Consider the following 144179-nt stretch of genomic DNA (forward strand, 5'->3'; position numbering starts at 1 on the left):
CAGTGGAGTTGCATGAACTCAACAGGCCTGGCTGTCAAGTAACCTCAGAAAAGGAACCTGGCTGGTTTTACCTATCTGATGTCGCTGATGAAAAGCAGGAGCAGCCTTATGCAGCTTTAGAAACACCCCCACATCTTTTTTATGGCATCACATCTACTTTACCTGTCAACTTTTAAGAGAAGTTGCTTTTATTCTATTTGAATAGCACCTCAGACCACAAAAAAAAAAATTACCATGACAAGAAAAATGTCGTATCACTCACCTGCCCCTTTAGAACAAGAAAATTTCTCTTCCTCATTGGGCTTAAAAGCATCTGTTAGACAATGTGAATAAACTCGCATCCAGCAGCGAGCCAATATACTGTACTGCTTCCCTGTGCATGTCACTGTTTAATGCTTTTCAGCTGTCATTATAGCAACCAGCTAAGTCACTCAGGGTAAAATTACAGGTGAGAATTTCCTCTTCCCTTACAAATCAAATTGCTCCAATGAATCGAATGCAAAACAGAAAATCTGGCAACAGGAAACTTTGTTTATTATCTGGTTTGTAAATCTAAAGCAATTTTAATGTAATAACCTTTTTTTAATACTCTGAAGTTCATATAAATTCTTCAGAAAATTGTGTTACCACTGGCTTTCAGTAATAAATAGCGCAAAAATTAAGGTTAAAACATAGCAAGAATAAGCATATTGCATATATACATACCAACCAAATGATACCAATGCTCTAAAGGGAACACTGCAACCAAAATCATCATTTACTTCAAAAGAATGAAAGAAACCAAACAGTGGTCTCACTAAAGTGACAAACGAATTCAAGTCCATAGAAGCAGGGCACAAGGCAGCAACCTCCACTCATCCCAGTACAAAGCTATATTAGTTTGGTGTTTTATACCGAAAATATAAAAAATTGAATTGAAAAAATTACAGGAAAGGTAAAGACACCAGACTGAATGCAATTATTGCACAACATTGCTGAGGGAAAACAGACTAAATAGAACAAGGTCATCGAGGATTTCTTCAACAAGTAATTTTTCTTTAACATTCCAGAACTATCTACTAAGTTATTGACCTAGAACAAAAACCAGCCACCATTAAAATGATTTTTTTTTTTCACTACAGCAGTAAAGCTTTTAGCTGAATTCTTTTTACAGGTAGAAAACTAAGGTTGTATCACTCATTTTGTAGACTCACATGAATACATATTGGTCCCAGCCCTGAGTTGACACTATGACAAACAACCTTAGGGTTATCACAAAGTAAGATTAAGCTAACAACAATGCAATATTATAGCATGTACATATACTGTCTGATCTTCCAAACAGCCACCCACCACTCTGTTTACTTATCCCTAATCTCTAGCAACTATTAAGCTATTGCCTAGTGAAAGAAAACTCAAAATACTTAATTGCATTAAGAACAAAGTTTTCCAAAATCTATTTACAAATTGGTCACTGAACACTTCTGTGCAAAGCCAAAATCTGTAACTAAAAAAAAAAAAAAAAACCAAAAAAAAAACCAAAAAAAACCTGTAGGTATTAGATGCAATAGATTTCATTGAAAAATAAAAACACACCTTGGTGCTCAGTCTTACCTCAGCCCATTTAAGAATACAAGTCATGCAGAAGGTGTGACTGCAGTTCTCAGGAAACCCAGTCTCTTGTTCTAGAAGGCAGTTCAGACAGATGGGGCACGTGTTGCCATCATACAATAATGTAGAACAGGAACAATTTTCCTCGTTTTCTTCACCTGGTATTATTAGAAATTTTGACAGTTTTTGAAATAAAGTCCTTCTAGATTTGAATAATAAAAAGTAAGAATTCTTTCAAGCACTCCTCTGGCCAGCTTCTTGGCAGCATTAGACCTGAAAACTTGAATTCAGCTTGCTCCTAACTAGAGAAAACTGTGTTTCAGATGAAGAAAGCTAAGCAACTTATTTCATAGACTTCTGTACAAGTCTTTACCATCAAAACAAAGTTAATTGCAGGGATATTTCAATAAAGCAGGTATCACAGTGTTTTCTCTTGGTTATGTAGTAATTTAGACATAATTCTCCTACATTCTTTCCCCTTGTGTGTTTACACTCACTCCATGACTTAAATTACACCAGCATATTCTATATTATGTTATATACATATGGTCTACCTTTACTTCAGCTTTTCTGTCTTAGAATTATCGGAATCTGAATATCTTCAAATATTTACCTAATCATATACATTAAATAAAAAATGCTCCCGATTTTGTTAGAGTTGGAAAGTGTTTTCAGAATACAAAAATGTATGAACTCTTCTTCAAAGAATTTTACTCTGAATAATTGTTTTCTCTGAATAGCAATTGCTATCAACATTTTTGTTTTGCTACCAGAAGTTAACAAGTAATAAAAAGAGAAGAGACAGGAAATTATTTGGGGACCTCACAGGCCAACACCAAATATTATGAGAGAGTGGTTATATTTACACAACTTATTTCAAAACAAGCAGCATACTAATTGAGAGAGCAAATGAAAAATATCAGACCTTCACAGCTTGAACCTGAATAATATGCTTCAATATTTTCACACACACAAATTTTACCTTCCATGTCTTCATAAGTCTGATCCTCAGTGTCTTGAATACATTGCTTTCTGTTCTTCATCTTACAAAATGTAGTCTGGAAAACATAGAAACGGTTCATTTAGATTGCAACTTGAAAATAAAAAAATTAATGAGTATTCTCTATTGTAGAGTAGAAATACATGGTATTAGAAGTTAAGAGATCATTTACAATTTATAAGTATCATTATTGCTGTCTAGCAACTGATGTTTCCAATTTCAAAATTTCCTTTTGTTCAACAGATGCGAAGTTTTTGCAGTGTTTTGAGACTACCACTGGTGCCTTTATTTTTAAAAATGTGATATATTGCGAAGTTTCCATGCAAACGACCCCATGCAACACTGCAGTAACTAACACCTGCAAACTGCCCTATGCAAATAGTTGAAGCAACAAACTTTAAACACTCTGGCACCAGAAGAGTTGGTTGTTTTACAAACTTAAGAGTCACTGTAGTAGTGGCAAGTGAGAAAAATGAAAGCAGCTTATATTTGTATGACAAAAGCAAGAAGGAAATAATTCAAACTAGTAAAAATGTAGAGAAATTTGTATCAAACAAGGGACAGGTTACAAGCACAGGTGCAGTGCAGCATCATGAATGGGGATGCACTTTTTAACTGCTCTGTGAAAAAGCACAGATTAAGTACCTCCCAGTGATTCACATCACAAAAGTTGAAAGAATTTGACCATACATAAGAAATAGCAAGTATATGTTCTCTGGAAGCTTACTTAATACATGTAGAAAGAAACACACTTGAAAAAATTATCTATACCGAGGACTGAATCTCCCACATTTCAAAACTCCTGTAGTCACAGCAGAGATAGTATACACATCTAAAACGCCAACCCAAGCCCCAGAGGGAACAACAGGTTTCTTCAAAACTATATGAAGCTTTAAAAATTATTAGTATTTAAAAGGACAAACTAAAACTTCAGAAGACATTGAAGAAATCAGAGATTACCAAGATCTGCTACTCAAGCATTCAAAACTGAAGCAAACCAGCTGAGGTTTACTCTCACACTTCGACAAGACACTTTGTTTTGCTAGACAAAGCAGCAGGACAGAGCTCCTCAACTAAACTTCCTCCTGTTTCACTCAGAAACTACAATACTTTACCACCACGACATCCAGAAGAGGAAGACACAGAATTTTTTTCCCCAAGCTTTTCTTCTGATCAAGTCTTTATTGCTTGATCTTGGCAGCAGAAGTGTTTTAATGATCATTTTTTTATACTAAGAAAAGCAACTCTGCTGCACATTCCCATCACATATACTTCTCATTTTCTTAGGCAACCCAATAAATCAGGACTCAGATCTGTGACTCTCAAAACACAGTTTGCTAAAGAAATGGTCAAAACTGTGAAACTGATTTGAAACCTGCAATTAGAATCCAAACTGGCTTCAATATTCCTATTACAAATTACTTGATTCCCCAAAGGGAACATGGCAATCAATCCAACTGAGAGTGGGGGAAAGTGAAAGGACAAAGAAAGAAAAGCCTAGATTTAAGGGATTTCCCCCCTACACTGCTATTGCATTTTTATATCTAAAATGATTTCAAAAGATATCATTAATACATGGCATCAGCTGTAGGCTGGTTACCAGCACAAATACTAACACCAACCGAACTGCAGCCAATGCTGTAAGCTACGGGCAAGTTCTGTTGTCACAACAGCCACTGTCCAGGTCTCCATCTTTTGCAAACTAAGCAAAAGGAATCCCAACCCAAGTCAAGCTGCTCCTTTAAAATTTAAAGTCTTCAACAAGCAAAATCTGCATGAAATTAGAACAGGTAAGACCACAAAAACCACATTTGAATTTAGGAAATTTTGGTCTGTTGCTTTCACTCTGATTTGCACAAGTGGCTTTGGCCCCAGAAAGTGTAAATCATGCAGTAGAGTACAGTACAGATGCTTTTATACACAAAACATAAGAACATCCCTTCTGCTCTACATCTTCAAACCTCAGCAATGCTTTACAGAAGCTGAAAATTCCACGAGCTGTACTCAAACATGTTTCAACCCTAGAAGTCCCAGGACACCTTACAGCTGAGGCAGTTTCAAGACAAGATGAAGAATTCTACTCTCTACATACTCTCTACTCTCATACATCCACATTAAATTATTTAAATAGACACAACCTAGATACCAAATTAAGGAGTAGCTTTTGACTTCACACTTATTATAACAGAGGTCATGAATACACTAAAATAGATTGCAGAAACAGAATACAGAATCTCTTCAAATTTGTTTTTCCCCAGAAAAAGTAACCTTTTACTCCATTGTACTCTTTCTAGACACAGACATCCCATAAATTCCAACACACTTATAATTAGAAAAACAGAAATCCTAAAATTCTGACAAAGTATCAGTAATCCAAGACATGCAGCAACTGAAAACATTTATGTGGCGTTACCCCATTCTTCTCACAAGCCTATTATTTAAACAGATACTGAGTGCTGCTAATGCATTTCACAGATCACTTTGCACAGCACAACTTCATCAGTTTGACACTGCATTTTGCACAACACAGCAGAAGAATTTAATACTACTGAAATTTTTATAAATAAAGTAAAAGATATAATCAAAATTTACACACTATTTAACGAATTGACTTTGAAAAGACTGTTTTCTCCACTACTTTAAAAGGGGCATCACAGGCATTAGAATAGCAGAAGAGTTAACACTGGATTGTTATTACATTTATATGATTAAAAGCAGAGCTAGGAAGAGAGAACCTGGTGGTTTAGAAAGACCAAACAGCATAAAAAATAGAATTTTTCTTATTTTTCCCAAAATGTGATAAGACAGCAACAAACACTATACTATGTTTATGCCTTTGACACTGCCTCCCACAGCACACTCCAGACAGGAACTGACAGAACCAGAGGACACAGTCTCAAGCTGCATCAAGGGAAATACAGTTTGGATATTAGGAAGTTTTTTACAGAAAGGGTGATAAAGTACTGGAATGGCCTGCCCGGGAAGGTGGCGGAGTCACCATCCTTGGATGTAAACAAAGACTGGATGTGGCACTCGGTGCCATGGTTTAGTTGAGGTGTTAGCACATGGGTTGGGCTTGATGATCTTGAATGTCTCTTTCAACCTAGTGATTCTGTGAATTCTGTGCTGACAAACAAAAAAAAACCCCAAAAAAAAAAACCCAAACAAACAAACCAACCCCACACAACCAAAACAAAACCCAAAACAAAACCCTAAAAAACCCCACCAACAAACCACACCCCTCTCCAAACTCTAGATAATCCTTCCTAAGAATGCCTAAAGACAGCATAACATTACAGCCAAGATGGTATTTTTCTGGTGCTTGTACGTTCTCAATGTAATTACTTTTTAAGAGAAATATCTTACTTTATTTCACATTCTAGTATATTAAACTGAGAACAGTGATCAGAGACATTAGCACAGGTACACAACACTAACTCATTTCCCTGTTCTCTTAAAATAATTAAATGTTTAACTTTCCAGGCTATTCTTCCAAGGAAATTAAATTCCTATTCTTGTTTCAATGGAATGCATCTGGCAATAAAAGTGCTTAAAGAGAGTTGACTGTAGATTGTGGTAACAGATTTGTCCTTGTCCATCTGAGGAACACAGCTTCATGAAGAACTTAAACAACTCCAAAAAACAGACTAAGTGCCATGCACACATTAAACTATTTCCTATATCACAAAAGTACAACTGTGATTCACACAAACTACTTCATATAACTCACAACCTAAAAATACAGATGTATTTCAACACTAATTCATTGTGCATGTGGAAAGAAAAGACTTGGTCTGTTCAAAGTCATGCCTCTTAATTTCTTAATGAATCTATTATATTGTAATCTTAAATAGACATAGGAAAAGCATTGGATTCAAAAAATTACAGAAGCCTAGTTGTAAGTGACACATGAAATTAGCACATGCCTCCTTTTTGCCTAACTACAAGACAAAGTCTTTACAAGCATTCTTTATACCCTGTAAATATAATGCAACAACTAAATACACTCTTCCTCCAACACACTAACAGTCTAGAGACTTATCTACACAGAAGTACCCCAGTTCAGCTGGAAAGGGGGATGGAAATCAAGAACACATGCAGAGAAGTCTCCAGTGAGAAAGTGCAAATTTATGCCAAAGATACCTTACTCATTTCTGCAACAGATTTAACTCAGGAAACATTTGTAATCAAACTTTCAGCTTCTTAGATACATGTTGCACTAATACTCAGAGTAGCATTTACTTGACTGTTCTGTTTCTATTAAAAATATTTTATTTTTAAAAGGATTTGGGGTACTCTTAGTTGTGTTTTGATTTTTTAATAATTTGAGAAACAATCAGTTTCACTTATCAAACAACAGACATACATTTAGTACACAAATTTGTTTGCTTAACAAACAACAACAACACCCTTTAGTCCCATCAAATGTTTGGGCAGTAATAGGTAGGACTCTGTTTCTCCCTATGCATTTTCATAGTCATTAAGAAACCTGGGAAAGACATTTAAGCTGCTCCCTCAGCAAATATGTTTTTAAAGAAAACAAACCTCAACAACTAGTCACATTCACAAAAACAGATTTTTGTTGGTGCTGGTTTTTGTTATTGTAGTTTTAGTAGTTAATGACAGAACATGTATCCTCTGAAGTTCCTCATACGGGCTCATCCTAATCTCTGGACCATTACTGGGAACATGTTCAGCTGCTGATGAAAAACATTTTTAAACATTTTGCCAGAACTTTTGCGCTGTCTAAGAGATGAGCTGAGAAAACACTTATAATTTCCAATGGCAGTTGAACAATTGAAAAGCTTTTGACCTACCTGTATCACTGTGCCTAACACAACAGATACACCAAAAAAAAAAAAAAAAAGAGAAAAGAACCCCACATTACTGGGTATTTGTCTAAGTACATCAAGAACCTTCACAGCTGTTTTATTTTTTCTTTGGAAAAACATCTGATTTGTCAGAAGAGCCTGGAAGGTAGACTTGCTTCTAGTGACAATTGAGTAATGTTGTTTGCCCTTCAAAAAATGAGTGCTGCATTGAGAATCTGGAAGCACTTATCCTGGATTTTCTCCTTTGTGCAGTAAAATCTCTTGGTCCAGCACATCAGTGAGAATAGAACCAACAGTGGCACTCAAAAGCAGTCTTTTAAAGAGGATCTTTACTCTTTGTAAGCTCAAATTGCACCTTGTCTGCATTCCCAAATCAAATCCCATAGAACCAACAAAGATGAGGAGAAAGAAAGACCAGTGCTATGCCTTGGGGAATAATCTTTTTCTATAGGTGGTTTAAGCCTATTCATGTAGATCCAGTGTCTTGGAAAGAATCACTGCTATTCAGACAAGGAGATACTGCTGATTTAAAGACTCTTTCCAGACCCTCTAAGGATGCAATTACCCAAGAGAGCTGACAGCTTGCTGCCACCCAAAGAAGCAGCTAAGTGTCTCACCACCAGTGATGGTGAGCAGACTCACTAAGAGCCATAGGGGTCCAAAGACATTGCAAGTGACAAAATGAGGGAGGGAAGACATAAAAAGTCATTGCCCCTTCCGGCAGTGGTAAGGTGCTAAAAAAGCCTCAGACTTTATTGTCAAACTGCATCCCCTTCAAGGACACAGCAGTACCTAGCTAGATCAGCTGCCAGGTCCATGAAAACACAAGGTAAAGTTACAGGAGAAAACTACCAAAGCCAAATGGCTAGAACTATACCATACTAAACACTGCACTGCTGTCTGTTGCTCTTCTCCTTCCCTACACTAAAAAACCCAAAAAAGTCACCCCACCCAAAGCAACACAGCAGATATTGTCCTCAGATTTTCCACAATCTAGCAGCAAGATACATGTATACCTCAATTACAGATGCTGTGGCTACAGCTATGTTCCTGCTAGAATCAATGCTTTCATTTTTGTGGTCCACTCAACAATAACAACACGAATGGCAGCTGCAAACACTCACTCATGTCCAGTCAGCACTGGACAGGACAACACCATAACTGCCTCCTAAACAGGGGAGGCAGGCACAACTCCATCAAAATGTACTTGAGAACTGCTGCAGTGACTCAGATGCAGTGACTCAGATGCAGCAACTATCCCTCAGTAACCTGTCTAACCATCCAGAAAATCAAGAGTTTTAAGAAAGACTTAGAACCTTACAGTGGACACACACACACACAAGGTAATCATCTTCCTATATATAATGCCTATAAACTGTCTTAAAACCTGCAGTACAGATCTTGTTAAATCAGTGGCATAGGCAGTGCCCCTCAATGAAGTTTAACAAAAGAGTACCTGCAAGTCTTAGGCAAAAAATAAGAGTAGTAAGAAAGATACCATTTAATAAGACCTCACATATTTGAGAACATTCTATAAACTGTGGGGGACACCATGTCTTTTACAGAATGTTGGGTGTTGAAGTGCTGCTACAAATCAGATTGAACTCTAGAGTTTTGCAAGCAAAACGTTCTGTTTACTGGACAGCGTAAAAAGGTAGAATGGATAGCAGAAGTTTAGGATCTCTCCTGAACTCGTTTTAAAGGTGATAATAAAGTGTGGAGAAATCTGCTGAAGTACACAAGTCAATGTACATCAACTATCCCACAAGATTTTCAGTATCTGGCAGCAGCTGCGAGGTTAGCCTGTAAGACCATGTGACATTACATGTCAAAGTAGAGCTATGTGGCACCTCTATACTATCAGTGTCTTTCAGGGCAACCACTGACAAACAAGATGGCCCTGTGTTTAGGTAAATTCAATTTACAGAGAAAAAACTAGATAAAGCTAAACTTGCCAGTCAGCAAGGAACAGAAAAACAAAAAAAAAAGGCACTTAGGGGAGTTAGTTGTCACAGTGCAGCTTAATTTGATTCGAAGTATATGTTCCCAGTTGATCAATCTAACCTGTAATATAAAGTTATGCTTGTGTCCCAGCTGGCTCTTTAGTGACACTTCTCAAGTCTGTGAGAAAACCCTTTCCTACTCTGCTAGAGGACAAATTATGTTACTCAAGCCTCTGTCAGCTCTTGACAATGCAAAAGCAAGGGCAAAGCTGTGCAGCTTCCCTACATGCTAAACTAAGGCAATCTTGCACGGTAGCTCCTCAGTAAGTCTGCACTGATAACATTGCTTTCCAAAGATGTTCTGAATTATATAAGTCAATTCCAGACCTAATCTTTACAGAAGTGCACAGCTGGGCTCATAATAGCCATAAGGAGGAAACATTCATTGGAGCTATAGTTAAGTCCCTTGGAAAAAACAGCTTCATTTATACAGAAGACAGGATGAATAAAACCTTCTAAAGACTGATACAAGGCAATGAAATGTGTATTCACAGAAATTAAAAGCCCACCTATTTTTCTTTCCAAGCCAGTATTTTGAACAGAAGGCAACGTGCACTGTGCTGCTATCTCTCCTGTGCATGCACGTGTATGACAAGACTCCCAACAGAAGAAGCACTACACCACAACCACCCCTGTAGGAAGAACATGTGTTTGCCACTGGCTAAGTCACATAATTTCATATCCTGACAACAAAACACTGAAATACCGTAGTAATTACCAGAATACAAAAAAATATGAAAGACAAAATAGTGTACATAACATGCTCTCACAAAATCTAGAATTCAGCACTTTGGTGCTTCTTCTAAGTAGTCTGTAACTAAACTGGGTGAAGTTGAGATTTACAAGTAACAGGAACTCATTAGGCATTAGGTACTATTTTCAAAGTGCACAAGGTCCAAGCAACTAAACTGAATCAGCTTAAACTCAAGACCTTGCCTTCTGCTGTTCAGGCTCCTTAGTCACATGCATACTTTTGCAGCTGGAAGGGATAGCATTACATACCAAAGTCAGCAAAAATGGCTCTGCCATTTCCAAGAACACGGTTGTTTTTTTTAAAGTACTTTTTTCTAGCCACTTGGAAGCACTAGTATTTTCATGCTTTCCACCACAGTGCAGACATTTGGCAGTGGGTCACGGAGAGTAAGAACATGCTTTCCACACAAGTAACCCTTCCAAATACAGCCATGTCACAGATCTGGGGGGAAAAAAGTTTGCATTTAATCAATAAATCTTTGCTAGTTGTTGCATCTAATTTCCCCCCACCCCTAAACTTCATCTGTGCTTAGCATACACAAATAATTTTAAGTTCCTATCCCACTGCTACACAGCACATACAACATTCCCACAAGATGAATGAGCATACTTCAGCCACTGCTATGGCAACACAGCAGGACTTGTTGCAGTCATCTCTCTGATGCTAAAAAAACTAGAAAGACCATCTTTATTTTTCTTAATACCATCCTAATCATACCCAAATAGCCAGACTCAAACATTAGGGATGCAGGAGCTGAACCAGGAGACCTTGCAAAGACGGAAGCAGAGAATAAGACTTTTTAACAGGAAAAGGAAAAATGATAAGCAAAACTGATGGAGTAAGACTGAGCTCAAATTAAAAGCTCAGGGGCAGCAGCAAGAAGCATATTTAAGATGCAAAAAATAATGGGGCAATAGAATAAGAGTGGTAGGTGATTAGAGAAGCATCTTGAGCTGTAGACAAAAAGGACAAATGCAGCAAAGGAAGAAACAGAATGCAATTGTCCAACTATAGACTACCACTATTTTTTTCTTTTACCTAAACTACAGTACTCCTATTTTTTAGCTTCTGGATGTTGAACCCCTGCAAAATGAAGGACATTCTCTTAACAAAATGTATGTAATGCACAGGCTTCCCTATAACTTACACAGGAAAAAAAAAGGACTACAGGAGATTGCATAGAACAATAGACACAGCCTTGATAAAAATACCCTGAACTTGACTCCTCTATTGAAAGCACACTGTTCTTTCATTTGAAACATCAAATCAAAGGTTTAGACTTGTGTCATGTTTATGACATGTTCATGATTAAAAAAATTGCATTTCTGCAAAAAAAGCCACAGATTACAAGTAAAATATACAGACACTGAGTCAAAAACAAATAATAGAGAGGAAATAACATACCCATTTAAAAGCAGATGTTGCCTCTCTGAGGCATACACTTTTAAAAAAAAAGACACTAAATGAAAGCTATGGTGTCAAAAATACAGTCCTCGAGCTCCTTCTTGCTTTGAATAACAGCATTTCATAAACTCAGGTCAAAGACCTACACTAACCTCTTACAAAACCTGAACAAAAATAAATGCTGCATTTGAGGGAAAAGAGAGCTTGTGAAGGATTTATGACTACTACAATAATTTTAAGCATAATTGTATTTTGTACAAAATCTCCTACAATATCTGTAGAATAAGAATGCATTGAATGCCATTTCAGAAGTAATAGATAGATGGGGAGTAAGCAGTTTAAATTACTGTTGATCTTGTTTTCACAGCCCTTACTCAGCAATAACTTTCAAGACAGCTAAAATAAAGTTAGAAAACCCCAGCCAGGAACAGAAGACAGGTTTGTAAGAAAAGTTCCTTCTCAACATGAACAGCAATGCAAAGAAAGGTAACACAAACTACTAATGCAAGATGGCAACCTCAGATCTGAACTTGAAAATACAACCTGAACTCCATCACCTTATCTTCCAATTTGTGAAGTGAGTCTAATAGATAGTCATGCTAATCACCTTTTTAGCTTCACCACATATATGGCATCAAGAAATTATCTACAACAGTACTTTACTGTGAATTCTTAAGTGACCAACATAGGCTTTGTTATAATTGTTATTCTATGCCATAACAAAAATAACTTAAACTTTTCATATAACAACACTAAAAGCTCCCCACAATGAGGAACTCCATTGTCATTCAAAGTTTCTTGCCAGAATAAGAACCACAAAATAACCATTGGAACCCACTAACTTATCCAAGACTTGCATAAGGTACCTTTCTTGCCTAGGCTGATGAAATTGCATCTTAAAAATCACAATTGCATAGATTTAGAGAGAAGAATATATTTTACTTTCATTGTTATAGGTATCTTTATTTGCTAACATCTCTAAACCAAAACTCCTTATAAACTGAATTTCTCCAGCTGTTTCATAGGACTTCCAATTACTTTTTGTTACACCCATCTATCCACAATGATCACTATCTCTTACCTAACAATTGATAAACCAAGAACATTTTAAAAAAGCAAAACTGCACACAGAAAGTGCTTATTCAGTAACTATATGAAAAGCATGGGAGAATTTCATTGCCCCTCCTATGTCCAGAACTGCTGAAGTCATTCACTCTGAATAGTGAGCAGGCCAATTAAGATCACATGCCTACCTTCAGATTCTACCTTAACATCCACATTTTTAATATCAGTTCAACTCATTTTCATGTAAGTGTCTCCACCTCTCCTGTGGCATAGCAAGAAAAGCACAAATTTTCATTGCTCCAGTTTTGGCCTGTATTGCTATCTAAAGATATGGACAGAGATGAAGACTTCTAACAGACACTAATCACATGGAATTTCACATTCTTTATTACTGCTGGCAGTCTAACAAAAGCCAGGTCACAAGACAGAGACAACAAGGGTTAACTCAATTGACATATCCAAGCAATTTTGTACTAGCTTGAAAAAGTTTCAAATATCACTAAATGCATCACTCAGTTTTACTCATAAATAGTACCTGCAAAAGCAGATCACGGTTAAGCAGTACTTTCACCCCAACTGTTGCATTTTAATGTGAGCTCACCAATCCTTAAACTAAAAAATGCATTAAGAGAGACATTTTTAGTGTCTTTTAGATAAAGTGATCAGATACTGCAATTCATTAGGCTTTAGAAAACAGCTAGTGGAAAACATTTCTACTTCAAATTCTCTCTACATTTCTTTTATACACACACACACACACATATATATATGCACACGCAAAATCTGAAAACCTTAGAAAGTTAAGAAGAAATACCGCCAATCACAGAACCATAAAATTAAAATATTACTTTTCCATTTTTGCTATGACAGAGTATTTTGGAGTTCAAATTCCAGTTCTGCATTCTCACGGAGGGAAAAAAAACAAAGAAAAATACTACTGTTTCATCAAAATAAATTAGTGAGCATTAACTTGCTAATAAAAAATAAACAGGTGAAAATACTCAACTTAGTACAATATACACAAATATAAGACAGATGAACAATGCCTACACAGGTGTGTGTGTGTGTATGTATTTGTTTCCTGAATAAATTCAGTGCAGTATTTTGATCATCCTTTGTGAAGTCGGTTAACAATTTCCCAAATTTAAAAGTGACAACTTCCACATTTAGTTATATTGGATTTGTTTCTACAACTGCAAGTCTTTCGGAAATTTGATGCACTGCAACAAAAGGACATAGGAAAGTTAAATTTTTCAAGAAGAGGCAACTTCCTCTTTTCTTTTTTTTTTTTTAGTGCCATGATTTGACACTGGTTAAACACCAAGCACCCACAAAAAAACAATACACTCATTCTCTTCTGCTATAGTTGAGAAGAGGAAGGGGAAAGAAAAACTGAAGAGCTCATAGGTTGAGATAAGGATTAGGAGAAAACACTAAAGGGCAAAATAAACAGTATAAAGAAAATTTATTAACAAAATTAAAAGATGACATTGAGAACTAAGATAAACCTCTAGAACACCTTTTTCCTCCCTCCAGCGCCTCCTGCCTTCCCACCAACAGCACAGAGACAAAGCATGGGAATCTTTAGTCAGTTTGTTATTTTTTAAAATAAAAATCTTCAATTAAAAAAAAAAAAACTTCAATTAAAAATCTTCAACTGGATTAGGGAAAGGAGTTTGATTTTTTTTCTGCTGTGCCATGGTGTCCTCCTCATGGGAGACACTTCTTTGTGAACTTTTCTAGCGTGGTTTTAATTTTCACAAGTAGCAGTCCTGCCCAACCTGCTGCAATGCGAGTTCCTCCCACAGGCAAATAGTTTTCTCACAACTGTTTTTCGTGGGTCATTAATTCATGGGGCATAGTTTTTTGAGGATGAGCTGCTCTACTTTGGAAGCAAGGGTCTTCTCTCTTTGCCTGAGTTTCCCACTAGATTACAGTCTTTCAGCATCTACTTGCTCCAGTATGAGCACCTTTTCCCATGGGCTGCAAATGGACCTCTACATCCCTCCATGCACCTAATGAATTACAGCGAAAGTTTGTTGTATTATACTCCTCACCACAGCTTGAGAGGTGAGACAAATCTCACCTCCGATGTCCGGAGCATGTCCTCCTCCCACTCCCTCCTTTCACAGACCTTAGTGTCTCCACTCCCTCCTTTCACAGATCTTAGTGTCTCCCTTGTGTTCTCCTCACGTGTCTTCACCTATTCCTTTTCTGACGCAGGAGAGAATTGTCATTTGTAGGTTCGTTTGCTCTCAAGTTCTGTCAATTGAGAAGTTCTTATAGGGTTTTGTAGTGCTGAAAGGTTGATCCCATCTGGGCTCTGAATCAGAGAATTGCTCATCATGCCCCTCGTTGTCAGCCATGGTCCCCTCCAGCACTGCACGGGCAGCACCGGCCGCTGGCTCCATTCAGCACCTCTTTTCATGGTGAAAGAGGCGCCAAAAAGGAGAAGCTGCTGCCACCGCCCCTGTCCTTCTGCCTGCAGCATGGCTGGTTAAAAGCAGCCAAGCAAGCACAGCTCCCCACAAACCACGCTGAGATAGCCCCGGCCGCACAGGTGCTCACCCTGGCTGCACGGTCCTGGCTGTGGGGCCACTTGTGGTGCCGGCATGGCCCCTGGTAGCAGGGCCCCAGCAGCTGCCTCGCATGGTTTTTTCTTTACTTAAATATATCATCACAGAGGCGTTACCAACTTCTCTAATTAGGCCAGTCAATATGTCCATCATCAGAGCCTTCAGGGATTGGCTCTGCCGGACACAGTAGAAGTTTCAAGGAGCTCCTCTCTCACAAGCAGCCACTGTGGCTTCCTCTGCCCACACCAAAAGCCAGGCTGCATTAAAACAACACAGTTGGTTGGTTGGTTTTTTTAAAGCTCCCAACAGAGAAAAACTACTTGTTGGATGCAGTGTGGGACACTTACAGATTATGCACATTCAACCTTTGAGAGCCCAAGGCATCGCCCTCATCATGCCTTTGGTGCTTCACCAGAGCCAGATGCAGAGCTGACAAACCTCTCAGAGAGAGCTGCTTGAGAGAGCAGAGCTGCAGCTTTAGCAAACAGAGCAGTAGAGGTACGCTCACCTTCCAGCTAGAGCCCTCCCTTTGCTATTTCATGCTGCACAAGGGAATCAATTGGTTCAGGGTATCAAAATTAAGCAACTTTCTTGCAAATTGTGTCCATATCCTCACCAGAGGGGTGAAAAGAGATTAAAAAAGTAGGGAAGATACAATATCACTGCACACACACCCTCTCCAATCAAGCTCACTGCCCTTCAGGGCAAGGTGGACTAGTACATACAGATGAAACAAAATGTGTCTACACTGCTGAAAAGCGATGAACTAGCCCTTGTGTGGAAGCGCTCGAAAGCATGTGCAGTTAACAGATGCTCTGGCACTGATGAGCACAGAGGATGCTTAACACTGCATCTCCAACCTGAAATTTAAACAAAGGCAGAAAAACTGGACAATGTCAAGAGTTATAAAATCTACTTCAGTCTTAAAGGGTTTTGCAGATTAACCATAACCATTTAAAAATTCCTTCAGAAAAACTGATAACAATGTTTGACAGCACTGAAGGTCAGCTTAACCATCATGAGGAATTGTTCTGTATGTTTTTATAGGTATTAACTGGAAAGACAATTTTTGTCCTTCACCTTAGACTGCTGGCAAAGAAAATCTGAACACTGAACAGTGGACTGACAGAAAGCGGAGCTTCAAGAATTTTGCTGCAGGTATGACAAGTCAGCCCTGCAAACTTTTACCAGCAGTGGTTTTTTCACCCCTATTAATATAAATTTAATATTTAAATACATCATTATTTGAAAGACAAATTACTCTTTAATTACTATATAAAGCCAACTTAAGTAACTTAAAAGTTTTTGCACAGGTTTTTTAGTACTCAGGACTGAGTGGAAGACTGAGAAGATTCTGCAAAGAAACCCTGTAACAGGATAAAACCAAAAGCCAACAGACATATGTAACCTGAGAAGAGCAATCATGTACGATGCGCAGAACTGTCTGTAAGTTTTATAAAACCAGGGACTAGAAGCCATGCAACAACTGCACCAAACTGCAGCCAGATGAGAGCACAGAGAAACTCTTTATCATCTAGATGTTTCCAAGGCAATAGCTGGCTAACTGTAGATTAAGATAAACTTAAACTGCCTGTTGGGTCAAACTCAACCATCTTCACATACGCAACAAACTCAACCTTCACATGTGATGGAGAACCATAAAATCATGGCCAAAACATTCACCATATACCATGCCACTTTGGGAAGTTGTTTCCAAAGACAACCCAAATATGACGTAAAAACTACTCAACCCAGGATTACTGCTATTCAGGAAGGTCAGAAAAAACATTCTCTTCCATGACCATTTGGAAGACAGAGATTTCCTCACACAGACACAAAGTCACCTGCTCTGCTCATTCCAAAGCAGACTTTAAGGTCAGTGAAACACGAAAAAAAAGAACATATTTTTTAATTTGTGTAATTTGTCATTCTGAAAATTGACACATCAGCAAATGTAAACTGCTGAAAAGAAAGCTTAAAAAGATGTAATATTCTGACTAAAAGCCTAAACAGCCTCCCCACCTCCAGTATGTCTCATCTTATCTCGGGAAATCACAAAATCAAACACTGTATTCCTAGAAATGTTAAAGGAAACACTTGAAAAAGTACTTGGGATCATTTCCAAGTGTTTTCCATGCCACGGAAGAGGATGCTATCCAATTTCTTTTAATACTGTGAGTTGCTAAATACAGCTTTTCCAGTTACCACACATAATCAACCAAATAATAGCAAATCTTTTGTCCCTCTGTCATTTCATTTAAGAAGCCTACTACTAATTTCTGCTAAGAGCAAATGGAATCATGACAAAATGACTCTCTGATGTGTAAGAGTCTGAACACCTACATAGTAAAATTTAAGTCAGATTATACTTAAAACTATGATCCACTGCAAAGAAAACCAAAAGCCCCCAAACACATCAGTGATCTACAGACTTAACACTGGATACTCAGTTAGCTAAATTTCCCTTTAAGGTTACCGAAGCTATAAAATTCCAAACTTAAAATAGCTGTTCAATAATCACGGACGTTCCAATCCATCATATAATAATTACTCAGATGGGCACAGCCTTAACTGTCTCCTGACATTTTAAACAAATGGCTCTTTGCCAACAGCACCTAGTTACTGATACTAAACACACGGTAACTACCTGGCCTTTCTCTCTGTTATCTCGTTCTCCCTCAGAATTTAAAAGTAATTAGTAGTCTAAGAGCAAAACATCGTGAGAGGGCGGGGACAAATTTTAGTCCTAACAATACTGCTTTGTTTTGAACTTATAAACGTGGACATGGACTGTCAAAGATGAGTTACATTTTGGGCTCAGGCTAATAATATTCTTTAATACTCACCAAAGGGGGAAAAAAAAAGAAACTAGGACACCATGTACCATAAAACACAAGAACTGGCGATTATCTCACTGGCTCGGTAAATTGCTTCCAGGCTCCAGCGCTCCCCCTGCACAACTTTGCTGATGCCTGAGTCGCGATCCCACAGCAGCACAAAAGCAGAGCAAGGCTTTGAGCTGAGCCTCTCCGTGCAACTTCCTCCACAACTGCAAGGTCCCAGGAGCCGCTCCTGCAGCAAAACCCGCCGGTGTTCACAGCTCCAGGCGTGCGCCCACCCCACCGGGAGCAGAGGGACGGCGGTGCTCCGCGGGCCGTATCTTTGTTCAGCCCCGCTCACGGCTCGGCGGGCACGGCTGCTGCTCCTCCCGGTGCGGCTTCTCAAAAGCTTTCGGCACGGAGCGGGCCGGCGGATCGCCCCCGCCGCCCCGCTTTGTTTCCCCTCTCGCCCCAGGGGGGCCGGCGGGCACGGGAGCCGGACCCGCGTCTCGCCGCGGCGAGCGAGCGTCAGCGCCGGGCCGGGCCGGCTCCCGCTCGGCGCCACGACGCGGGCGGCGAGGAGGGGTGGGGAGGGGAGAGAAAGGGGGAAAACGCGGCCGGAGCCGGCAGCAAACTCCGCCCCAGCCCGACGGAGCGGCGGGAGCGCCCCAGCCCGGCGGGCTCTGCGCGGGGGCGAAGGCCCCGGCCGAAGCGGGACTGCAACGCCTCCAGCCTGCCCTCCCCTCCCGGCCCGCCAGCGCCCGGCCCGCGGCCCTGAGCACTTCCCCTCGCCGCGCGGAAATTCCCGAGGGAGGCGGCGGGCACCAACCGCCGGAGCTCACCTGGCGCCGCGACGTTCCCTGGCTCGGTCTCTGCCCCGCAGGGAGCGGCGAGTCCCGGCGTCCGCGCCCTCTCCGCCGCCTCGGGGCTGCCGGGGCTCGCGGGGCCCCGCGCGCTCAGCGCCCGCCGCGCCGCCACATGTCCGCGCGTGGCCGGGGGAGCGCGGCAGCAGCGCCGGCGGGGCCCGGGCGGGGGCGCTGCTCCGCTCCGGCAGAGGCGGCGCCCTGGCGGCACAGAGAGACGCCTCCGGCCCGCCCCGCGCCGCCCCCGGGGTGCATTATGGGATAGGTCCTCCAGCACCGCCTGGCGGGGAGGGCGGGAGGGCACGTGACTCGGCGGCCCCGCCCCGGCCGGGCTCCAATGAGGCGGGGGCGGGCGCCGCGGGCGGGGGCGCCCTCTGGTGGCGGCACGGCGGCCGGGCGCGGCAGAGGCATGGGGGCGCGACTGGTGACGTCATCTATCCGCGACGCGGGGCGCCCAGAGTGCCAAACCTTTTTTTAATTGGATGTGTTTTATTAGTAGCAGGAACAGTAGCACTTTAATGCAGTTGGGCACACTGGACGAAGCCCTGTGACCACAAGAGTGTGTGACGGGCAGCGTGGGGCCGGCCCCGCGGGGAGAGGAAGCGGTTCCTGCGGGGCCCCATGGCGCCGCGCAGCCAGCGGCGGCCCGTGCTGGCTGTGGGCACGGACACGGTGACGCGTAACCCTCGTGCATTGCCGCAGCCAGTTATTTTAAAAGCAGTGTGCCGTGGTGCCGTTCGTCATGATTCTGGCAGACAGGAAAGCAGCTCGGTGCAGCTGCCCTGCTGTGCGCTGGCCCCGTCAGAGCTGCATCACAGCAGCGGCAGGCTCCGCGTCTGTGAGCAGCGGAGCTGGGGCTCAGAGGCAGCGGAGAGCCCTCGGTGAGCCGCCAGGGCAACGCACCTGCCGTAGCAACAAACGACAGGCAGGGCAAGCAGCTCCCCAAAATCCGCAGGCTCGGTTTAGTGTCTCCTTGCGTGCGCAATGAAGTCACGGCCTGAACAGAGTAAAATGTGTCAGCGTCTGTTTATCAAGAATTATGATACCTTATTAGTTGTCATGATTACTGAGAGAGTATTAAGTAATTGTAATTACTTAAATTAAGTAGGAGCAGGCTGTGGGACAGAACGTAAGAGTGACAGGAAGGAAAGAAAAGACTATGTTCATTGGAAGGCTTCAGGGAAATGTAATAAGAAGTAAGACTACTCCCATAGTTGGGAAATTTTGGAAAACATGGATTTAGGAATGGAGATTAAATGTTTAAGGTAAATCTGACTTTAAAGTGATTAAGGTTAATAAATTCCTCAAATTCTTCAATGGGATTATATAAACAAAGGAATAAGGTGTTAGTAAAATTTGCATTAAAGAAAGCTTTGTTACAAACACGAGTGCTGTGTTTTAACTACACTGAGATCTTGAATGATCTAGAACTGGACCCTGGAGCAATTAGGAAGGGAGACCTGCAGCAGCAAACCAGCAGTGTGCTTGCCTAGCCAATCGCAGGGCTCAGGTTTTGTTGCAAGAAGGGCGTACTATACACGGCTACTGTATGTTACTCTTTGTTACTGTTGAATCTTTTAATTAAAATGTTTACTAAGTCGCTTGGGGCTCGCAGGTGCAGAGAGAGGTTGGAATTCACCGTTTCTGCCACAAGTCGCCAAGATGTTGCTGTCACCCACTCATGCTACGGAGATCGTGTTGCAAAGAAGAGCCAGGCAAGCTGAAGAGAAATATCTGTGTGAGAGAGGAATGCAGAGAGAAACACTCATCACCTCTGATGTGCTCTCTGTACTTTCATTTGATCTTCTGATTGTCTGTCTCACATCCATCCCAACACTGGCTTTTATGGCTACTCACACAACTTGAAGATATGTAGTAACAGTCAAGTGGCTCTGGCCCTCTCTCACTCACCTTTTGAGATGGATGTGTTCTGTACAATGTTTATGATGAGGGGAGAAGGTGTGACAGGCATCTGTGACTTCCCTCCTGTCAGCTCTGGCAAATATGTCTTTAGTTTTCCTATGTGTACATGAAGTTTGAGTCTGCAGAGGTTTCCAGTCCAATCAGGGCTGAAGGACAGTCCTGTCCAGCTGGATGTCTGCTCCCAGAAGCAGTCTGTCAAGGATGAGCAGTTGGTCAGATCTGCCAAAGGTGAGCCTGAGATGTCGCTCCTTTTGTGAGCTCTGTGCCTGCTGAAAGGGGGAGCAGGGAATTTAGGTTTTGTACAGGGGTATAGAAAAAGAGGTCATGAACTCTGATTTTCTACTAATCTCAGCAAACCCTGTGATATAGACACTTTCCTAAATGTATTGGTCATTCATGCAACCATGAATACCATTAGTATTTTTCTCAAAAATCAAGACAGGAGGATGATTTGACCTGAAGGGTTAGCTGAAATTCTCGTTAGGGATTGAGATGAAGATGGCAGGAAAAGAAGTATATGCTGGGGCTAAGTTGATAAGAATGGATACAGAAATTGTTAACATTTCTGAATTAGTGGATGAGTTGTCAGCACCATCCAGTTTTGCTGAAAGGAAGAATCTTAAATTCGAAATAGAAATATCTGGGAGCCAATCTTGTGATTTTTGACATTTGATAATTTTGCTTTACAGTGGTAAAAACATCATGTCTTTAGTCTGGTTTAATGTGTTCTGAAGTCTTCACCTTCTTTGAGTGACTGATGGCAGAGGTTATCCTTAGTCGAGATGGACACCACACCAATAAATCCTTTGCAGGTGAAGGATAGGATTAGTAGAGGCAGTTACTATTGCCAATTTTCTTTTCTAGATAGGTATGAGTAGGGCTGTTTCTTCATTTCCAGCTAGATCCGGAATTTTCTGCTGAAAGGCTATGCATAAATCTCAGGTGGTAGGAGACACACAATTTTAGTGGTACTTTGGAGGCCCTTTGTGCATGCTCTGTGTTTTGTTTGGGAGATTTACTCTGCCCACATTATCAGAGTTTCCCAGTATCCATGAGAGTTGGAAACTTCCCTGAAGCAGAGCCTCTCACCAACTTTTGTTTCTCTCAGGATGCCAGCACGGTGTGGAAGCACAAGCAAAGCCATATTCATGGCACAGCTCTGAGTATGATCAGAAGCCAGATGTGCCAGAGAAAAACTGGAACACATGCAGGGAGAAGAGAGTGTGAGTGACAGTATGGTCATTTGGAGAGGGGAGCAACAGGGAGTGTGATTCTAGAAATAAGAGAGATATTAGGGGGAGGGAGAGGGGGAGATGATGGCAGAACTGACAGAGAGATTTTGATCACAATGTGGTAGAGCAAAGGAGGGGAGGTGATGCTTGATGAAAGTAGGGATGAGTCAAGCATGGGACTCCTGGAGGACAAAACGGTAGTTATCCCTGAGAGCAGAAACCAGAATTGTGATAGAGAACAGAGGGGAAGAAGGAGACAACAGCTTATTTGTGCTGTGAATTTAAATTCTTAACTTGGAAGTATTCTGTGCCATCCTACACCATTTGACATTAGTACAATATTGCAATGAAGGCACAGGTAAGTGACTTTATTATTATTATTATTATTACTTTTTTTAAATGTAATGAGCCTGAAATGGTATTTCTGGGATCTTGAAGCTGCCAGTAGTTCATTCTGTCTCTGGAAGAGAGGAGGTGAAAAAACTTTAGCATAGTGGATTGTTCTTCCTGCTGTCACACTGTTGGGACTCATCAGTTAAACCAGTGAAATATGCTATACCCAGGGAACAGAAGAACTATTACAGTACTTCTGCTGTCCAATTTCAGATGCTCATTTAAGTAATAAATGATTCATCTATTGGGCTCTTGCATTTTGAGCTTTTAAAGAATGTAGATGTATGCAAATGGCGTAAAAAAGGTGGACTCACAGTTTATTCACCCTCTCTGCCCCATGCAGGGTAGGTCATGTATATGATGCTCCTTCACTCAGTCTATTCTTCAAGATCTCCTGTCATGGACTCTCTTTCCAAAGTCTCCTTCCTCAAGCAGGCCATTTCTCTAGTTTAAATTTATACTTTTGAAAAGCTGTGCTGATTCATGTCTGTGTTCCTTCCTACTGCATCAGAAGCCCATTCATTTGTCACTGTCCACCATAAGCACCGGTATCAGATCATCCCCTTTCTCTTTGAAACAGATTTTTGCTTGCTTTTACAATTTTTAATTAATTTTCAATCTCTTTTGGGTTAAACAACATTGAAAGATCTACCAAAATCAAATATATGGTAAGTTCTTTGTCTGCCCTACCCAAGGGGCTTCAAATTTTCCTATAAAAGGAAGCCAGAGTGATTTGGCAGCAGTTGTTCTTGAAAAATTAGTGTTGGACATTGTCTTCTTCTTAACTTTGAAATAATTAAAAATTGTTAGCTTGATAATTTTTTCAGAGCCGTTTTTTTGTGTCTCTGTCTGACCCTCTTTCCAACAAAAAATTTTTGTTACTGTTTTTAATTTGAAATTTAACTTTGTCTTGCGTTTATATAGTATGCAAAAACCCCAATTAACTGAAAATAAACTAAGTAGATTAGCTCATTGTTCCAATAATGTGGTGTTCTGAAGTCTCTGTCTTTGGTACTGGCATTCTCATTTCTTTTTAGGGAATTCTTAATTTTGAAATTATGCTATATATTTATATATATCTCCAAGTAAGTAGATTGTATGTTTTCTTTGTTAAGATGCCTCAAATACTTGGCTGCACAGAGAACATTATTTCAGTGGTGGAGCTTTTAATTTTTTCTTGGTTTAAAAACTTGGATTGAGAGACTCGTTTTTTATTTATATGCAGTAAGTCTTTACTTGCAAGTTTCATTGTTTAGAAATACAGACTGATAGTCTATAAATAAAAGTAAGTGGGATAAGTTAACACAGATTGGTGAGGAATTTCAGACATCTTTTTAGCCAAAGGTAATATAAAAGTATGGTCTACCTAAAAAAAAATCTTTTTTGAGAGTATAGTCAGTCACAGTATAGACAACTGTTCTGTTTCCTTTTTTCTGCTATTTGTTTTAATAAATCACAGAATCACAGAATATTCTGAGTTGGAAGAGATACACAAGTATCATGAAAGTCCAACTCCTGACCCTAGGACAAACCCAAGAATCACAAATGCTAGCCACCATGTTGGAAACATAGTTATCAAGCCTCTCCTTTGATATTTTGGTTGGTTGGTTGTTTGATTGGTTTAGTTTTGGTGGGTTTTTTTTGGTCTTCTAATTCATTCAAAGATACTGGTCAGTTGCTACTGGTTCTACTGTATACATTAGAACTGGCCACGTTTGCCATTTAGTAAAGTACATACAATTGTCCCTGTTGGCCTAATCTTTGACAAAACTGCGTTTCAAAAGATGGACAGGATCAGATCAGAGAAAATTTGGCAGCACGCATTTCAGATTCACAGTATTTCTATGTTCAGTACCCACATGTCAGTTCTAGGAGTTCCCTGTTCAAGTAAAGTATGTTCTAGCTCTGAAGCTGAAGATCTTGGACAAAACCTTGGGATATCAGACTTTCTCAGTTCCTTGTGGACAGCAGCAACCCTTTTGTATAGGTTCAGAGGAATTTTTTAATGGTCTTGGCTGGAATTTTTCTCTTGTTATGCCAGGTTGTTGGTCACACTTTGACTGTGCTCCATGGAGATAGACTGGAATTCTCTGGAATACATCCCACTGTAGAAATGAAAGATGCTATTAACTGCAATATTGAATATCTGGAAGCAGAAAAGGCTTCCTGTGTTTAGGGCTCTGAGGAAACAGGATGTGAGATAATTAGCCATAATTTATAATATATGGCCATATTGTTTCCTCAGCAAGAAGTGGGATGGGTGTTATCCTGTCAACATTCTTTAATTATTCCAAGAGCTCCCAAGAGCATTTTGCATCCTAGTACTGTGCTGTGACCAACCATATTTATTCAGTTTTAAGCCAAAAAATCCTCGGAGCTTTTAACACTAGTATGTGCATACCTAACTATTTCTAACAAAAATCCAACAGTGCACTCCTTAACAAAAATAGCCACCATTCTATCCTTGTTCCAAATTATTTGTTCTCATGTGTGGGATGATGACCTGTCTAACCAATTTAGTCCATTGAACTTAAGCTGAACCGTATTACATAATGTTTCTCTTCAAGATTCTGAACAGGCTTACTGGTTTCACTCAAACTTGGTGTAACAACAGGTTGACATAAATATTGTTTAAAGTGTTGTCTGTAAGTACCAGCCTTCATTGTAGAAGAACTGTAGGAGATAGCTAAATAAAAGCAAAGTTAAACTCAAATTAAAGGCACACATGAGCTTGAACTCATTGGATTAAAAGATCTTGCCCTGGGACTGTGTATGACAGAGCGAGAGGAGGGTGAGAGGGAATGAAGTTAACTGGTGTCATGGTTTAACCCAGCCAGCAGCCAAGCCCCAGGCAGCTGCCCTCCACAGACGGAGGAACAGCTTTTTATTGTGTCCCAACACCCACAGACATCAACAAACTTAGAAAACAGTGTTCCTTCCCTATTTTTTTGTTTGTTTGTTTACCTCAAGGCATGAAAACATCTTAGCTATCAAGCATTTATGCAATCTGAACCATAGTGGAGAACATCGTAATACTGCAATCTGATAGCCTTGTTTCATGCGAATCAATATTTTTGTACTCACATGAATATCTAAAAGATTTTTATTTTTTAAAGAGATGCAAAATGTTCATTAGTTGATTTTTTTTACATGACAGATATGGACAGATTGATTTTTCTGAAATTCCTTATTTAACCTTGAGAGATTAAGAACATTCTTTGCCTTTGGTGGTTCTAATGTAGAAGAGCTCCTTATATTTAATTTAAAATGCTGAATATTTAGCACAGATTTACTTTCTCCAAAGTATTGATTAACTGCTACAGTTCAAAGGTGCTTTGAAATCTTCATCTTCCTTAGTTGTCCAGCATGTTGAATCCTGCAGTGTCCTTTGCCCTTCCTTGAGATTTTGCATACACCAGACTTCTCAAAGTTTCTTGCACTTGCCACTCCTCCTGTTGAGGAAATCTGTATCCATAACTTTGTGGTTTAGCAGTGGCAGCAGCAGGATGAACAGGAGTCACTGAAATCTAACCTACCATGCCATCAAGTTGTGGTGCAAGAGAAGTTAACAAACATGGTGCAGAACAGTGTCTCCAGAAAATGTCTGTCTTTTCATACCAAGAGACATTACTTTCCCCTCCTGCCTAATCTGTCCCTTTCCCAACAGTTTCCATTTTGGAAAAAACAACCACACACAATACAAATAAATCACAAACTGATGGTACTTTACAATAATCTGTCATGCAGTTTGAAACATTGTTTCTGCTCTCTGTTGTGACGTGGTAACCATGAGCAAAATGGAACAGCAGATAACCAGAGATGGAAATATCCTCTTTGATTGCTCCACATCAGTCAATCAAGCTTTTCACGAAGTACCCAGAGAGGGCAGAATACAATCCATGTTCACTTTAGGAAATGTTTTCGTGAGGCAGTGATGAGAAAAAATGATTTTACTTAATTTACTTAATTGTTTCGATTTTGAGATAGTTAATTTCATCTTTTCAGCAAGTCTGAGTCAGCCAAGTTGATTCTCTGTGATGATTGCATGGCTCTTCTTCACAGAGAAGGCAAAAAACAGAAATGTAATTCAGTGTCTATCAGGTGGAAAAAGGAATTGCTTTGAGGTGGCAGCTGTCAGGGGCTGGGAAGCTTCCTGGAGAACTTTCAGGCCATTTTTTCTACTAACTACTTTTAGAGCTGTGTATGTTTCTTTAAATGCATTCAGAAAATGTCACGTCCTAAGCATAACAGGCAATAATCCAAGTAACTAAAATAAGAACAAAACTTCGCCATAACTTTTTAAATAATCATTTCAGGCTTCAGATTATTTGCTGTATAGCTCATATGAATTACATCAGTTGCCTACACCACCGCCATCAGCTTTTCCAAACAATCGTTTAGTTTTGTATTATTATCAAATACTTTATCTTGACAGCATAATTAGTGATTTACTGCACCCAAACTGGGCTATGTTATTACAGTCCCTAGACAGTAATCCCCAGCTGATCACCCAGTGAAGTCAGCCGAGAGGTTGCTGGCTAATGGTCCGATGCAAACTGAAGTGCTCTTCGCTATCTAATAAACACATTTGTTCATAGCACACTTGCTAATAAGGGCACCACTAAAAAGAACATCCCTTAATCGTGTATAATACCACTGGAGTATTTTTAGTGCATACTAAACAATCTTTTTACTCAAAAGAAGAACTAAGGATCCACTCTACTAAAAGTATACCCTACTTAATACACTCTGAGAACAGTATGTTCAAAATCATGTTGAAATTAATTATTTCTGACATTTACCCCAAAATAACACTTTAACAAGCCTCTGCTTGTCTGCAGCTGCTCAGGATGACATTATGGAAGAAGGCAGCTAGGTGGAGGAGTTGTTAATGTTATGGTGCTCACATTCATGCAGCCACCATCAAGGCTGGACTAGGTGTTAGTTTTGTGCTCTGGGAAGACTTTTGTTGAATTGCTGAGATTACCCACAGGTTATAAAATTAAGGAGAAATACAATTATTTCTTAGGTCCATCATCCCATGCTCTGGGTTTTTTCTAGACTGTTTTGGTTTATTTTGTTCTATGGTTGCATTAAAAATATTCTTGTCACTTAAGCCACGATTTTTTGCATTGAAGCTTTTTCCATCGGAAGTTTGCTTGTCCTTTGTATTTAAAATGCTGAAAAAAAAAATTTAGCCAAAACTCTAAGTACTTTCACACCTGTAAATATTAACTAAAAATAGGAAAGTTACCTTCCCAATAATAATTCTGTGACTTGAGCACCTTCTGATACCCCCTCTGCTGCAGTCTTTGGCACCAGAGCTGTGTGGCACACTGCATGCTGTGGGTCCCTGTCCCTGCTGCTCTCAGCTCTGCATGGCAGAACCGCGAGGTTGCCATGGTATGAACCCATCACCCAAGCAAGGCTCATGGGACACAGAAGTGGAAGAGAAAATTTGGAGTGGTGTGTGAAAGGAAAAGCCATAATCTCTCCAATAGACCCAGAGGATAAAAAGAGGGACTGGGTTGTAGCTATCACATAATGTCAGAAATCAGAACGGATTTGAGCCATCAAACCCAATTAGCCAGCTGTTGAAGGAAAGAACTTCTAAATTATGTTCTTCCCCCTGCACCTTGCTGCTACCATAGACTTGTTTAGGTGGAGTGACTGCAGGTAAATGGTCTCGTTGCCCACGTCTCCTTAGTGAGATGTCCTTCGTTGTCTGTGTCTTCTTTTTACATGGGATATATCCTTGTGATATACCTACACAGAATGGTTATGTATCCATTTTTTTATCAGACAGATTCTGTGAATTCACAGAATCACAGTGTTCTTGTGGTTGGGAGGGACCTCTAGAGGTCATCTGGTTCAACCTCACCTTGCTCAGGAAGGGTTGCTCAAAGCCGGCTGCCCAGGACCATGTCCAGATGGCTTTTGAGTATTCCAGAGATAGAGACCACAGCCTCCCAGTCTGTGGCAATCTGGGCAATCTATGGCCTGATATTCAGATATATGAATATAGATATATACAGATATATCAGATATGCCCTGATGTATCTGTGCCCTGATAGTCAGAGGCAACCAGCGGTGTTTCAGGTTGTGTCTGTTGTAATGGATTCTGTCTCTGAGCACCATTGAAATGAGCCTGGCTCCATCCTCATCATCCCTGCAGGTGTTTGTACACACTGATGAGATCCCCTTGAGCTTCCTCTTCTCCAGGCTGCACAGTCCTAGATCCCTTGGCCTTGCCTCCTATGTGAGGTGCTCTAGTCCCTTCATTGTCTGTGTGGTCCTTAGCTAGACTCTCTCAAATAGCTCAATATCACTCCTGTAGTGGAGAGCCCAGAACTGGAAACAGCACTTAAGTGTAACCTCCCCATTGAAGGATCACATCCCTCAACTGCTGGCAATACTTTGCCTAACACTTGCCTTCTTTGCAGCTAGGCCATTTTGCTGGCTCATGTTCCACTTGATGTCCATCAGAACCCTCATGGCCTTTTCTATCAAACTGCTTTTTGGCAAGTGTGAGAAAAAAAAAACAAAAAACAAATAAAAAACCCTATCAAATAGAATAGTTAGAATAGTTCTATAAATTTCCAAAAGAGCTAAGTAGATCCTATTTAGGCCAACTTCCCAGGTTAGTGAAAAGGAAGAATTATGAAGCATGAATAAAATAGCCACACTTCTGCTGAGGGAGCACATTATATATTTTGTAGCTATTAATAAAACTGAACTGTTAAGGGGAGTCAGTAATGACCTGCTCAATTCAGCATTAAAATTGTGGCTGAATCTGTACCTGATCTCTGGCAAACTTTGTGTTTTCAAGTATTGAGGTACACTGCCCACTAACATTCTAAGTACATGGTATAAGATTATTTCTTTTTGCCTGCCAACTTTTTTCCAGCTGTTTTAAAGTCTATAACACAAGTGCTAAAGAGACTTCAAGTAAAATTTTGTACCTTTTTAACAAAATTGAGATCCAGCACTGAGACTGCCCCTCTCCAGCAGAGTTCAGCCAACGCCTCCAGAATGTTACATGTGTTGAACATTCTCTAGCCCTGCAAACTCAGTGTTCCCTTGGTGCCATTTTCCCTATCACTGCATCAAAATATTAGTTCGTGTGGGAGGTTGGTGTTGTGGTGGCCTGGAGAGCACTGCTGGCCTTGAATGTGGTAACAAGAAAACTCCTGTTAGCCAGCTTGTACATACTCCCCCTCCCTTTCTTCCCCCCAGCTCCTGGGAACACTTCCTGTGGCAGTAGTTTGTGGGAATTTCTTTGCTAGTTTTTTTTAAGCATATTTCTAATTTTTAGAGGGAAAACGTGAATTTTCATTTGATTCTCAGCTAATAATTCTTGAAAATTTTAAATGGAAATAAAAACTGCATATGCTAGCCACAATTGTTTTCTCAAACTATAGTTACCTAGATAATTGTGGGAAACGATGCAAAGTCCTTTCTGAATAGGACCTCTTCCCCAGCTAAGCATCAGGATGAGCAGTTGGAAAACCCCATCAGAGAAGCTTCCTGGGGCAGGTCCTGAAAAGCTATTGAAGCAAGCAGCTATTGTACGCCTGCGGATGCAGAAGATGCCCATTAACACAACCAGCCGCATGCTGGAGCTAGGTTTGAGGAGACGGAGGAGCATCCCAGGAGATGCTCCTTCTGGCTTGGGAGGAGAGGTGCTGGCTCCCAGAGTGCTGGCAGGTTTCCTGTTTGTTGTCTTCCAGACATAAACGATAGTAGGCTTTCAAAGAGAGAGCAAACACACAGAGAAAAAGCAATTGTCAACAGGGAAGAGGTTTAGCAAGCCTTTCAGCAAAGCTAAATAGTGAGATGGAGTGCCAGCAAGCCCAGGACCCCGGCTACACACCTAACTGCTGCAGTGGAAACATAAGATTAGGGGAAGAATTTAATTTCCTAGATGTTGAATATCATGATTAATTTCCACCAAGAAGCCGTATTTAATCAGGATCTAAAACACAGCCTATGACTTGGAATAAGGCTGCAGTTGTTTCTGTGAACACTGCTGCTGTGACTGGGAGGTTCAACTGAGCAGTAGCATCCTGCATTTCCAGAAAAAAAAAAAAAAAGAAAAAAAAGAAGAGGATTACTGCAGCAACTCCTTTCAGACAACCTTTCTGCTCACTGCAACAGTTCAAATCAGTCAATCAATTAAAAATTAATTGTCATGTTAAGTATCAGTAACCACACCATTTGAAGGAGATAGGGAGTTGCTCTCTTCTGATGGAGTTTCCCAGCCAGGCAGAAGAATCTGTAGGGGGCACCATGGCACTCTGCAGGAGGGCAGGCTGGTGCTGGCCAGTTCTGACTCATAACTGAGCTGGTGGAAAGAAGCCACAGACTCAGTGGAGACACCACTTTTATGTCATGTTGCAATCTCCCTCCCTACAGCAGCCCTCCTGGCCTCTATACATTACCCATCCCTGGCTTTCCCCGCTGGATAACCACTTATTCACCCTCTTCCTTCCACCCATCACAAACACTTCATTGCACAGCACTGATACCACTGGGTTTTGCGGGAGTTTTATTCTGGTTATCCTTTTTTAGAGGGCTAAAATCTGTGATTGCGCACAGTAACTCACTTGGGGAAAGGGATAACTAAAAATATTATTAGTTCCTATTAAGTGGCAATGCCAAAACTTCACAGGATCAGGTTTTATATGACCGGATATATGTAGCAATTCAGCAGTACTGTAAGTGAGGATGTGCATCATTTCCTGGGATTGTCAAACCTTTGATGGAACTCTTGGAATGCAATGAATAATATTATTACAGTACCGTACTTTCTTAGACATAGTGGGCATAATTAAAGTCCCACCCACAGAGGTCAGATCCATCTGACTCACTATTGTTAAGAGTTAAGAGACTTCCATTTATGTTAACAATGGTTTGTTTAGAATATGAAGTCAGTGGATTTCTTGCCTTTGTGGAAGGTGTAATTTTGATATGTCAGGGACAATGTGGAATTCTGGAGTAAAGCTATAAATAGAGTACAGATACTATTGGATCTGGTTGTTACTTAACAAAAGTTAAATCTGGTTTGATTAAATCAATGAAATAATTATTTGCATCAAGGTATTATCTGGTCTAGTATATTTAGAATGGGTCTATATCTTTCAAGGTAGGATTGCTAAACCAATAACAGTGTATGAAACAATAACACCTTAAAAATTCAGGTTTCTCAGGTATTGTGCTTACTCCTTTCATTACAGTGAACTAGTTTAGAGAAAAAATTATATTTCTCATTTTTATGTCAGTTTTACCATCTGGAGCTTTTGCAGAAGCACAGAACTGACACACTGTGTTTGTATCAAGCATTGCATTGGGACTTTTAAGGGGATCCTATCAGGAGAAAAAGAGTTTAAACTATTATTACCAATAACAGCAGAATAATTATTAATGAAAGCCATTAGCAAAAAGCAATCTCTATATTTTAGCTGATTAGTCTATGGATTTGATAGCTGTCTGTGTAAAATTAGTTTCATAGGTTTGCTGATATGGCCACCTAAATTCAGATCTTCAGAGGTATTTCAGTTGGGAAATCCAGGGCAAGCCTGGTGCTTGTGTTTATTATTAGGAGTCTAAATAACTTTGTGGAGTCAGAGGTCCTGCTAATGGAAACACATTAATGCATACCTTGCTCTGTTACTGTGAACAGTCTGGTTGTCAAGCTTAGAAAGAAAAATAGTGAAAACCAAAACTTCTTTTTTGCTCTTAAAATAAGGAAAGAGGGCTAAAATGTTCCATCCAGCAATAGGGAAGATAACAGCAGGCAAGTGGCTTTCCACTTAGAAGCTCATGCTCCTGCAGGTGCTTTTGCAGGGTAACATACCCACGGTGCAGGGCAGTCGGCAGCTGCAGTGGGGATACGGGTGGGCACTCTCCTCACCCTCTCAGTGAAAGAGCCACGAAGTGGCAAAAAAAGCAGCAATTCCAGGCAATGCATCTTCTAGCTTTCTTAAGGCAAAGAACTGAAGCACCACAGAGACCTGACATCAGTGAAGGAGATGTTCTGTAACCCTGCAAACCCAGTCTGCTCCACTGCCCACCATGTGCCGTCCCCATCGTTTCGCCTGAAGAAGCTTAGGGCTGGCAGTTCTTGCCGCATGTTTTTGGTGGGCAAACCATCGCCTTACTCCTGACTATATTTACTGATAACTGAATGAGGAGCAGATTTAATCAGCTGGGGCTGCAAGTACATGTTATACTACTTTTCTTACTACTTGCATGAGAGAAATACATCAGCACTTATTACTGCATGTGATAATGGTGGATGTGCTGGGAAACCAAGGCAGAAGGTGCTGGCAGCATCTGGTGGTATGAACAGCCAAGATGCAAAGGGGTAGAAGGGACAGTGCTTCAAGTCATTGAACAGATCTCTGCAATTTTTCTCCTCAAGCTAAAGGCAAGAAGGCAGGGTTCAACACAACACTGGAATGAGTCTAGATTTCATTCATGATTGATTTTGCTGTCTTGCTTACATAACCCACCTAATCCTGCCTCCTAGCTTGGTAAATCACAGCTTGCAGTGCTCTTCTTAGGCATCAGCCCCGAGGATCATGATGAAAAGCAAATCTCATTGGCCATCAGCAGTGTAAGACATAGGAAAAGGAAAATAAAGAGAATTATAATGTTGCCACCTCAGTGGAATAAGTTTTATCTTCATTTTTATCAGGTATTAGTTCTCAGATACACAAATGCACTGTTCCAGGGGCGTGGTAAATGAGGTAGGAATCAGAGCACAGGATTTTCTATTTTAGAGGAGCCCAGATTTCAGGCTGAAGGTGTGGGATTAGTGGGTCAGGGGCCATGCTTATTCCAGTGTCCCCAGTTAAGCCCTCAAGTAAGTAGGCAGGATTTACAGAGATATTGAGCCTTCCAGAATAGCACTCTCACTCACATATCTTGGCCAATAATATCAATGTGAGGCACTTAAAAGTATGCTCTTATTTATTGATCTAAGCAGGAGATGAACTATTCTTATAATTTTTTTCCCAGTGAGAAGAAAAAGTATCTGAGACATCTGACCTTGTACACCCTGCCTTGGTACTGGGGAGGAGCAGGTTTGCCTTTCATTCTTTTGTGCAAAAACAAGGAGAGTGCTGAAAATATATGGGGCGGGAGAGGAGGGTGAGGTAAGGCTGCCCCTAATTCAGTCACTTCAGTCACCAAGTTCTATGGGTAACTTTGGTCTTGTTTCTTCAGACAGTTGGGCTTTTTTCTTACAGTAATTTGCTGAGATTGAAGAAGGATATGGCCAAACAGGCTCACAGGGAGGAAGGGGAAGGGTGAGCAGAAGAAGCACTAGGGTGGCAGTCATTCACAGGAGCCTTTAATCCTCAGTGTCTGAGAAGTGGTGCTAGTTAAATATTGGCTGTCCAACAATCTGCAGCTGGAATACTACCCTGCTGGGAAAGGGCTGGAATACTACCCTGCTAGGGAAGGGCTGAACTGTTCAAAGCAGCCCCTGCAAGCCTCAAAGATGAAGCAAAGTAGGGTCTCCTAGGGACACAGCACCATCTTTCCTAGGCCCTCTTTCACTGAAAGCTGAATCCAGTCCTTGACAAAGCAGGGACACAGGACCATCGCTCCAGCCTGCAAATGACAGACGGAAGCAATGCTGTCAGAGTGCACATGACCCATCTCTCTTCGACCAGTTCCGATTGGGAACCTTGAGTTTTGCAGCAGTAGCAGAACAAATGCAATCAGGAAGGCCATGTGAAATCAATTTTATTGAATTATTCATTGCATATTTCTGTGCTGTACTGAGAAAATAATTCCAAATCCTATAGTACCCAGCTACTTTCAGCTGCTTTTCTGAAGGCAAGCATGTGACTCTGGTTTCAATTGCTACTGTAAATATACAATTATTTATAAACTACCTCAGAGGGACCATATGGTCCCCTTTTGAATAAAAATGCACAGACGGAGCTGAAAAAAATCAGTGAAAGAGAGGCATAGTAAATTGATATGTAGGAAACCATCTGCTTCCATGTGCGAGTGATGTTATAACAAACTGCAGGAGGCACAGTTAAGACAACTGTAGAGAGCCAACTCCTTCTTGATGTTTGCAGATCTGCTGGTCTTCTACCTAGGATCAATTTTGTGTTGTCATTTGCTCCAGTAATATACCAGGAAAGCTATACTGTTTGCCTTCTACGTGCTTGGAACTAACAACACTCTGTGGTTTCTCTTACATATGCCTATCCAGTGAACACACCTCGATTTAAATTGGTCTGATTTTTGGTAAATCTATGAAACTAATCAACTAATCAACTGTACTAAATCACTAATCAACAGTATCACTAATCAACTGTACTAAAATTAAAATGTTTTGAACAAGGTTCTGTTAAACAGTAAGAAAAGTAAGAAATCTTATGTAGACCTAATCTATTAAAATATTTTCTAAAAAGGTCCAAAACTTACTATGACTTTGCTTGGATGATGTCAGAGTAATATTTATGTTAGGTCTCAGTTATTACAAAGGAGCTGTGAAAGCTGCAGAGATCTGGTTTATGTCATTGCTATCATAATGTTGGGATACCATAAGTACAGGTGCCAAGTGGGAGCATTGTTGATGTCACTTGGGTTACGGTGCAGCAACGTGAACCCTTCAGTGGGTTGCTGGCTCCGCAGGGAGAGGGTGGCTCAGTCCCCGCACAAGAGCGGCATAGTTGGTTGTGGGTGTGAGCACGTTGTCCCACACTTTGCTCCGTTCAGTGTTAACAGGAGCTAGGCTGCTGGCAACCCCTTGAAAGCACAAGGGCAGTGACTGAAAGCTGAGGGTTTTTTATGACAGGAAAAGAATGACAGGCAGGACAACAGTCCTAGCACCCACCCCATGAGCTGGGAACAGTTCAGTGAGCCGGTCTGGCACATGCAGTGAGTTACTTTTGCTCTCCCATGGTTTGTGAACTCAGCCTCTTCCTGCCCAGCCTCTGTGAGCAGGCAGGCAGAGATTGAGGATCACCTCTGTGCAGGAGGAAAGGAAGTCTCAGGTCAGGTCTCAAATGCCCCCATGAAAATCCAACTGTGGCTACACTGCCTAGGCAAGGGGGAGATGGAAGACACCTGAAAATACTTAGGATCATTATAAAAACACAAGAAAAATATAATTTTCTTTAAAAAGGCAAATTGAATGAACATTTAAAGAATACAAACAATGCACATTTTCTGAATTATTATAGTTATCTTAATAATGTAACAATATTATGAATGATATACACATCAATATTACTAAAATTCATTCAAATGGCTTGTGGTTTTTTGACATGGGAATTCCATCTATGGGGCAGAGACTGAGTCAGACAGAAAAGGACAGAAGTATTAAAAAGGGAATTATAAATATACTGATTTGCCTTATTCTCTTCCCCCAGTCCTCCTCAAGGCTGTCAAACACAGGACCACAGTCAAAAAAGTCTTCGGGCCAACATCTCCTTGCCTGGCCAAATCTGAGGAGATGTTGAGTCTCCTGAGGGCACTTTTTTCCTTTGCAGTGTGTTTTGTGCCTCTCTTCAGAGTACATTGAACAGAGACTTCACCATCTTCACTGTGTATTGGGGGGCAGTTGGAGACTCTCTCATGAGAACCAGCAGCAAAAAATGCTGAGATGAGAGAGCAGCACATTACTAAAAATGAAAGCATGGCTCATCTAGAGACCTACATTTCCACACAAAGCTTTCTGGACTTCTGTCAATATTTCCTTACTTCAACCAGTAGTAAAATTATATATGTGCAACCTTGTATTTTTATTCCCCTTCTAGCTTTCCAGATGAGGTGCAGCTTGCTGGAGCGTCTCTTTACAGAGTTAACCAAACTTCTTTGGCTGTAAGTCAGTTCTTCTAAAAAAGATAGTCCTTCTAAAATCACTATCTTCTGACTTGAAACAGAAAAAGCTGTAGGCATACCGCATCTTGCAGGGAAGTTAAGGCTGTCACAAGCAATGTCAACTGCTACTAAATGACATGCACATTTAGTGCAGTGATATGACTATTTTTTTTTTCAGCTGTTGAAGCAAAACACGTGACTGTCTTATCCCAGCTCTAATGGTTTGAAAAATTATTCCCAGTGAGGCTTGTGTTTGCTCTTCATTAACTTGGTTGGGTGAGGTGGATTTGTTTCATGGATCATCAGAAGCTTGAACATTGGAGTTTACACACACACTTCAGTTTCTGTGTGTTCAGATTTAAAGCAATGGTGAAGGAGGAAATACTTTTGATGACCCAGTTTCCCTGGAGCTGAGAACAGATGTATTTTCTATAGCATACAGTATTGCTGCAAAGTGGTGAAATGCTAAACTGCTGGTGTCTGTGCTTATTTGCCTCCTGACTTGGATAAGAATGACAAATTTGTGTTAGGGATTAGTCTTCATGTGTAGCCTGCAATGGCAAATCCTATAGGCAGTGGTGGTTTTGCTCTGCTGACTGTGGAGATGAGAAAAAATAGCATCAATAGCTAAGGGCAGATTTATAAATATAAGTGTGTATGCAAAATAATGTTTGCCACAAGAACAGAGAGGATTTTGGTGCCTAGTTGTGCAATTCTCAGTAGCCATCACTAGCCATGTTGATTATCTTCTCACAGCTTGGGCCTTGTGCATTGGATGGTGTTTCACTGAGCTCTATTACTTACTTGCACTTAATTTTAATTCTTTTTTTATTCTCAGTAGAGATTTGAAGTAATATTGTACTGAGAGACCTGAAGTTCATGCAACTCCAGTGAATTTTCATTCCTATTTTCCTCAGTAGTGCTGTCTGTTTTCCTGGGTTTTTGTTGACCTTCTGCATTGTTTAGAGTCAGTTTACATACTTTTTCATTTCTTACCAAGGTTGAAACAAATCCTTTATCACCACTAAAAGATACAAAGGCTTGAAGCTTATTTAGCATTTCTCCTATCCACTTCAACTCCTCAAAGCAATTAATATATAACTTAGTAGGAATCCATTAAGGCAGTTCTTCAGAAGCGTAAGACATTTTATCAGGTTATATAAATCTAAAGCTGATTCCATTGATTGCAGTGGACCTCAACCATTTCACAGCAGGGTGTGAACCTTGGAAAGTCTGTGGAAATAGTGCCTGGAAATAGCTCTGTCTATCTAATTAGCAAATTAGTCTGGTGTGCCTACCACTTAGTAGTGCTTGCTAGTACCCTTTGTGAAATAAGCTCTGTACCAACTCAAGATGTTTGTGGCTAGATTTCTTTGCTCATAAAACTTGGCACTTGAAATTCTTGTGAGGCATTAACTAATCCTTTTTAAAATGCACAGCATTGGTATATGGGTGCTATATAACTAATCTGGCCCCTTGTAACTAGGCTGTGGGCTTTCTGTCTTGGACTCATCCAGATTTTCCTGGAAGGCCTCTGGGATTGAAAATTTGCTGAGGTGATCCATAGCAAGGATACGTGAAATCTCTTTTGTGGCTTTGAGCTGTGGAACGTCCCAAAGTTGGCACTTCCCCAGCAAGGCAGCAGAGGTGTTACCAGCTGTGTGTTGGGACAATGCTGCCTTTGCTGGAGGTCCACTGATGCAGCACCTATAAAGGTGTGGGGCTGAAAACACTGCCTGTTCTTGGACAGTGGATAGGCAGGTTGCAAACACTGCCTGTTCTTGTAGGTAAATGCCCTCTTCCTCTCTGTTCCATTATGAAAAGAACCTCTCAGAGCTTTGATGAATCCTTCTCTTTGTGGGTGTTGTTTTCCTGTCTCAACTGTGCTAACCACGTTGTTTCCTCAAGGGTAAGTAGGTAGGCAAAGAGTGTGTTGCAAGACTTCTTCTCTAGCTATTAGTTTTGACCTGTTTTGTTTATTGGTATCTGGACTGTTTGTCCAGATGTGAGTGAAATAAAAAATACCCCAAAAAAGATGCTTTCCAATTTTAGACAACTGTTTTGAGCCCTCAGAGTGGTATTCAGTTGCCTGAGAGGAAGTATTGCTTATTTCTGCAGTAAACAGAACTAGTGGTCTCTTGTGCTTGACAGAGGTTATAATGTAAATATAGAAATGTTCTTGCTTGAATGAACTGATTTATTACTGTGCTCTCTTTTAGGATAGTGAAATTGTCCCCAGAGAGGTTAAGGTGTTGGTGATGTGCTTGCCTGAAGTGCTGAGATGGAGCCTCACTTGCTCAGTGCTTTAGCTGCCTGTGTGGGGTTTGCAGACTGCACGGGGTACATCTGCTCTGGTACACCTACTCATCATGGTATATCTAAACTCATACTCTGGTCATCCACAGGGACAAGCTTTCTCCTCCCAGTTGTCCAGAGCATGACTCCTACCAAGAGCTGAACTTGCCCTGGTGTAATTTGTAGCAGGCAGGGACATGCCAGAACACTACATGAAGAATGATAATTAGGTGACATGCATTTATCTGAGCCCATTTCCCACTCCTTAGAGAGCACTCTGCCTCGTGGTGGGCGCTGGCAGCTTTTTGCAAATGATTTCAGGCTGGTTTTTATTCTTTGGCCCAGAGCAGGGGTAAGAATATCATCCCCTCTCTGGGTGAGACTGGTCTGAATGGTACAGCCAGTAATCACATGCTACTTTAGAACATCAGCATCCCCTGTGAGGATGACACATCTGCTTTTGTAGTGATAATGAATGTGTTTTGAAGCCATCAACACAGCAAGGACTCATTTATTTTGTCTTTTTTTGTCAACTGAGTTTAATTGTTTAATAACCAGAGCTCTTTGAGAAAACAATTTCTGCATCTTCTAGTACCCACATTCCTAGGGTTTATTCCACTAACTACAGGGAATGTAGATTCTGGTTAAAATAATCTGCCTCTGGAAATGGAGAAGTTGACCCTGCTTGTTCTGCACAGAAAGATGCCAATTAGTTCTCTACTCAAGTCAAAATTCAACAAAGACCTGAATGTTCCTGTGCTTGTCGCTTTACAAGATTGTTTATCAGTTTACAGGGAGGCCACGCCGCCTTTTCAAAGTGCTGCTGGAGGGCTGCCAGCAATCATAACAGAAACTGTGCTCATTGTTTAAGTGCCACTGGATGCAGGAATGGCAGACTGATTCCTGCTTTCCTTTCATTTTGTGATGATCTAATTGCAAGAGATATATAATTCCTTGTTATGTCAGGGAAGTTGTTTCTTCAGCATCTGGTACTTCTCTTATTATCTACAGATGGTATCTGAAAATTAATAGGAAATCCAGCTATTATGTAGAGAAGTGCTACAGGGAACTGCTGCCTGCACTAAGCCCAAGAAGGCTTCAGAGGCAGCAAGAACTGGCTGTGTCAGTGAACATATAATTTTCTTTTTTTTCTTTTTTTTTTTTTTTTTTTTTTTTTTTAACATCCTAGTAAATTACAGGCTTTGGTTATGGTTTGAAGAAATGTGTTCTACAAATGTTGTAGCATCTGTATGCTGCTGTTTTTACTGCAGCCATTGTACAGGTCATTAATCTGATCCCACATCATAAAAATTTCTCCACCCTCTTCATGAGTTTCTTTGTTATCCTAACACTTTCCAACACCTTGATGCCTGACTCTGCTATGTTCCCTTATAATTACCTGGGGTAGAACAACAGTTTTTTTATCCTCAATGCACTTGGCTCCTGCAGTGGTGCTCCTGAGCACCACGCTCACCCCATCTCTGTAACAGACTGCACATCCAGCTCCAGTGAGCTGGAACCAGTGGCCAGGGAGACATCTGGGCAACAGACCCTCCTCTCTCATCCCCTTCAGCTGCTTACCAGGATGAGCTCATGACATGAGCCTGAAGAGGAGAAATGGCAGCTGCAGATACTCCCACGTCTGATACTTGGTTTTCAACCCTGTAATCACTGTCAAACAACTCTGTGCGAGGGTTGTTGCCACCCAGTGCTGTGCAAGGGGAATGGTTAAGCAAACCCCTCCTAAGCAAGGTGAGGGGAGCTGGCAGGTGTGCCAGGACTGTGGGGCAGGTCTGTAGCAGGCAGTAACAAGTCCAGCTGTTGCAAAGCTTAAAGTGAGCACTGCCGGAAGAATAGTGGGGTTTGGAAAGAATAATTTTTGGGAACTTACCTGAGCATGAGTCCCAAAACGTGTCCAGGAAGCAAGACCACATGGGAGCATGTCAAGGGCATGGTGAGTACTCAGTACATTTAAGGAGTTTAGTCTGAAGGGATGATCTCCACCAAAAACTGGGTAAATTTCACCAGCTTTTCATAACTGGCAAGACGACAGTGCTTCAGGTTTGCTGTCCAATGGGCAAACATTCTCCCAAGGGTACATGTGTCCTAGGTAACCCAAAATGCTATTGTATTCTGTATCCATCTGTGTCCAAAACATCAGTACTGTCTGTTTACAGCCCAGCAGCACAGCCAGAACCGCAACTGCGGGATGGTCAGGGGCATGAATCCCTTAAAAAGGCTCGGGTCTGACACTGTTTTCTCTCTGTCTCCCTATTTGCAGTTGGCAGTGGGGGCTGCTATCTTGGCAGGGGGCGGTACCCTGCCAATTTGGGTGTCTCTTTGCTCCTATGGAGTTTGTGAGATTTAGCAATTTTGTATTTAGTTATTATTCACTGCTATTTTTTGCCTGTTGCTGTTTCACTTGTTAGTAACTCATTTTTTCCATTTGTATCTACTGGTATTAGTTCTTTATTGGTGGAAATTGATTGATTTGAACTAAGGGGAGGTAACTCATTTTAGAGTCTTCTTTAAATTGTCTTAACCCAAAAAAATATTGCAGGCAGGAGGAGGGGAATCTGGTTACCTCTGGGAGAAGGACCTGACATTTTAAGCCAGATAGCATTTTTAAGGAGGGATGTGGTTCTTGTCTCCAGGGTCCATTCTGACTCATGCTGATCCTACACATTCCTCCATTTTTCCAGGACAGCAGCTTCCTTGGGCCCATAGCTCAGGGAATTCCCAGTGTGGCTTTATCTGCAGATTTTCTCTCAGACAGGGCTGGCCTGTGCCACCCCAGCCTTCATGGTTTACTTTCCCAGCCATATTGTCTAAGCCTCAGCTGATCAACATCAATAACCTTACATTTTTCAGGCAGTGACCTGTGACAAGGTTGAGGCACACTAAGCCAGCAGCACCATCCCTTGCCAGTGCTATTATATTTAGTAACACTGACAGCTTTAAGAGTCTCCATTTTCCATAACTGTAAGCTGAAAGAGAAATTCATAGCACTTATAATTTGCAAAATGCAGGTGATGCTGGGTTTCTTGAAAACTTCTGTCTAGCCACACTGGGATTTGTGTTAGGAAGTCAGTATTTCAGCCAGAGATCCTTAACACAACTGACTGCAAAAAAAAAAGGTGCTGCTCTCCTGCATGGGGCTGAGAACAGGGAAGGAAGTTTTCTCACAGGAAACAAAGGCCATATTAAGTCTGTGGTCAAAAAGTCTTAGAAATGGACTTATCATTTGTGCCTCTTCCTGCCATCTCCACTTTCTCCACACTTCCTGAAGATGGCATGAGTTCTTACTCCCAGCTCTCAGTGTAGTGGAGAATGAGACATCTCAACAGTGGCTTGAAGACTAAATGCAATTTTACATGAATTTAAGTCAAACCAAGACCCCAGTTGAACCATATGGAAGAATGTCTTCCTTCAGATGAAAGCATTGCTTGCCCTAGGAAGTAGTAATTATTCTTTTTTATTTTATTTTTTTTTCCCCCACTCACACAGACTGGTCAGATGTACTCAAGAGGTCTGGCTGACTTTGGGGATACAAGCCAAAAGTAGAAGCATGTGGCTGGAAAGGAGATTGGTGTTTTTAACTTTGGCTCTGCGGTTTTAGGTGAACTTCCAGTGAAGCTGTCAGACTGCACTGCAGAAGGCAACAGATACTTGTGGCAGTCTCTACAAGCAAGGAGAAAAAAGAACAAGTTTCTCTTTTTATCTTTGCTCCATAAATTATGTTCCTATGTCTTAAGATATGGCTATGGGAGGATTAAGTTTGGCTGGGTAGAGAAGCATGTGCAAATGTATGCCAAACAGAAGAGACTATTAGACCAGTCCAGTGCAGAAGCTTGTTCCTCTGTGCTCCCAGATTTATGGCTTTAAGATACATCCCTGGGCTTGGGGACCAGACAACGGCTTTCAAGGATCCTCTGATACACAAATGGTCTCACTGCTTCTCCTGCAGAGGAGCCTGGGGAGCTGTACTCATCCCGTGCAGTCAGGTACGCTCTTCGGTTGTTTGGACTCTAGCCAAGAAGCCTTTTTATAGGTGGTCACTATAATCTGAACACTAGTAAAATTAGTGGTCAAAGGCAAAAAAGGTAGCACTTTCCAAACACTTTAAAGCTTTGACAAAGGTACTTTGGCAGAAACCAGCTGCCTGAGACATTGCTGGTTTTAGGTATCCTCCTCATACATCTGCTAATGGCTTCTGCTTCCACAGCTGAGAAAAGTCTGGCAGGGGTTTAGTCACTTCAGGCACCAGTTGACATCTTAAACCCAACTTAACAGCAGCCCTTTAAGTTAAATTGCCTGATTTGACTTTGAAACAGACTGGCAAGCACTGAGACAATCTCTAGAAGCAGGCAGAAACAAGTACTGGCCTTGAGGAATGCTGTCATCTTCAGCAACTGCAGGCTGTAGTAACCATCTGTCCCAGCTTCAGGTCCCTCTAAAGCTGTTTCAGAAACTTCATTTTAATGTTCCATAACTGTTTGTTGATGCTTTGTTCTATATACTGCACCAAATCTAATGTAGTTGGCTTTGCAAGAGCTGCATGCCCTAAATTCTGTGAAAATGCTTGGATAAAGAGTAAGAGAGCATTTGCTGTTCAAGCCATTAAAATGATACATCATCATCCCTTTGGAAGAATGAGTATGGTCCCAACATTAATTTAGATACCAATTTTAATGTTTAAAAACTAAGAGGTAACAAAGAGATCATAGAACTTGGTAAGATTTTATTTACACATAGAAACTGAAAAACTGTGTTGTTTATTTGGATATGAGCAGCACAAAGTTAACAGGTGATGTTAAAAGGAGCAAAATATTACCAATGACTCACTTCAACAATCTATTAGACATGAGTTTGTATGAAGCATACATCGTTCAAACAACATTGTTTATACTGGATCTGTGTGAGCCTTAGCATATGTTGGGACACTAAAACCAGGTTTCTATAAACAATGTAAAGTTCAAGTCTAGTGGAAAAATACCTTTTCAGTTTATATTTTGTTGGCTATAACACTGAAAACAAAACATACACTGGTATTAATTTGAAAAGCTCTGTAGAACTGACTGTATATAGGGTTTTCCCCTCAAATTTGTGCTCATGATAAAAGCAAATGTTATTTCAAGTTTCATTTTCATCCAAGCCCATAAAGTAAACATGGAAAAAACCACAATTATTTTTAGATACATTTCTTAACCTCCATTTTTCAGCAGTCCTGAAAAAACATTTCCATGCTTTACCAGTGAGAAAGTCTATGCAAGGCCTCTGATGGATGCACTCTCAGGACATACTCAGCCCTCACCCCTGGACACAGCTATCCAACAACCTCTGCCTGTTCACGGAGTGGGATGTGCAAGCAATCCCTGGCCAGGAAGGCTCTTGGCAGCCTCAGGTGCCAGCATTTTGGTTGCATGAGAGCAGCAGGGTCTGAGGCAGAGCAGCCACACGATGCTGCAGGAAGGGAGGGGGCTGGAAATGGCACCAATTGCTCTGGTTGCTGCTGACCCCTGACTTGTCATACTTTTTCTTTCTGAACTACTGGCGTTTCTGATGGCTGAAAATGGAAATGCAGAAGCTCTGCCCTGACTTCTGTTTGCACAAGTTGGGTAAATACATGCCTGGATACAACACGGCATAATGCTAGGTCAAATTGCTGGCTGCAGTTTGCCATGGTTTCTTCCATAAACCCTTCTCAGCACTTCACTCCCAACTGACCCCAGAGAGAAGGTGAGAGGTATCTGGGTGCCAAAGGGGCCCTTTAACAAGGGAGATATTTTACCCAACAGGAAGACTGGCAGACTTGCTGTTGAGAAAACAGGGAGTCATGAACTGGAATTAATCCTAGAAATTTAACTGGACCTTTTATTTCTCTTTTTACTTTAGGGATGTAATTATAATTTCAAGTTTAGGATTTAACTTGTGAACTCTTGGGAGAAAGAAAAGGATATATATTTTGCTAAGAAGCTAAAGTGTTTGTATTTCTATTAAAATTATTCTTAATATGCAGAGCCTATCTCAACACTTCTATTCATAGGGGATAACCACCTGCAAAAATATACAGCATCCTATTTATTTACAATATATATGTACATAAAAATGAAATTTCCTACAATACAACACAACTGCATAGATTTGTCTTCAGAAACATAGGTATGTGTACAATTTGTGAATTCTAGACTTTCCAGCCCTGTACCTTTTATTAATTCATTATCTTTTTTTTTTTTTTTTCACAGTTTGTTACAGAAATCCTTACATTAGATACAAATAAAACATTCTTTGCTGTACGTTACAGGAAATAAGGATTTTCTGATGCCAAGGGCTCTGGGGATTTGTTTATGAAAGCACCGTGGTGCCAGCTGATAAAGCTGCATGGAGCCGCTGATGGAGCTGAGTACATTCTGTGGTGCCTTTCTCCTACAGGCACTGGGGTGGGGCAGTAGGACTGGAGGTGGGACACCACCACATGAAAAGTTTTGTTTTGACCAAGGTGCTCTTTAGCCTTAATGTAAGGTTCAAGCAAAGAAATTTATAAATTTAAAGATAAACTAGACATACCATTAATTGTCACTGTTCAAAACTCAGTATCAGAGAGCTGTGTTGCGCTTATGTATTGTAAGGCAGATGTACAGACAAAACCCACACACCATCCAACCCACATTTGCATGTGTGACCTATTGCAGGTGGAGCACAGGCTTTGGGTTCATATGTGGCTCAGAAGAGCAGCCCTCGGAGTGGATGAGCATCCCCATCCCTGACCTCGCAGGATGACACCAGCTCTTGTGCTCTAGGCTTGCACATGTGCCAGGCACCCCTTGGCACGTGTCAGCTCTACAAAAGGTCTGTGCTGGGGCACAGATTTGGCATTGGCCTTCTGACCAGGAGCACGCATCACCCAGAGAGGTCACTGCCCCGAGATACTGTTCCCAAATAACAATTTACTGTGTTTTACTGCCTAGGCATGTTTGCCGTTGGACAGAGAAGGGCAGCTGTATTACGGTTGCTGTAAGCCCATAACTATTTTCTTTGCAATGTGCTGTGGACTAGGAGAGGCAGCAAGGCTGTCTTATAAGTGTAGGATTAACTCTTACAATCTTATTAGTAATCCCTGCTTCTAATTAGTCCTTCCTTGTCCCCCACCACTCAATTGTTGCTACTACAAAAATGAGAATTTAAAAGTTTTTTGTTGCAGTTATTAGGAGCAATTTTGCATCCAGTCTATGACACTTGCAGTGCTCACAATAGTGATAAACTCTCTATGAAAAGAAAGCATGCTATCACCTACTAAGTAGATATGGTACTCTGGATCCTATTAATTTTACAATAGAGAAACTCCTACAGCATTTCACTGTGCTCTTAAAATCCTAACTAAAATGTGGGACTCATACAGTCGTGACTACAGGTTCACTATTCCAAATGAACTGAATAACAGCAGTACATTTTACAGATAACCTCATACAAATATTGTCATCCATCACTGATGTTGACAGTTACAGCAGGGTCTATTGCATTCTGTTAAGAATGTATAAACCTGATGAGAAAACAAAAAGCACGTTATTTCACGTTCATTACCACAGACATCAAAAAACACATGATTCCTTTCCATAAATATCTATAAATATGATGCCAGTAAATCAGTCTAAGTAAAATTCCCTCTTCTTTTTTTTTTTTAAATTTTAATTTTTTTTTTATTTTTACAAGACCCAGAAACAAAGTCTGTTTAAAGACTTAATATTTTGGGTATCTATTTTTCAGTATATAAGACATGCTTTGGTGGTTCAGTACCTTGGGTAATTTCACTTCTATGCACACTCAGCTCATTCTCCCTATTTATTCAGTAAAACTCCAGTATACAAATAAACTGGGGAAAAGGAGAAGGCAGAATAGCAAAGAGGAGAGAGGGGAATAGTGATAGAGGAGATTTAGGAAGATGAACAATCAGTGACCCAACAGCCCTTCAAGTCGAAGGAAGTTGGGTGCCAAAACTCGATGGTTCGTATTTCAAACAGCAGACTACAGACTATTTGGGGGGGGAGGGGGGAGGAAGGAGGAGGGAGATGTCACATATGTGATCCTGCTGGAATCCTGTGCAGCAGATCAGACCTCTAGCTCCTACCTGGATACTTGAAAATTTTTCCCAGGATCTCATCTCTCACAACCCCCCAGTGCACAGCGCTGTGCTGCTCATTAATCAGTAGTAGAAGAAAGATACAGGGGGAGGAAAGCAGGAGAGCCTGGTAGCATCTTAAGGATAACACTGCACAGCATTCTCAGGTCTGAGTTAGGTTTTTAGGATAAGATCCAGAGAGATTATAAGGCACCTCAAAACCTGAAATGCAACCTTAGCAAGCTGAGTCAGAGAATGGAGTGAGATGCTGGGCTTCTGCTGCAGTGACCACTGAGGGTTGGGTGCCTGCAAAAGGAAAACCACAAATTTACATCCCAAGCTGAGAAGATGCCTGGAATGAGGTGCAAAGAGATAGGAACAAAGCACAGGCTCTTCTCCCCAGAGCTTGCCTAACACCTGCTGTTGTAGGCTATGGTACGGACTTCTCTGTGAATAAGGGCAGGGATCACTCCCATAAGGGGACAGCGCAGAAGGAACGGGTGACCTGCACCATCACAGATAAGGGTCTGAGACCACCCACAGGAAAGTACAAGGGACCTTAGCGCAGGGGTCCCAGGTAGCTCAGCAGTTTGTATGTTAAAGGCTGGGCTAGGGCATGTTTGGGAGAAAGGATGATGCGTCAGAGACCTTGCTGGGAGGTTTCCAGTTTGGTTCTTGCTGCTGGGCTACTCCAAGTACTTTGGAAGCTTGTGGAATCCACTCTGCCCTTATTTCTGGATCACAGTGAAGTAGCATCAGAGGCAAGCACCTCACTATCTATGCTAAGGTACAGATCTGGCAGTCTGGGCTTAGTAGGCTTAGTTTCTGCAGCATGAACAATCCGCATCTCAATGCCCAAATTTCTAGGAAGGCCCCAAACTAACCTCTCTGGATGTTATCTTTAGAAACCAACTTTCAGGGTCCTGAGATGTGCTCTATGATCTCAACTCTTAGTGACTTCAAGCAATGGTAAGGTGTTACATTACAAGGTAATGGCAACTGAGGCAATTCAGTAGCTCACAGAAATCCCAAGATCCCAAATACTCTATCCCTAACCTTAAAAAGAGTAAGTTGCAATGACAGGTTCCTCACAGCTGATGACGGTCTGCTTCCACAGTTAGAAAGGGAGCTGTCAATGAGAGGGTCACTGCATACTGACAGGCATGGTTCGAGCATACCAAGGGCACCACAGCCCTTGGGCATGAAGCGGGGCTCCCTCTAGCCATCAGTTCTTTCAGTGGGAGCCATGTTCGCATTCTGACACACTCTTTAGCTCACATGGTGAATGACATAAAGTGAACACGTTTATGCTCCTGGCAGTGCACTAATAGAAGATCCCTGCTCAGGATGGTGAGTGATCACCTGCTTAGCTTTTGAGTCTCTAAATGTGGTTCTCTACACCAGCTATAAGGCATTAGGCAAATGCTTATTCTGTGGACAATTGTTGCAAGTTACAGTGTTTCTGCTAATAGAATATGTTGTAATTGTTATGCAGAACTAATGAAAAATGTAAATGAAATCTTTTAAATATACAAAGTATTTCTGTTCATTTAAAGAAATGTTGCAGATTTCAATTTCCATTAGAAATCTAGTAGTTTTGGCAGAGTGAGTCAAAGCCTGCTCCCACTGCTGTCAAAGACCCCACTGACTTCAGTGGGAGGAGGGTAAGATACAAGAGAGGAGCCAGTCCCTACAAGGTATGGAAAAGGCATGAGGTATGATTAAATGCGTAGGTTTTGATAAAACTGGAGCTTGGTATTTTTTTTCTGAGACCAATGGGGCATTACTAAACAGTTTAATGCCGAAGAAAATGCAGACTTCTTATGGAAATCTCCAAATGTCTGCTTCTCTTCAGACTCAAGTACTCATGGTTTGGGGTCAAGTTCTGGTCAACCTCCAACACAAGTGTGCCAGAGGAATAGTGGCTGGTGGTGGTGGCTGTCCTTCTCCTGCTCCCTGCTCCATACCACAAAGACACACACACACAGACACACACAGTCTGTTCCCCAGAGCCATGAATGGGCCAAGCTGTGGGCCTGGTTTGCCCCCCAAAATATCAGAGAGAAGCACCGGATTTAGGACCCACGCTTACACAGCACTCAGCTACGCTCTCGTGGTGCTTTTCATGCCTGTATCCAGAATGCTACATTTAACCCAGTGAGGAAAATGGTGCCTGGAACAGCAACAGAACAAACAAACAAACAAACCAACAAACCAGATGCATACAATTAGAGAGCAGAGTTTTGGCTAAAAGAGGGGGGAAGGATGTGAACGGACAACACTCCAGCTGGAACTGACAGCAACAGGCACTGCTGCCTTAAAGGAGCAGAGCTTGTGGCTGGAGGTCTAAGGAAAATAATGGAACAATGCAATTCATGGGTGGAAGAGGGGAAACTAATTGTGATGAATTTCTGTAAGTGATGCTCTATATAATCTCATGGACAATTAACACAGACTTTTTGCTGATCAGAGAGTGATACACCTGCTGGAAGAATGGGTCTGTTTTCAGCAAGAAAATACTCCCATGACAGTATTTTCAGTACTGGATAATCATTATTTGGATTTGATTGAGTGAACTCACAAAAGGTGGAATAGACAACAGAACGGATGGTTGCGATTTTGGTGTGTAGCAAACAGGGGTATCTTCTTTTGAGAAGAAGGTGAACTTCAGTGGCCTTCGGCACTGCCTCCTGATTGTACCCAGTCATAGATGACCAAGGGAATGCTCACTAGGGAAAACAATACCCCCAGTGCCAAAAAAAGAGAAGCCTGGAAAAAAAGGAGAGAAGATTAATGAATAAAAAGAAAAGACAATTAATTCAAGTATGTTAACTTCTCTTAAGGAGATGTACAAGGTGATGTATTAAAGTTATCAGAGCTAGCACTTCTGGTAAAGACAAGACCAACAGATAATTAAACAGATTAGCGTCATTAATAATTACTTGCTGAACACCAAACTATTTTTTTCCCTTTCAATTCACTTCTTAAACCCTGATCTCCTCTAAAGATGATTAAGTGAGTCTGTTTTTAGGACTGATCAGCTCTGCTCTTTCCAAAGTCTCACAGAAATCAGTATATTCTTCCCACTGGATATGTGTTCATCTAAGTTCAGCCCTTTTGTCATGGGACCTGTGGATGCAGCCAAAGCGAAACATGTTTTCTACCTGTCTGCTCAGAGAAGAAAGGTCTAACTGTACAATGCTTCCAGTGCATGCCCCGTTAGACAGGGAATACCCAGGAGTGCTGCATCTTTTCAGCTGCAGCATTCTCTGGGGCTCAAAGGAAATCTTTCCAAGGTCCATTCCTATTTGCTCATGCATGCCAAATGGCTAACATAGCACTTCAGCTGGCTGCTTCGTGTGGAACCACCCTAAGTCTGACTCAGGTCCGTTAAAACCATAAGGAATACTGCAAACGGAGCACTTTGCGTGCTTTCTGGATCAACACACAGAAGCAGAGAGAGCTTGCTGCGCTGAAAGGCTTGTTGAAGTGGGCTGGAGGGCTTCCTGCACCCTGCTGACAGCTGCTGCTGCTTGCCAGCCAGAGAAGTACCTCATCCCACAGAGAAGGGCCTCCCCAAAACACAAGATGCTGTGCATGGCTTGGCCCCTCCACCAGGGGACTCCCAGGGTAAGCAAAGGAGAAGGGCAAGCACAGCCGCCAGCTGTCTGAAGTACAGAGGGAATGTAATGTAAAGGAGCTCCCACACATATTCCGATTAGGTCTGCTTCGCACCCAGCACATTAAAGAGAACGACAAGATGGAGGAGTTGCATTGATGGGAATGGAATGCATACCCAAATCCTCTGAGTCAACTTTGATCCATCCTGCTGTGTAATTTTTAAATACAAGGATGAAGGAAGAATGAAGATCAGCATATTGGCAGAAGTGACCCCTGCAAAATTCAAATGAAAGAGTTTTGTTAACTGTCAGCAACAGCTAATTATTGTGTTGCTGATTAGCAACTGTTTTTTCATTAGTAGTACAAAACCAGGATACTCTACCTACAACTCCAAAAATGTCCTTCATTGATGGGATAAAAATGACTAACAGGTTGATGATAACCAAAAGAACAAAAGTAACCAAAACATGACGGCATAAGTCAAATTTCGTTTTTCTGGCCATCTCGAATAATGATGAACGCACCTGTAGGGGGAGAGAGAGAGAGGCAGTTTTCTGTCAAGAACAGTCTGTGGGCCCATTCAAAGCTTCCCGTGTTTATTTTAATTGGTTCTTCATGTGACAAGTGCTGCATAGATCTGTCAGAAATTTTGGGTTGCCTGAAGTAATGTCCTTTGAAATACTCCTTAAAATTAATTTGTTATTTCAGAACTGTAGGTACACGTACATGTGCAGTAGGATATTCCTCTCTTTTTAACATGCTTTTTTGAATCCTTCTGCACTTTAAAAGGAACTTCACCTCTGAGCCTGCTCCAGTAAAGTGATATGATGTAAGAGAGGACCCTTGTGGATTCAATTTAAAACAGATTTAAGATCAAAAGTGATTTATTTATTTATTTACTGTATAGAGAACTTCTCCAGAAGTTAGTGGGCACCTGGCCTGAGAAAAGACTAATCCAAACTCAAGCTCTCAAGCTGTAGTCTCAGCCACCACTGGATTGTGGTTTGAAGAAATGTGCTGTGCACAGCTGTTATCAACTTCCAAACCATGCAGACCTTTTTACTTACAGTGAAAAACAGCACTGGCACGGTGAGAATCACCGCCACGATCACAGCCAAGCGCACGGTCAGGATCAGGATGTCATCTTTGCTCTGGTATTTGTGAAGCAGATCTGACTGCACATTCTCTATGGGAAAGACAGTAAGGTAAGTGCTCTGGCAAAAAGGCAATTAGTCCACAAAAATCATTGCTTAACAACAGCCTTCTTGAACAACAAGTGATTTATCTGTAAACAAAAGAGTATGGAATGAAACATCCTTGAGTTAAAACAGCACTTTGAACAAAATCCCAATGATCCCATTATTCCAGATTAATCCTTTGGAGGCCTGATTTAGGAATGCATCTTAATTCATGACAGCACATGCCTAAGTCTAAGGTAATTTTCACTGTAGAAAAGACAACAGTGAGACATACACAAAAGCTTGCTTACATATATACATTTATACAAAAATAGGTAAAGTGAAATCAGCTATTTTTAATTGGTTCTGTGGACTTTTTTTGAATTTCCAAATGATATAAAAATAAACACAATGCACTGCAATGGCTGAACTTAATATAAACTGCAAGGTCTTGAGCTAAATTCATCTAAACAGCGAATAAACTTCTAGCAAAAAGCAGTGCCCCTGCTCTCAACTGAGAAAAAAGCCTATCTCGGGTCAGCTCTCAGCAGGACGCTCTGACATTTACACTCAAATCCTTCAGCAGCTCCTCTGAGGACTGCCAGCAGAGCCTGCAGCTCAGCTCCACGCTGGCCAGCAGCCCCAGCAGCCAAGACAAATCACAGGGGGTGCTTAACAGGGAGGTGCTGGCAATATTTTAATACAACCTCCTGCCAAAATGTTTCCTTGAAGCTGTGATAAATACTGCAGAGCAGGTCTGCGTGTACTAACCAGCAGGAAAACCAAGTTGCTGAGGGACCTACATGTTTGCTTTGTAATTTTTAAATATCCAGGAGCAATAACCTAAAGGGGTGGCTGTTAAGCATGCCACCAAACACACTTGCTGCCCCTTTTTAGGCCCATGCTTTGTTTCTGCCTGCTAATCTTAGAAAGCTGGTGGTAAAACATAACAGCTCTTACAGGGAACTCAGTGGCCACGTCTAATTTACCATCTTTGGCACTTGGGAAAACCTCATGTATTCCTGGAGGCAGAGGGATCTGTCCTGTGGCAAAATGCCTGTACTCCCCCCAGGGTGCCCTTCAGGGTAGAGACCACAGGTCAACACCACCTACACAGCGCCTGAATCCCCACCAGGAGAAAGAAAACACTCTCCCACCTCCCTGCAGATCAGGAGTGGGGTTTTCAAGCCGGGCACATGCACAGCTTCTGCAACACAGAGCTTACTCTGCTCCTGCAAGCACAGACTGCAACTTCTGTACCGCTCACGGGCTGCAGCCAGGTAGGAAGTGAAGGGCAAGGCTTACAGTTGAAGGTCTGTTTTCCTTTCAGCTAGATACACCACAGAGCCCAACCACACTGTGACCTTTTAGGGGAAGAAAAACACCTCTTTTCTGTAATTCTGCAATGTAAATATAGTCATCACTGCAACACTTTTGAGAACACAGCAAACAGACAAGCACTATTGGTGTAAAGAAGAAATGGTCACAATAAAAATACTGTTCTTACCCAGGTAAGGGTAGAGAAGAGGGTTAGAACACTGTAAGTGAACATATGAAAGGTAAGGTCTTTTCGGTCTCAAGGGGAAGAATGAAGGAATTTTATGGAGGAATTCTATATTCCCTCAGTGTCTTTTTTGCAGCCTGTCACTGCACTGACACTGCAGAAGCCCCAGCAGAGCTCTCCACAGCTCCCACCTGTGGGCTGTCAGTGCTGGAGAGCAGGGATGCCTAATGTGGGGAGAGGCACACAAGACACCCCAGGGATTCCTCCGCCATTCCCCCTCAGGAGGGCCAGAAGGACGCAGCCCCTACCTCCTCCATGGACTCCAGACCCTCGTCCTTGAGGGATGTGGGAGATTCCCAGAGAGGAGCGCCACAGATCTGCCTCCTCAGATCCCTGGGGCAATCACATCAGAATCTCCTCCCTGCCAAAGCGAAGGGGTCCATGCTGATTTACACCCACTTGCTCCCTGGGGCTGCTAATTTGATGCATCTCTAGGAAAATGTGTTAGATGGGAGCAGCTGGATGAGAACGGCTGATGCTGTTGTCACTTGCAGCCTATTTGTGGGTTTATTGGGAAAATTAGAACAGATGACCTCAAGTTACTTCAACACATGTATACTCAAGGCCTCATAATCAGAATGAGAATTTGAGAAAGCAAATATGAGATAGGTACACCTTTGGAAAAAAAAAAGCCACATTTCATATTTACTTATTTTTTTTCTCTTGCATTTGGTGGCTCACAAGGGACATTATCATGAATGAGGAGGTTGTAACAAAAATGCCATTTAGAATAGGGTGGTGAAGACTGATGGGTGACCCTGAGGTAAAAGGCAAACATCAGCTTTGTCACCTGTCTTGTAACCCCTTAACAGTCCATGGAAAAAGACACTACTTTTCAACATTCTCATGATATTGGAATATGGGAGTTCCATGAGCAACATTCCTGGGAGTTCCCAGGCAACATTCATATTTTATCCTACTTTACTTAACAATTGTGCCTTTAGGGCATACATATTGTATCCTTTAGTGATACAACATCATTTGTTAACTGAATTGATGTGCATGGAAAGAGACAGGGTGGGAGTCTCAAACACTGAGATAATCATCCTTTGGTGTCTGAGCTGGCACAACACTCAAAGCTGCCCCATCTTCACTGCCAGTTTGTTTAACCAAGACCCTAAAGAGGTCAGCTCTAGGGACACAGGGAAAACATTTGGTCTGTTGCCTCTATGATGAAAGTGTTACTAAGAAAGTGAAAAAGCTGTGATGGCCAATTTGTTACTCATTTCCTAGGACCTGCTCTCAAATCTGTCTCAATTTTTGCAAATATGCATGCTTCAGCCATTACCAATGCACACATCATTCAGGTGAGGACCTTGGAATAAAATCTTAGTGAGGCCCAGCTAATCCCCAGTTCTGTAAAACAAATCTCTCCCTCATATATTGAAAATGCTTTTTACAAATAATACTTCTTTTCTGTGCTTTTCATCCACAGGGGAAAAGGAGGAAAGGATTTATACCTTCAATATGAGAACTACAAGGAAAATTATTTGGAAAAGTATTTTAATATAAGTGGATGGATTCTTCCTTTCCAGCTGGGATACACTATTGATTTTACATGTATCCCCTTTCTACTCCAATCAGTAAAGAACTGCATACTTACCGTAGAAAGTCAAATAGCCAAATATGGCAGTCATAAAGTACATCAGAAACATGGCAAAAAATGAGATATTTGAAACCAACTGCATTTTTTTCTGTGAACGGCTGGAGAAAGAACAAGAAAAGAACACATAAGAATGGTTGGGCTGGATTTTTCCATAGCTGTTTCAAAATGTATTAGGTGTTTGCATAAGCATAGTAATTCTGGGGAGACTCATGAATGCATTTTCATTTAAAACAGAACCTCACTGACAGCTGCACAAGGACGAAAAGGACTGGGGAAAAGGACCCTTCTTGGGGCTTGAGTGAAAAAATAGTGGGTGTGACCTGTGGGTCAGCTCCATGTCTGTACCTGCTTAAACAGTAAAGCCATGTGGAGAGAGGATGACCCTGAAACACTTTGATAATTAAATTAAATTAAAAAGTCAAAATGAAGGAAGCATAAAATTATACAGAGAGAAAAAAAACAACCCAACACGTTCTAAATGACTGCAGAGAAATATTTGTGTCCCCATGGGCAGAAAATACTGGATTTATGCTAACCTGTAAAATAGGTCAAGTGTAAACATTTAATGTTTAGATACTTATTCTGAAATATTCACACTCCAGTACCTAAACTCGGACTTTTAAATCCACACAAGGTTGCTCTAATAGGTACCCGGGAACCTGCTCAAGTCTCTTGAAACTTAAAGCACCCAGCAAGTGTCTGAGGGCAGTCATGGGTCTGACTGACCCTGGCCTCTCCCCTGGGGCTTCCCCATGGCCCACGGCCCCATTGCAGCTGCCCAGGGCTGTCAGCAGTGTCACAGCCTAAAGGTCTTTTCGTATCAGTAAGGCTGAAAGCACTTTTATTCTCCTGGTACTGCAACAGACTTTTAGTTGCACGAATGCTGTGGAACAAACACTGCTAGCGGAACACACGCCTCTCCTACGCCAAATATCAACCAGCAGAACTTGGCTCTCCCCAGGCTGCTGTGTACTTCCAGGGAAAACTCCCAAGTATTGCATTATTCTCCACCTCCCTCGCCCCTGCTCCAGGGGCACAGCATGCCTGGGAGGCCAGATTTCCTAGCTGAGAGCCATGCTTGATGAGTGTTACTAAAGCCCACCTCTGAATGGTACAAATGACTCAGAGCACCTCTGAGCTAACACTTTCCATGCAAAACGGTTCAAAACAATAAACTATTAAAAAAAAAAAAAAAAAAAAAGAAAAAAAAAAAAAAGAAGGGCTTACTCTTTAAGTTCGCTGTAAATCGGGAGGACTGACGGGTGGCACACAAATGCAAAAGCAATGGTGGGCAAAGCGTACACGGTCTGTTCAGAGAGAATTTCAGAAAATAAGTTAAGAAGTATTTTCCCCAGTGGTCTGAAGAAATGTTCCATATTCAACTACCTCAGCTCCAAGCTCGCTGGACTCTTCAACCAAACACTGAGAGCCTTTCTGAGAAGGCAGAAGACCTGTCAATTAGCATGTGTTTAACAAAATGTGGAAACCAGCGCGCTTTCAACAGGAGGACAAAGTCTTGCGCTGGCGGCGTGAGCGCAGCAGTGACTGTGCTCGCAGAGCACAGAGCTGGATGCCACGCTGCTGCTGGCTTTGCTCCCTGGGATGGGTTTGCCTGCCAGCTACTGCCACCGTTACTAGCACAGTGTCACGCGTGAAAGGGACGTGTGGTGGGTCACCGCTACGCTACCCTGCCTTGGCATGGAGAGGGGTGCGCACCCATGGTGCTAAGGCTGAAGTCCTGAAGAGGAAGCCCGTATCCAGACTGTAAGAAAAGAGAACAGGAATGCAGAACTTACAAAGAAATGGATATTTCAAGGTACCAGACTGAATCCCTTAATTTCCCAGGCCAACAAAAGGACTAGGAGGGCTGTGGAGGGAGCATGCTTTTTCTTGGGGAAAGAGAAAGACCATTATGTCACCAGAAAGGGCAGGAGGCCTCCAAGTGGGACCTCAGCCCCTGAACTTGGGTGGGTTTCAGTCCTCAGGCAAACTTCAAAAATGGTATCAGTGCTCAGGCACTTCCATTCTCCTGAGGGAACAGCTATGAGCAGAGGTCACATATCTGAAATTATAGGTAATTATAGGTCGTCCTCTAAGGACAACATGAGTCTATTCTACATGCAGCTCTGTCCTGCCCACTGAGATCTGCTTGTGCTGGTTACAGGCATCCCACACAAGACATCCTGGTGCACCCCAGGCCAGATAGACTCACTAAATGTGCTGGTTGCTCTCCAGAGGTCCTTCCTTACCCAGGCCTTTGCCACCCCTCCCTCACTCACAGCACAGTACTGTTGTGGTGTCTCCATCTGTAGGGATATTCAGAAGTTGCCTGGACACAGTGCTGGGGGGCCTTGCTTCAACAAAGAGGTTCGACCAGGTGATCTCCAGGTCTCTGCCAACCTCAGATATCCTTCTGTTCTGTGAAACTGTCCTGTCTCTCCTCTCACACAATGAAGTTGCTAAAATGACTGGCAAATTGTTGGCCCTTAGGGCAAGCCTCTGGAGTTCAGCTCCAGTGTGCCTAATTCAGAGGGACCGACCCTTCTGTGGTGCCTCTATTGGCTCTGAGGCAAATGCTGACATTCACTGCAGAAAAAGACTACTCTTTAATGCTTTCTGAAATATACCTACACCTAAACTGCCATGGCACAAGTTAACTAATTCTTGGTCCATCATGATGGATCTGGGGTGATGGTTACTCCCGACCAAAGAAAAGTGCTTCACTTGGCTTCTTCAATTGAAGCTGGTGGGTTGAATTTTAAAAAAATACTTTTTGCACACCTCTGCTATAAATGTGCATTCCCTATGAAAGTGACTAAGGCCCTGAGGACCACGCCCTGATGGATAAGGTGCTGTTTCACTAGGAGCACTGCATCCCAGCACAGCTGACAGAAGCCATTCTCCTCCTCCTACAGTGAGAGAAGCTGCCCTCTCACATTGTCTTAGACCAACATTTTCTGCAGCTGTGTGGTGATGGAGGGAAGCATCCAGCTGAAAGGCAGCCAAATTTTTGCTGGATTATCTTTCAACCATATCCTTTTCACAATCCAGTCCACCGCATGGCTACAGAAACGTGTATCCTGTTAGGCAGAAGTGGTTTGTGTGCACAAGGACAGAGGTTATGGGCTTCGGATGCAGATGTGGCCGACAGCCTCTACTGAGCAACAGCGTAAAGGCACAGTTGCAGCACAGATAGTAAGCAGCAGTGGAAAGGAAAAATCTCCTGAAGAGAGCAGTCATTGTCCTTAACACATCTACTACCAGGGCAGGACAAGACTGCAAGGAGACACATTCACCATGGCATCTCTGTAAGACCGGGCAAGGACACCCGTTGTGCATTAACCACTGGATCACGAGTGGAACCATGGAGAATCAGGCCCTTTGTGGTGCTGATCACAATAAGTATATGGGGTGTAGGTGCATATATTATGTGAATTAAAAGTAAGTATTATAAAAAGAAACATACCTTGGAATTAAAGATAACATACTTTGGCTTACACGTATGTTCTGAGCTATTTGATAGGATAGATGATGTTGCATTTAGCCCTTGTCCATCACAGGGAATTTGAAACTTCTTGTAAATAACCTAGAATAAGAGGAGAAGATAGCTAATTGCTAAAATAATAATGAAAAGCAAATTAGAATTAAAATATCAGTGGAATTGTGGGCATCCTGGCCTGTATCAGCACTAGTGTGGCCAGCAGGACTAGGGAAATGATCATTACCCTGTACTCAGCACTGCTGAGGTTTTCCCTCAAGTGCTGTTTCCAGTTCTGGGCCTCTCACTACAAGAAGGACATTGAGGTGCTGCAGCATATCCAGAGAAGGGCAACACAGCTGGTAAAGGGCCTAGAGTGAGCCATAAGAGGAGCTGCTGAGGAAGCTGGGGATGTTTAGCCTGGAAAAAGAGGCTAAGCAGGGACTTTATTACTCTCTACAGCTGCCTGACACGAGGCTGTAGCCAGGTGGAGCTCAGCCTCTTCTTCCAGGTAACAAGTGACAGGACGAGAGGAAATTACCTTTAGTTGCACCAAGGGGCATTCAAACTGGACATTAAGAATTTTTTTTTAATGGAAATAGCATTGGAAAGATTGCCCAGGGAATTGGTGGAGTCACTATCCCTAAAAGTGTTCAAAAACACACAAGTGGATGTTTCACTTGAGGACAGAGTTTAATGGTGAACAAGGTGCTTGGTGGACAGTTGGACTTTTCCAGTCTCTTCATCGCCAACACCTTAACAATTCTGATTCCAAGTGATTCATCCAACAAAGAAAGCAAGCTGAACTTACCACTACCAGGAAAAATACCATGCAGCTTAATGAAAATCCACTGGTATAACCAAGGTATCCTGAAAGAAATTAAGAGGAAGTCTCATACAGAATAATTTTATTTGTCTTATCTTGGTTTTTTTTTGCTTTTTGCTCCTTCATGAAAAGTTCAACTGTATTAAACATTTAATATGTATTGTGAACTTCTGGGCAGGACAAAAGCATGTCCTGCTGGTGTGGGAGTCTACCAAAGTCTTTCAAGTCTCCTAGCTTTTGGGCAAGCCTAAGCCTTGCTCTGACCTGTTGTGACTTCCTCAGGGTCACCTTTACAACAGTTTAACTAACTTTACTTTTAAAAGAAGCTGTGATAATTGAAAAAACCTGCAAGTGTGCAATTGAAATCTGAATGTGACCCAGGTTCCTTGAGTCATGTCAGCTGAGTTTGGCTTTTTGTTTCAAAAAGGAAGATCCCAAATGGACTTTGATGCCAAATGTTGTTACCAGCATGGTTTTAAAAAAATCCACTGTACACCTGCTGGCATTGGAGTTGGATTCAAACACATCTGAAAATGCAATTCTCTGTACATATCTTACTTCAAAGTCCAATTCTTCCAATTAACCTCACCAGTAAAACTTTTCATGCAGATAGAAAAGTAACATTTTTTCTAATGTCACCATTTGTGAACTGATTTTTATGGGCCACACATAAACTTGAATTACCTTATGAAATGAAGACCCTCTTAGCTGTAATTTGTAAAATCAATTTCCACAATTGTAGGGATAAAGCTGGTTAATACTGAGCTCAATCACTGTGATAATTTAGGCCTACTTGTTTCAAAATGCTCAGAACACAGATTATTTCTGGATCAGGAATGCTGCTTAGATAAAAATGAGAGCATATTTTTCTTATTATAGTTGAATTGTCAGTTTGGCCATCAGTGGCACAATATCTGAGTTCCTCTTTTTCATTCTTGTGGTGGCATTTTCATCTTACCTAAGTTCTTCAGGAGACATAAAGGGAGGATTATACAAAACGTCACTGTGACAACAAGAATCCGCCCATCCACGTACCATTCCCTGTATAAAACATTAAAAAAACCATACCATGAGCACATCCTAAACATTTTCTGGTTTTTCTCACTCATCCTCTTTGATTGCTATACTTACAGAACTCTCTTTGGTCTCCTTACCCTACAAGTTCCTAAAAAAGGAGAGAAAGGATCATATCTTGGCTTTGTAGACCCATTAGGTATCTGTGGCACTGCTCTGACTCAGGTAGGGCAGATTTCCAGAGACACCAAAGTATTACCCTACCATGGAGATCAGTGCATGGGTCTGAGAGGCACAACCACCACCTCTGTAACCTGATACAAGCCACCCTGCCAGGACAATGAAAGATCACACAATGGGCCATGGAGCACAGTGGGGCTGGGGGGCCACCACGAGTCATTTGCCACACCACCCACGCACGTGCCTGGAGCAGCAAACAGGCTCCAGCAGGCTGGCATGCACAAGCTACCCCAAGTCTGCATCTCCTCTACCAAAGCGTTTTGCATCCTACTGTAAAGAAAGAAAGAGGAGAAGGGGCAGCGTTAGTGATGTTCTGTGTGACCTATTTCCATTGCTTGGCCCAGAATAGTAGGAAATGCTAAGAATGGAATCTCTATGATCTTCTCCTACACTGCAGCACACCACATAATCCAGTGCAAGGCGTATTTACTGGTATAAAAAAATGCCACCCCTCTACTAAAGTAGCTGGTAAATGCCAAAGAGAGATAAGGGGCAGAAATCTTATTTATATAAATATTCTGCAGTGGTCATTTGCTAGTAGCAAAGAATTTCACTCGTAGACATTGTTTCAGGGGCAAAATCATGTAAGAGGCTGAGAACTCAGGAAAACACATAGTATCTTTAACTCCCATTGTTCCCAATATTTCAAGGGTTGCCTAACACTGTAAAATACTGGATTTTATGATAAGAATTTTGTATATAACAAAATTCTTCATGAGAACCTGGTGTGCAAAAAGGGTAACTAAAGTTTCATTTCATCTTCTCCTTCCCAAATTTGTCTTGTCTTTTATTAACGCAATGAGATATTCCTGTGAAAATCCACTTTGACAAACCTAAAGGGTATCCAATATTTCAGAGCTTTTGTAAACATATTAAAAAAAGCTTAAACTTAAATTAAAGCTTAAACTTTACTATACAATGTTAAATTCCACAGTCTAAGTACCAGAACTAATTCAACTTACGAAAAAGTTTCTTCTTTTCCCATTAGAAACTTTATGGCAGAAGGCAGCTCATTTTTGACTATGAAGAGATAGCTCAACATTGCTGGAGGAAGAAGAAGATAATTTTAGAAAATGGGTAAAATAGTTTGTGGAACTTAATGTTTTCCCACATCAGTGTGAGATGAGAGAAGACCCCAAACTATGACTGACTATAAATTACTGATCACTCAGTAATGCAGTATCTTTAAAGGGCTGCATGCAAAGTGATAGCCACATATATTGAGGAGCATGAAGGTCCCTGGATGTCATGGAGAGAAGTAACCTGACTTGTTTGCAGCTGAAAAATTATTGAGATATTCCTGGGCTTTGTTTTTCAATATTCCTTATTTCCTTTACCTCCAACATTCTGAAGAGATGTAGATCCAAAGACAATCATTTTCCCTGGGGTACCAAAGATCTGCTCACCAAGCTTTTCATACACCATGCAGCCTGCATGAGAAGAAGAGGAGGAAGGTAACAAACACACTCCTGAAAGCTGTTGAGTCAAAGCATTTACGATTCCTTTTCAGCCAAGCACCTATCAATGCAGCCAAACCTGCCATTTCCAAGTAAATAGGGAGCTCTCTTGTAATTTCTAGGGCTGAAAACTATGTAGGTATATTTTTCCCTTCTAGAAATGTTATTGTTGGCTACCAGTCACTTCTGAAATGGGAGCTCTTAATGAGAGTATGACACGCCTTTAATGAGTCTGTCTATAGTCACATGTTAAGCTCTGGTATCCTCATCCCAGCATATTAAGTTTTGCACCTACAATGAGAGTAATGTAGAAAGGCTCCTCTCCAGACGAAACCCAGCACAGCAGCATCCACAAGTCAGCTCTGGCAGCCTGGACACACACTACTGCCATTCTGCAGTTCTGCTTGCCTTGACTGAATGATCAAATGAGGACAGCCACTGGTTTAGGGGATCATTTATGGCTTCTAATGACAAAGCCTCAACTTGTGAATTCTCAGTATTGTATGTTTTTGGTAAAGCAGGCAAAGGTGTAAAAGATAACTAAAATTTATTTTCAAATATCTGTCAAACTTGTGAAACTCCTCTATTAATTGGTTTGTTTTTATGTTACTTTTTTTTTTTCCACTTTGCTGTGATGTAGGCTGATAAAAAGAGTGGACATTGTGAAGATGGTGAGATACATAGGAACAGAAAGAGAAATACTGCAGATCTTGTACGGGGCAGATGATTTTTAAAATGTATCCCATTATCTGGTTTTCTCTATATTACCTTACAGATGACATTTCTGCTTTAAAGTTTGTGTAAAAAGTAAGTTTGAGCTTAAATGTACCAGCAACATAGCAAACAGGACTTAGATTTTGAGAGTAATGTGGCTCAAATGTATCCACATTGAGGAAGCTGTACCTAGTTGAAAGAGGCAGTTGCTGACACTATACATACTATAACAGTAATCACGTGTGTCCAAATTGCATATTTAAATATTACAGTATTATTAGGCACAGATTATTTTTTAAACATGGCTTTAGACGTTGTTAACAAGGAAAGAGGCTCTTGGACTTCAGAACACAGTGTCATTTGACATAATACTGTAGGCAACTTCTAATTTCTGTGTTTAGATAGTGTATCTGTGTTAGTTACACTTCTCTCTGTGAAGGAACTGTTCCCTTTTATTTTATTCTAAGAAAACTCCACCACAAAAATTATCAGGAGTTTCACACTAACCACTAAGGACAAACTGTATTTCCAGGTAAGCTTCACCATAGGCAAAGATTCATTACATTTCATTTGCAATTTGATTTGTAATGCAAAGAAACTATATGATATGTTCCTTCTAGCTCACTGAAGATAACATTTCTGGGCAGCAGAATTAATTCTTTGTCATAAATATTTCTCTTTACAGTGATGTTGTTCTCCATTGCCATGCCATAAAATCTTCAAATTCTTGTTAGTTCTAGGCTTCAGACCCCAAAGTGTGTCAGGCCTTCCTATTGTGTCAGCAAAGTGATAGAAACTCCCATCTTACACAAAGCACCTGGCCTCATTTGAACGCTTGTCACCTCTTGATTTTTACATTCTACTACATGGTGTAGAATCTTAAATTACCTGTTTCCTTTGAACACACCAACAAGAGATGTATCGAATAAATAGACAGCAGTGTGACCGAAACCAAAAGCAGCCTAAAAAAGAATGGAAAATAAAATTTACCATATGAGATGAGGTCTGACATTGCAAGACTTCATGTCAGATCATGTTCCTATTGACTCTGAGAAAATTTTTTATTCTTCTGACAATGCAGTAAGCCCTAAAATACATGTGATTCACATCCTGCTTGCAGTTCTACCATGGAGGTAGAAAATTCTGCATGTAGAGGGATACAACCAAAAAAGACTTAGCAGAGCTGCAGTTACATCTCCTCATATTGAAAAAAGCAAGAATAAAGATGTTTTATCAGATAGGAATGAAGATTTATCAGAGCACAGAAAAGCCAGATATGTCACTCAAAATCCATTTTAAGGTGCCTTTTTTTTTTCTGGATGCAGAGTGAAAATTTAAAGCAAAGTCCTTTATTTAAGGACTTCCATACCAAATGGAAACATCTTTTCCATCTTTTCCAAACATGTTTCATATGCTACCAAAGGAGTGCCCAAATGGCTTTTTATGTACCTCACATTGCCCAAGGAGGAGGAAGATGGGGGGAGTTTAGGCTAAACTGGCTTCCCTTGGGAATAAAGACTGCAACCAAAGGCTTGTATTTTGTCCAGGTAGAGGTTCATGTTCCCTCATTGATGTCAGTCCTGGTCTGACCATATTATGATCCATAATTTAACTTCACACAGAAGAATTGCAGGAAGTAATGACCAAACTGTTTGTGTAGGGAACTTGCTGGCACAGATGATAATTAGTCAGTGCTGGGGGCCAAGTGCATAAAAGCACATTTTCTCATTGCTCAATGTCTTTAATCCAAGCACCATGTGTGCCTTCCCCTCCAACACTCTGACACACAAAGACCTGATGATGTTTTCATGATGTGTGCGAAGAGCATTCAGACAATCTGTTGGCAATTCCTCCCTTTATTATGACAACTACCCTCCGGACACTGAGAAAAACAAGGCTAAAATTCAAGAGAAAACAAACTGCTGCCATAGATAGGCAGCAACACATCTTTTTCATAGGAATACATAGAAAGAACAGAATGAGAAGCCTCCTCCCCCCACTTTTTTATTAGTTTAGACTGGAAATACTTTTGTGCCAAATGATGACCGACTAGTTTCTTGGGGCCGGAGGAGCAGGGAGAAACATAAAGAGGTGATAGGAGGAACTGTTCTTTCACCAGCAAAGAATGATGGTTGACAGTAACAACACACTCTTTGTACAGCCCTAAGGGTGTTTCTCCTTGAGAAGGTGGAGAAGGAAAGGAAGACTGTACTAGCTGAGGTCACTCTGGTCCATTTTTTATGGATTTGCTAAGCTCGTGTTCCCTGCCGAGCCGTTCCGCCCCTGTCTGCCTGCAGACACCACGCTCAGTCCCAGTGCTCAGCTGCTGGGGCTGACTCACTCCCAGCCCCAAATGGCTACAGCTCTGCATGCCAGCATCCAGTCTGTCTTAATATTAAAAGCTTCTGTTTTTCAGGCACTGAGCTCATGGAGCCTTTGCAGTGGTAAAAATAACACTCCCAAGCAGCCAGGTATTTATCTGATCTGTTGTCCTTAGCTCCCCATAGAGTTCCTACAGACACTTGGCATTTTCATTAGCACTGTATGAAAAACTTGTTTGTGCTAGGACTGTGGTATGGACAGGAATATTTGTGCCAGAACCACCCCTTGGAAAGGAATGAAAATGTCCATGCCACTCGCTCTGCACAAATTCAAACCAGAAGCAGGGGATCTTGCACTGCAGTCCCAAAAGCACTCCTCTACTTTTTATTTTGTCTGCTTTCAAAGAAGAGCTGGTAGCTATGGAAGCCAACAGCAGATACAAAAGTTACCTTCCCCCAAAAGAATAAACAGTTTAGGCTAGGGGACTGATACAGTGTTGGGAAGAGCCAAGCGCTTCTGTGATGCCTTCTGCTGTCTTCCCCCAGATGTCACATTCACCAGGTAAACTGAAACCTGTGCTGTCCCTCCCCTCTGTCAAGTCCCAGGCTTTGGGGCCAGGAGACCTGTGAGGCTTATGGAGTCATAAGAATTATTTCACTGGGTAGCTCTGAACCCTCAAAAGGAGCAGAGGATGGAAGAGCACAGGGTTTGCTCTCGTACAGCCTCCCTGCAGGTCTGCCAGCCTGCCCTAAAACACTGCAGGAGTTACACTGTGGCTTCCTGGCCCCTTCCAGACACACCCAGCAGAAGTGGCTGCAGTGTGAAACTACAGCTGCAGTCTCATACTATTCCCGACCTAACAAGCCCCTCTGCCTCAGCAAGGTGTTTCAGCTCACGTGCAGTGCTGGGTTAAATGCAGGCTGAAAACACCTTGTGCTTGGCCACCCCTATTTCTCTGCAACATGATCCATCACTTTGGTCCGGGCTCCCCAGGATGAAACCACAAGCAACAACAACTGCTCCTGCCCTCCCCAGGTAGTCCAGCTCATCTCGAGCTTTCCAAACTTTTTCTGTTATCTTTCTACAGCAAAGTTTTCTCTTCTTTTGCGTACTGGAAATGATGCTCTCTTTTGGTCTAGGCAGTAGTTATCAATAACACCGGGATTAAGTTCCTCTGAGTTCCCACCCTCAGTAATTTTGCCTAGAAAGTACAATGCTTTGTTATGGCACAGTTAAGCAAATAAGATGTGTCATTGCCACGTTTATTTTGCACATCTTTTGCTTAGGATATCGGATCTGAATTGATCCACATATTCATGGCAGTACACACTTCACACTGCAAGAGCCCAAATTTTGTGAGAGTGGAAATCAGGCAGGCTCTGCTTTGTTAGTGCTGAAAATGCTCCCTTTATTTTTCTGCATCTGCAGAATTCTCAGCAATGGTGCATGCCAATATACTGGATAAAGCAACCTAGAACCTTTCCAGAACTGTGCTACTCAAAACTAGTGAATTTAAGATCTTTCTCATGTGCAAAAAGCAGTGAAAGTATTGCTAGGATTCTAATCACCTGCAAAGCAGAAATGATCTACCTGTGACAAGGACAGCAGAACTATACATTTATAGGAAAAATGAACTGAACTAGCATGTAAGAAAAAAATCTATGACTAATGGACGATGTTTAATGCTGAGATTATGGCATGGGAGCAGAACATTTAAAGCAGTTCAACTTTCAAGCCTAACTACAGACACCATGTTAGGATCCTGCATCTCCAGGCTTCCAAGAGGGAAACTCTAACAGCCTGCTCAGGTAGGTCCTGCTGACTTAATTCCTTTGATCTCAGCTGGCTGCTCTATCTCAAGGCCAACAGCTCTAAAGGCATCATAAAGCTAACAAAAACTATTATCCACTTTTGAATACACACAGTTAATTCTATGGAGAAAAATGCTGTCATTTACTGAATGAGGTCCCCACATTCATGTTTGGAAGTTTTTTGCACAATGTGTTGGTACAGATCTACACACTCACTGCTGGAGTCATCAACACACCTTGCTAGAAGTTTCTCTGGTGTTCAGGTCACCTGTCTGATCTATGTCACTTAAAAGAAACTGCATTTTTACATCCTTTAGAACAAACACAAGTCACTTAACTCTCATAAAAACTGCTGAAAGAATGAGAAGAGGATGGGATTATAAAAAACTAAAGCAGTAAGGACAAACTGAGGCTGCTGCTTTGCTGAGAGCCTGTTAATCAGCCTGCATCAGGTGACATGCCTGAAAAGATGCAACTTCTTTTTCTCTCCTTACAGTGATGCCTTTTCAGGACTACCTGAAAACAGAGGCCTAAGTCATCATCAGCAGTTATTGCAGCCACCAGTTTGTACTCTCAGAGATGGAGCATGGGTGGAATATTACATGCAGGTTAGAATGCTGGGCAAAGATAAAATAAACTCTGTCACTCTGCTAATGAAGGATGTAAATAAGAGTCCAGCCTAGCTTAGTGACAACACAGTAATGAAATGTTCTACATTCTTAAAGTGAATGGATTAACTCCTTTGATTACTCCTAGATTTTACACACAAACTCTAACAAACTCTAAGGTAGCAGCATGGATCTAGCTATCCTGGCACAAAACTCCGGAGCAGATGGCTATATGTACCACTTTGGCCATCTACTCTGCTTTATACAAGGCTCAAATTAAGTATTTTCCAAAATCCTAAGAAATGACAAAACTTCTATATTTTTAGATTTGACATTCAAGAAATGAATCTTGAATCTGTAAACTGAATAACTATGTTGAATTGTTCTCCAGTATTGTAAATTATTGTATTTCTTCCCTCAATGAACATTTATCATTGAAATCTGCAAACAATTCCCAACTGATTTCTTAACAATCACTTTTCAAAATGAAACGTCTCATACTGAGATCCAGAATAACACTGTCTTAGTCATTCAGTGGCACTGCTTCATTTCTAAACTATGAAATTCTCCTTTATAAAAAGTCTTTTTTTGTATTTTTTTTCTGGAGTTAAGTAGTTTACCTCAGTTCTTTTCTATATTAAAATCTTGCCTATATTTACGTTGGCTTTCAAGGACTCTCATTGAAGAAACTGTGGGAGTGTGATGAAAATATTGCATGTAACATATAAAGGAAATAAATATTCTTAGTTTAAAAAACATGGTTTTTGCACCATGCTTTGAAGAAAGCTCTGGAAATCTTGTGACACAAGTAAGAACTAGGTACTAACTCACTTCAACTATTACTACTGAATATTTTTGATGTCTATGTAGCTTGCAGAACACAGGAAAAATCCCTGTCTAGGACTGCAGTAAATAACATGGACCTAATTTTCTCTAGCACTACAAGTAGTGTTTTTTTCCGAAAAACATTTGACTGAAAAAAAGATGTCTGAAACTTGTAGCTAATATTTTCAGGCTTGAATGCTATACTTGATTACATGTGGACTATAAATCCCTCCACTTGCTGGCAGTGCACGCATTCTTTAAACACAGTGAAATTCCATGGAGATCAGCTACTCACCACATGAATACTTACAGAAAAAGGAGAATTCCTGTGTTGGCCAAGGCAAAAGCAAGACCCAAAATCCCACTGCCCATAATCGCATTGCTAAGGTTGAAGACGGACATTCCCAGTGAAGTAGTTCCTGGGATCTGGAGAAATAAAGACAGAGATGTGTCAGCAACAGGCTGGAACAGAGCAGGGAAATGCACCTCTGCTTCAAACCCCATGTTTTGTGATGTATCAGATGTAAGTAACTACTGCTATGAAAACCATTTAATAAAAATTGTTTGAAAGAGGAGAAAGTGTCGCTGAACTCTGTCACAGCTACGCAGCTCGCTGTCCAATAGGTTTTGTAAGCTGAGCTAAATGGTACAGGCAACACAGCTCATACTGCACTTTCAGTTTTAAACCCCACCTTCCACTACACCTGAGAAACATCCTGGATGTGTAATTTATATATGGTAAAGCCATAAGGAACCACCACGATTTCCTGCCCAATAGAGGCCAGAGGGATTCCCTTGCCTCAACCCAACCAATATGCTTGGGGGTTTTGTTTTGGGTTTTATTTAAGTGCTGATCCCAAGCAGCTCCTACTGGAAATTGAATTCAGTTATAGTTGTGTGTGCCCAGCACTTTAGAAGACAACGTCTAAAGGCCTTTCATATACACAACATGCAGTTCCTTTTGACAGAGAACAGAGCAGTGAGAAAGACTTACATATTCATCGCATTTCTTCTTCTCGAGGTGGCTGTTTGTGAGACTTCTTCTGCTTTCTCGATCCGAAATAAACTTGCTGAAAGAAGTCAGAGGATTTATTTCCAGCAAGTGCTTAGAAATTATGAACACAAGGTCCTGTGAAGCAAGTACAACAAGAAACCAAACAGACTTCTTCTTCCCCTCCCTATCAACCTCAAGACTCCTGGGTACCAGCTCAATTACTTCCTGCGTTGCCAGGCTGGAAGGTCCCAGGCACACGGCCCAGCAGGCAGCGGTGATGACCCCTCCACAGAAGAGGAAAGCATAACAGTATCCTGGGCACTGAGTATAAAATCAAGCAGTTACAAGTCCTAAGTGGGGAACTTGGGACTGCAGCTGCCACTGGCTGGAGACAACCCCCTGTCCTCTGCATCCTCCATGGATTATGGCAGAGGCTTATATTCTTTTACATGATTTTTGAGTCCAGATTATGATTGTGTACTGATACAACAAACCATAAATTAAGATCGGACCCTATCTGCTGAGGATCCAGTTGACTAGAAACTGTAAGTCAAATTGTATTCTAAATTCTGTATTATGCTACATATAGATTGCACTGCATTGATTCTGCTTGTTGAAATCCTGTGCCATTCTAATCATAAATTCTGTGCTACACTAATCATAACACCCTGCTAAAAAATAAACCTTTAATCATAACTAGGAATTACTGCCATCATCATGCTGCCAAGGATCCCTAAAAGATTTCACCTGTTCCCTCACTTTGAGGTGGCACTGCAAAACCCTACGCTGCCACTGAAACCTTAAGCTGCCTGTCCTGGTTTAGGGCAAATTTGGGAGAAAACCTCCAAAGGGGTGCCTCTAGAAAGCAAATTCAAGTGGGCCCTCCCCTAACTGGTTCAGGAAAAGATTTCCTTGGAGGAAAGTGGAAAAAACTGTTTATTTAACAGACAAAGAATTCATCAGCACAGAAAATGAACAATATTAAACAATAAAACCTCTTGTCAATCTGAAGAGATGACAAACTCAGAAAGTCCTTTTCATGGGCTGTAGCTCAGCTCACCCAGTCTATTAACAATCCCTCCAGCACTGGAAATGCCGTGGCCCAAGCCCAGCCCAGTGAGTCCCAGGTGCGAGCTGCCGGTGCTCTTCAGGGTGTTCAGTCCACAGCAGGTTTAAACAGCTCCAAGAAAAAGAAAAACCACAGTCCAGGGAACTTCTCTGCCTCAGCCACCTAAAAACTAACTAAAAACAAAGGAGAGCTCTGTCTTGCAATCTGTCCATCTGCAGACAACACAGTCCAGGAGAAGGATGCAGGGGAGTGAGTGCAGTTTGATAACAAACTCTGTGCTTCTTCTCTCCCCTGCCCTTCGCTCTCAGAACCAGTCTTAAAGATGCAAAAGTTATTTCTGGGCTAAACAGAAAAATGGGGATACAAGCATCATAAAGACACCTCAGGACACTACCACACAGGGTTGGTATGGCTAGAGTTAAGAGGAGGAAGATGTGACACACATGCCACTGCTGGCAGGACAATCCTGAAGCAGGCAACCTGCTCTGTTGGTACACTGTTCTGGGCTACTGGATTTTCCTGTAAGTGTCTTTCAAAACTCAATGCTGAATTCATCATACTGCAAAATTAAACACTTCTGTGCAGGGAAACAGAATAAACAGCTTTTCTTTCTCTTTACCCTTTACTTGTTCTGTGTCCTTGATGTATCCACATTTAGGAACTTACTGTCCCCTGTGGCAGTGCTGGCATCCTTGAGATTTGCGACACTTCTGATTTGGATGTGCTGTTATTTTCTCACAGATCTTCTCCTCAGCAAACATGTTAGTTTGTATAAAGCATTCTTTCAGCTTTTCATCTTTTGAAGGTCTATGCACAATTAAGTCCCTGGCATCTTTGCTAATCCACAGATGGTTCTTAGTCTGCACTGGCTAATGCCTCAGCCATGGTAGACGTCACATACCTAACCAGGGGCTGTCACCAAGTGTCAGAGCCCATTTTAGCTGTAGCTACATTAAGCTGGCTCTTCTTAAATTGAAGCAGACAAACAACACTGAACACAAACAGCAGCACTGCTGGTGCTTTCCCACAGTGGGAAATATCTACTGGCCAGGGATGTATAGTTCAAACTGTGACTCAAAACTTTGCATCATCTCAGTACATCCAGCAGTATCCAGGCTGGTAATAAATCCACAAACTTGTAAGGACAGAGCTGGAGCAAACTTCCCTAGTGCCCCAGTTGTGGCCTAATTACTAGTGATATGTATGCTAGCACAGCTTCTAAGGCTATGCCAAAATCATGCAGCTATAATGCTGCTGACTTGGCTTCCACAACTGACACACTGGGCCTTGTGTCTTTAACATTTTGTGTTTATGCCTTAAATCCAGGCATATATGGCAAAATGTAAGTACTATTTTAACTGGTTTTTTTGCAATTTTGACTCCTGCCCATTGGTCTGCTTTGATTTCCTCTAAATCAATAAAAAAGAACTACAGGGTTCTCCTGCATTTTCTAAATACTAACTTCAGCAACTAATTTGCTGCAAAATATAGACGTGATGTCAGATTTAGCAGCTCTAACACAGTTGGAATAGATGGCTGAACCTCCCCCACCATTTTATGAAGTGAAAAGCAACCACTTCTAAGATAGACTGATCTGAAATTAACTTTCCAAAGCTCACCTTGTAGGTATTTCATCCTTATGGAATAAAATCTCAGCCTGATTCAGAGCATGTGCCTTTTCTCTTTCATGTCTGTTTAAAGCCCATCTCTTGAACACAGGCAGCAGAGTGTGAACGGCTTGAAAAAGACATTCCAGCTCTCTCTCGAAACACCCTGCAGGCAATTTGTACAGGCAGGAGCACAGAGAAAAGTTTTGTCTCTTTTGGATTTGTAACTACTGCTGGGAACATCTGCAGACTTTGCCTTCTTCTGTCATTTATGGAGATCATGTGTCATTTTAGATTTTGTCAAGAGTTATGACAGAAGTAACTAGTCCGCTCCCCCCAGTTCTGCTCATCCCCCTGCAGCCAGTTCCCCCTTAATAATTACAAAAATAACAAATTTATGCACACTATTATTATTGCCTTCGGGTATTAAACTTCCATGAAAATTATTGTTAAAAAACTAATACGGGATAAAGACAACACTTGAGTAACATTGCTTGAATATAGAAGTGACCACGGGACTTTCCCTTAGAATACTTCTGGCAGAATGAACAGCTTCTGCACAGCTGGTATCTTCCACAGCCAACAAACATGTTATTTCCTCCTGGATGCGACTTTGAGAGAACTAGTCTGATTTGATAAATTGATCCAAACTACTTTCTTCTGAGTTAGTTCTAGAGTAAAAATGGAGTTGGCCTGCTGCCCAGCTGAGCTCCTCATCCACCCCACATTCCCCACGTCACACTGCGCTTTTCTCCATTTTTCTGTGTGATGTGTAGAGGAGAGCAGAGTCAGACATGGGAATGAGGGTACTGGGACCCCAAACCATGAGGTACACAGCACTGAGCCCAGCTTTCTTATGGGGGACTCCCCAGCCCTGCCCCAGGATGGCTCGCCAGGCAGCCCAGCAGCAATGCAGTACAGGAGGCTGGGGGCTCTGTCTGTGCTGCATTTGCTGTTGCAGGCAACTTAACCTGCAAGTCCAGAGCAGAGGTGTGCCTTGGGACAATGCTTGGTGCGGCCATACCATATGCCAGACAAGTTTTCCACAAAGGAAAAATATTACTGATCTTAAATGAAATAAAAACGAAAAAAAAAAAAAAAAAGTAGGGTGGAAGGTAATCCAATGAATTCAGCAGAAACAAACTTTATCAAGTTATTGCTTTTTATCAACTTTTTTTTTTATTTCAGGGTGGTTTTTCTCCCTTAGAGCATATGAAAGGAAACATATGCTGGAGTACCAGAATTTCTAGTTAAACTGTGCCATGCATCTGCTCTGCTTAAACACGTGCTTAGAAAACAAGCCATTCATTGTCACAGAATGTTGTATTTTTGACCTTTACGAATATGACACAAATCAAGTGAAATGCCTGTTTAGGCCAGCCTCTCCCAGCCCTCCCAAGGATCAGAGGCCAACTGTGAGAGGTGCTGTGGCAATGCACTGTAGGACTGTCTGTGCCATCAAAGCCTTGAGACTCCCTGACAAGCATGAAATCCACTTGCATCCTTTTGTTGTCTTCATTTCAAATGCTCTACCCATCACTGAAAGACATAACCTGTTCTTACATATTTCTGCTTTCCTGTTGTTTCCTGTATCATAGGTGAGTATGGACAGACTATGCAAAACTTTTCTGATACATTAATGAAATATCCTGGCCAAGATATAATGAGCTCCTCCTTGTGAGGCATGAAGCCTCACAGCTGGCCTGGAAAGAATATCTTAATCTAATTATTTTCCTGGTTTGATTTAGTGCAAAGTAGAAACTTAGCCTTATTGATAAAGTGGTTTAAAAAGGATGATGTTTAACTACGGTTTCCAAATTTAATTTATTTAACGACTTCAATGAGAAATGTTTGATTAAGGTGATACCCCCAAGCTAACCACCTTGGCTAAGCAGAGTTAGCCAAAAAACATTTAGCCATCTCAGATACGTTTAAACATAATTAAATTAAAATGGTATTTTACAATGCCTTAAACATTTGTTAGGGAAAGCTAGTTTTGCCAAGATGACAGAACTTTGTCCTTAGGCAGCTTCTTAAACTGCTAAATGCTAACTTGAGCAGTGGCAAAGATTTCCAGGGCAGGCATGAACAAGAAACGCAGAGGAAAGTTTGATCTGACTTACACTATGAAACTTGGACCAGATCTTAGCATACCTACTAACAACCTTAACAACTGAACAAGGGGTGCTGATGACTTACTAGCAGCTGTAAACCAAGACAGGCATTCAGACATCAGCTTCCTGAGAGCATCGTCATAGTTATAGTTAAGGAGTAAGTTATCTAAATACTTTTTTTTTATTTACAATTACTTTTTTTTGATTTACAATTATGTGCAGAGATGGCAGAGTTCTATAGCCAGGAGACATAGTTAAAAGTCACAAAATCCATGTCTGGGTTTCATGCAAATCTCTGAACTGACATTTTCAGAAGACATTCCCATTCAACATCTGCATACAAAGAAAAACCCCTCTTAGTACAGCCTCTTCAAATCAACATCCCCTCCCTAGATGTATTTAGAGCCAGAAAAGGCTGGAAAGCCAAAGGAACATATAGGATTCTTTTCCAAGATCAATAAATATTTGGAGTTTACAGCCAGCTTTGGAATCAGCTTGTGCCTCGTGTACCATCTCCAAAAGACCCTTAAAAAGGTTGCTCTACATTGAGCTTGACAAAACTACGTCCTGAGAGAAAAAAAAAAAAATTAAATTAAATACAGAGTGCAAAATCAAACAGGTTGAAACAACAAAAAAGTAAGTTGGTTGAAAATTACAGATCTAATCTAAAGCTCAAGTGAAATCAACAGAAAAGGTCCCACTGATTTTGATGGATGGGCATTTTACAAGGCCTCACATCACGTGGCAGGCAGCACAAAATGTGTTGCTCCCTAAGCCTGTTAACCTCTTACTCCATGGAAAAAAAGGTGTTTGCCAAAATAGTTATAGGAAGGGACTAACCACATCCTTTCAGGATGCACGGGTGCAGAGCAGGATATGCCTGCCTGCTTGTCACAGGGGATGGGATGGAGGTGCTTGCACAGGGCAGCAGCTGTGGGTGGCTCAGTGACAGCCTCAGCCCCAGGGCATGCTGGCAGGGCTGCACTGGTGCCAAGGTGCTGCTGCACTGGAAGCTGTGGTCAGTGAGAGCTGCCTGGAAACCCTTGGACATGGAGGGGGACATGAACAAACTGGGATATACAGGGCAAAATAGTCATGCATGGGATGCAAGTAGCTGTCCCATGAGTGCCTGGGCCATAATAGCCTATATCCTATAGCCAAATGATAGATCCTACTTTGGCAGAGGAAGCAAGTTCTCCAGAAAGGAACAGAAAATTGTGAAATATGTTAACCTGCCCTAAGAGCCAGAACAGTAATCACAAATTCTGCCTCTGAGTTTCTGACCCTCTTTCCTCACTCCACTTTTCTTCCTTTTTTTGCAGGCAGTCTGGATCCAGCCCAGATCTTGCCACACTTGCTATGCCCTAACTCCACAGAACACGTTGTGGCCACAGACGACCAGGCACATACAGCACGCTCCTTCCCCACCCTCCATAAACATCCACTGACAATGAAGCGCCAGCAGGGTTTTTCCCCATAACAGTTACTGATGGCATCAGCCAAAGTGCTGGGGAGGCACAGCCAGCCCGGTATAGCCACTCCTTGTCTCAAGGATATAAATCCTCAACAGCCTCCAGGGAGTGAATTTACCACTGTCAGCCCCTAAGCTCCTCTCCTTACAACATGAACCAGCAGGAAAGCAAGCAGGTTCATACTGGAACTGTTTTGTTTTGGCACACTTGGAGGGTTTTTTTGTCTTTCTCTTGCCTTTTTTTTTGTTTTTAACAGAAGTGGTTTGTGTTTCGTTTTGGCACTTTCCATCAAAGCAGTTGCATCAGAAAATTCCTGACCAGCTCTAATCTTCATCAGCGCAGCTGCGCTGCGGTCTCGGCACCTCCCGCCCTGCTGGTGACGGCCCCAGGACTTCCCCAGGGCTGGCGGCAGGGACAGGCTGGCACCCTCCTGCCCCCACCCCCGCCACCAGCCGGGCCCCTGCTCTGTCCCACGGTACGGCTGGCTGGTTTTGCTGCTTGAATGGTGTGGACAATGCTGGGTGCTTGCTCCCACACCTGTCACCAAGATCCTTGTCCACCCATGCAGTTGCGAGTCTCACAACTGACTCTAACCTCACCTGGGAAAAAACAGCTCTGAATTTCGTTTTAACACTAGAAAGTGAGTTTCTCACGTAGCTGGAGAGGATGCTGCCAACAGCAAGAAAAGGCAAGAGAAGAAGATTTTAAAGATCATAAAATAGGTGGTGGCAGCCCCGCAGAAGGGATCACAACGATGTGCTGGCACAGGCTTCCCAGCAGGGCTGGATCCCTGTGCAGGCACTGACTGGCCCCGTGCTCCACCTTGGTTTGCAATATTTGAACAGGAAGTTTGATCAAAACAGAGCTTCCTATTTTACAGATCACAAAATACAAACAGGGTCTGTCAGCAGGTCTTTGCTGTAAACTGGATGGCTCAGCACCTGTTGGAGGCTGGCAGGAAGAGCTGGAGAATTGCTCTCTGGAGAAAAGGCAGCTCTTCAGAAATGACTGTAAGCTTATAGAAAAACTCAACAGCCTAACAATCGTATTGATAATAATTGTAACTAATAATTTCCACCAATATTGATGCATTTTTTTAACCTTGATCTGAGTAAGGTGTAAGACACTGTTTTACCATCTTCTTGCCATCTCTGCCTCAAGGGAGCAAACTGCTGCCCAGTTTATCTCAACAAATTGCAAATACAGACTGGAACTACAGTTGCTGCCAACCACACCAGCTGTTAACTCCCCAGAAATTTGGATACATGGAGGTGGCCAGACAAGCTAAAATTGTCATACCAGAGAATAAAAGTCAACAAAGAGACTTCCCCAAAATTATGCCATTGTATTGTTATTACTTCTTTGCTGTGAGGAAGCAGACATCTAAAAATTTTGGCTTTTTGCTGCATTATGTGTTTATGGATTTTATTAGACTAATTTGAAAGATTCAAAATGATGAATAAATTGCAACTCCGTTTGCTTTATCTGCTACTGCAGCCTATGCCCAACAGATGTAATGTATGAAATTCAAATTACATCTTCAAATGGAGCATGACTTGGTAATGAATAATTCAAGATATATACCGAAAATTAGAATGCTGTTTTTAAACAGTGTGTTTCTTAGCAGAGGCAACGTCAGTGGAAAAATACTCACCTATTTATCTGGCCATTTTCCACCTCTGTGAAATCATTTGAATCATTGCTGATGTTATCATCTTCGGGGACAGTCATATTCTGCAATTCAGTCAGTTCTAATCCAGCTTTGAAAGGCATGCTGGGTGAGGAGCTGCGCCTATCCAAGTGGTTCTTCAAATACTAGTGTTTGGTTGGTATCTTGTGAGTAAACTGCAGCCACAGTGCCTAAATAAAACAAAAGGAAAAATTCCAAGATGTATACCACCAACAGCAGGCAATATCACCAGGAGAAACCAGAGAAACCTGTACAGAGGGACATCCATACCAACCAATTTTGTATTGTTAGATGGACCTCAGGTTATTATCTAAATACATTGCAGAACAGTAGTAACCTTGTATGTGTTAATGAGATCAACCTCACTAACCTTATAAATTTACCCTGTCCTGCAATCTATTGCTGAAGACAGCAATTTTTTTTAAACTTGGGAGCAAACCCAGCCTGTTTGTTTCAGAAAAAAAAGATTAACCTCAAATTAAGGAATAAAAACTATTTGGTTATCCAAGTCCTAATTCAATATCTGGTGTTTGTCTTCTGTATGCTCTCCATTCTTACTTAAAAATATAAAATACATGTCCATGCTGATATAAGTGGGATACAAAGAGGGATAGTTATTCCAGTACTCTGTTCTACTAACACATACATTCCAGCCTGTTAAAGATTTTTGGGAAAGCACAGATGCAGTGGATACTGTGTTTAAGTTTTTGGATGGTTACACTCATTACAAACAAGGAAAGAAACAGAAAAAACCAAAATCCCTAAGCTCACGTATCACAGAAAGAAAGAGCAATGTATACCTTGTGTCAAGCAGTTATTCTCTGGAGACCAGGTGATCTCTCTTCCGATAGATGTGTTCCATAAAAGCACAGAGGAGAACGCCAAAGGCAGATCAGAGAAGTCTGCTACAGTGACATACTTCCTCATCAGCAATGCAAATTAACTGAAACACCAATATTTTCCGGAGCCCAACCACTCTCGGCCGAGCTACAACTCCAGCGTGGTAGTGAGGCAACAGTATGTTACTCACAAACAAGCCCCTGCACCACAGCTCTCTCAATTCCCATTTTGTGAATGAATTTCCTGCAGTATTGCCAAATAACTATTCAGCCTGGGGTACGTGGTGAACCCTCAGACACCAGATTAATTTGGGGATATTTTAAAATTCTCAGGGCTACCTCAAAGCCATCAAACTGCATGCAACCCAAGAGGCACGAGCATCCCCAGGCTCTTGCAGGGCGAGACAGGAGGATGTAGTTCACTTGTTCAGTTATGACATCTGCCTGTTTCAAATTAAGTTTACAGAAGCCAGTACTTCTGTTTTATACCACATCCCCACCACACAGAAGATAGCCTTGCAAATGAGCAGTTTTTTCCCTGTAAATACTTTCTCAGAAATGCCATTTTCAATTCCTCAAGAGCCCACCCTGTCCAAAGTTCAGGTGCCAAGTTTAAAAGCTACCCTCGAGGCTAACAGTAGGATCCCTTCTCTTCAACTGAAGGAGCAGCTAAGCATTTGATTATTGCACTGCCTGGTGCAAGGGTAGTTTGGGGTGTGTGAGCTGGGTACTTTTCAACTCCTCTGCAAAAGAGATTTCCACTACAGATACCAGGAGAAAACTGCTCAGGTATTAAAATGTTGGCACAATAAAATATTAAAAAAAAAAATTGATTTAGGCTGCTGATAAATAAATGCAGACTGGCAAGCAGAGGGTGGTTTTAGCATTCTGGAACAGTCTTCCCGGAGGCTGCAGGGATAAAATAGTCTACCTATTTTGGAAGAGAAGCACAATCTTTTTATAAAAGGATAAAGCCACAGGAGACAGCGACTGCTGAGGTAGCAAGGACCAAGCCCACTGAATTCCGAAGTTTCTTGTGACCATGAGTTCCTAAAATAATTTCTTAAGAGACCTGGCAACCTCTGTATCAGGATCTGGGTCCCCTGGCATTTTAAAGCCTGTGTAAAGGTTCAGCTGAGATTCAAGCAGAGAAGCTTTTCCTTTGGGCGCTGTTTTGCATCATGATGCCAGGAGGATTTTCAGAACTGCCTTGACATTGTCTGTGCTTAAAAAAATCGCCATTAAGTGTTTCAAAAGCAGGTGCTGAAATTAGCAGCAGTGTGAGGTAAGCAGCGCACTGGAGAGCCGGCTGCACAGCTCACTGACGTGTGGCTCCAGCTTCACCTTCTGCCCCTCTGTCACTGAAACACTACAGCTCCAGACTGGCAGGAACACAGCTCCCTGCTCATTCCCAAGGAATCTGCAGCACAAAAGTGACAAGTTTTGTCTGTTTCAACCAAAACCCTGCTTCTACAGAAAACTACTTGAATGAAGACTCTTCACAAGGGCATGTAGGGATAGGACAAGGGGGAATGGCTTTAAACTGAAAGAGGACAGGTTTAAATTAGATATTAGGAGGAAAGTATTCATTGTGAGGGTGGTGAGGCACTGGAACAGGTTGCCCAGAGAAGCTGTGGATGCCCCATCTCTGGAGCTGTTCAAGGTCAGGTTGGATAGGGCTTTGTACAACCCGGTGTAGTGGAAGGTGTCCTTGCCCATGGCAGAGGGGTTGGAACAAGATGATCTTGGAGGTCTTTTCCAACCCAAACCCTTCTATGATTCTATAGGACAGAGCAAAATCTTAGGGCAAGCTGAAGCACCAGCAACCATTTCAGCAGACTCCATGTTTCAGACAGACAAGTGGCTCCTGAAGCATCATGACAGTGGGCACGCCTCTTAGTATAGATCATGTTCTTGCTAGGGTAAGTGATTTACTAAAGAAACACCAAAACAAAATCCTGAAACAAACAAACAAAACAATCTTGAATGACATAATGCATAGCACTTCCAAGTATGAGAAAACCTGATCTCAGCGTCAAAACATGAGGTGGGTGAGGAGAGAGTGGTGGGGCTGGGAACTGAAGTTTTCATTGTCATGGCATGAACTCATCACAGATCTTTGGCAAAGTAAAACCAACATGTCCTCGGAATCTCCACCGATAAAATTAAGATGATAATAGTGACACTAGCACTCAGTTTGTGAAGAGCTTGAATATTCAGAGACAAAGGGTGGTACAAGCGTGATACCTGGAATAAAAAAACACTATGCAAATAAAAAATTTTTGCAATGATAACTTTATCTCAGAGATATACAGAGAAAACCTTTTGTCACTGCTAATTACTCTGGGCACTCTCCACAGTCAATGGAGTATAGGTGATCATATGAATTTCACCCCCAAATCACCTACTAAACTTCAAGCTCACCCATGCGACAAATCACAGAGTCTAAATAAAATCTAAAATCCCAAAAGGTTAGGGTTCATGTCAACTAGCTTAATTCCCCACAAATCAAGGGTCCACTCCAGACCTGTCACTTGGCCTCTACAGCAGAGCCTGGTGCTGCTGGAGGACAACCCTCTGACCCATGGGAAGGGTCTGCAGTCACACTGAGCTGTTCCCTGCAATTGCAATAGCCTTGCTCCCAAAAGGAGAATCAATGCTGGGATAGCTGAGCAAGTTGCCTCCTCTGGTGTACGTGCCACTAGTGCTGTGAGAAAAAAACCCCCAAATTGCTTCAACTAATAAAAATTCACCATATGTTGATACTGGGCTATATTGGAAGCAGCAGGGTAATATTTGTACTTTTACAGCCTTTTCATTCAAGAAATGTCTTAAAAGAAGTGCAAATAAAAATGCTAGGTTGGCAAGAGTTCTTAGGCTGAGCTTTACTCCTAATTCACATTGAAAGACAGTAAATAATTACGTGAATAGTGACTGTAAAAACTCCAATCACCTCAGTCACTGTGCCTACTACTCTGTCCTACTACTCAGCCTTAAACTTCTCAAAAGGAAAACTTCCAGAGACGTGCCATCAAACCTCTCCTTCCAGACACACACTTAGTAAATTATAAAAGACAAATCAGAATTTTGCTCTTGCTTCAAATTTTTCTATTTAGATGGGCAAGCACTCATTCTTAAAGAAGGCATCACCCCAAGGGAAAACCAGCAAAGATCTAATGACTCTTCAAAACGAACCTCAAGGATCTGTGTTTGGTAGCTGACCCAGCTCCTCTGTTTAGTAGAAAAAGCATTGCTCTGGCCTAGCAGCTTAACTTTCTCCTTAAATATCCCATTATATGTCTTGTAAAAGCCATTACATATAATTTATTTGTTGTGTGCTCCTTGCAGAATATGGGAAAGATTACAACTGGTCACAACTTAAAGAGGACTATGAGATGACACAAGAAGATAAAATGAGTTTATTATTTTCAAGGACACTGAGACCTTCACAAGCCATTAAAACATATTCCAAGAACTGTAGTAATTTTTTCTGTTGACTTATGAAACATAAAAGCAAAAAATCCCTGCAACTCCAGTTTCCTGGACTGTTAAATATCCACAAGAGCAGTAATGGGATCAAAGACTTTATGTTTGAAAAAAAGTATGATAACACAGACAATCCATTTCTTCTGGTTTATGCATGAATCCTTTCTAGGCTGTACATGGAAGAGGTATAATCCCAGAAAACACTTTGCCAGAAGCTGTGTTTCTAAAAAGAACACCATCACTCCTGGTAGTAATCACAGCGGCTTAATTCACGTGCCATACTTTTTTCATATCCTATAAATGACACAGTTCCAAAAGTGTCATCTTAAGGCACATGGCTGCTCAAAAGCTGACCCAGTATGTGAGAGGCATTTGGGTAAGTGGTCAATCTGGACAACATCTAGTCCACCTCTGTGTAGGGTTTTTTGCAATATGCCCTTTCACTGGGCACTTCATTCACTGCGCACTTCCCGCAGTCAAATGGTCTTGGGGCTGGTAAATATCCAAGACACACTAAGCACTTTTAACTATGGAAATCAAGATAATTTGCTCACAAGACAAAATGTGACTCAACTTTCTTCTCAAAGAGAGTTTTGCCAAGAAAAACTTGGTTGGTTATAAGTCATTAGAACTCTTGAGTTTCGTACAAGCTGTTTTTATTCCTGCAAAGCCTGAGATGGGATACATCTTTCTTTACTCATACTTTTGAAAGCTCTTTCAAAGAAGAGCAATATGACCAGTAAGACACCATGGATATAAATAATGAAACACGGAGACTGAAACTCTGTGTACAGACTATTCACTTAAATGACAGAAAGCAAGAATAGGCTTTATACGTAACAGTATCACACTGGGAGGCAGGGAAGAAACTATCACCTTTTTGTTCTGCATTGGTGACACCTGACAGGAGGGACATAAAGCTCCAGACTTACTCCTCATCTACAGAAAGGACAAAATGGAGAGATTAGAGAAGAGCCACTGAGATAACAAAGAGCTTGGAAATTAGACTGACTCATATCCACTGAGCAAACATCTGCAGTGCTTGAAATGTCATTGCCTCCAGCTCCTCAGCTCTGCCCCTCTGCAGTAGGCTGCAGCCACAGGAGCAGTGGAAGGAAGCGGGCTCACCCCAGCCCCAGTGGTGTCCCAGCTGGGCTCAGGTGCCACAGAGAACCAGCAGGATGCTGGCACACGCCTGTCCTGCCCATCAGGGCGGTGCCAGGATGAGGGCAGCGTGGTGCCCAGAAGGCCTTGGCACTGCTGCAGCTATTTGCTTGGTGTCTGCAAGCCACCACCTCTCATCCCCAGGCTCCTCTCTCTCACAGCCCCCATGGCATGCAGGATGGAAACAGTTAAAAGATAAGATGGGGGGTGGGAAAACAAGTGGCAGAAGTCTTGGGAAGGAAGCTCAGAAAAGGGTGCCATAAAACAGAAGAGATGAGAACAAATGTGGATCGTCAGCCTTTCTCTTGGTAGTGCCCAACCTTGTGCTGCAACAGGAAAATGTTCCTGCTCTGCCCCATCACTCTCCACACTGCCCTTCCATGCTGCCATGAAGAAAGGGAAGACAGTCCCAAATTAAGTTTCAACAGGCTACTCAGCTGATCAAAGGCAGGCAAATAAGAAACCATAAAATCCCAGTCTGATTCACCAAGTGATTCATTACTTTAGGCAAAACACTTAAAGATGAGCCATAAAGGAAAATGGTTTTAAGTACATTTTTGTTTTGAGCCCTTCCCAGTCAAATTAGGAAAGGCATTTGGCAGAGGAATATAGTCACATTTTTTCCTAATTATATTTCTTTGTGAAATCCTCTCAACAGTCTTGGTTTTCAGAAGAGATCCCACAACACACCGCCACAAATAAATGCGCTCTTGTCTTCCACAGAAAGTGGAAATGCTGTATGAGTGGGGCTTTATGGGTCACTGCAACAAAACACACTATCCAGATGTATTTCTAAGGGTTAAACAGCAGCTCTAAAATTCCCATTTAAATAAACTTTTGTACTACAGAAGGAAGAATCCTTCATAAATTCATGTGTATCTCACTTTTCCTCTGCTCCAGTTTACAAGTAATTTCTCTGCCTCAGTTTTCTTGACTATAAGAGACTCAAAGCAATATTTACCTGATAAGCTTGGGCAAATATTGTAAGAGCTAACTGCAAAACATGTAAAAGCTGCCATTTTTCCCAAGAGCAGCTGCTCAAACTTCTTGGATTGGATTAAGGTCACAGCAGTAAGTATCCATCAGAAAGAAAACTGAATTCAGGCTATTTAAATATTTCCACAACATTCACTTGTCTTCACCATAATAACTGTCACTTACAAGTTTGTATCATGTTACTTGCTATGCAGATCCCAACAGAAATTAACAAGATGCTAAAAAGAGAGAAGAGCACAGGAGAGAGTTCCATTTCTGCTCAGTCACCACTCTCACACTGCTAAGAACAAGCTCCCAAAACAGCAAACACAGACGAAATGTAGGACAGAGACCCAGGATGAGCAGCCTCCAAGCAGGAAGGCCGAGAGAGCACTGCTTCCCCTTCCATCCTTTAAAACCCTCGTAAAAAGCAGGACTTGGGCACGAAGGACAATTGATCCTCCACGTTTTACAGCAGTCTGCAGAAAGCCTCAAGCTCAGGGGATAAGCCTCTTCACATGGGTATGTGCAGCTTGGTGCTCACTGCCAACAACCGTCTCCCATCCTCACCCAGCCTGGAGAGCCCAGTTGGTCCAGCTACAGCATAAATAGTCTCAAGTGACAAGACAGAGGATGCTGCAGTGTGCTTCAGTGAAGTGCTCTCTCTGTGGTGCCTCTTGAAAAGAAAAAAGCCGACCTTCCGAAAAGGCAAAGTCAAATAGGAGTCATTGTGCATGACAGTGGAGCAGATCCCGTTTTAGTCAGTGAATTTCCACCGAGCCTCAGCAGAAGGCCTCTGCTCACCAGCAATATGGCAGTTCAGAGATTTCACGCAGGTTTTGCAAAGCAGATTTCAGCGCCATTTCGGCAGGGACTCCTAGCCTGGAAAGGACAGTTATTGATACCTATATCCTTCAGGAACAGATGGAATTTCCTTTTAGAGGCATTTTTAACAAAGTTGGTGTTTTGGTAGCAAATAAAGTAAAATTTAAATGAAGGATGCTGTTTCTTTCTCCCCCTGTAGCTGTTTTTACTTCTGATCTATGAAGACTAGTCTCAGAATGTAGGGGATTTTTCCTCTGTTTTGTTTTTTATCCCTGCAATATATTTTATTAACTAACACATATCTTTTTGTTACACTTTACTTCTAGGACAATATCTGTTCTATGTTATTTTGCCTTTCAAGCACAAGTAAAAGCCAAACCTGAAGGTGAACGAAGCACAGCACAGATTCCTATTTATAATCTGGACTAGAGGTTGGCAGAAATGCCCCACAGCAGTCTGGGACTCTGAATAGCCTACGGACACGAGGTGAGTTCAGCTGGTGGCACAAGGAAAACTATAGCTTCTCCTTCCATAAAACCAGCTGCCAGGTCCAGGGTTTATTTCATTCCTTGCAATGTCACATAAACAAAGCACGGCTTTACACACCTCATCGTCTCCTCCCTCACAAGGAAACAGACACATCCTAGCTACAGGTTGCATTACGAACTCCGCAAAACAATGGAACAAGCCCCCTGCCACAGCAGCGAGCTGGACGTGGACACACGTGAGCCAAGGCACCCCCGGGCATTCGCTCCGGCCTCTTTTTGTTCTCGCCTTTGCTCAGGAAAAGCGACCACCTCAGCTGTTACTATGTATTTACGGGCACCACGCACACGCGTGCGCGCCGTGGGCCCAGCCTGCATTTTCCGAATACCGTAAAACTTGCACTGACCCCATGGCAGTGCTGGGTTTAAGGGAAAGGCAGGAACGTTCCCCGGGCACGGCTACACCGCGGCCGCGCACCCTGCGGGGGCTGCGGCACCCGCGACCCGGCCGTCACAAGGGGCAAACTCATTTATTATTACTACATTTTTTTCGCTGCCAGCGGAAGCCCGTAGCCGCAGACTGCCACGTTTTTGTTTTATTTCTGCGGGTTTTGTTTGTTTGTGGTTTTTTTCCATGCCCGCCACGGCAGCCGGCGATGCTCGCCTCCCGCCTCCGGCGCGGCAGCGCGCCCCAGCCGCGGGAGATGCCGCATGGCCGCCCCGTCCCCGCGTCCCCTCCGCCCCGCCGGGCTCCCCCAGCCCCGCCCGGCTCGCTGCTTGCATTTTTAGGGTTTGCGCTGGGCAGCAGCGGCGGGGAGCAGACACGTTTTGCGGGGGATGGGGGAGGGCTGCGGGGACGGCGGGGACAAAGCGCGGGCGGCGGCGGCGGCGGGCTCCGGGCTCCGGCCCGCGCTGCGCGGAGACAAAGGGTGCGCGGGGAGCCGCGGCCCCATCCCTCCGACTGCATTAGCTGCTGCTGCCTACCTTCCCCAGGAGCCGCGGGAACCCTCTGGGAAGCGATCCACCTTTTCCGCCGGGATCCGACTGGAGAACGCCGACAAATAATTACAGTGATAAAAATAAAATAAAACTTAATTAAAAAAAAAAAGAAAAAGAAGAAGAAGAAGGGGGGAGAAGGGGGTTAAATGAAACTGGCGAAAGGAAAACGACGAGAAAGATGTCCTTCCTGCTCCCGCCGCGGGTGTGTGCATGTGGAGGTGGGCGGGCTGGCGGGAGCGCGCCGGGCGCGCGCCGCGCGGGGCCGGCGCCGGGGCCGCGCCATCAGGTGCTGCGGGGCGCGGAGACTCACACGTGTCCGGGCAGGGACCCGCGGTCCCGGCACGCCCAGCTCCCCGGCCGCAGGGGCGTCCAGCACCTTTCCCAAAAAAAAAAAAAAAAAAAAAAAAAACCAAAAAAAAAAAAAAAAAAAAAAAAAAAAAAAAAAAAAACCGCACCAAATAATTTTTTTTACTCTTTTTACAAAAGACAATAATTTTTTTTCACTCCACGGCTAGCCACAGGAGAACGCCTCCTGGCAGGCAAAGCTGGATTTTTGTGACTTGAAATGGCTACGGAAGATCCGGCGCTATTGTGTGAGCCGATTTCCTGTTCTGTCATGCAAAGGTATATATGCTGAAAATGCTGCCATTTGCGCAAGAGGTTGGAGCATTTCCTGCTGGGGCAAGACACCTTCCTCAAAATGAACGGGGAATTCAATTGCTGTAGCTTGTTATTTCCATCCTAATATCTAGAAAGCATTGCATGAGGTTTTGGCTTGGAAAAAACTTTTCAAGAACTAACCCGATGGTATTGCAGCTGTCCTTGGCTTCCCCCCCACCCCCGAACACATGACTTGCATGGGATATCACAAGGCAAAGAATGAAAGGGTGATGGAGCCTGTGGGCTTGGGTGCAGTTTGCCTGGCTACCCATGGAGGGTAATGGTTTCTGGGAAGCTTTCATGGCCACTCTTTCAGAAGCTTCTTTAGGTGCTTGCTCTAGAATTTCCACTACTGAGTCTCCTAAATGTCAAGCCAAAAAGGCAGATGACACACATGAAGAACTGTGGTTTTCAAATTACTGGCTTTGCATATATAAATTGGATTCCTGTTTTGGTGCTTTCATCACTTTTTTTTTTTTTTTTTCCCGGTAGGGCAGTTCACAGAATCATAGAACAGTTTGGGTTGGAAGGACCTTTAAAAGTCATCTAGTGCAACTCCCAGCAATGAACAGGGACAACCTCAACTACATCAAGTTCTCAGAATCCCATCCAGCCTGCCTTTGAATGTTTTCAGGGATCCACCACCCCTCTGGGCAACCTCTTTCAGTGTTTCACCACCCTCATTTTCCTTATATCTAATCTAAATTGTCCCTTCTTAGTTTAGACCCTTGTCCTGTTGCAACAGGCCCTGCTAAAAAGGTTGTCACTCTCTTCTTATAGGTCCCCTTTAGGTGCTGAAAGGCCACAGCAAGGTCTTCTTGGAGCCTTCTTTTCCCCAGGCTGAAAAACACCAACTCTTTCACCCTTTTCTCATGGGAGAAGGGCTCCATACCTATGATCATCACCATGGCCCTACTGCTCAAACAGCCCCATGTGTCTCCTGTGCTGAGGACCCCAGAGTTCTCTGAATGTGAAGTGCTGTGCAAACAGCAATTTAATTAACACCTATTGCACCCTGCTAGGACAAGAGCCATGTCATCCCAGTATTGAGAGTGAAGCCTGAGGAAGAGCTAGCTGAACAAGGGCATTAAGGCAAGGGCTGACCTTTCAACCTTCCTCATGTGATTAAACCTCTCTCACTTCAGAATCATATGCAGTTCCAGAGAAATTTAAGATTGAAAAACATGTGGGACTGGATTTCAAGGCAGAGCTTCACTCCCCACCCTCAGTGCAAGGTACCATGCCTGAAAGCAGAGAAGCAGGTATTTGCAATTCACTCTGACTCAATTAGACTTATATATGGTAAACTGAAAATCAATCCCTCCCCCAGATTATTGAATAAAAATGTGTATTATATAGTGGATGAGGTCAGGTGGTGTTACTGTAGGGAATAAGAGGAAAATACTTTGTTTCTTTAAAACAAAATATGTATCAGGCTATCAGGTGAATGATCATTGATTTGATGTGCCCTGCTACCTCTTTTCCTTTCATAGTTACAAAGGCAAGCTATTTGATTCTTACCTTGTCATGTGCATTCTTAGAATGGAGGTAATTATTTTTCATAGAATTTCAAAAAAAGTCTTTTTCATATATTTTTACGAGCTCCAAAAAATGATAGTACTTCTCAGGAATGGAAACTATTTTACTTTGCATCCTTAGTGTATCAAATTTCTCCAATCTCCCTCTCAGTATCTCTCTGGGTTTTTTTTATCACTGTTGGTTCTGTTTGCCTTGATATGCTGTGAAACTTTGATGCTTGTGGCAAGCATCTTCTAGTTCTAGTTTTATTGTTTCTTGTAAGCTTTTTTCCAGCAGATTTTTATGGCAGTCACTCCTTATTGACCCTATTCACTCCTCCTGTGTCTTTCTCTTTATTATTTTCATTCATTATCTTGTTCCTATTTCTGGTTTAGAGATATACCACAAAGATTCAGGAATTTACTGTAATATTTTTCTTTCTGTTGCCCATATTAAACTGGGATGAGATGGGAATCCATCTCAAATCTCTTCTTGGATGCCTTTCAATGCACTTTTATCTAGTCAAAATGGATCCTCTTTTCTTTCCTGAGCCTTTCTCTGTTTGTGGTATCACCATTCTCATCCTGCTTTTGTTCAGACTTGCAGCTTCCAAATATCCTTTAGATTGTATTTTGCCTGCCTAAAATGAATCACAGCCATGTTCATTTTCAGAACTACCCTCTGAAGTGCAATGTTCTTCCAGAGTCTGGAAAATTCCCTTCTGTACTGTCCTTCAAAAATTTATGCTTATTGACTAACTTATACTTACTAATGGAAACTGCTGGTACGCAACAAAAAAACATATCTACATAACAAAAGTGATCTTAAAAGACACCAAATACTTCCTTGGTTGACTAAATTATTGCATCTGTGAACATTTGGCAATTTTCTTCATGCAGTTTCAGAATGCTGTTTGATTTGGCATGCATTTCATTGAAAGTGGGGCTTGTTTGGCTTCTTTGTTGTCTTTTGCTTCCAAATTGCAGCAAAGACTACCAGACATTCCAGACACAATTCTTGCACCTGAAACAAAGCTGATGACAGAGCGTCATTAATTTTGTATGATTATCCGTTCAACTATTTTACCCTCAGGCCAATATATGGCTACAGCCCAGGGGAATGGAGTTGCTGGAGCTGGAGGTGGCTGTGCCTGGGGCAGAGGAATTCACGTCTGATGTGCTGAGGCTGACAGGTGGAGCTGGAGGTGCTTACAGAGTTCTCTTCACCTCTATTTTAGTACATCCGTCACTGGCATGCTTGAGCTCATGTGTTAGTGCTTGCGTGAAAGAGAGGAGAATAAAAGGGAACAGATCAGAAGTGTAAAGCCAGCTGAAGGAGAAAATCCTGTGTTTTTCAGAGAAGGTGCTTGCTGCCAGAAAGTGACCTTGAACCTCTTTAAATTCTCTGACTGCAGTTCAAGAATAGTGATGAAGCAAAAGGTGTAAGCAATGGCTATTTTTTGCACCTCAGTACTACATCTAAATCAAGTTGAACTAAAATGTACGTAGAATTTCGTGACTTTTTTTTTTTTCACTGTTTTTGTTTTTTTGGAAAGAGGAATTTGTGTCCATTTCTTGCAGAGAGACAAGAAGCTTATGTTTGATAACACATGTCTTAGCCATGGGGCTGCTCACAGGAGGGGGCAGTACTGGTCCTCTTAAAGGAAGTAATTAGACGGAGATCCCTTTCTCACCAAGGCTTCACGGAGACTGTGCTCGAAAAGTCTTGGAGATGTGCTGCAAGGACAAACACAATACTGGCACCTACTTGGGCTGGGTGTGGTTCAAGCCCAAACACACCATGGGCTTGCTGAAGTGCCTGAAGGCTTTCAAGGTGAAACAGTAAGCTATTTACTTCACAGTACAAATTTATTATTGGAAATAAACAAAATGTTTCAACAAAAATATATGGATTCTCTAGTGCTGCTGTGCCAGGATTTGCTAGCAAATAAAAATATAGGTTTGGGGGATATCTGTCGCAATATTAAAAGCCTTCTGATGGTAGCAGGGTCCTGACACTGAGTCTGTGACATTAGCAGAGGAGGATATTTTGCCTAGCAGCTGGGCAAGGCAGAACATCATTGACTGTGTTGCATAATGTACGATCTGTACATGACTGGTCTTGCGTGATACTCCGAAAAGAACTGCCCACACATGTCACAGATTTCGTGAACACTGATAGCATCAACTGTGTTTAAACATGTGTTCAGCTGCCTCCAACTCTGCATGTTGAGACAATCAGTTTTCCAGGGCTGTGAAATCTTGCATGCATGTCTGTAATGCTGTGACCATGAGATGTTATCACTCGTTAGTTTCCTGGCCAAAGTATGGTACAGGACTGATGATGAGTAATCCTGGTTTAATAGGAGTTGTCCTCTGCTCTTCCTCTTTAGATTCAGGAATTCACACAACGAACCAGGTAGTTGTGCTTTTTCTCCTTAACTCCTGATCATCTGCTCTAACTCTTTTTTTTGGTCAGAACAAATGTTTTACTGTGATACAAAGTTTTCAAACTTCTTGCATGAGGCTAAGGAAATAGCAGTGGCTAAAATAAAAGAGATTTACGATATGATAGATGCCTGCAGTGATAGTAGAAGTTTCATTTAATCACATTTTAAAAGTAGGTGTAACAAGATGCTCTTTTATTTACTTGCCTTTAAGGTGTTGGTTCTTGACGTCAGTTTATAGCACTATAGACCAATTTATATGGTCTGAGTAGACCATAAAACTTTGATCTTTTTGAAATGAGTAAATTCAGATTTTGTGGTGACCAGGATACTGAGTTGTGTTACAGCATAAAGATGATGTCCTCTCTTCTTTTTCCCCGAAAAGAATGGGTTTTGCCATTCCATTTATATAGAGTAACTTCAGGGGCTTGCTTAGTATTTTGAGAGATAATACCTGGGAAGTCATGTTGTCAGAAATTGCCCTGGCAAATTGCATCTACAGCATAGCTATTGAGAATAGGATGTGTCTAGAAACATGAGATAATTGATAACTGTTGTGAATTAAATTATACTAAAAATACTTAGTTATGTATTGTATTAAATTATACTAAACATAATATGTTTAATCTATGACTGGCCTGCTAGTGCAGAGTCCAGTAATTGAATTCTCCTCTTTTAAAGAAGATAGATTAAAAGGTAGATAGATAGATAGATATAGATATATGTAAATATATGAAAGAAAAAAAAATGAAAACATACTGGAGAATTTAGGTGCCAAATATTATATATCTGAGTCCATAACATTAAGAAAAAGCTTTTGAAGTTGATGAGCAAATCTCACTGCTGCTTAAATCCATGGGCATCGGGGAAATCGGTTTCTTTAGAAAGCAGAATGCTCATTTACCTGACTATGTGTGAAATTAGGTGCTGAATTGTAAGTATCCAGGTTGTACATACTGATCTTAGTGTAACCCTGCAATGATGTGATCTGCTGACCTCATGGTATCATGAAACATCATGAAATGGGAGAATTTGGAAAAAAGGAAAGAAATTTGTTTTGACAATTCCTATGTAATAAGATGATGTAAGATTTTCAGGATGGTGGAAAAATTATGAATTTTTAAAATCACCACAGTAAACAAACAACAAATAAAGCTTAGATTTACACACAAGAAATTCAGACTCAGGGAGAAGAGGACTAGGTTAAAATGAAGTCCGTTAAGAACACCTTGATGGCCAATATTTTTTAAAAGAAAAAACCAAAACAAAGCTATTGACATGCCTGAGGGCATTTCAGGAAGTGTGGCTGGAATCAGGCAGAAGTAGCCAGTTTATTTAAAATCTGATGTTATTAACACATCTGTAAGACCAGACAGATGCCTCACGTGGTACTCAAGACCCATCCCAGACTTCTTCGGGTAATTACATTACCTTTTGCAGTTCTGTAAAATACAAACAAATTCAATATTCATTAAACATAAATTAAATCAGTGAAAGCAGAATTTATCCCATCATTTACAAGGCTTTGGGTATTGCATATTCCATGCAAGTCCTAGATTGTGACAGTGCTATCGGCCAAGGCCATGCTATGTGCATATATGTTCAGTGGTTATTAAGTGTGCATGTCTTTAATTATGTGTTTATGGAGGAGTAAAGCTCCATAGAAAAAGCATTAAACTAATAAAATTAAATACACTGGAATTTCATGGTATAAATATAGCAAGACTTCCTGATCTGCCCAAGACAGGGAAGTCTCAAGCCTTGCTGGTGTGGCTGCTCCCCCTGAGCCTCCCCTGTGGCAGGGAGCTGGGCAACACCGCTGTGCCTCACAGGCAGGCTGTTGAGCTCGAGCTGCAGATGAGGAGAAAAGGCAAATAGCAGACAAAAATGTCAAAGTATGCAGCTCTATTAGCAGTCATGCTTAAACACATTCTGAGGTACCTGTGTGGTAACCTATTTCTCTCTCTGGTTTTGGGCTTCGTGTAGCAGCTGTCATTACAGTAATGAAGTGATTAGATCTGCTCTGTTGCCTAATTACAGGACTAGAAATGGCATGCGTTCCTGCAATCTAGTTAAGTACTCTATATCTGAATCCTCTGATTTCAAGGATAGTGTTTGGGAAATTATCTTTAGAGCACATAATTTTTTTTTTTAAGTGCACTTGATTGAAGTGAGGAGTCTATCATATTGTAGAATTATTGATTACATTAAGTACTTTGAACTTACACAGTGTTTTTCATCTCAACATCTCTTAGTATTTTGCTACAAGGGGCAAGTATTATTAGTCCCATTGCAAATTGAAAACTTGGGGGAAAAAAGGAGAATACATTATTCATTTAGGATTCCCATCAAATGTTACAGCAAGACTAGCTAGTTCAAGACTAGATACTCTTTTCTTTAATGTCCTCGAGAGGATGCAAGAGACCTTTTGTTGCAGTTCTTTAGGATAAAAGGACCTTCCGTGCAGGTCCTGGTGCTGTAGGTTTTGGGTACAAAATGAGACTGCTCAGAGTCTCCAGCTAGATACAGCACCATCAACTTTTATTTCCCAGAATAGTTCCCCACTCTTCATACACTTCTATACAGTCATATTAATGACAGAAGCACAGTGTTACAAGAGAGAAGACTTCACATGTCTCCCTTAATTACTGATATTTGCCTCTCAGAAAGGCTGCCTTCGTACCAGCTCCTGACATCTTTGGGATGGAAAACTAAACCTGCTCCTTATCAGCATCTGCTTTATTGTCTTCCAGCAGCTGTATATTTGCCCACCTAAAATGTATTTCAACACTGTGGGCTTAAATCTCTCTCCTGACTGGGCTTACATCCCTCAGTGTCCTGTGTGGGACAGTTGGTGTGACCAGAAGTTGAACATTTGAGTGAAGACTACCTGCCTTGTCCTGCAGCCTCTTCTGACAAATGTGTACTAGCAGAAGATGCTGTTCACTTAGCAATGCTTACAACTAAGTGTGTACCCTCTTACAGAAACAAGATGATCATTGTCAGTGGAACATACACAACTCAAGCTTTGGCAGAGGCTCTTCACACTGGAAAAGGGATTCAGTAGTTTTGATTCCCACTGCTTTCACTCATCTACAGGTCCCTCCTGTTTCACCATCTGTTTCATGTTGCTTAGTCAGAAGATGAAGAAAACAGGTAACAGTAACATTTTAACAAGACTGTGTCAGAGGTAAAATGCAATAAAATTTCAAAGACTCATGTAAGAGTCTAAATGTTGGTTTAAAAAGTGTATCCTGAGGAAACTGATATAGAAAAAGTTCTTAGAAGGTCAGAGTGCGACAAATGCTTTGCCAGTAGATCTGGTGTATAAAGTTCTGAGTAACCAGAACACAAAATATATATTACAATATGTAGGATATATAAATTTACATTATTATTTTATAGCTAAAATTTAGAGGTATCTAACGTATAATCTATATTATCTGATGCTACTATAGCTCTTATAATAAATATATTTTTTAAAAAATCCTGAGTATGGGTTTAGAACTTGTATTTCATTCAGGAGCTTGACTGTAATTTGCTAAGTATAACTAGTTCAAAACGGCCATTTGAAAATGCTGGCTTCCTAAAGCCTTGCCTTGGCAGAAGGCCATAGCCTGATCCTGCAAATTTTGTGCATTCAGGTACTGAAGTCACATTGGAAATATTGTTATGGGCTAGTGTACAAAGCCCAGTGTGTTTTTAGTATTATCATCATGGCTTAATGCAGATATAAAAGGAAGGCATAACTGCATTTTGCAAATGTGTTCTGAAATATTCATGTTCATCACAAATGCTACCTGGTTCAGGTTGTGGATAGTTTTCTAGAAGATTGTAGTCCAAAACTGCTGTTTTCAAAAAGAGTTGTGGTGCCAGTTTTTCAGAGTCCATCACCCCTCTATGCATGGGCAGAGGGGCTGTGAGAAGTGACCTCTTAGGCAATCTCAGTTAGGGTTAGGGCTGGCCAGAAGCTTCCTGAAGATAATGAAGGCAGGGAGATGCATAAAACAAATGCTGTGCTGAAGCACTTTCTGAAATTTTGTTCATAATGGAGAGTCCAGGATGTAGTGGTGTAAATAATTTCTCGGAAGTTACAAGGGCCCAGGGGCAAGGAGCAGTCCGTGCAGGAGCAAGGAACATGCCTCCCTACTAGGCTGTGGTTGCAGAGACATCTCATTTCCTTCCATTCAGGCTGGGGCACATCCTGGTCAGCAACAACATCATCCTGAGCCTTGAGCTCAGATCTGTTCACAGAAGAGCCGTTGCAAAGGCAGAAATGGGCAGGTGGTGCACAGGCAGCTTTGCTTCCCTGAAGCCTGAGCTAGCACTTTTATCTCATGAGAGCTGTCCACAACAACTTGTCTGGGACCTGACTTCCCACTGGAAGAGTTAGAACAAGAGATTTTTAGTCCCACCTCTTCTGTCCCCTTTGCGGACTGGGTGTTTGAGAGTCCCCACTGCACTGCTGTTTCTCTTCCCCAGAGCAGGACCCTCCCTGGGCCCCAGGCAGCCTCAGGGGGCACACCATGGCTGGGGCAGCACCGGGGTGCTTGGGATCAGAGCAGGGAAAAGTGCTGTCAGACCTGGTGAGGGCTGCCTTGTAACATGGGGGAACGGGCTGGTGATGCTAGCGTTGGGTAAGACTCAGAAAGGATGCTCTGTATGCTGACCTGGAGGGAGCAGGGCAGCTCACTGCAGCTCCCTGCAGCAGCAACCACAGCCCTGCAGGAGCTACACAGCTCTCTGGGTTATAAAACTGTATTTATTCCTGCATTCCAGGTAAATGGCACTGTTCTGCAATTTTGCTTGGGTTTTGCACTTTTTGTTTTTTGCATTAAAGTCTGTGGCTTAGTGCAAAGTCAGAATTGGGAAAATCTGGATGTTAAGTGGCAGATTTTTGACAGAGAAAAGTAGCCAAGCCCAGCCACTAACTCTTCTCCTCTCTTTTTAGTTGAGACAAGACAAATCCAGTCCCACAACTCCCCCCCAAGCCACCTAGTGCTTGGAGCATGCCCGGCAGAGGAAATGTCAAGATTTGATTGCAATTTTAAGAGTCTCAAATCAGGACCTTAAATGAAAGAAGGGATGGACTTTGAGGCATGCCCACTGCCCCAAACACAACCAGCAGCCTGTATTACAGGGAACCAGGAAACTAAAAATATGATATATCAGAACTTGACTCACGTGCATAATTCTGTTTGAAAATGTTTTGGGTTTAACCAGGGGAGTGACTGATTGTCAGTTGCTGAGAACCTCACCCTGTGCTCAGTAAATATTCTGCAGGCAGAGAGGCAGTGTCCGTAAATGATCAAGAAGCTCTTGAAGCTTACAGCACTATGCAGTTATTACAGTCTGAGCATTTTTTAAGCAGAGCAAATATTTGCTTTCAATTTCACGGCTAGCTGTTGCTGGCGACACACGTGGCCTCTATGGGCACAAGCACTCACTGGCTCATTGTTTGCCTTTTGGTTTCTGTCAGAAGAAGGGTTTGGTGCCAACGAGTAGTATTAGAAATACAAAATTATTTGCTCTTCTCTGACGTTCATCTAGTTTGAAATGGCTACTGATGCTTTTAATGTAATTTCTCACATGGATTAAACAAATATTTAATTTCTCATGTGGATTAAACAAACATGTGCCACTCACAACAAACCTTTCTGCTCATGACTCATTAAGCTGTGCTTCCTAACCAGGTAATCAATTGCCTGAAAATGTTGCGACAACAGAGTTGATGACCTGTGTAATGTGAAAACGAGGGTAACACAACCAAGGGCTGCCTTCTTCAGGCCTTTTGCACACAACAGTGCTGTGTTGGGACTTCTAAAAGTAGATGGATTTTTTCCTCATCATTTTAATCTCATGCTTGGAAAATTTTTGAATTGAAATTTATGTTCTTCCCCCTACCATTTTCCTTACCCTGTCTCCCTTTATTTAGGCTAACTTGCACCATAAATAACATTATGGCATGTTACATAATGAGAAAGGTGGAGCACCAATGTCATTAATTAGGGACAGACACAACTTTCCCTTTTACAATACCTTCAGTCCATATCTCTTTGCTAATTAAAAGACCACACTTCCAGCTCACCTGCATTGCCCCATATGCTGATCCAGACCTCATCCCAGTATGCCCCATGGACACAGGGCCAGTAAGCACACCCCGTACCTTCCCACATTTTTATGATGATATGAAAAATCTAGGTGGTCTATCTGGGGCTGTTTGAGTATGGATACTTACTGTGTGCTCTCTTAGAGTTTTGGAGTCCACACTGCATATTTGGATAATGAAATTAAATTTAAAAAAATAATTATATATATATATATAAGTACAACTATTTATTTATTTATTTATATACTTATAAACAACATCTAGTGTTGAACTGTTCTTGGAAAATATTAATCTACTAACAGAAGTGACTGTCATCCCCTTGCATTCATCTGGTCTAAAAATAGTGCGTCATACAGAATTCACTCGTATTTCATTCGTGAGTCTATAATTTTCTCTAAGAATTTATTTCTTGCTCTGGAAGTGTTTATTTTCTGCTATGCCAATGACGCTAGTGCTTGAAGTGTTTATGTCGTCGTCATGCTGCTGCAGTAAAACTTGCCCTTGTTTTTCTTCTCATCTGGATTATTCTGTGTTAGCACATCATGAGAGATGGCAACAAACGAGGACACAATTCATGGAGATGGGATGCACTAACACACTCTGGCAAGAAGAGGTTTGCACACTGAGTAAGGCAAACTTTTGAGTATGCGTGGCCATCTCTGGTAGGACGTAGAAGTAAACTTCAAAGCTTGGCAGAAGTAGAGGGAAGCTGCTCTAAGACAAATTGGGTGTATGTAAGTTTGGCCACACAGCAGAAAAGGTAGCTGGTACTTGCTCAGCAAAATGGAGAGATTGGATGAGTTTATTCCTTGAAGTGTGGGGAAAGGTAATGTATCACCTGCCAGATGTGAGAATGGGAAAGGAGCAGTCAGTGATGTGCAGTGAAACTTAGTTTCATAGCAAACTTTGGTTTGCTGCTTCTATTTCAGATCTATACAAGAGCTTGTGTTCATGCCAGCTTTTTTTCTTTCTAATTTTTTTTAAATTACGCCAATTCATTTAACAAAAGATGTAACCCCTACTTAACAAACCTGTCTTGTTTATTTCTTATGCCTTTTGGCTACAGTGATGCTACATTTTTTGATACAAATATGTATTGAATACAATTTATTTTGATATATTTGACAGCATATTCTCATCTGTCATTTTACATCATTCAAAGGAGATGGTATATTCTTGTGAAAAGGTTTATGGAGGGAGGTCACAAAATTAAATTGTGATTCCTATGATTTTAAAATGGACTTTTCTCAGAATATGTGTTCCTCTGCTACATTGCAGTTTTTCCACAGTCCTGTTTGCAATGTACAGAAAGGTTTCAATGTTACTTCTTTGACATCTAAATTGAACAGTCTTCAGTTTACTTCTGTTTCCCCTGTATTTGGTTTTGGATATATAGATTTTTCTCTTTTCTCTTTTGCTGTTCCAGGAGATAGGTATGCACCTTTCAGACAAGTGGGAAGTGATTTATCTTTGGTACAAATATGGTATTACATATAATGCTCTTATTGATCTATCATGCCTTTATTCTCAGATGTGCTTTCCTTGCAGAACTGTTTTCTGTGCTAAAGAAATGAGCAGCTGAAATTCTGATAATCCCAAGCTAAATCTTAATCAAGCTCATAAATCTAAATATAAAACTAATAGCAAGATGTGATCAGAGTTTGCGTATGTCAGCTTCATTTGCAAAATCAAATTCTGACAGGAAATGGAAAACAAGAAAATCATCCTCAAGAGGATCCTAATAATCTCCAAATTTGAGTATTTTTATCTTTATTCCTTTGATCCCCTTTAAGTATTGATACAATACATCAGGATGGTGCTTCCTATGCAGGAAACTTAAGAGACAGAACATAATGTTAAAAGGTCTTGTATTACACCAGAATGAACAAGAGGAGAATGAGAAGTGAATTTAAAGGAAATAGTTGCTTTTTCATAACTCTGCTACTTAGCAGCAGCAGGCAGGAATTTTCCTAATTTTCCCCGAAGTATGGGTCCCTAAGCAGTCAATGGGAAGGAAACACAGCAATATTGTTCTGTGTGCTCTCATATGACTCAGCCCAGCGGAAAAAGGCGGCTTTGCCTGCCTGCCTGAGGGGCCGGGGGAAGCTCCGGTGTCCGCAGCATCGCCGCTGCCGCTGCTCCACCGCTGCTCCGTCAGTGCAGGACACACGGCTGCAAAGCGTTCCCACAGCAGCAACACAGCATTCCCACAGCAGCAGCAAAGCATTCCCACAGCAGCCACCTTGAGCCAGCTATCGTCATCTGCCTGATTCTCCTGCTGAGAAGTCTCCTTCCAAAAGTGGCCATGGCTTCCCCGAAACACCTTCGGGTCCATTAGCTGAGAAGTTCCTTGAAACATTTACTGTGAAAGGATATCTGTGAGAAATTCCTTGACTGGTGCAGCCGAAGGAATGTCTGGGCATATTTGGAAGAGCCCATTAAGCTGAAAAAAATGGTGTGTTCAGAGGCCAAATGCCTGGAAAATGCATCCTGGTGGTGCAGTTTGTTTTTGCCATGCTGGGCCTTCCTGGCCATGCTGACGCCATACCCTCTCTTAGGGGTGCCATGCCTGATGAAACACAAGCAGGTATTTCAGCCTGGAAATTATCATGAGAACAGTTTTGGTAAGGGTTCAGCAGAGTTTGTAATAGGATTTGGTATCCACAGCAGGCCCGAGAGCTGGGGTAATTCTCCCCATGCTGCAGGGATTCTCCCTGTCACCTTTCTCAGCACATGTCCCAGTTACTTGCTTGTTTCAGTGCAAAGTCTGAGCTCCAATTTCTTTCTTTAGTTTCCAAATTAATTAATAGGAGGTCTTGAGAAAAAAAAAACTAGCTTGTTTTAGGCTTGAGTCCAAACCTACTTTAAAATAAGAATTAGTAAGTGAGACCGTTCCATCCACTTAAAGCATATACTTAATTTGGGTCCCCAGAACCCCAGGCACCATGCAAGGAAGACCAACTTTGTCTTTATGTTCAGGCAAGGCTGGAGCAAGGGCCGTTCCTCTCCTCCAGCAGCACTGCTGGATGTGGAGTACAGCTGCTTATGATCCTGCAATAAAAGCAACCTTAGGAGTGTAATAATGATGCTGTCAGGCTTGAAGATGGTTTCAATAATTTCCAGGCATTCTTCTGTGTAGAAAATTTGGTTAGATGATAAGTAAAGACCTTCACTGGATTTTGGAGTGGATTTGCAGCTCTCCTTCTGTTTGTGCCTCAATTAATCCTTCTTAACTTTGTGGTTGGTTTAAAAAGAGTGAAGGTAAATGTGTCATAACTAGTACCAATATCACATGAGATCACCATTGTTAAAACTATAAATCTCTTCAAAGCAAAGAATTTGTCTATTTTTGTGTCTTCCAGATAAGCGTACAATTTGGCAACAGCAACATGATCCAAATTAATTATTCAAAATCTAAACTTCTTGCAATTTCTCTGTTGCTATGATCTTTAAAATAATTCACCCCTGTCATGTTCCTTTGATGCAGCCAGCTATAAAGAAAAATGAAAATTTTCCTCACATTCCATTAACATACTTCTTTACCTTGTTATTCTTTTCAATAGACAAAGTTATCCTTCCTCAAAACACAGGCATAGTTCAGGCCATCTATTATGTTCCACAAAGGCTGTTTTTAAATCCCCAAGAACAAAGATAATTTCCTATGAGTCAGGAAAGGCAAATTCCTCCCTTCAAATGTGAGTATCACCATCAATCTTTTGGCCAGAAAAAATACTTACTCTCTTTTCCTTCCTATCTGGTTCCTGGAAAATTGCATCATTTCTACCATTAAAAAAAAAAAAAAAATTTCAGGAAGTGACATTTCTAACTCAAGGCCAGAACCTTGTTTACGACTTTGCAATTTTTATGACATCCTTGTGATTCAAAACATTGTAATTGACTGTGAGTAGAAAAGCCTGCAGCATCACTGGTATGTTTTGGTACAGAGTGACAATCTTAGGATCCCTCAAATATATGGCTCACTATTTCCCTAGGGAAAATACATTTTATATTTGTAGCACCAAAACACAGCAGTATAAACGCTTTTTACAAAGTGAGAGAGCCCTTTTCTGGAGAGAGGCACACACATGCCCGTGTATTTGCTCTGCAGCTGCTTGGGAGAAGGAGGAATGCTCTGCCTGCAGTTTGCCTGTAGGGCTGTTGTGGGGCTGCCCCAGCTGCTGCTGCCCAGCACATCTTGGCCACCCTGAGACACCTGGCTGTGCCAGGAACCAGTGCTTCTTTGTTTTCCAGGATTGGTTTCCTCATTGCCACCTTAAAAACCAGGACAGGAAAAGGTTTATGTATTTTTTGTCTAATAGTTAGAAACGAGTAAAGTCTGAAAAAACTTAGTCATCCATTTCTGGCTTATTTGTGAGTTATCCACTCTAAGAATCTGTGTTTAAATGGTGATGTGGACCTGTATGCTACTCCAATAAGCTACCCCCTTGATTTCACTGAGCTTATAAATACTGGCAACTGCTCACAGTCAGCAGGAAAGGTTCTGGCTTACAGTGATTTATTTTATTGCTTATGTTAATGTGCTAGTGGGATAGAAGATAGCCTTGTGGGCACAAAGTAACAACAGTTAAGTAATGATTCAGGTTGCCCTTGGAGACTGTCAACACATACTGCTTTCTCCACTATTTTTTTTACATGATTTCGAAATAATTCCAAATTATTATGAATACTTATTAACTGAGCTGCCTTACGGGCTGGGGTGGCTGATTTTCAGTTTTTCACACTTTCTGTTATATGTACCTCATCCAGGATTATTTCCACAAAGTCCTATTCCCCTTTCTGTTCAGGGAAGGCAAAGACAGAAACAAATAACCATGAAATCACTTTGGGATTTCTGATATTTTGCACAGGCATTCTTCTCATCTCCTTTTTCATTTGTTAGTTAGTCTACTTTCTGTCTTCTTCACCATTATGAAATCATTCTCCTTTTCTGTTTCTCTCCAGGCCTCTTTTCTCTCCTGTGTTTCTTCTGGTTGCTTTCCTCCCCTGTGACTTGTGCTTCAGTGACTCCCATTGCCAACTCCAAAAATGCAGTTGTTGTCTACATTTTCACTCCTGCTCGTGGGAGCCCTCAGTGACATTGACCTGACTGTGAACATGCTGGGAAGGGTGAGAAGAAAACCTGAGGGACCAGCAGACTCCACTGTGATGGGTGCTTGGCAAATGGTTGCGAATCCTTTGTCTGTGTGGGATAACTGGCTGCTGGCAGCTCTCATCCCACCCTTCAACCACCATGATCAAGCAGCCCTTTGGGTAGTACACACTTGAGTTTTTGTCTTGGACACCTTTCTCTTTTGGGCAGCAGCCAGCTCAGTGGCCGGATCACTTCTTTGCTCCTGCATCTGTCAGCTTTCTACATCGTCCAGCTCACTGGAAGGCTGCAAGGAAAGTGGGCTCATGGCTGAAAACAGCACTGGCTAATGAAAAAAAAATAAGCACAAACTGTTCTGAGGATTTGCAAGCCAGATCAGTGTGCAGGGCAGCAAGTAAGCATAGTCAAGCTGCCGCAGGACAATGCAGAGGAAACTTTGTTCAGTTACATTTTCAGTTATGCTCTCCAGTGCCAAAGGCAATCCATAGTTTAGTAATATTAATGCATCAGTTGGCTTTCATAGTCACTACCATGATATTGCAATATTTCTCACTGAGTCTTTCCAATATTCCTCCTCTTTTATATTTCTATAAAACATAGCAGTCAATTTGTCAATTTGGGTGGAAAGGACCTATGTACTTCCACTTGGAAATCTGTTCATCTTTACACTCTATAGCAGACATGGTGATATAGCAGACATGTTTAGAGCATGCCAAAATGTGGGAACTACTGCTTATAACACATTCTCTGGCAGTGGCTTTAACCGTGTGCTTCTGGGTTCTGGGCACACGCGTGGGGGTTGTTTTAAATGTGGTTCAGTGGATCATTTTAGAAGGGATTGTCCTCAACAAGGGGATGGGATAAAAATGCCATCTAAAGATTGTCCCAGGTGTGGAAGGGGAAAGCATTGGGCTGTTCACTGCTGTACCTGATACCCTGTCAAAGGAAAGGCTACACAGCTGGGAAACTTCCAGCGGGGGGCAGGTCCACGCACCCCAGAGAATCAGAAAAATGCAAGGCAAAACATTTGGCAAGTGTCCTGGTTTAGGGAAAATTTGGGAGAAAACTTCTAAAGGGGTTTCTTCTAGAAAGTAGATTTGAGTGGCCCTTCCCCCAAGTGGTTCAGGAAAATATTTTCTTGGAGAAAAGTGGAAAAAATTGTTTATTTAACAGGCAAAGCATTCGCTAGCACAAAAAAGATGAACAATATTAAACAATGAAACTTCTGTCTGCTTCGAAGAGATGACAAATTTAGAAAGCCCCTTTTGTGGGCTGTAGCTTGGCTCACTCAGTCCCTCTTGTGCTGGAAATGCCACGGCCCAGGCCCAGCCTGGTGGGCCACAGGTGCGAGCTGCTGGTGCTTTTCTTGGTGCTTGGTCTAGAGCAGGCTCAAACAGTCCTAAGAAAAAGAAAAATCACAGTCCAGGGAACTTCTCTGCCTCAGCTAGCTAAAAACTAACCAGAAGGAAAGGAGTGCTCTGTCTTGCTGTCTGTCCATCTGCAGACAACACAGTCTAGGAACAGGAATGTGGAGGAGTGAGTGCAGTGTTTGAAAAGAAACTACGCACTTCTTCCTCCCCCCTTTGCTCTCAGAATCAGTCTTAAAGGTGCAAAACTTATTCCTGGGCTAAATAGATGAATGGGGATACGGGCATCATAAAGTCACCTCAGGACATTCTACCCCTTATACCCATCTTGTCAGCTTACTACCAAAGCTAATATATCTTTTAACTCTAAAAAACACATACATTATACACACACACACACACATATATATAGTATGCAGTTATACATATAGACAATGGCAGTAACATTTAGTGAACAGTGATAGTTACACATAGTTCTCACTCAGCAATCAGATCTCCTTGAGGTACACACCGTGTTGTTCTATTTGTCTGAATTATCCAGTGTGTGCAACTTGGTCTTTGAGCAAAGACAACTCCATGAATGGGTTTGTCTGTATTTGAGGCAGAATTGATTTAAATTTTCTTCTTTAACAAACTTCTGACATGTACTACTGGGACTTTGTTTATTGCGTGCAGAGGTTCAGATTACAAACTCTTTGTTTATTGTAGGCAGGGGTTCAGATTACAGGCAGGGCCTGCTCGGTTGGTGGAACTTTGGGTGTTAACTAACTAGGTGGCCTTGTTAGATGTTACTTCTCTTTTGGTGTAACTTCCTCTCTGAGTCTTGTTGTTCTTTAATTTAAGAACCCGTTGTGCCACAGCAGCAGTAGATTTTTCATCTCACCTCTTCATGTTTTTTCTATTATCCTGCAGAAAGAACTACAGTTCAGCTCATGGAGGGTAACTTCTCTCCCTGTCTGGGGGACATCTACATTTGGTATTAGAACCTCTGATCTGTATTGCTGAGATTTGGAGAAGGTCCTCTTTAACCTCCTTCCTGAGTTTCTTGTAATTTTCCTTTGTCTTATCTTCTAATTTCTGCATATGTGTTTCTAAAGCTGCGATTCTTGCTTGTGTTGGGCCATGCACAGCATCTGCATACACTCAGCCAATCTTAACATGCACTATAGATGGCAAAAAATTCAAAGGGCTTGTTGATGCTGGAGCTGATGTCTCTATTATTAAAAGCAATGAATGGCCTAGTAATTGGCCCACAATCAGCCCCACATCAACCCTAATTGGGGTAGGAGGAATGCAGCACCCTAGACAAAGTGCTTATCTTTGTCCTTGGCCCTGATGGGCAAACTGCCTGGATTGCCCTGTTTATTGCCTCTATACCATGCACATTATGGGGAAGAGATGTTCTGGGACAATTTGGGACAAAAATAAAAATAAATTCAACCTCACTGGAGGGCCTTTTTCATAGGGGCCATTGATCAGCTCTTCCAAAATCAATACTGGATGTATGTAAACTCATATGGAGGACTGAAGGCCTTGTGCAAGTTGACCAATGGCTACTAAACTTAAAACAGCTTGTGGAAGAGCAGTTGTCCTTAGGCCATATCTATCCACCTTCTAGTCCCTGGAACACCCCTAAATTCTGCATACCCAAGCAAAATGGCAAGTGGCGTTTTATTAAAGGATCTATGGGCATTCCATACTTGCCCACAGGTCAAGCTGTTGCTGAGTGTGCCCATAAAATCCATGCTTGGAAAACAAAAAGGGGGGGAGTTGGGGTGCCCTCATGAAAGGCTAGCTAAAGCTTTGTATGTTCTCAATTTTTTAAATCGCGATGAGATGGGACAAACTGCATGTGAAAGGCAGTATCCTTTTGACACAAAGGCTCATCTAAAACCTCCTGTGATGGTGAAGGACTTACTGATTGGAGAATGGAAAGGACCACTGGACTTGGTGACATGGGTGAGGTGTGTCTCCACAGGCCATCATGTGGAGTGGATTCCATCAGGGTGTGTGCGGCCTTTTGTCACATCCTCCTGAATCGATGTGTGTGTAGTTACTGTGCTATAAGCCTATGTTACAGTTTTTGAAAAGTTGTTATAGTTATTATTGTTGTCACCGTTATTCATGTCTCAGGAGCTGTTTGTGTTTTTCCTAGTAGGTTTTTGTAGTTTAATAAAAATAAAGAGGGGGGAGATGTAGGATGTGGGGTAATGATTATTGGAGATTATTGGAGTGGCCCCATGGGAAAGGCACAGCCGCAGGCTGGGCAGTAATGAGTGAGGGGGAGGCAGCTGGGAGTGAGATTGTGATTGGTCGGAAGAACGTGTGGACGGCGCATGGCAGGAAGCTGATTGGATGGTAGGACGTGTGGGCGGTGGCACGGCGGCTGGGCCAGCCAATGGGTGCCCTCTCTCTGCTGAGCTCTGTTGAGTCTCGGTTCGGTTTCAGTCATGTCAGGTTAAAACTAAAGGTATAAAACGGGGCTGATTTCTACAATAAAGCAATATCCTTCAGATGCATAAGGGGGGTCCGTGCCACTTTGTTCCACACTGCTACACCGAGAGCTTGTAAAACCTTGGGAAAATTAGAGAAGTGAATGGTCTTAGGTGTCTGTAGTGGAGGGGGAAGGGAAAGCTACAATACATTATTGTGTAGAACAGTGAGAGCAGCAAAGCAGGAAAAATTCTGCAGAGGAACTTCTGTAGTTTATCTCTGTGTTGTTTAACTATGTATAATAACTCATTGTACACAGACAGGGAAAGCACCATTCCAGTAACTTCAGCTGGGAAAAGTCTGAATCACATGGGCAGCTTGATTCAGATAACAGCAGAACAGACAGAAACAAAATAAACTGTAAATGTACTTTAGATTCCATGTATTTAATTTACTCTTTATTTTTAAAAATAAGAAGACAATAAAATAGTCATTCTAAGGAGTTGTTGATGCTGTTTTTGGAAGGATTTTGTGTTTCTTTAATGATTCTGGATGACAGAGACTGTGTCTGATTCTTTCTAACACATATCCATATTCAAGTAAGAAAGGAAATACTTCAGAGGTTTAGTTTTGGTGAAGCTGCTGCTAGAAAATGTAGGAGATGAAGACTGATATTCCCTGCCAAACAAAAATTTGCAGGGGAGGACAGCTGGATATTCTAGTAGTTTAGCCATGCTCAGACATAATAACCGTCATAGGACTTCTCTACTGGGACTTGGAGATAAGCAGTGTGTTGATCCAAGATACTGATTGTTTAAATGTGTTGAGAAATTTAACCACAAGATGGAAACTGGCTCTGTTAAGTGCAGTAGTAGTAAAGTGCTGCATTTGACCTACCACAATGGGTGGAAATCTGTGGCAGCAAGAAAACAAAAACATTTGTTTTGTGTTAAATTGCAATCTTGGTTTTGAAATACCGTGTGACCCGGATGGTGACATGGCCTGTATTTTCTTTGGTAGTTTATAGGAACTCACTGCAGTACTTAGGGCTGGGTCTTGGGGGGAAAAAAGGCTGCTGCACTTAGGTCTCATAACCAATTCAGTGTTCACATTAACCATATAAGATCTGAAGGAGCCAGGATGTGAAATACAGCATATGTGAAATGAATGCTCTCATGGAGGAAGTGAATATTAAAAGCCAGCTTGCAGTGGCTGAGTGAGTACAGGCTTCCATAGTACAATGTGTGAGAGGAATTTGAGAATCATGCATCTTTCTGGCACTGAGAAAAACAATGTTAGGTGTGGAAATGAGCATTGGCTCTTGTCCACTTTACTGGAAGAGGAACTTGCTGTATTCACTTTCCCATTTGATTTTTTACTGTGTTTCCATGTATGTGCAAATAGATTGGATTGGCCCTTGTAACTCTGTTCCCAGTGTGTCAATCAGACAAAAAAAGATCCTTACATTAAGCAGGACTCATCTTCTTCAAAATATTTCCTGAGACACCCATGACTTTAATGATCTGTTTAGAAGAATGTAAGCTTTTCTTGTGCCTGGAAACGTCATCTTTGCAGTAAGGTGAGAGAGAGACCTTTGGAATCTGATCTTTGGGAAGAAAACAAGTGCCAAAATCTGGCAGAGGAAAACATGCAGGCCCTCTGAGCTGGGTGATAGCAGCAGGCTACAGACAGTCCCCATGGGTGGTCAATCCATGTTAGTGCAGATTTCATAATTTTCTGCTCTCAAGATATTTCAGCTTGATTTCTGTAGGCAGGCTGGAGGATGCAGCAGCCTTGCTACTCCTGCCACTGCTCCTTGGTAAGAAATACCTGCAGCCTGTGGTGGCCCCTGGTAACTTCATCAGCTTCTTGTTACAGCTCAGCCTCCTGCAGCTGCTGTTCTTAGGAACTTCCTCACTTATTTCCCAGAAAAACACATCCCTCAAGAGTATGTAATTTTCATTTAAGTCCAGTAATCCTCACAGAGCAACAATTTCATAGTGGATGCCTTCCCAGTCATGTCAGAAAAGCAAGCACAGATGTAAATATTTTAGGGGCAGCTATTTTCAAACCAATCTTCTGAAGGTCTCCTGGTTGCCTCTGTTTTCTGGTGGAAAAAGAGAGAAACTGTTCATGCTCTCTGTAGCTGCTCTTCAAATTTCCACAAAGCTGTGGACCCTGCTGTGGCCTTTTTGATCCCTATCTTAGCATTTTTCTCTGTGTTTTCCTCAGACATGGTGCTGGGACATGCTCCCTATGCCTTGCCCACAGCAGAAACTCCTGCCAGTTTTAGTCATTGCCCAAGTCCTCAGTGGGGTTTGAGTGGGGCTTCCAGTGACAGTGCTGCAGGCAGGGTGAGGTGCCCAGAGGGTGGTGCATGCCAGCTCTCATGGGACCTGTCTGTCTGTCTGTTCTGTGTAGTCACCTGGGCTCCAGCCCCAAGGTGCATTCCGCCAGCACATTGAATCCTCTCACTGCAGGGAGCAGAAAGAAACAATACTGGAGGTTCAGGAACTGATATTTATTTTAACAGAAAGTAAATGTGTGATTGACTACATTAGCCCCAGCTCAGTAACTCCTGAGCATTTGGGAATACCCAGAGCGCCTTACTTGGCTCCATTTAATTTTGCTGCAATCTGAGCTGTTTGGGGATGAAGTGAAAAAGACTATTAAAGATCACAAAAAAACTACTTATATAAGCTGCACTTCCTTTCCAGGACCCATACTGAGTTTCTACATTATTGCTAGTACCTGTCCAACGTATATCACCTGTCAGTTTATGATCTGCAACTGGAAAACATTTTTTTTCTTTTTCTGTATATAAATATTAATGAAAACAAAAATTACCACTTACTTCTAATTTAAATAGTATTTTCAAACATGGCTGGTTATGCCACCTCTTACTGGGATTACCTGACTGTTCTCTTATTGGAGTATGTTTCTGTTCTTTCAAATGGTGCCTAGCTTCAATGATTCTCCTGACATTTGCTGTCATGAGTGACTGCAGCAGGACAGTTCTTTTCTGCATCTCTGTGGAAAAACAACCAGATTAAATGATTTAGTCCATTTGAGAATAAAATCAGGGAAAAGAGTATGTCTTCCTGTAGTAAAATAATAATTCATATTTCCTGGAAAAGTTGCTCCTGCCATCCTCTACAGCAGGGCTTTGTGCTCAGCCAGAGGCTGGAGGAGCAAGGGTTGCCTGAATGGAGTGTGGAAGTGGCCTTCTCTGGGCTGGTGAAGAGCTGGAGGGTGGCCAGAGAACATGAAAATATGGCTTATAGTTACACTGGTGGCCATAAGGAGGCGAGGTGGGCAGAGACTAGAAAAATCAAAGAATATATTTCCACCTGTGGCTGGGTAAAGAAATTGCAGACAGATTGGTGCTGGGCTGAGTAAGGCAGGCACATAGAAAGGTAGTGGGATGAAGAACGTGGCTTGCAAGAGGAACTTCAAGAGGTGATATTCAAGGGGAGCTGGCAAACTGGGACAAAGGTGCAAGCAAGAGGGACAGAGTTGAGCACGAGTCCCCTTATGGCAGCCAAAATCAGCTGTGCAAGAAAAAAGGAAATGCGTGTGAAAGCAGGTGAGGTCTGGATTGTCATGCTTAAGAGACTGGAAGAAGAAAGGCCAAGAAACTGGCTGGGCTGCTGGGCACATCTGCACTGGAGATGGGATGGCATGTTCACATTCCTTGAAGGAATGGAGGCTGCCTCATGGTATCTTAGTTTCTTCTAGAGCTGAAATTTGGGCATACACTGGCCATGCTGTGTTCCGTGTCTCCAGAAAGGAAACCCGGGCACACAGACTGGATGGGAACTGTGATGCCCTGGAAGCAGCGATATGAGCTAAGCCACAGGGGACCTGAGGACATGACCTGATACAATCCAGCTGCTGCATGAACACTTGGGGGTGAGATGGATAGCCATGACCTTGGGGTAGGACAGACTTGGCAAGGCCAGGGTGGAAGAAAGAAGCAAATTTCAGAGGAACTAGAAGAAAGAAAAAGGTTGCCATCTGTCTCCTGGACAGACCTCAAGACATTTACAAAGCTCAGCATTGTGACTTTGTGGCAGGTAGAGGGGCTCAAAACATGGGATTTTAGACAGTGTCCCAACATAATTTCAGTTCCTTTTAAAAAAATCATTGCATCATCTCATTCATCTCGCAAGATAAGCAATGTTCCCATTCTTGTGAGAAATAAGACGTAGAAAAGACTGCTTCTCATGTTATTTAAGTTGATGGAATTGTCTGATTGTAAAGGTGAGCCTAAGGGTTTAGCTTGTCAAGCAGCATTCTAGGGGAAGGGCTTCTGCACTGCTGTGAAGTTCCTGTGTGATGGCAGACCCCTTATGAGAACGGGGCCCGTCCAGACATGATCCCTCTTTCCAAATGGCTAGCTTGATTTCTAGGTTTCTTGTTCCAAGAATGATCATGCAAAACCTGCTCAAAATTATGCTTCAGATGCATGTAAGCAGATGCAGAAATACAAAATAAGCAAGCGAAGGACATTAAATTATGGACTCAAGTACATGGCTGTGCCACAGTGCTTCTTCTCCATGCTCCAGGTCCCCAGAGCAGCACACTGATTAACACCTTCTTAAAGGCCTGCAACACTGTGAAAATGAGTAAATCATGTTACACAAACACGACACTAAAATGAGAGCTAGAAAGGAAAAAAGGCATTCATCTTCATCAGGATGGGAATGAGCAAACACATAAACACTGAGCACACACAGAAAGCATCTTAAAAAATAAAATAATGAACAGCTACTAAGTGAGAATTCCAGGAAAACATACCATGCAATCTTGCAATTAATGCAACCTTAATTGAGGATTTCCTAAGTTCAGAGCATATAACTATACTTCTTAAGTATTCCTTTTGTACAGTGTTGCTGTACACATGACACTGACTTACAACTCCAGTGTCTCTCAACCAATTCTGAATATTTGGGACAGATATTTGCATGATGTTATACAGATTTATGGAGGACCAAGAACACATATGCTACACTTGGTTTGTACCCGTTTCCAAAATGGAAGCAAACCAGGCATACCAGTTTTGTAACATTTTACATAAGCAGTTATTCTTCTCCTGGAGATTCAAATGAAGGAAAGTGGCATAGGATTTTAGCAAGACTCACGCACTTATTACACTCATACAAGATCTAACACATTGGGTCTTGTCTCCAGCTATGCCTTTTCCACAAAATAAATTACTTAATGCAGGTTCCTTGTAGAATTTGATCTCCCATGCCCAGACTTGTTCTCTTTACCCTTGTAGAATCAAAAGTCGTGGATGCCATTTTCCTCCCCATCTTTTCTGAAAAGCGCTCAGTAAGTTAAATATGCATGAAATTAAAGGCACACTTTTAGCATCATCTCTAAAGAAAATCCTCCAAATTCCTCCCCCAAGAAAAACAACACACCCTTGCTTAGGATTATCTGTTTATTTATTTCAGTTAAAACAAACATACAATGTTTCATTGAAACTGTGTTGCTGGCCACCAGTCTAGCCAGCAACTGTAGCTAGGCAGTTGGCCTCTCGCAGTAAGGCGGTATTTACATATGTACACGGATGTACCGCGGGATGCGCGACGTTGGCGGCCTAACCAGCGTTAGATCGCAGAGGTGGTTAACTTGCTGCATTCAGGAAATCGAAACATCCATGGTAAATTTTAGAGAGAAAGTACACATGAACCTGAACAATGCTTTCTATGGACCCAAGTGATTCCGGTGTTTATTGCAACATATACATTTGTAATAAATACAGTCTTAGTGTTTTCTTACACGCCTTAGGCATAACACACTCCTTTCATCTCTGTAAGCATTACACTTTGTTGAAAAAGGCTCTTTCCTTTGACAGCTGTTACACAGATGTACAACATGGACAACTCCTTGAAATGCTGTAACAATCAGTAATGAGAGAGGAATATATACATAAATCCTGGACTCCAAACCTACATTATATACATTATACTTACACTATATACACACATACAATTTATGTACATAGACTATCATAAATATTGAAAAATAGTTTTAGTTTTAATGGATTAATGCTTTATAAATAACATGTTACATTTATGACTGAAATATCATGGAAGACAGTAATGTCTAACTGAGGTGACAGAACAGTGGTTTAATACTGAAGCTGCTCTTTTAGGTGGTTTGTAACGTAGGTAACTTTAAACAGACAGGTTTGGAAAATAATCATAAAACAAAAAATCAGATGTTGGAAATCGACCCAGCCAAGTGGAACTCAACTGTTGCAGGTGGAGAGTCAGTCATCAAATTATATAACACATAATGTATAATCTGGAAATTGCTACATTCAGAGAATTAGTGACATGTACAATACACTATGAGGTGTCATCACAAAAATCTTCTTCCCTTCTGGTTGCCAAGAAGGACTTTGTAGTAACTTCTCACTTACGACTCCTTCCTCTTCTATGGTTGCTGCGAGAAAGGAGGATATTTCTCACTTTCTTTCCTCTTTTTAAAGGGAAGAACTTCATCCCTTATGTGCTACAAATTGCTCAAAGGTAGACAACATTTTAATCTCCTTCCACCTTTGTACATTTGTGGAGGAAGAAGAAAAGCTGCCAAAGTACTGAGGAGGCACGTGCTCAGCACTTCTGTGGAGATCAGGTAACATGGGATAGTTAGCCATGGATGTACAGTACCTGAGGCAGAGAAGTACCTACAGAGCATTAATCAGTGCTGACTCCAGGATCATTAATTGCCAGTTGAGTACCACCGAATTAATAATACAAATAACACATGAGGAATCTAACTTGTCATTACAGTTTTACACTATATTCTGTGACCAGTACTTACAGTCATGCAGAAGTATCAATACAAAATACCTGCAGTTGTTTTTCCATAGATTTTAAATGGCTGGGCAGAGCTTGACATTATCTGCCAAATGGTGACTATTGTTTAGATTTATTTCTGATTAATTCTACAAGAGCAAAAAAGTCTCAGGCACTGTTTAATCAATGGATTACAGGCCTTTACTCGGTCTTTCTGACACGATGACTGAGTGGGACTTCATAAATCAGATTTTTAAAGCATCATGTCAGATGAAGACAGCTGACCACACTGCCATGACTATTTCATTAATAATCTCTATCTAGGCTTTTGTACCCAATATTGCTGTTTGAGAACCTCTTATAAGCCAAGTACGCTGTTATACAAATGCTACCTCTCTTCAACCTGGGACAAGAATGAAAGAGCAAACATGCACTAGAAACAAAATAGTTCATCACAACCATACAGCACCTGTTTCATCAGCTAGGGCTCATTAGAAACATATCTATTTCTGAAGCAAACAAGTATGAGATGACTATCCAGTCTATGAGGTTATCTTTAATACTACTATACAGTATAAATTGGAAGAGGAATCCCAGTTGCGTATGTGAAGAGAGTTTGTACCAAGCACGAAATATTGGTGCAGTTATTTTGTGGATTTGACTCAGAAACAGAATAATCAAGTAATTCAAAATCCAATAATGGATGAGGAATTTGAGAAATACTGTACAGTTTTTAAATATTATACAACTAGAAGACTACATTAGGACTTTTTTGTTTTCCTACAGAGTGTTTCAAGATAGATTGGATAGAAAAAAATCCCAACAAACATTGTTACAACTGACAATGGACCTTATTAATAACAGGAACTTGAGGAGGGAGTTTTGTATTAATGGCATCGTATGCTCTGGTGCCATTCAGTTTCTAACTACAATAGGAAAAAAAAACCCAAAAAGCAAAAACCCCGACCCTGTTTTACTCAATTGCACTACTGAGTACCTCAAGAAGGAAAATGTTAATGCCATCTTTACAATTTTAGATTACCTACGCTTTTCTCAAATGTACCCTTTTATAAAGGGTGGGTTTTTTTCAAGTTTGAAAATTTGCATTTCCACACCATTTTTGGTAACTAGTTACTTACGTAAGTCTGAAATGATTTTCAGGATTATTTTCTCTAAGGGAGCTTCATGGGAAGCATTTAGTATCAGAAAATTTTGACCTGAATTGGCTTATTTTCTGTTTTGGTCATTAGAAGCATTTTTAAAATAAAATTTCTTCTAATTATGCCTCTACAGAATTATAAAGTATGTTGAGTGGGAAAGGACCCATCAGAATCACCACATCCAACTCCTGGCCCAGCACAGTGCACTCCAAGAACTACACCATGTGCGTGAGAGCTGTACAAACACTTCTTGCACTCTGTCAGGCTTGGTGCTGTGACCACTTTCCTGGGGAGCCTGTTCCAGTGCCCCACCACCCTCTGGGTAAAAAACCTTTTCCTGATATCCAACCTAAACCTACCCTGACTCAGCTTCATACCCTTTCTTTGGGTCCTGTCACTGGTGACATGAGTGAAGAGATCAAGAAAGTCAAACTAAGTTTAATTTAGGACACTAATTAAATATTTTTCTGAGCTCTTCTATGTTATTTTTTTCATTCTTTTTAGAAAAATGTTTCTTAAAGTCAAAATAGTGCTTTTGAGGTCCATAAGAATTTTTGGTACAAAAAATAATAGCGTTTCTCTCTTTCTCTCGCTCTCTCATTGGTTATTTAAACACTTTGCTGTAAATTAAAGAGTTCTTTCTCACATCAAATGGTTCCATTAGGCACATTCAAGTAAAATAACAAAATATCCAAGTAACAATGACGAAAGCCAAACATGGCTTGATAAAAGTCTACAGAGAGTTCTGTCCATTCTCTGGAATGGAATAAAGTTGTCACTTCCTTCAGCCAGACACTCACGTGGTTTGATGTCAATATCCACTTCCATCATGCAGAACAGTTTCTTAAAGACAGAGTTCAGATATTCTACAATCAGAAGAACCATCAACAAAGAATCTGCCTTTTAAAGGAAGCTGAATAGCTCGTTTTCATTCCCAGCAGGTATCTGAGTGAACACTGGCATCTGAAGTGGTGTGTTAGAGATTAAACCAGGGCAGTTAATGGCCATCAGATTTAACATTCTGGATCCAGTCTAGAATAATCAGTGTCATACACCCAGTCATCACAAGTATACCACTTAGAAAGAAGAATGAAGCCTGAAAAAGAAAACAAAAAAGAAGTATTTCAGTGCTATGACACTGTTAGTAAAACACAACATACACCTATAAATTCACGCCCATTTACTAGCACAAATGCCATTGCTCACAGAGGACAAAGTAAGAGAGACAAGAGATCAGGCCAATGACAAGGAGCTAAGTATCTATCTTTCTCGTATTTGGGGTCCTTTCTCAAATCAGAAAATACATTTATTTTCAGTATAGCAGACCTCACCCTCAACTAAGGGAAATGAATGTAGATGCTGATACCAGTCAGGCTATGCCACTGTGCTAACTTGACTGTCTCAGTATATCTGATTGCATTATGAGTCAGTATGTCTATGATTAGTAAGGGCACCAAGAATAATCAAGATAACCCAAACAACTGGCAGAAATTAGCTTTTATGTGGAAAACTATGTAAATAAGTCTTAAAAGAATATTTGAAGAATGTTAAGGTTTTTAAAATACGGTTTTTATGATATTCCGTTGAAATCTGGTTCTTAGCAGCAACAGAATGGCCCAGCTACTGTTGAGATTTGGGGCCAGGGGCTGAGATAAGTCACTGAAGAGAACTGAGTCTTGTGATGGCCAGTTCCTTGGTTTTGAGTTCCTACGCAGCTCCTTGCAACTATGCAAGATAACATTAAATGCAAATTCAATGACTACTTTCACCAGGACTTTAAAATTCATAAATCATGAAGAAGATACTTAAATTTTTTGTTTTGAATTAGTAAGCAAGTGTAGCTACATATTTGTCTGTACATACCCCAATCTTTTGCACTGACTTCATTGGTTCCTTCTTCACTAATTTGATATAGAAGGCAGAAGGAAGTATAAAGATCAGCATGGCAGCCGCCGAAGCACCTGTAGAGGAAAAAGCATGGAAATAAATATTCATAAACAGTAAATATACTCATATACAGAGTAAATATACTCTAATTAGACTGGAACTGCTTTTTCTGAAATGTGAAAGAGTGCTTGATCTGACAAGCAAAAGCTTACCAATGAATCCAAAGATGTCTCGAATAGTAGGGACAAAGATAACGAGCATGTTGGTAAATGCCAGGAGAGAGACAGTAATGGAACAATGACGCCACCAACTGAACTCCTTCCCTGCCCACAGCAGCTGGGTAATGGAACTGCGGATCTTGGGAAGAGAGGGGGAAAAAAAAAAAGACAGCTTAGCCTTCATTTTGGAAGACAGTGATTTGTAACCTGAATTAGACCTTCCTTCTGAAAGTATTTTAACATCATTTTTCTGAATGCTTCAGATTTTAATAGAAGGTGAAAGATGAAAGTAATATGGAGAAAAAACCAAGGAAAAGTATCTGGTTTGAACAAAAATTGCAGGAAATTTTGTAACATCTAGGGATGCTGCTCAACAGTATACACATAAATGGCCAGATTGCCTCCACAAGGTATGCACAAAAACATGCTGGCTTTTGTAAGCTTTTTTATAGAGGGGAAATCTGTTTCATTTCCCCAATATAACCATACTAGGAAAACAATATAACTGAATATATTTGTATCTACTGCTTAGTAAATATTACATATTTACTGAATTAACAGTATAGCTATAATTTATCAGGTTTATCAGAATAAGTTTCCTTTTTCAGTTAAAAGAAAATCTCTTCAGTTTTTCAATTAATAAACAGGAGTTGCCAAATCAGTAAATGACTGCAGCAGTATACAGGTGTTAAAAAAAAAATTACTTACAGGGAAAATAACTACAGGTACAGTGAGGGTTACAGCCATAAGTACAGCAAGACGCACAATAAGAAGGAGAACATCAGCACCCAGATAAGCAGAGTAGGTGTGAAGCAGTTCTGGTTCAACTTTTCCTATAAAGAAAACAGTATTTTAGTTAGATTTGGTTGACATACTTCTTAAACATGTGCTTCTGCTCTAAATTCCATGCAAATTTTACAGTTACATCATCAATATGAACTGAAAGCCTTGAGAGCTCCTGTAGGAATGTATCCATTTTACACAGGGATAACTTGGAGGCACGGAATCTAGTTTAATCCAATTTTAATCCTATGTCTTGGGCCTAATTCTATTACAGATTTCCTTTAGGGTGTGCACTTCCAGAAGTACTAAAAAAAAAAAAAAATCCCAACTAACAGCATATATTTAGAATGCACAGTAAATGCTTGCTTGTTCTATTTTTAAAATAATACTGTGAGTTTGCAGAACATAAATAATTTAAAGAAAGCAGAGAGGCAATATTCACCGTAAAATGTCAAGTATCCAAAGAGAGCAGCCAACAAATACATGAGGAACATGGCAAAAAAAGACACATAGGACACATTCATCATTCTTTTACGGCTTCGGCTGTAAGAAAAAGTAACATTGTCAGTAGTGAGAACATACTGTTTCATACTGTATTTGTTTGTTCAGTGAAATTACAGATAGATATCTAACACTTACCCTTTCAGTTCTTCATAAATAGGAAGAATTGCAGGATGGCAGACAAAGGAAAATGTTAGGATCGGGACAGCATAAACAGTCTGGAAAAAAAAAAAAAATGTTTCTTAAGTATCTCAACAGACATTAGAAATTTGCTGTACAAAATCATCACGAGATTCTTCAGTTTTGGCCTTATTAGGTGATAAAGACCAGCTATTTTTTTACAATGGAAACTTCAGAAAAAGTTTAAACAAGTTCATATTTTCTTAAATCCAAATCCTGAGGTACCAAATAGTCTCAAATGTCACTAAAGTCCATGGTGAGCTGAATGTATTTGCATTCAAAATCACGTTCAGCAACTCACAGGCTTAAGCCATTAGATCTTGAACTTGGTATTGAGTATTACACATGGAGATTCATCACTGTAATTGGGAGCATTCATGAGTCAAGAATTTGTGACTAGGAATAAGTCAAACATCCTATTTGCACACTTCTACAATTTTCTTCATGTTCTTCTGCAATCTACTTTTTAAAATGCTTCACTAACTTCCTTGAGAAAACTTGAGAAATGCTGTGCTAAAGAATGAGAGATGTATTTTTTGCCACTCAAACAGGCACTTCAAGCTCCTATAATTTCTGTGTATTTGGCATGTGGGAAAACCCAGTCTGCATGAGGTAAACAGTGCCCAAGTCTACTGGAACAGAAAGTCTCAACACATCCCAATTTTAAAGCTGGGCAACTGCTTGGAGGAAAAATTATCTAATTTATCTGCTACATACTTAGTGTCAGTTATTCTCAACAGAGTATCTGATTTTTTGGTCAGTTACCTGTGAATTGAAGATGAAATATTTTGGCTTGCACATATCCTCATTTGTTATATTTTCAGTTACCAAAGGTGCCACTGTTGCATTAAATAATGTCACGTTCATGATGACGCTGTCCGTAGGACAAGGAATCTGAAACATCTTCCAAATTACCTAGAAATAAAGCCATGCGTTTATTACTTTGACTAATGCAAGATGTGAAAATTTTTAGAAACTGCTTAATTTCGCTTTGAAATGCAGTTTTACAAGCACTGTAAAGTTTACAAGATTATACTTACAACAATCAGAAAGAAGACCATGCAAAGTAAGGAAAAGCCACTGGTATAGCCCAGATACCCTGTGATCAAGAAAGATAAAAAAAATCTAAGATATAATTAACAGAAACATCATTCAAGTCAAAACATAACAACAAAATATATTCTGTCAAGTGATCTCTTTAGACTGTCATTTCCTTAGCATTACACAGAACAAATTAATTATTCACTGACTTTCTGCTAATCCCGACCCAGATCTGAAGGTTCTGAAAGACATATTAGGGTCTGTACATACAGCAAGTCTGTAATGTTAAACTTTTTAACTTACAAGAAAAAGAAGCAAACTAAAAAACCCCACAGCAACAACTATATAAATGGTTTTTTGTATACTAAGAATGATATATGATTAATTTTAATAGCATGCACTATCAGATAACTTAGCCTTTTTCCTTCTGCTTTTACTGATTTACTTCTAGAAAATAGTAATTTGAGAGAGTAATTCACATTGAGACTCTCAGTTATTTAAGTTCCACTACAGGATTCCCTGAATAAACTGCCTGTTAACTGAATTATTGACATACATCACTGAATTACAGCCATTTCAGATAAAGCATCTGGCATGAATATTCTGTTACTCCTCAGGATCTAAAATGAGAAGATACTGCCCAGAGTTAGCAGCCCTACTCTTTGAAGGCTTTTACAGGGTAGGTGGTAACAATCTTGTATTATTTCACCATTGACCAAAATAGGTCCAACTTTGGGATAAGAGCAGAAACAGAAGGTTACTGTTAGGCTTCATTCTAAAGGCATGCTATCTGCTGTCCTTTCATCTTCCACAAGCACAGCTGTAATTTAGCATACTTGTCTTGGTTTTTTTTTTTTTCCTTTCTTCAAGGAGACTGACAGTAACTACCTAAATACTAATTAATCCCGAGAGACAAGTTTGGAGACAGCTGCTAATTCATACAGCATTTCAAGACTCAAACATTGCATCAACACATTTCCCCACAGTGCTTCCAATGGGTTTTTATTTTGATTGCTCTCTACTACTTACCTAGATTTTTCAGCAGGGACAGGGGAAGAATGAGAATGACAGACACCAGCAGCACTAAATAGTCACCATTGAGATACCATTCTCTGTAGAAAAGAAGGTAATATTTGTAAGTAACTAAGTATTTAAAAATTGCATTTGCAGTTTAGTCTTCCCTCTTATTTTCTACAACATATGGCTCCTTTAAAAAATGCTCAACCTGATGTCACAAATGACAGCATTTAATTTCCTATATGGACCTAACACCCTACAATAGCTTCTTATCTCACCCCAAACCTGCATTGTGCCTTTCCTTTAGTGTCCTTTTATAAAAATAATAACATCTGGAAGTCAGAAAAGTAAATGATTGGTTAGAAAAAAGTGGGATCAATCACAGAAAAAATATAATTTTCTTAAGTGCTGGTTCCCAACTCTCCAGATATGTTAGAATATTGCAGGGCCCCAGCAAGGTTTCAATTTTTAATAGAAATAAAATTCTGCTGGGTGCCCTGTAGGAATTAAAGAAAAACGGGTGAGGGCTGAAGGTAAGGCAATAGCTCAAGCCCACTGGCTGAGAAAACTCCAACAAGCACTGGGAGTCTCTTGGAGGCACATTTCGTCCCTTTCAGTAGGGAAAACATGGTAAAAACTTCAGAAGCTTTTTCCTTCAGAACATTTCTGCCATTTTTTCTGTAAGAAGCAGCAACTATTTTTTCACAAAACATTTTTGAGCATTAGAAGATTATCATATTTTTTGAAATACAAAACAAAGTCCTACAGGACCATCCTACATGCTTTAAGCAATTAAAGTAACACTAAGTTACACACTTATTCCCAAGTATTTATACTTTACATCCTATTATGATATCATTTAACAGTATTTATTTTAAAATGGACTGTATACTATTTAGGTAAAAAAAAAAAAATTGAAATTTTTATATGCAAACTGAGTTGCTGAATTATAGCCTTTTTTATGGTAATGGAAATATGGAATAATTAACAGACTTGCTCTGGATTTACATAGTAAATACAAAAATGATGCAATCATCTCTTTCCTCAGTTTTACCTGGGATAACTAGATATAAAAAAGGAGTATTTTAAAAACTTCAGATGTATCGGGCATTAACACCATACACCTTTTGTTGTCTTTTTTTTAAATACAGTAGACTTGTGGCAAATTTAAAGGAAATCACAACAAAGAAATTTCTTGCAGTTGATACAATCACAAGAACATGCACTGCTATTGTGCATACCATAGAGAGGCCATCAGGACTTTCAGATCAAGGACTTCAAAGTTTTTTCCGTCCTGAAGAGTAAAGAATGGGATTGTGCAGTTTTAAAACATAGCCAAGTACTTTAGAAGTTGCTAAACAAATTTTAATAATGGAGCTAGTATTTACAATATTGTCTCAGAAGTCCAGAAGTTCTTTTACAGTAAGCATTATTTTGGGACACTTAAACATGTAAGTGCTTACATTTCGGGCCCCAGGCTGCCAGAGTGGAATCCATGCCAATGGTAGCCACCCAGACTCCCCTAAGCAATGCACGGAGAGAGTCAGTTAAATGGGGTTCACGATTGCCAGAGCACTGAGAAAATATTTACTTTAAATCAGTGTACAGCTACCTAGTGCCAGCCAACAAGAAAACATTGAAAATACAGATCTCAATTTCTTAATTTTCTCTGCCAGAATTGCAGAGCAGCAGCTGTATCCAGAGAGATTCACAGACTTTATCTTTCCCTCTTGAATTGCAACCAGTTTTGAATTCTTTACTGAAGATGGGACAGTTAAAAAATATTTGCCTCCGAGCCCCCTTCCAAATACTGGCTACTCCAGGGGCTCTCTTAAGAATCGAAAAATATGGACTTGAATTCAGCCAAAGGAGAGAAATTAAGCTTCCCAGCAAAGAATTTGTAAACATAACACCACTAAGTAAACAGGGTAGGTGCAGTATTTGAGTACATTTTAAAAAAATGAAAAGAAAGAAAAAAAATATGGCTAGCACTGTTATTATGACAGTATCTATCAGCAAGCTGAATGAACACCACCAAATGGCTTGAACCCCTTGGGGAACACGGCAGAAAAATGCCTACCTTCTGAACTCAGGCTTAGGTGTAAGTTGGAGTCTTGAGCTGCTCAGCCCTCTCAAGACTGGGACACTTCAGGACAAGGCACAGAAGTACAACTCTGAAGAGTGAGATTTATAGCACTTAACTCTATCCATCTGAACTCAGGCATCTTGTTTTTACACACCCTCTCAATACAGAGTGATACGATCAACTGTTCTTTGGAGACACACAAAATGTGTCTAAGTCAGGTGCGCCAAATGGATCACTACAGAGGATCACCCTTCTCCACTGATTGTACTAAGACCATTGTGATGACGAACTCAAAATATGGTTGGATAAAATGAATCCTCTTTTTAAAGCCAACCAGGAAAGCCAATCTGGAGTCAAGGTGTCTCCAGGGCAGGATGGCAAGGTGTCTACCACTCTAGCCTTCAGTATATGAATTCTGGTTTAGGTCAATGTTTAGTCTCCGAATCTTTTTGAGAACTGTTCCTTAAGACATTCCTTGCATAACTGCACCTTAGTCTTACATTTAATCATTTGCCACAACATTAATACTAGAAAACCAAATTAATCACATCAAACCATTTTGAATGCATAAAGAAAATAATAATAAACCAAAACAAAAAAACCAACCACAATCACATTTATCTTTCCTTATCAAGTGTATGTACTGACTGGTACATACATTAGCACTTACCTGATGTTCTTTACAGAACAGCTTTCTGCAATATGATGCAATACCTGTATTTTTCTACCCTTTTTCCAGGTCAGGCTGGATCTAAATGAAGTGAAGCACTCAGGGGAAGGGAAAACTTACTGTATCTCTGTCTGAATAAGAAGCTACCCTACGGTGTACCGAACGTGGTCTTCATATAAAAATATATACAGTCTCCGTATTTGTTTCTCCTAATAGTTTCTCTGATGAGGAGTTCTAACACCTACCCTGTGGTCTCTTCGATGTTCATAAATGTCTTGATGACCAATGGTAACTCATATTTCACTATGAAGAGGTAGCTTGACATAGCTGTAGGTGAATAACATCATAGATCATTACAAATATAGAATATGCCACACGATGCAAGAATCACATAACATGTTTCATAACTTCACTTGAACACAAGTAGTTAATGAACACATGTTGTGTGACAAACAAGTCTCCAAAAATAAGCAGGGAACAATTACTATTGACAGTACAGACGTTTTAAGATCTTGTCCTCACCTCCAATGTTCTGCATTGTAATTGATCCAGAAGCAGCAAGTTTTCCAGCCATACCAAAAGCCTTCATTCCCAACTGTTCATATAATAAAGATCCTAAAAGAAAATATGATATCCCATTGGAAGGGTGCATTTCAAGAAGATACCATAAGAAACAAATACTGCATATTTGTAAAACAGTAATTGCCATACCTCCTTCATTGGCAGTCTTCAAAAGAAGATGCACTGAATACAAAGAAAATATTGAGACAAACAGCAGGAGTATCCTGGGGGGAGAAAACCACACAAATTTGTAATAGCCATCAATGACTTCTTGTAACCCTATTAAATAAAGATGTATCAAATATAAACATTATCCATATTAAAATATTATTTGGGAAAAAGTAGATTCTAAGGGCTGTTAAAGTGTTCTGAAACTGTAAGTCTGTAAGTTAAAAGTGTTCTGAGAACCCAATTAATGCCATGTGTAGAAAGGATTTTATACTAAATTGCATTTAAGAGGCATACAAAGAAATTCTAATGTAGGCTTGAACAACGATTCTATTCAGTGTGAAGTGGCATAAGCAGCACCGAGTGTCAGGCTATTACACTTGGCTACATTTGACAATAAATAACAAAGTAGCAATGGGAATGTGTGCCGGTTGGGGGGAAGGTTGGCATCCTTGTAAGAAACTCTATTTTTCCCTGTCTTCCTGTCCTTGTTCAACACTGAGGCTAACTACAGCTGAAGTGAAGATTATCTCTTGGTCTTTAAAGAAATCAGCTTTTCAGCTTAAACCTGTGTTGGTTTTTTTTTTTTTTTGGTGTTTTTTTTTTGTTTTTGTTTTTTTTTAATGTAAAGATGAAACTGCAAAAGCCTTAAAGAATTGACTGAAAATTCAGAACTCAGTGGGAGCTGTGTTTTCAAATGGAAATACGCATCTATTGTCATTAAAAAAAATTCTTTCCTCAAAAGTTAACTCTTCAGATGTGCTTACATGGGAATCGCTAGTGGCTTGTTTATCTTCCCCACAGCTTTTACAGGCAATGCATATTATTTCCAGAAGCACATTTGCATCACCTAAAATTCAGGTCTCTCAACAACAAATCTCCCACAACAAATGCACTTCCTGGAGTGGCACGCTAGGGGGGACTTCTCGGCTGCTGGAGAACACAGTGGAAAATTACAAGGCATTAAAAAAAAAAAACCCTGGTCTTTCTTATACCAATACAAGCATTTTGCTTAATAGGAAACCTGAGAATCAGCATATTAAAAATGGCTTAAAAGGGCAAACTTCGCTTCCCAGAATACATTTCCTTTTGTGTCATTTTTAATGTCGGTAAAATTAGTAAATGCAGCACAAAGATCTGGAAACAAAAAGATCAGAGAAGTTTCACAGATCTGTGTAGGAAATTTATGTTACTGCCCCAATTCAACACTAACACATGCACACAAATAAACCTCTCTGTTTCTGACAGGTAGAGATTAAGTAGGATTTGACTCAGCCATCGGGTAGAAACAGCACAGCTGAGATGTGCCAGGGTTACGCTACTTTAAAACAGCACAGACCCTGGACCTCTCAGTCCTAACATGGAATGGCTGCCTACACTGCAGACAAGATCAGTCAGCAAACTCATCTTGAAGCTCACTCTGTTTCTGGCTTCCAAACCATTCTATTCATTTATTTAGTGCTGACACAAGTGACAAGTCACAGCACTTACACAAGTGTCTCCACAGTCTTCGAAGAACTTACTGCCCTAATCAACTGCATCTGGATCTGATTCTGTAACCTAGTTATTAAGGGATGCCTGTAATGCCCTCACTGTCATCATAAATCCTCAGCACCATCTGTGATTAACTGCTTTCCTGCCTCAGAACTGTACTATCTACAAGTTTTGAAAGGTAACAAGCTAGTTTATCTCTGAAACAGCACCAATGCAAATAGATCTGAATGCAGCATCTGGAAATAAAAAGCAACAAAACTGCCTCAGCATCCAATTGTTAAACTGACAGTTTTTAACATTTTTTTCCTCAGAAAAGAGGATCCCCGAAGTCTGTTCAAATAGCTAACCTTAAATTCTCTATTTTCCTCTCCTCAGAGACATTCTAATGTGCATTACATTGATTATTGTTCATGAGCTGCAGAACATCTTTAGAGCGTGAATATCTATTTTAGATTCATGCTAAGTCATCCATTCAGCTTAGCATCATCTAAGCAAGTGAAAATCTCAGTAAAAGACTAACAAATCACCATATGTTTAAAATCCTTTAGGTCAGAACTTCACACATAGGTAGTTTCCTCAGGAAACTTGAGCACCACCCGACACACTGTGAAACATCTGGAAGTAAATCTGACCTACTTTCTGGAAATCTGGCAGCAGAGTCAGGGAAATTTTGAACTAAACACTGCTCTTCACATGTTCTTGAACATTCAGCACATTCATCTATTTCCAGGATAAAACCATAAAGTTCCTTTAAACATATCCACGGATACTCATTTGCAGTCAAGCCACTGATACTACATGTTGAGCTGAATTGCCTCCAATACATGAAAAAATGTATTTTCCCAAGACATTTAAAAGCACTGTACATAACTGTATCCTTATGTCATTTCCAATTACATTACTGTAGCTCTGCCCCACACCTCAAAGCTTCTGCCAGTGTAGACAGGCCAATAAAGACAGGCTGGTTATTCCACATCCCTCCCTTGCAGGCAGACAGAAATTTTTATAGGTGTAACCCTGAAGAGAGTGAAAGCACAGCAATAAAACAGACTTCTTTATTGGTTAAGTACATTATAACTCTGTAGGCACAGTGATGTCAGCTGAGGAAAGCAAGACCACATCCCTGATTGGGACTTGGATAACAGAACTTTCAGGGGAAGTCTATCAGTTATTAATGGAGAAACTACAGCTAAGTCAAGTAAAATTCACTGTAAAATGTTTTCGAGGGTTGCAGAACTTGCAATGAATTGGTTTAATTTTTGCAGGTTCTTCTGATGTATCACAATCCTTAAATTTAAAACAAGCCTAAAATGCAATTCTGCACCTAAGAAAATGACTGGATGTTTTCTAGGAGTTTCATATTCTTACACCATGTATTTTTCCATTATAAATTACACACCAGAAATATGTTTTTTTTTTTTTGATTAATCAAAAGATACTTACACAAAAAGAGCAATTCCAGTGTTAGCCATGGCAAAAGAAAGACCAAGGATGCCACTACCCACAATAGCATTGCTCAGATTAAATACTGACATTCCAAAGGAAGTAGTACCCGGATGCTGAGGAAAGACGGATAGGTAATAATTAACAGAAAGTTATTACTCATCTCAGAATTAAAACAAACATAAAATTGGCAGTACATTTTTGTTTGTTTGTTTGTTTATTTGGAACGTCATCGCCGGGTACTTACATACTGAGTTTCGTATTTCTTCTTTCCAAGATTGGAGTCGAGCAAGAAATTTTGGTTTTCTGGATCAATATCCGCATAGTGGCTGCAAACCAACGTTACATCATTAGTGACTCTTAGAGGCAGCTCGCATATTCACTTTCCGATCAGCATTTCCAATCCGTTTCAAAGGGAAAAGGAAAAACCGATGGAATAACCCCGAAAGAACCACCCCACCTGCGACTGTGTCAGCGCGCGGAGCTGTGTCGCGCCCGTCTCCGGCCGCAGTGATTCCCGTGTTTCCGTAGGGATTTGCCGAGACACGCGGCACCGCCGGGTCCCCGGCCGGTGCCGCCCGCCGCGGGGAGCGCCCTCACCTCTTCATGGCAGCCGGCTTGGTGGGGTAGGGGTAGCTGAAGTCGTTGCTGTTGGAGCTGTAGCTGCTGCTGTCCTCGTCGGGCGAGATGTTGAACTTGCCCATCTCGGCGCTGCTCATGCTGGCGGGGCGGGGGTCGGGGCTCGGCGGCGGCCGCTCTTTTGTCCTTGCCGGCGGGACTCGCCGCGCCTGCCGAGGGGGCGGGAGGCGACGTCAGTGCCGCAGCGGGCGCGAGCCCGTCACGTGGCCCCGCGGCCCCCGCCCGCCGCCGCCGCCGAGTGGAAAAGTACCAGGCGCGCGGGGCGGGGGGCGCGCGGACAAAGGTGAGCCCCGCGCCGGGGCGGGGGCGCGCGGCTGCACCAAAAGACTAACAAATCACCATATGTTTAAAATCCTTTAGGTCAGAACTTCACACATAGGTAGTTTCCTCAGGAAACTTGAGCACCACCCGATACACTGTGAAACATCTGGAAGTAAATCTGACCTACTTTCTGGAAATCTGGCAGCAGAGTCAGGGAAATTTTGAACTAAACACTGCTCTTCACATGTTCTTGAACATTCAGCACATTCATCTATTTCCAGGATAAAACCATAAAGTTCCTTTAAACATATCCACGGATACTCATTTGCAGTCAAGCCACTGATACTACATGTTGAGCTGAATTGCCTCCAATACATGAAAAAATGTATTTTCCCAAGACATTTAAAAGCACTGTACATAACTGTATCCTTATGTCATTTCCAATTACATTACTGTAGCTCTGCCCCACACCTCAAAGCTTCTGCCAGTGTAGACAGGCCAATAAAGACAGGCTGGTTATTCCACATCCCTCCCTTGCAGGCAGACAGAAATTTTTATAGGTGTAACCCTGAAGAGAGTGAAAGCACAGCAATAAAACAGACCTCTTTATTGGTTAAGTACATTATAACTCTGTAGGCACAGTGATGTCAGCTGAGGAAAGCAAGACCACATCCCTGATTGGGACTTGGATAACAGAACTTTCAGGGGAAGTCTATCAGTTATTAATGGAGAAACTACAGCTAAGTCAAGTAAAATTCACTGTAAAATGTTTTCGAGGGTTGCAGAACTTGCAATGAATTGGTTTAATTTTTGCAGGTTCTTCTGATGTATCACAATCCTTAAATTTAAAACAAGCCTAAAATGCAATTCTGCACCTAAGAAAATGACTGGATGTTTTCTAGGAGTTTCATATTCTTACACCATGTATTTTTCCATTATGAATTACACACCAGAAATATGGGGGTTTTTTTTGATTAGTCAAAAGATACTTACACAAAAAGAGCAATTCCAGTGTTAGCCATGGCAAAAGAAAGACCAAGGATGCCACTACCCACAATAGCATTGCTCAGATTAAATACTGACATTCCAAAGGAAGTAGTACCCGGATGCTGAGGAAAGACGGATAGGTAATAATTAACAGAAAGTTATTACTCATCTCAGAATTAAAACAAACATAAAATTGGCAGTACATTTTTGTTTGTTTGTTTGTTTATTTGGAACGTCATCGCCGGGTACTTACATACTGAGTTTCGTATTTCTTCTTTCCAAGATTGGAGTCGAGCAAGAAATTTTGGTTTTCTGGATCAATATCCGCATAGTGGCTGCAAACCAACGTTACATCATTAGTGACTCTTAGAGGCAGCTCGCATATTCACTTTCCGATCAGCATTTCCAATCCGTTTCAAAGGGAAAAGGAAAAACCGATGGAATAACCCCGAAAGAACCACCCCACCTGCGACTGTGTCAGCGCGCGGAGCTGTGTCGCGCCCGTCTCCGGCCGCAGTGATTCCCGTGTTTCCGTAGGGATTTGCCGAGACACGCGGCACCGCCGGGTCCCCGGCCGGTGCCGCCCGCCGCGGGGAGCGCCCTCACCTCTTCATGGCAGCCGGCTTGGTGGGGTAGGGGTAGCTGAAGTCGTTGCTGTTGGAGCTGTAGCTGCTGCTGTCCTCGTCGGGCGAGATGTTGAACTTGCCCATCTCGGCGCTGCTCATGCTGGCGGGGCGGGGGTCGGGGCTCGGCGGCGGCCGCTCTTTTGTCCTTGCCGGCGGGACTCGCCGCGCCTGCCGAGGGGGCGGGAGGCGACGTCAGTGCCGCAGCGGGCGCGAGCCCGTCACGTGGCCCCGCGGCCCCCGCCTCCGCTTCCCCGCCCCGATAGCGGAGAGCAGACTGATGCAACACCGATGGGCGATTGTCACATCGGCTGCCGGAGCCTCCCGCCCCGCGGCTGTCCCCCCCTGTGTTTACCTCCCGCCTCCCCGCCGGCGACCCGACGGTCAACCCCGGTTTTCAACGGAAAAACGCAAAGCGGTGGCGGGACAGCGTCGCGCCGCAGTCGCTTTGCGGGTTTGCCACCTTTCTGGGATGCAACGTCGGCGCATCCCTACGCGCGTCTCGGCGGAGCCCGGCAGGGTCTTGGCGACAAGCCGAGGCGCTGCCACCGGACAAAAGCGCGAAGGACGAGCCGTGCTCCGTCCAAAAAGTAACCCCGTTCTTCTTGGCGGCCCGGTAACAGCCAGCCCCTGCCATACCTTCTACGCACGAGCTTGAAAGCGAAGGTCTCTCCCGAAGCCTCGGAATAACGAGATTCTCCTGTCTCCGCTGCTACTTCTTGCAAGGGAAAAAAAAGCCCTTAACTATGAAATGTCAGCGAAAACAAGCCCCTAGATAAATAAAGGTAGAAAAAAAAATCGCGTAAAAAAGTCAGAGGTATCAAAAGGAAAGAAAATATCGCGTCTGTATCGCTCCGGCGTCCCTCCCGGTCTGACGGCCCCCTCGGGACGCCGCCGCTCTTCAGGCAGGAATGTGGGCGTGTCACGGCAGGGGCGCGGCGCCCGCCCGCCCGCTGCCGCGCCGCCCCCCGCCCTGCCCGACTGACCCCCTGCCGCCGCCCGGGCAGGGCTGGGGGGGCACAGGGGCGGGGGGGCGTCCCCGACTGAGGGCTGGGAGCCGGTCAGCGGCGGGCGCCCGGCGGGGGTCGGGAGCGCGGCCGCTAGCTCATGAGCCGAGCAGCTCCCCAGTGTTTACATTGGGGCACCGGTTTACGCGGCGGAGACAGGACGCTGCGGTGCCTGTCAAAAGCGCTCTGCCTGAGAGGCGCTTCTACCGGGCCAGTGCAGCATCCGCAGCGTGACTGCAGCACCCGGTGGCTACCGGTGCACCCAGCATCTGCCTCCCTCTTCCACCCCGCGCCTGCCTCCGGCGCGGGACGAGGTGCCACTGACCCTTCATAGCTCCTCGGTGCGGTCACTCGCTATTTTTAACACCCGCAGCAGCGCACGTGCAAGCCCGGAGCCCGAGGGCAGCCGGCAGACACCCCGAACGCTTCCTTCGGGAAGTGAATCGGAATGACAGACTGCCCCCAGTGATGTGATTCACGATAAACCCCATGTAGGGAAGAGAGGGGGAAACAGAACATCCTGCTTCCTTTTCCTCAGGTAACCACTCCAGAAGATTTGGAGAGCTTTGCTGCTCGGCCCCCCGTGGCAGCGGACGGCGGGGTGTCACTGTCCGCCGCAGCTCCTCACACGCACCGTGCAGGGACACAGCTCCGAAGGAGGCTTGACGGGGGGGGCCCGCTTGGCTGCTGTCTCTAGAGGGACAGGGGGGTGCACAGCAGCCTCCCCAGCTCCTGTGCTCGCAGCAGCAGCGCACTCCCACGCCCGGTCTGGTGCTGCCAGCCTCGAGCGTGGGGGATGCCCTGCCACCGAATCGTTTGACCCCCTGGGTTATTCCTCTCGCTCCCTTCTTCTGCAGCATCGAGAGCCCGTGGAGGGTGCGAGGGGCGGCTGCCTGTCTGCTGTGCCGGGGCAGCGGCGGCCGCCGGGACACGAGAGCAGTTCACACCGTCGAGGGACAGCGAATCCCACACCTCACCCCCGCTCCTCGGCCCACTGCAGTGCCCGCGGCTCTAACGAGGACACGAGCGTCCCCAGGGCTGAGACAGGCGGGAGGACGGTGGCTTTCCCCGCGACTGTCGCCGGGCCAGGCGGGCGGGAAGCGGGCGGGAAGGCGCCGGGCGGCGCGAGGCGGCGGCACCCGACCGCCACCGCCGCCGAAGATTCTGGACCGCCCCCGCCGACGCCGGGATGGGGGGCGGGAGGGGAAGCCGGGAAGGGGCGGGAACCGGGGAGGGCACGCGCAGGAGATGCAGGAGCCGAAAATTTTCCATCACTGCAGTCGTCCCCCCGCCCCCATCCGGCGCGGTACGTCACGCGCCCCCCGCAGCGCGGCGGGGCGGCAGCGGCAGCGGGCGGGATGCGCTGCGGCGCCTTCCGCGCAGCCCCGGGGCGCACAGGGGCGGCGGCGGCGCACCTGCTTCCGCGGGAGCGGCGATTGAAATGACCCCGGAGCTCAGCTTCGGGCGTTCTGGGCTGGGACCGGCTCCTGCCCTGCGCACCTGCCGGAGCGCGGCGCCCGCCTTCGCCCCGTCTGCGGGCGCGGCGGAGCGCGGCCTGGGGAGCTGTGGCGGTCTGGGGTGGTAATGTCCCCCCCCAGGAGTGCCCGTCCACGGCGTTTTCGGTCCTCTGAAAGTCCGATTGCGCAACGGGCAATTTGCAAAGGCTTCGGCAACGTGACGGGTTAAATCAAAAGGCTGCATCGCTCGCCTTCGCAGCGCAATCACTGCGATATGTAAATAAGCACTACTGCGGGGAGCGCAGGGCACGCTCTTTTTCCAGTGGGAATGGTGAATGCCTGGTGCCTTTTTCAGTCAATGCCATTCTTCGGGTGTCAGCAGTTCTGTGAAATTACAGTGTACATGACAGAGGTCAAGGTGACCTGTTTGTTGTGGGTTTTGCCAGTGTAGCAACAGATGTAATGACGTATTCGTAACGTTTTTAGGACTGTATCATCCATTTCGAGGCAAGCGCACAGATTCGGTGCGTGGTAAAGTGACCCACATGCGCCTGATAAATACAGCAACCATCTTTATAGATGTGATCTGGTTGTCGTGGACAGTACAGCTTTTAAAGAAGTTTAAACCAGATTTTTTAGCAAAATAAAAGTTTTACTCTACAAGTGCTTGATTTTTTTTTTTCTAGAATTGTCCTCATTTTATATGGAAAAGGTTGATGAGGCTTTGTTGCTCATTTACAAAAGAAAGATTGGTAAAATGCACCCAGGAAGAAAAATTGCTGTATTTCTAATGGCCCCATTATTGGAACTGCAACATGTGAGTGCAATCTGTACTGCTCCAGAATATTGAGTGTTTAAAATTTTACCCATGCAGTCTGTTTGCTGGTTCAAATGATCTGCTTTTTTCAAGTGGTTTTAAGTAATGCCTCACTGATTGAATTATAATTTTCCTGACTTTGTAATTGCCAAGAATGTCCTTGGCAAAACATACATAGAATGTGTTTCATCCAATTTTGAAATGTATTTTGTAATCGCAATAATAAAAGTTAATATTCATCAGTTCCTCCCACCATAGTTTCAACGATTCATTTGTTTTCATTGTCATGCTTTTCTTTCTCTCTTTTTTAAAGTGTTCTTTTGTTCTTTTCCCCCCTTTCCTTTGTTTTTTCATCCTCCTTATCCCTAAGTCACCCTCATTTTTATACCTTCCATTTGTTTGCTTTTTATTTTGTTCTTTTGTGTGCCTTTACACATTGGAAGGTTCTTTACAAAGTTTGAGCATTTAGGATAGTTAAGAATAAACTTTTTTAAGTTTAGTCTGGAGATGTTTTAAGGCTGTTGTAAAAGAACCTGTAAGTTTGTTGTTGGTTAGGTGTTGTAAAAATTGAATTGTGTTCAGTGACAGAGGTAGAAGTTAACAAGGGTTTTCAATTTATTATATGGGGAGGTAATGGGGGCTTTGTAGCTGAACAGTTATCTGCTGTGTGCTTCTAAATGTCAGTTTGCAGTGGACAGCTATGTATAGATTGACACCTCACTGTAACATCATCTGTAATTCTTCATCCTGCGAATGGTTTCCTTTAAAATTTGATTATTGGTTTTTATATTTAGAAAAAAACTAGCTTTCAAGTGCTCCCCCCCCCTTTTTTTTTTTTTTTCCTCATGTTTTAACAAATAAAAGGCCTTTATAATATGGGAGGTTTTTGTCATGTTATTGCTTCCTACATATATAAGTAAATCTTGAGAAATACCATAAAACTATCTGTAACACACATACAGTGGAGTCATTTATGTTTATGGTATGCATGGAAAAGTTATGTGTACAGTAATACTGTAAAAGTCAAGTTCATTCACAGGGTTTTTAGATGATACTTCCTAAATTGCCCAAAGGATATCTAATGAAATATGTAATATGTCAAAGCACTCTGCACTAATAGCTACATAACATTCATTTTGTCTGTGCCTAGTATGAATAATATAAAAATCCCAACAGAGCAGAGATCTGCATCGGGTGAAGCCCTCAGTACTGCCAAGAGTCTGGGGAAGGATGGTAATGGAGAGCAGTAACAGAGACCTGAGAGCTGTGATGTGTCCTGAGTGAAATGGCTGCACTGCTGTCTACATGACAGAGGCAGTCTGTCACAAGGAAGAGCTGGAAGTATGGGTGAGTAGGGAAAACAAGGATTCATAGACTCAGTGGTCCACAAAGATGCAGGCGGGGCTAATGGGTTCCACCATCCTTCCAACCAGTTTGGTTCATGGTTCTTAGCTCACATGGACTGCCTGTGGCGTGCAATTAATGAAATTATAGGTTCTGATTGTATGCTTTCTTAAACAAAACTTCCACTGAAGCCAAGAGGTATTACGAGTGCATAAGGAATGCAGAATTGCATATCCTGCCTCTTGGGCTTTGTGATGGTGCGTTGGAGTTACACATTAAACTTAGTTTAAGCCTTAATTTTTTCCCTCTGTGTTTATTCTAGTCTAGTTTCAGTTTTGCAATATGAAAACAACAAAATCACTATGTCAAAATATAAGCAGCAGTATTCTTTCAAAAAATTAGTACATCTACTATAATTATAACTTGGATTTAAGCCAAAGACAGGGATCAATTCTGAGTTTTAAGACCATCAGATTATGCTGTTGTACTGCAATAAACTCAAAACAGTGAGAGCTCCATGTGATATGTAGTACTAATCATCTCCAAGAAATTGTCAACCTTAAATGGACATTGCCAGCTGCTATAAAAATAGTTGTTACTTAATATTTTTAACTCTGTAACATTTTTAGGAGTTTTAAAAATAGTGTTTCTCTGTTAATCTTGATTCATCTTTTCCACTCAGCAAACTCTGATGTTTTTTTCCTGTGTGAAATTTACATAAGTTTTTTAAGGTTGCGGTTGTTTTGTTTTGGCTTTTGTTTTTGTTTTATATTGTTTTTGTTTTATTTAGTTTATCAGTTTTGTTTTATATAGTACAAATCTAGAAATGCTTTGGAAATGGTTTTTATTAATGAACTGAAACTCTTGTCATTTTGTATAAGCCATTCCACTTTTTTTTTTTTTTAGATTCTTATGGGAATAAGAGCTACTATTTTTGTTCTTTTACCATTTGCTGGTGGCAGAGAGTATAATTTAAGATATGCATTTGAATTTCCAGAGATGTTATTGCCATTACTACAGCAGCCTGTGCATCAGTATCAGTTATTGTGTCAGTAGCGCTTGGAGGACATTGTTTATCAGCCATATAATGCTTCACATCTTTGGAGAGTCACTTGCATTTTTGTGGCTCCCTTAAAAATAATGTAAGTTTAAGAAATTAGGTGAAGTTATCTGGGCAGGTTGCTATGCAAGAGGTGTATGCAGAAGGGAATAAAACTGCAACAGTTGTGTAGTTATGAAGAGGTTTCTGTGCTTTACCAGACAAGATAATTGTGTATGCACTGATATGGCAAAGAAAAAGGCCAGTTAGGGCAGGAGTTCACCAAGCACTGTATTTTGATGGATAACAAAGCCCCAGTGAACCAAGAAAATCAGCTCCTCACTTTGTATTTCTTGTCAAAAAGACCATGAAAACAGGTAGCAATAAAAACAAATTACAATTGGATTTCTATTCTGTAAATTCATGTGTGTGCACATGAGTATGCATTAGCCTTGTATTGATAAAATTGCTGCTATTCCTAAACATCTTGAGGACTGGATCCTACTTTGTGGTAGACAACCATTATGTACTGAACTTAAAATTCTGGTTTTTAGCTCCAGTGCATAAAGACCAAGAATCATTTACAGTATCACAATAGGTCCCTAAAAACTGATACTTTGTGTCTGACACTGGCCACTAGAGGATTTTTCTGTGACAAGGGTAGGAAAGAGGATAGGACCATGCAGCTGAATGTCTGAGCAATCTGATGTTTAGGATTTGGGATTTACTGAAACAAAGGTTGTATCCATGTGTTTGTATTTCATAGTTTCTGGTACTCATCTACATGAAATTGTTGAATCACTTTTGAACCCGTGTTTGGTATTTATCATAAGCAGTGACAAATCATTTACAAACAATTCCTCCATTTTTAAATTTTTTCCCCCAGACTTCTTCCTGATCAGTTCTTTTGAGATCCCCATGTTTTGCACAGTAAGAATTGGGTTTTATATACCTTTGTTCTACATCGCATGGTTGTCTTTCTTGAAGTCAAAGAGTCCTAGTCAATCTGAGAGAAACTTCAGTTCCCTTGGATTCCTGTCATACAGAAAATGAAGATTGTTCATGATATTATAGGTACTTTCTCCTTTGTTAGAGAACAAAGAAATTTAGACCTGGAGTCTTTCATAAAATGGCAGCAAGCAGCTTTTACCTTGACTTTTTTTTGCAATTGCTCTGTATTCATGTTGATATGTGTTCTTCTGCATGTTCTGAGGAAGGACTTCTCCCTCATGTTTTTAGACTGAGTGTTTGCTGTAGGTCTGAGTATTCTAAGTGGGCTGGTGTCCATGTATAGAAAATTTGTAGCCATTTATTTTTTAATTTTGAAAGATGGTTTTTAGTTGTGAATAATTATGACTCAAATTTATAAGCCCATTTCTTGTAGGAAGAAAAATCACTCTCCTACCTTAGTGTGTACAACTTTTTGGTAAATAAAATGAACAACTTTAATTTAGTCAAAGAGATCTTCAGGGATCAATTCCTGGCAAAAATTAGGAATGGCTAAATAACCTAGTTTATACACTCTTCCTTGTATGCGAAGAGAAGATTTGAAATAAATTAGTGAACAAAATTATTTCATAAATTCTGTGAGGTGGTAAGGACATTTTTGTTTATATACATACCAGAGAATTTATATGCTTGGAAAGACATCTCCCTCCTGTTTATCTCCTATGTGCAGAGCACTTTTGCAGACTAAGGAGCTGCTGAGTCACACTTTCACTGAATGATTGGCAGCCCTGTTTCTACCAAGAACTGGTCGACTTCCTCGCCTGCGTATCAGGCGAGCAGCGCAACGCCCCTTACTTAGGAAATGAAAGTATGACACAGCATTATAACTGACCTCGTTGAAAATGCTGTGAGCAGCTGAATGGAAATGTGTTTAGGCAGCCATGTAGGCCAAATCAAAATCTATCCACGTTAAATTACTCACTGGCAGTGATGATTGGCTATTAAAGAAAGCAATATAGTAGTATTCATTTCAATGTGCTGAACTAGCAGTTTTGCAGTGCAGTTATTCAGAGGAAATTTTGTCTGAATATATGAGTAGTAATAGATCTGAGAGAGACATGGAGCTCTCTGTTGGCAATGTTTCCTGAGTTTGGAAAGATATGTACATAACTAGAGTAATTAAGTCTAAGCCTAAATAATCTACAATTTATAATACCGATATATAAAATGTATTGAATAGTTGAGTCCAAAATAAATTACAAGGAGCTGCAAATATTGTCTTCCTCTTTAAAAATGTAGGAAGATTTTGTTGTGGAACCATAAATATATTCAATGCATTTATTTCCCCTTGCTATATGATGTTTTAAATTGGTTTTTCCTTGAATGTTTAAGTACGTGCTTGGAGTATGACAAGCAGAATCCACTTTACATGTACAGAAATATCTGTGGTTATTACTTCCTTTAAAATCCTTTAAGTAGTTCGTTTATGTTGCTGTTAGAACAGAATTATTCCATAAACAGCACAGCTCTTCACATTTCATGTATAATATTTTATAATCTATTGTATAATCTTGTATAATCTATTTTTTTTTTGTTAAAGGTATAATCTTTTAACAGAGATAGAAATCTACCTTTAACCAATACCAATTTTACTGTCATTTGGCATGTTAATGCACATTTTTTTGATTTTTTTTGTATTCCTGTGGTATTCCATAGAAAGTTTTGTCCTGGCATTAAGTAGGGAAAGAGTGACTGCACTTATTTGCTGTGGAAGTGCTTATGGCATCATTCTTCTGATGGACTTCTTTAGACTGCAAACAGATCATGATATGATTCAGGTCATTTGGATTTTCTTGTAGTTACCATGATACTGAGGCTGCACTGTGTGGGAAGCTCACTCATCTGAATAGTCAAATAGTCTTCAGGTGCCTGATTTTGTGTAGGTACTACATGTTTTGCACAACTCGATTTGGTGGATTTCATGTCGCTGTATTTGCAATGGAGAATGTTGAAATAATGTCCCTGGAATCTGACGTAGGATTTTGACATACTGTACTAAGAGATATTACACATCCCTTGTGGTATGACATCAAAAAGTAACTATAAATTGGGTAAACTATCTGAAGAATTTAAAAATACAGATGGTTCTATAAATAACTAGCATGTGTAGAATACATAAAAATGGGGTTTTTTAGTTCAACTCATGATTGGCACATATGTGGAACAACATATATTACTGACACTGCATCAAATTAAGAAACACAGAAAATCTAGATCATAGAGTGTCCTTTTTATTCCACATACAGACTTCCACAGGTGAGCACATGCAGACAAGCTTAAGGAGGTGATACTGGCTTCTATTAATGAATAAGGAAGCTACAGGATGGAATACAATCCCTTCATTAGAAATTTAACATAATTTAAAATACAATATGATTAAACATTTTTAAGTAGATACACTAATTAATGTCAAAGTAGGTAATATATTTAAAAAGGGAAACATGGTTTTAGTGGAACTTTAGATCAATTGTGGCTAGTGAATGCTATTATGATATACAATTTTTTCCTTTCTGTTCTGATTGCAAGTTATTTTTAATGTCATGTTGGTTTACAGAATTCCTCAAGGTCATGATCTAATTTGATATGATTTTCTGGTAACAGTCTAAAATGGAAAAGTGTCACAGAGAAACCAAATTTTTGAGATAGCATAAAAAAAATGCTACAGGATGAAAGAAACGTAGGTTAATTATTATATCAGTGTACTAGGCATAACCATCATTTATACTTTTCTCCTAAACTTTACATTCTTTATTTTAATATTATTTGAATTGTATGTAAAAAATACTGTTTGAGGTCAAATAGAAACTTGGTGACCCTGACTGTGACTACAATTATCTCAGAAAGTATAAAAAATTTGGAATTTTTTCCTCTTACAGATTTATAGGGCAATATCAGTGTAGAGAGAATAAATGACCTATGTTTGAAATAACTCAGCTATGTATAAAAATCATACAAACATGTAAAAAATTTAACAGAACTGACAGTGTTGCTTTTCTACCCCTCTCTGTCTGGTTCCCTTACATGTAGGCTAGTAATGTTAACAGTAAGTTCTGTTGTTCTTTGCTGCTTCTCTTTCATTCTGCATCAGGTCCAGGACCATTAGTCCTCAGAGCAGACTGGCACATTGCCAAGCCCTAATTATACAGAGAAAATGCTCTGTTGCTTTTGATTTTATGAAAAGTTTTGAAACCAACCTATAGGAAGGCTTGAAAAAAAAAAAAAAGTGAGGAGAGAGGTGGAAGAAGGCTTATTAGGGGTCACAGAGAGGTTAGAAACTCATCTAGAGACCAGATCATCACTTTGTTTACTAAATTTCCATTGAGATCCGGTCAGGGACCCTGTACTGCAGTACTCCCTAGGCTGAGTTCTCTCCTGCATGTGTATAATCTTGTTGCCAGTCACTGGTGCAAGATAATTGTACGCCATCTTCCCAAAAACGAAGGACCATTGAGTGTAAGACTACCTGTGACTGACACAAATCCCATTTGGGCTCATTATTCCCAATGGTCCTTAAGCTCTTTGCAGCACAGAATGGGCCATACCTCTGCATTCCCCTTGTCCTGTCAGTCCTTTGCTGTTGTAGCACAATCCCTCCAAGGCACAGGAGGAAAAAGCACAGGGCAGGTAGGACCTGGGTGCTGGCCATGAGCTGGTACCAGAGTCAGGATATCAGCCCTTTGCTTGAGAGTTGGCCCCTATGAGAAACCTCCCTCTGTAGGTAAATGAGTGGTGAAATCTGTGTTTACTACAGGCTCTAGCTGCCCTGCCCAGCTTCCCTGGGACTCCCACCCACACCCTACCTGTTTAAGCTGATGTCTGGACATCCCACTATTGGTTGTTTGTGGATCTGTGTCCAGCTCTGTCTCTCGCAGTGTGGATTTGCTGGCTGCCTTCCTGGCAGGCTCTACAGACAGCCTTGCATCCAGCCCTGTTTCCTGACTGGTCCTTGAACTCGTGTGATAGTCAGCCTTGGCCCTGGTGCTCTTCTGCAGGGGCGCCTGCCTGCACCCCCTGGTTGGACCATGGAGCGAGTTCAATGCCTGTGTCTGGGTCTCTTGGTGAACTGTGACCTCGCCATCACCCTGGCCCTGCCCTGGTGCTGGGGGTGCTGGGGGTCTCTGCCTGCCTGTCTTGGGGTTCCCATAAGCTTCTAGCTCATCCTCCCTTGTGGCAAAATCTATCTGTCTTGTTTCTTGATAGTGCTTAACTTCATTGACCAGCTTGGCAAAAGCTTAGCCTCAGACCCAACTTCTGATCTTCATGATACACGAACATTTTTCACTCCTAGACAGATGGTACATTTTGATGCTATGTGGCTGTATCTTTCATGACAGCTTTCAGTACACATAGCAGAAATAAATGTTTTTTTCCAAAATTTTATAGCACTTCATGATACCTTTTGCTGCTGTAAGGATTTTGTATTTACATAGTAATATGTTGCTCATAGTCAAAGACCTTCACCAGGGATTTGGCCCCAAACCCTGCAGTTAATAAGAGAAAGGTGTGTGACTCTCTCTGTGTGGAGTCATTACAAGCTTTTGCAGGTAAACAAAATATTTTCTTACTCAGTGCTACATTTGAAAAAAAATTAAACAAGTCTGAAGCTCCAGCTGCTTATGATGAAGACGATATAGTAGTAGATTATGTTGATCTATTTTTAAATGCCTCAGTTAATAGGTTTCTATGTGAGCACGTAAACCCCTGCATTGAGGAAACAGACTTTACATATTAAAGTATACCTGTTAGTTTTCCAAACAATCATAAATCCACAAGCTAAAAGTATTGAAGAATAGTAAGGTGTTACATTAGTTTATAGAGTGAAAAACATGCCAGTACATTTATTGTAAAACCTTATTTCAAGTTTTTTTTTCCTTATTATTGAATGAATTAAAGATGGAGAATTCTACTCCAATGGATTAACAGTACTATGCAAACACTTTTATATTTAAAGCTCATAGGGTTGAAGAACTTTAAAGTATTGTCTTCTCAGGTTTCATGGTTATGTACACACAAATAGATAAATAAACACTATCATATGTAGATGATCATTGCTGTATTAGACCATATAATTAACAAAAAATATTCCAGTGGTGGAAGTTACAAATATTCTTGTTTTTATGTGTCTATAAAATGTATGCAGCTGCAGTAACCAATCTGTAACTCTTTTAAACTTTATCAGAACTTGTATGACTAATTCAGCCTTTTATCTGTCTGTGGATAATCATGTAGAAGCTAGGCACACAGGAATGCTGAACAGATAATATAATTGGTAGTGTAAATCTGAGTGGGCAGGCAGTTGGATTTCCTTCAGTCAGTTCTTCCTAGCCACTGTCTTTGAAGCTGTGATCCTTGTGAGCCAAGTAAGGTCTCAGGTTCCAAACACACATTAATGTTATGATAAGAAACTTGCTGTGGAAAGGTTGTGCTGCACTGGGGTGTTACTGCTCCCACAGCCAAACTGGCTGGGAAGTTTCCTCATTTGCTTCAGTACAAAGTCAATAGCTTTCCAGGATAATTTTGAACAACACAAGCTGTTTTGCATGAAATGCATAAAGAAAGTTCACATGTCTTTCATCAGCATCAGCTCTGGGCAGAGTATCTTTCACTAAATTTGTGATCACAAACATCTGGTTAGTGGTAGCTGTTCTTGCAGCAGGGCTGAGTTGAGATACACGGTGTCTTCAGGGGTGCAGATGACGGGAAGAGGAGAAGACACAAAGGATGATGGGATCTGCTTTACTTTTTTTATGGTTTGACTTCATTCAGTGGGGCATGTGCGTCCTGACAATCTGTGGAGCCAGCAGGTTCCTCACAGGCATACAGATATTAGGATCAGGACCCAAGTTCATGTTTTCTCATGCCCAGTGCTGGGTAAAGCATTCAAAACTTATCTTTCTGTTTAAGTACTAAAATACAAATATTACCTTCTTTAAAACTACTGAAGCTGCAAGACAGTGAAGACTAACAAAGCTCTTCATTTTCTTCTGGCAAGTGAACAAGTGTTGCTTATGCCAGGCAAGTTTAAAAGATAGAGGGTAAGAGCTCTCAAATTTTAAATTATTTTTTTCTAATAATTTTCATTAATTTCTACAATCAGGTAGTGTTAATACTGTGCCTAAATATACAGGCAAATAGTTTCCTGGGATGAGCTGACATAGACTTTCATAATGACATATGCATTCTTAAGTGTAGTATTTCACTGTTCTCCTGGCCTATAAATAAAAAAATATGTGGGCAGTACGTGATATTCTTGTCTTTCTCATTTTATAAATCTCCTATTTCCAATGGAAATTAAACATTAAATAACTAACTTTGGTCTTCCTGTACTGCTTCTGATCTTTATGATAGTATATTATTGAAGATGTTCTATAATTTCAGATGTAGTAAATAGTTACAGTGAAATTTAAAATTTATTTATGTGCTTCAAGTTACACAGGAGCTTGGTCAACCAATTAGTGTCTTTTTTTCCTTTTTTTTTTTTTTTTTTTTTTTTCACATGTAAAATCCTAAATTCTAACTCCATTTTGGGGGTCCTTCCTTCCCTTCCTTTCTTTGCTTCTATCTTTCCACCTGACTCTCAAACATATTTTCCACTGTGTATGTCTTACAGACTTTTGTTTTAAAGCCCAGCTTGAATGTTTATCAAAATCATGTTGTAAACTTTGTCCTTCACAGTGGCAAAGCTTGCCATACTCTTCAGGGGTGGTTCTCTCATAAGATAACAGTTGTGTAAATTGGGGTGCAGATCCTGACTGACATCGAATGCTACCGTGCAAGTGGTGCAAGGCAGAGTCTATACTGAGGCTTATTTTCTGCTAGTGGACTCTTATTGCCTGTAGCTGATCACAGATTTTATTCCAAACTATCTGTGCAATCCTTCTTCTGAATTAAAAAGCCTGATTGTGACTTCCTGTGCATGAGCACTCGTGAATGAAATCAGTGACAGACATGTTCTTTCTGTACAAGAGAAGTCTTTGACACAAGCTTTAACTTTTCTTCTGCCAGCTTTGACAATACCAGGAAATATTTTCCCATGTAAAGACATAATTAAGTTAAAATGGTTAGAATTTTATTTAGATGAATAAAAAAAAAAAAAAAAAAAAAAAATTGGTGGGAACACTGAGTCTGGAGTCCAAAGAGCAGGTTCTGGTTAATTGAAAGCCTAAAGATCTAGTCTCCTTCCTTTGGTGGGTGGTAGTAAAATAGTTATAATAATTAATTTGTTCTAACACTGTAGCTAAAATTCTTCAGAAGGAAAAAATGTTACTTTGAAGAATGAGGTAAATAGTTTATCCTAAAATGTTTTGTCTGTGGAAGAAATAGTTATTTTTGCTAAAATTTGTTGATTCATTTTGTCTTGAGGCAAGTTATTATAGATCTTTACCATAGTATTCATATACAGCTGTTAGGCATTAACTGTGGTGAATGCTGTGAACAATCATCTTGTTACTGTTTCCTCTCTTCATTTTCTTTTAAGTTTTAAAGAATTTTTTTAGAAAAACATTATTCTTCCTAAGAAGTCATATGTCTATTTTCTACCTTTTCTCACAGTTGGTGTAGACATGTTTCCCTTTTTTTTTAAATTTAGAGGCATTAATTTTCAGTTGGAGAGTATTAGGTTAACTTAAACATACACTGAAAAAGAAGGTTCCAAATGTGCATAAGTGTTTGTATTTTGCTTCTGGAGCAATTAAAAGGTTTTATTGAAGGTTGCATTAAAGGAGTCATAGAAAACAAAGTAGCTCTTAAAAGACATCTAGTTCATCCTCTGTTCTCAGGACATGGATGACTAAATCATTCTTGGCAGAGATTAATCTGGTTCTCCCTTTGTTGTAATTTAAGTCCACTACTGTCTGGTCTCTCTGCAGTCACCTTTCACACATCTGAAGACCATCATCATGTCTCCCCACAGTCTTCTCATTTGTAGGTGTTAAAGAGCCTGGTCCTTTCAATGTTTCCCAGGCTCAGGGAGCTCTCCCTGTTTTCTTCTTTTCTCTCACCATTTAATCCCTGGCATATCTGGAAATAATGCTTCAGACTGAAGATTGCTCAGATGGAGTACTAAGTCCTTCTACTGGCCCTTTCTGAGGATGATATTTACTTTTCTTGCAACCTTGTGACATTGCTGGCACGTGTTCTCTTCTGACCCGTTGCCATCTCTGATCCCATTTCTAGAATTGCTGTCCATTCATCCCCATCTTATATTTGTTCAGTCAGTTATTCCCAAGTGCTATGCTTTGGATTTGTCCATAGTGAAACACATTCCATTTGTTTAATGACCACATCTTGTTTTGATAATGCATCCTCTCTAATTCTTCAGTTCGTCCTTCTGCACTCAAATCCTCTGGTCTGCATAGGTCTCACAGCTTTTCCAAGCACTGAATCCTTTGCAAACCTGACATGGGTGCTGTTAATTCCATTGGGCAAACCACTAATGGAAACACTGAAAGTGCCATATCTGGGACAAGTAAGGTAAAATGTAATGGGTATGGAATGTCCTGGTCAGTGACTCTTCACAGCTGCAGCTCTCAGGACAGGTGTGGTGTGGACAGATGATTGTTCCACTGGTGGGCTATGACTTGAGTGAGCTCAAGGGAAATTGTATCAAACCATTCCAGATCTGGGGAGGTCTGAGTCTCTTCAGCAACAGTGCTCATGATGGTGCCCATAAAGCCCAAAGCCAAAATGACAATAGCCTGAAGCATCAATGGCTCTTCTGGAGAACCAGGAGAGTTATATTTGCTCTGGTCCCTCCATCTTTATGCTTCTGGATGTAGAAATCATCTCTGTATAATCATACCAGAACTTAAAAAAAAAAACCAAACTCGTATTTTAAACTGTTTAGTGAAAAATTAAATTGAGTTTGGCCTAGTTTCTCTAAAAAAGAAAAAAAGGCTTTCTTAAGTGGGGAGAAGAAAATTTGAAATTTGAGCAGAAAGTAGAAGTATTGTTGGGACAAACATTCAGAAACTAGAGCTGTTGTGCTCAGAGTAAACCATGGTGTTCAAGTTTTCCTGTTCAGGGAAAATCTTGTTACTTTTTACTTTTTAAAACATAGATGTAATTTCCCCCCTCACTTAAATGCTATAAATGGCATGTTTAATTAGGAAATTGTATTTTTCTCAAAAAATATTGATGAGGTTTTTTTTTTTTGCTTTCATCACTGCTTCTCCATGAAAAGAAGCCACCAGATATATTTCAGCTTCAGAGTAGTTTTTTTTGAATTTCATGTGTTTTAAACTACATTTCTGTTACAGTTGTTTTTTTCCAATAACTTCCAATAAATGGATACTATACAAGAATGGTCTTTTGACAACATATTTTCCTGTGAAAACTGCCTTTCTTTCTTAGAGCTTCCTGTAAAGTCTTTCCTTATCCAAACTCGTGATAAAGATGAATTTGCTGTTCTTGCTAACAATTATTGCACTCTTTTCCAAGGCCAGTTACAAGAAATAAATATTTTGAGCTGTATGTGCCCTTACCCTTTCTGTCATTCAGCTCAGCATATGAAACAGTTGAGATCCACAAGGAAACATTTTACTATGATTTGCTCTCATCAGCCTTGAAATTAGCTGCAAAAATAATACACACTTATACTTAACTCCTTTGTAATAGGCATGGCATGACAGGA

At 41.4% G+C, this 144179-nt stretch overlaps 4 protein-coding genes across 9 annotated transcripts in view; all 4 read right to left on the minus strand.

Annotated features, from left to right (window-relative positions):
• Positions 1 to 19116, minus strand: part of SCAF11 (SR-related CTD associated factor 11) — a 50111-nt gene extending 30995 nt beyond the window's left edge. The window contains exons 1-3 of one of the 2 annotated variants that reach the window (XM_041465557.1): positions 18886 to 19116; positions 2573 to 2648; positions 1594 to 1748 (exon numbers count right to left, since the gene is read on the minus strand). In XM_041465557.1, coding sequence (XP_041321491.1) covers positions 1594 to 1748; positions 2573 to 2633 — 216 coding nt within the window. In that variant the 5' untranslated portion in view covers positions 2634 to 2648; positions 18886 to 19116. Of the gene's footprint in view, positions 1 to 1593; positions 1749 to 2572; positions 2649 to 18070; positions 18207 to 18885 lie in introns of those variants that run through there. The other variant, XM_041465559.1, reaches the window with a different exon arrangement.
• Positions 10437 to 19340, minus strand: LOC121352498 (formin-like protein 3). Its single transcript, XM_041465503.1, has 3 exons — positions 19184 to 19340; positions 18109 to 18880; positions 10437 to 10620 (listed from the first exon to the last, which is right to left on the minus strand). Coding segments are annotated over exons 1-3 (930 nt in total). The 3' UTR covers positions 10437 to 10619.
• A 23930-nt stretch (positions 19341 to 43270) lies between these two features.
• On the minus strand, positions 43271 to 85851 carry SLC38A1 (solute carrier family 38 member 1). 2 transcript variants are annotated; one of them, XR_005954954.1, is made up of 17 exons: positions 85685 to 85851; positions 76891 to 77096; positions 68975 to 69050; positions 68291 to 68406; positions 63303 to 63376; positions 61581 to 61673; positions 61206 to 61287; positions 59948 to 60030; positions 58975 to 59033; positions 58152 to 58271; positions 55913 to 55992; positions 54683 to 54783; positions 51405 to 51523; positions 50720 to 50861; positions 50513 to 50610; positions 49298 to 49485; positions 43271 to 46140 (listed from the first exon to the last, which is right to left on the minus strand). XR_005954954.1 is itself a non-coding variant. In XM_041465640.1 (16 exons), exons 2-16 carry the CDS (start codon positions 77007 to 77009, stop codon positions 49384 to 49386), a joined length of 1464 nt encoding a protein of 487 aa, XP_041321574.1. In that variant the 5' UTR covers positions 77010 to 77096; positions 85685 to 85851; the 3' UTR covers positions 43271 to 49383. The 2 variants fall into 2 exon arrangements, 1 of the variants encoding a protein (XP_041321574.1); XM_041465640.1 differs by having other exon boundaries at positions 43271 to 49485.
• Positions 85852 to 110777: 24926 nt separating this feature from the next.
• SLC38A2 (solute carrier family 38 member 2) lies at positions 110778 to 129400 on the minus strand. Of its 4 annotated transcripts, XM_041465698.1 has the most exons (16): positions 128516 to 129400; positions 127860 to 128047; positions 127507 to 127588; positions 127260 to 127375; positions 122412 to 122485; positions 122223 to 122315; positions 121946 to 122027; positions 118957 to 119039; positions 117927 to 117985; positions 117652 to 117801; positions 116845 to 116924; positions 116648 to 116748; positions 116131 to 116255; positions 115417 to 115561; positions 115181 to 115278; positions 110778 to 114413 (listed from the first exon to the last, which is right to left on the minus strand). In XM_041465698.1, the coding sequence occupies exons 2-16, from the start codon at positions 127976 to 127978 to the stop codon at positions 114315 to 114317; spliced, it is 1506 nt and encodes a 501-aa protein (XP_041321632.1). In that variant the 5' UTR covers positions 127979 to 128047; positions 128516 to 129400; the 3' UTR covers positions 110778 to 114314. The 4 variants fall into 4 exon arrangements, with proteins under 4 accessions (XP_041321632.1, XP_041321635.1, XP_041321631.1 ...); XM_041465701.1 differs by lacking the exons at positions 127860 to 128047; positions 128516 to 129400 and adding an exon at positions 127720 to 127859; XM_041465697.1 differs by lacking the exons at positions 127260 to 127375; positions 127507 to 127588; positions 127860 to 128047; positions 128516 to 129400 and adding exons at positions 125367 to 125482; positions 125614 to 125695; positions 125967 to 126306.
• Between the last annotated feature and the right edge of the window lie 14779 nt (positions 129401 to 144179).

This window comes from Pyrgilauda ruficollis, unplaced genomic scaffold (assembly GCF_017590135.1).
Source record: "Pyrgilauda ruficollis isolate IOZ18807 unplaced genomic scaffold, ASM1759013v1 scaffold19, whole genome shotgun sequence".
Classification (NCBI taxonomy): Eukaryota; Metazoa; Chordata; class Aves; order Passeriformes; family Passeridae; genus Pyrgilauda; species Pyrgilauda ruficollis.

What these genes read in the sequence shown, in the direction of transcription:
- LOC121352498 (XM_041465503.1), bottom strand. Translation starts at nt 19,340, where the DNA reads ATGACGTCACCAGTCGCGCCCCCATGCCTCTGCCGCGCCCGGCCGCCG. An exon ending in CCCGCCCTCCCCGCCAGGCG is followed by an intron (nt 18,881 to 19,183) that starts GTGCTGGAGGAC and finishes GCGCCAGGTGAG; the next exon opens with CTCCGGCGGTTGGTGCCCGC.
- SLC38A1 (XM_041465640.1), bottom strand. Translation starts at nt 77,009, where the DNA reads ATGCCTTTCAAAGCTGGATTAGAACTGACTGAATTGCAGAATATGACT. An exon ending in ATGTCTCCTGAAGAACTTAG is followed by an intron (nt 59,034 to 59,947) that starts GTAAGATGAAAA and finishes AATTTCTTTCAG; the next exon opens with GATACCTTGGTTATACCAGT. An exon ending in TGGCTATTTGACTTTCTACG is followed by an intron (nt 51,524 to 54,682) that starts GTAAGTATGCAG and finishes TCTTTCCCATAG; the next exon opens with AGAATGTGCAGTCAGATCTG.
- SLC38A2 (XM_041465698.1), bottom strand. Translation starts at nt 127,978, where the DNA reads ATGAGCAGCGCCGAGATGGGCAAGTTCAACATCTCGCCCGACGAGGAC. An exon ending in AAGCCGGCTGCCATGAAGAG is followed by an intron (nt 127,589 to 127,859) that starts GTGAGGGCGCTC and finishes GTTGGTTTGCAG; the next exon opens with CCACTATGCGGATATTGATC. An exon ending in GTCCCTGCTGAAAAATCTAG is followed by an intron (nt 117,986 to 118,956) that starts GTAAGTAGTAGA and finishes TCTTGATCACAG; the next exon opens with GGTATCTGGGCTATACCAGT.